The 139,375-nt window shown below is 39.2% G+C and overlaps 5 protein-coding genes, 1 long non-coding RNA gene and 1 pseudogene across 7 annotated transcripts; 2 read left to right on the forward strand and 5 right to left on the reverse strand.

Moving 5' to 3' along the window:
• Positions 1-231: 231 nt before the first annotated feature.
• On the reverse strand, positions 232-27,819 carry LOC137273210 (serine/threonine-protein kinase TNNI3K-like). Its single transcript, XM_067805711.1, has 22 exons — positions 27,724-27,819; positions 27,369-27,477; positions 22,242-22,345; positions 21,479-21,576; positions 21,012-21,122; positions 20,526-20,624; positions 20,257-20,401; positions 19,765-19,903; positions 16,911-17,015; positions 16,589-16,683; positions 16,110-16,265; positions 15,623-15,766; positions 9,887-10,037; positions 6,823-6,949; positions 6,256-6,323; positions 5,358-5,515; positions 5,119-5,171; positions 4,453-4,585; positions 3,412-3,521; positions 1,905-2,131; positions 658-716; positions 232-428 (listed from the first exon to the last, which is right to left on the reverse strand). Exons 1-22 carry the CDS (start codon positions 27,761-27,763, stop codon positions 316-318), a joined length of 2,544 nt encoding a protein of 847 aa, XP_067661812.1. The 5' UTR covers positions 27,764-27,819; the 3' UTR covers positions 232-315.
• On the reverse strand, positions 17,811-18,738 carry LOC137273698 (tigger transposable element-derived protein 6-like; annotated as a pseudogene).
• Positions 27,820-28,832: 1,013 nt separating the features above from the next.
• Positions 28,833-77,724, forward strand: LOC137274797 (uncharacterized). Its single transcript, XM_067808130.1, has 22 exons — positions 28,833-29,029; positions 34,069-34,255; positions 35,141-35,271; positions 37,048-37,148; positions 51,217-51,311; positions 51,896-52,092; positions 52,681-52,759; positions 54,480-54,585; positions 55,184-55,267; positions 56,511-56,660; positions 56,894-57,010; positions 57,297-57,376; positions 61,222-61,288; positions 61,414-61,610; positions 62,281-62,350; positions 62,835-62,989; positions 63,552-63,606; positions 64,288-64,367; positions 65,231-65,868; positions 75,004-75,224; positions 76,093-76,270; positions 76,539-77,724. The coding sequence occupies exons 1-22, from the start codon at positions 28,833-28,835 to the stop codon at positions 76,669-76,671; spliced, it is 3,318 nt and encodes a 1,105-aa protein (XP_067664231.1). The 3' UTR covers positions 76,672-77,724.
• On the reverse strand, positions 35,961-42,805 carry LOC137273213 (ankyrin repeat domain-containing protein 50-like). Its single transcript, XM_067805716.1, has 2 exons — positions 42,650-42,805; positions 35,961-40,418 (listed from the first exon to the last, which is right to left on the reverse strand). Exon 2 carries the CDS (start codon positions 40,399-40,401, stop codon positions 38,740-38,742), a length of 1,662 nt encoding a protein of 553 aa, XP_067661817.1. The 5' UTR covers positions 40,402-40,418; positions 42,650-42,805; the 3' UTR covers positions 35,961-38,739.
• Positions 77,725-83,785: 6,061 nt separating the features above from the next.
• Positions 83,786-96,994, reverse strand: LOC137273214 (outer dynein arm-docking complex subunit 3-like). Its single transcript, XM_067805717.1, has 12 exons — positions 96,734-96,994; positions 95,551-95,628; positions 92,759-92,923; positions 92,114-92,218; positions 88,915-89,037; positions 88,002-88,124; positions 87,525-87,555; positions 87,094-87,206; positions 86,573-86,733; positions 86,029-86,191; positions 85,345-85,485; positions 83,786-84,601 (listed from the first exon to the last, which is right to left on the reverse strand). The coding sequence occupies exons 2-12, from the start codon at positions 95,569-95,571 to the stop codon at positions 84,386-84,388; spliced, it is 1,362 nt and encodes a 453-aa protein (XP_067661818.1). The 5' UTR covers positions 95,572-95,628; positions 96,734-96,994; the 3' UTR covers positions 83,786-84,385.
• A 3,612-nt stretch (positions 96,995-100,606) lies between these two features.
• Positions 100,607-108,395, forward strand: LOC137272245 (DNA repair protein SWI5 homolog). The gene is made up of 5 exons (XM_067804604.1): positions 100,607-100,679; positions 101,357-101,420; positions 102,332-102,447; positions 103,380-103,474; positions 105,158-108,395. The coding sequence occupies exons 1-5, from the start codon at positions 100,642-100,644 to the stop codon at positions 105,220-105,222; spliced, it is 378 nt and encodes a 125-aa protein (XP_067660705.1). The 5' UTR covers positions 100,607-100,641; the 3' UTR covers positions 105,223-108,395.
• A 7,652-nt stretch (positions 108,396-116,047) lies between these two features.
• Positions 116,048-119,907, reverse strand: LOC137273197 (uncharacterized). Of its 2 annotated transcripts, none has more exons than XR_010956129.1 (4): positions 119,775-119,907; positions 117,672-117,730; positions 116,877-116,924; positions 116,048-116,424 (listed from the first exon to the last, which is right to left on the reverse strand). It is a non-coding gene; the product is annotated as an uncharacterized lncRNA (long non-coding RNA). The 2 variants fall into 2 exon arrangements; XR_010956128.1 differs by having other exon boundaries at positions 119,764-119,868.
• Positions 119,908-139,375: the final 19,468 nt, after the last annotated feature.

Below are 139,375 nucleotides of genomic sequence, written 5' to 3' on the forward strand. Positions count from 1 at the left end.
TGGTTCCTGGTGTGTACGTTACTCCGTACAACAAACTGCAGCACATATACAGCCAAGGCACTCATGCCTTCGGTGTCCCTGCAAAAACTGATGTGATTACAGAATTTAAAAAAAAAAAAGATCTTATTACCTGAATAAGATATTTCATATAAAGACTTAAGTCCTAACATTATAATTTAGATTATCAAAATTCAACTTTGAAAAATATAATTCATGCATATTTGTACTGTTAGAACCAGGATGCTATGTGTGGCTAAGACAATGGCACAAATGGACTGTATCAGCTGACTGTGATGTAACCATGGTAACATGCTGTCATGAGTGATCTGAAGGAGGGCTTTCTGACAGGTTGCATGTGCTGATGGGAGGAGATTGCCGTGGTAGATTGATCGGTATTCGAAGCGTGCTCAATGGGTCCGACACGTAACCTGGAATAACATACAAACAGTAGTCATGTGATAATGGGCAGTTATGGGAATTATTCCATGCCATTGATGTACAAAGCAATACCACAGCACATGCTTTTGCCCACAACCGGAATTTGTTTTCCCAACAATTTTTAGTTTAGGTTTCCAGAAACGGAAAACAATTAGGTTATGCCTAGTAATCTCTTTTCATTTTGGAAAATGTCTCTAGATGACAAAAATATTATCTCACCATTTTTGTCAAGTTGTGGAAATGGAAGCCGTTTTCTTTGCTCTTCCCCTGGAGGTACACTGAAACAACGAACAGGAGTAACGCTGACCACCAGAGGCCATAGAATTATTTCTTCCAGCGAGTTGTTAATCTGCACCCATGACATCTTCGAGTTCATTTCAGTACATCCAACTACACTAGTGTGACATTCTATATTCATAATATCACCTCTTATCTGGCATTGTACAACAGGATAGGATATTTTTATATAGCGCACATATCCATACGACTATTGCTTGCTCAAGACACTGGTATTGTTTCCCTCCATCATTGGATGTCCGTATCACATCTCATTATCAATCTCAACTCCCTTGGGAGCATGCATAAATCTGTTACTTAATAAAACAAGTCATAGGGTTTAATACTGAATCTGAGGTGCAATACAGAATTTGATGTCATCCGTATTGCACTCCTGTATTACTATCCTATGTTTACATAGGCACACATATTTAGTAACATCTTATGGTCTCTATCTCTGGTCTAGTTGACCACTTAGTACACACTTTATGCAATCAGGTTGTAGTAAGCATATTTAACGTTTTTTCTGACTGACATTTACTGAAACAAAAATGACCTGATTTAGTTTTGATTGAAAAGACTGTTGATGTGCATTCTGTTCTCCAAGGTCAAATAAAATGTCAACCAGAGATGGTGGGATATGCTAGTGGTTAAAGCATTAGCTCATCACACTGAAAACCTGGGTTCAATTCCCCACATGGGTACAATGTGTGAAGTCCATTTCTGGCATCCCCCCACATGATATTTCTGGAATATTGCTAAAAGCAGCATAACACCAATCTCACTCACTCAATCTACTCACTGACACACAATGAAAGGAATCTGGTAATAAATAAATAACTTACTACAGTGCACTCTGTCTAATTCAGACTGGCTTGTTACTGACTAAAATGTCAATTCCCTACAAAGGCAATTTCCTACAAAGGTCAGGATTAGGTCAGGACGTAAGTTCAGTCCAGCAATCCAAGAAAGACAGAGTCCGAGTTGGACAGAGAGCACTGCGTATTTAATTTTAGATATGAATGGTATATTACATGTTCACATGTTCCATTACCTACTGGCTGTCCTATGTCGTAGCATTACACAATTACAGGTATATGTGGATATAAATAATCCAGACTAGACCAAACAATCCAGTGATGGATGTAAGGTGAGTCCATGAGTAACAAAGATTACAAGACTGAGACTACCTGTTGCGTGAAGCCTCCTGCTCCCAGTGGCTCCTCATGGCCGACACGTGACCCGTCAGCGGCGGTGTTGACCGACCTTCTGGGTCTGAGTCGGTGTCCGTTACCATTGGCAAAGAAGAGGGGAAGGATACTGTAGCCCCTGAATCAGCATTACTCAGCATGGCAACGGCCTGCGACTGTTTACATTCCTCCAGAACTGGCAGGAATTCACGGAACTCTGGTCTTTCCTGCAACAGAACCAGCATTTCAGAATAACATACCATTAACTGTGGCATCATGACATGTCAGCTTAAGAAGGAAGGAAAGTGAGCAAGTGTATTCTAATGCCACACTCAGCAATATTCCAGCCACATAGTGGTTGTCTGTAAATAACCGAGTCTGGACCAGACAATCCAGTGATTAACATCATGAGTATTGATCTACGCATTGGGTACAGTGACATGTATCAACCAAGTCAGCAAGTCTGACCACCCAATCCAGTTTTTCACTTCCTACAAAAACTGACGAATAATTCTGGATTTCCACAGGAAAGACCCAGGTCTTAGACGTTCGTCACTTTCAAGAAGCACCTGTACAGTATTATGGTGACTTGTCAAGAAACATGAGCAGGGCAAACAAGGATTCAGAACCCATGTATACAGATCTATGGCATGCCCATGGGAGGCCCATCGGATTGCGGGGATTGAAACAACTAGGCTAGCTGGGCACAGGAAAGCATATGACATCCTAATGTTGCATGTTTTTTAACAACATCTGATGACATATGACACATACCATCCATCAGGTATGACAACACGCCTTGTCAGATATGATGACACACCATCCATCAGGTATGACAACATGCCATCTATCAGATATGACAACATCTGTCTGGCATGACCATGCACCATCTGTCAGGTATCACAGCATATCATCTGTCAGTATGATGACACACCGTCCACCAGGTATGACCACCTCATCTGTCATGTATGATGTTGCACCATCTGTAAGGTATCATTACATATCTGTCAGGTATGATGATGCACCATCGGTCAGTTATGACGACACACCACATGTCAGGTATAATAACATATCGCCTGTTAGGTATGATGATGCACCATCTGTCAGGTATGATGAAACACCATCTGTCAGGTATCATGACATATCTGTCAGGTATGATGACATGCCATCAATCAGGTATGACAACAAACCATCTGGCGGTTATGATGACAAACCATCTGTCAGGTATGACGGCACACCCTCCATCAGGTATGACAACAAGCCATTCGGTGGGTATGACAAACCATCTGTCAGGCATGATGGCACACCATCCATCAGGTATGACAAAATGCCATCCAGCAGGTATGATGACACACAATACAACCGATAAAGTTGTTTCTTACAACCAGCAGATTGCTAGACTGAATCAAAACTTGGTAATTTGCTTTAAATGGCTGGCATCATATCATGCTATGTCACAGAACTACCAAACAACAGTAGAAGTGAATAGTTTTGAAAAAATACACACGTCAGCATTGGCATGCCAGCCTTTCTGTAGGATGGCCACGATGGGCTTGGGGAAGGTGATGGCGATCGGTGGACGGGTGTTGTGGTATGCCATCTCTGCCGCTGCTGCAGCTGGAAGGAGAAGAATGTGACATATGAGTCAAGTAACAAATCATCTTCCATGTCCAGAAGCCATTATCAGGATGAAGTGATGGCTGCTGGATGCTAACATGCGTATCACCCCTCCTACTTTATATATACCACATATCTGAAAGCTGTTGCACAAACAACAAGCATTTCAAACAAACACAGAACAACATGACAGTTAGTCTCCATATTGAGGCTCAACAAATATACACAACTGTCATGACATATATCAACCTTAGATGTGAAATATATATGATAAGTTTTTAAAGAAGTAGTGTACTATGGTAATAGTTTCAATGAATTACCTGACTGTGCTAGTGTCTACTTTACTGTAAAGAGTAGCAAGGTGGTGCCCATTTCTTGTCAGCTACAACTGGACGATACTGAACATTTTCGTCATTGAGCCTTAGCATTGAAAAACAGACAAAGACATAGCTGACAATGCAAAATTTATTTGAAAAAGGTTAAGTGAAAGGGTAGAGGGTACTTGTTTTGCTGTGGGCCTGAGCAGAATATAATTTGTCTCTGGTGACCTTTAGTAGACTGAGATGGGCAAAGGGTCATGGCATAATGTACCTGGTTTGAGATGGGCGAAGGGTCATGACAGAATGTACCTGGTTTGAGATGGGCGAAGGGCCATGACAGAATGTACCTGGTTTGAGAGGGCAAAGGATCATGACAGAATGTACCTGGTTTGAGATGGGCGAAGGGTCATGACAGAATGTACCTGGTTTGAGAGGGCAAAGGATCATGACAGAATGTACCTGGTTTGAGATGGGCGAAGGGTCATGACAGAATGTACCTGGTTTGAGATGGGCAAAGGGCCATGACAGAATGTACCTGGTTTGAGATGGGCGAAGGGCCATGGCAGAATGCACCTGGTTTGAGATGGGCAAAGGGCCATGGCTGAATGTACCTGGTTTGAGATGGGCAAAAGGCAGTTCCACTGCCAGGAGCTCCCACAGACACAGGGAAAAACTGAACACATCAGCCTTGATGCTGTACTTTGTACACTGGGTGAAGATCTCTGGTGCCATCCAACGCAAATTCTGTAATGAATTGATATATAAAGCATCCGGCATCTTTCAAGCGTTAAGATCGGTAAGATTAATCAATCAATGTTTCTAAAAGCTGGCCTTGGTCTGCCTTCACTGAATCAGAATGAGAAGATTCTTTGCCAATGTTCAAAAGTTTAACTAGAAATAAATTCAACAGTGTCTTTTGTTCTTTAGTCAGAGCATCTACAAGTCTGAAGGATATCAGTTTCACCTGGACTGAATGTCCTTTGTATAGATATATATATCAACCTGTCTTAAGGAATAGCACAAATTGTCACATATTCCCTTAATTTCTCTTCATCATCTGTTTCCTCCTTGGCTTCATAATTTGCATCAATCTTGTAAAGTCAATATCCTCCACATTTTTGGAATGGTATAGATTAGCCTGACTGACATCTTTGAGACATGTTCTAAATCTTCATACTGACCACTTGTCCTACAGGAGTGAAACAAACAATCTGCAAACCATGTGACTTAAACTCAGCAAAGCTCCCTCAATACAGATCCATGAAGACTAGACGTACCCCTGGCTGTTTCGTCATGTTGTCCTCTTCAGTAGATCTAAGGAATCTTGATTCTGAAAACAAAGTGAGCACATGCAGAATAACAGTCATAGTTAAACTCAAAACTAGCAATGACTTAGATTTTATACTATTTTGAGGTAACATTTCACCGAAAAGAATGGAAGTATTCAAGCGTGATACTTTTCATCACATGTCAGTAGACAGGACTAAATCATTGGCCACTGCTTTTGGATACTGACCTCCAAAGTCTGCAACCAAGGCGTGTCCATTCTCATCCAGCAGGATGTTGTGACTGTTGAGGTCCCGATGGATGATTGGCTGAGGAAGATTGTGGAGGTACCCCATGCCCTTCGCTACATCTATAACTATGGTCAGTTTGGACTGGATGTCTATCAACCTGTAATTAAGCATCCATGTTTACAGTTAAACCTGCCATCACCAACACCTGTCTAATCCGGTACACTTTCAAAACAGGCATAACATTTTGGTCCTACCATTTAAAAACGATATTATGATTATTAAGACATTGCCAAATCTGTCACCTGTCTATTCCATATTCCAGCCCGTCCCAGCAAGCAATTTTAACTGTAATCATCTGACATAAACATAGATTTAATTTGTTGTACAATTACAAAAGATCAAAGGCAATATACAGATTGATGAGTGCAAATAAATGGCAGCCATGTTGGAAAATGATCTTCAATGTATAACCAAGTAACCTGTCTAAACTGGCATTTCATTTCAGTCCCTTGGGGTGTCAGTTTCAACAGCTTTCACTGCATTTGTTTTGTATGAAATTTTTTACACAGATTACCACTATCTAGCCGGAATACCTTGGAGATAAAATAATGTAGTGTCAGGTTTCAAATGAAAAATTTAGAGCTACTATAATTTCGTAATAAACCTCTGATTTTTCAACACAGCATGCTTATCTCCATTCTACCATAACTGCGTTATTAAGATTTAAAAGAAAGTGAGCACTGTGTTGGAAAATCAGAGGTATATAAGATGATTAAATTCCTCTGAATGACTTTGATTAACCAATCACAATCCAGTATTTACTGAAGTCATGGTAGAATGCTGAGTATGGCATAAAACAATTAACAAACCCACAAAGGCAAGGACCATTAAACTCACCTCTTCTGTTCATGAAGCAGGCTGAAGAGAGAGCCACCAGACACATACTGTGTCACAATGGCAAATTGCTGCAATTAATAAATAAAACAATAAATTTTCACTTTCAACAGCTCCATATTCAGTGTTACTTCTGTTGATGTTAATACACACACAACATCTACAACACTTTTATCAAAACACGATAAAAAGCTATCACTACAAGTTCAAACTACTGGAACATTAAATTAGGATGAACAAGGTGAGGAAATCTTGAAATATTTGAAACTGGAGAGTTGTTATAACTTCAAATAGCAAGACAAACACAAAGCTTGACAAAGAAAAACACATTTCTACCACAACAATTTCTGAGATTGCTTGCTTTATGATAATTTTTGCTTGGTATGAATATTATATGTATCCTTCATAATCAGTAACATAAAGAAATAAGGAAAGAGCAAGTGACACTGGTTTATTTGTTTCCTTGATATATGATTGGCTAACGACTCCTACCACCAGGGTATATAATGTAATACTGCGTATTATACACCACAGAAAAGTGATGTTATCAATGCCACTGACTACACTCACACTAGGGTCGTCCAAACAAGCTCCAACAAAGTTGATGACATAGGGGCTCTTCAGCTTGGACAATATAGCTACCTCTCTACAAAACATGTCCACATCCGACTTGGCGCCAAATGAATTAGCCCGGTATCTGCAACCAGAGATGTACATACTTTTTTTCACATGTAAATCTTGCTGAAAAAACACATGTGATTTCCTTGGACACATTTCAGAGCCAAAAAAGCCACCAGCACCATTGATAAACAAAACAAGCATTGTCGCTAAGGTGAGATAATCACCAACCACAAATTATCAAATCAAAACAAAAGTAATGAAAGTGAAGGTCTTGATCTAAGATGAATTTAAATGTCAACCAAAACATGACCAGTCAACCTCTCTTGGTATCTTGCTCTGCAGTTGCTCAAACACACAAGTATTTTCAACACACACTTTGACATTGACATGAACATCTTAGTGTATGAAACTTGGGGCTGAATATGAAGACAATCAAGTGTACTGTTCTTGAGGTATCTCACAGACAACCGTAACATGCAGCTAAACAACCTGAAATCTTCAAAGAGTAGCAATGACCTTGAAAATCAAGTGAAGGTCACCTAAATCGACACCTTCCCGTGATAAAGTTTGGTGTTGAATATGAAGAAAATCCAGTGAACAGTTCTTGAGATATCTTGAATACAAGTTTAACATGCAGAAATCTTCAAAGTGTTGATATGACCTTGAACATTACCGATAAGCGAAGTTCGCCAAAATTGATTGGGCCCTGCTCCTTCTGTAGATAAAGCTAGGTGTAAAGCTTGAGATACCTTGCCGACAAGGATAGAACGTGTAAGTTCCCTTGTGACCTTGAAGGTCAAGGTTACCAAACCTGAGTGGGACCTCTCTTACACTCTGATGACCTTACGCTCCACATATGAAAAGAATCTAGTCACTGGTTTTTAAGGCATTCCAATCTGTATACATTTAAGTATGAACAGATGGACGGATGGAGCCTGATACTATATTCCCCACTTTGCACTAAATAAATATTGCATGGATATATGTTGCAACATACCAGTGTCCTAGCAATAGTCTATCATGACCTACAGTATTTTTCTCCTTAAAATTCATCTCATTTGAAGCCATTTCCCAAATCAATATGTAATTTTCTGAATAAACTTGATATATTACACTTATCCTGACTCACAGCATGAAGCGCTCCCAACTGCCCTACATGTTTTTCCTTATCCTGACTTATGCTTATTATGCTTACAGAATCCTACGGAAATGGCGGTGGGTCAGGCCATTCTGGATTCTGTTGACTGCCATATAAGTCTGTCCAGTACTTGCCCCCATCCAGGAATTATAACGGCAATAGTTCAGTCCTCTTTTTCCAATATTCATTTGTGCGATAGCTCTGCAGTTCTAATTCTGATTTCAGTACTTTCACAAACCAGTTGAGTTAGCAGCCTGATAGTGAAGTCAAAATGTAGTTTGAGTTGACTTGTCTCGAGATGCACTTGAATGCCATCGTCCAGGCAAAAGGTGTATGAAGTCCCTGCCAATGTAGATAGGTGATTATTGGTTTGGTGACCCGAGTAAATAGCCACGGGGCCGAACGGTAGAACCATCCGTTGGTAACGCTGACCATTGAATAGGAAGTGCAGATATTTCCCGGAGTCCTGATGTATCAAAATGTGCAGGTAGGCATCTTGTAGACTGATGCTGGCTAGATAATCCACTGGATGGAGGAGATGCGGCAGATGTGGTAGTATGGATCATTCTGAACCTTTCTGGCTTCAGTATCCTTCTTGAACTCCTTCATGGTTTTTTTGTTTTGTTTTGTTTTGGTTTGTTTGTTTTTTTTTGGGGGGGGGGGGGTACCAGAAAGATTGGGGAGTAGAAACCTGGTGTTAGTCGATCCAGGTGTAATTTTTCAACTGCACCTCTCTCTAGCAGAGATGATATGGCGTCGGCTAGGTTGTCTCATTGATCCCAGGCGTACACGAAGAGTGCTGGGTCTCTTATGAGCGGTGGTGTTGCCTGTAGTGGGATCTTGTAGCCATTTTGTAGGATGCTCATGATGTAATTGCAATTGAGAAGTTTGTAATTGCAGTTTTCACTGATCCTGAACGACATCTTTATTGTGTTCAACTATTCATCACAGCAGGATAGGGAGGTTTCCGATGGGTGAGTGTATTGTATGTCTGCTTCAATTAGAAGGGAACGTCAAAGGATTTCAAGTGTTCCAGTATTTTCGCATACAGGGAGGAGATAAGCTTAATAAGCATGAGTCAGGATAAGTATAAATGTTATCACTATAAATGTACTACAGCGGCATTACAAAATATTCTGGCATTACAAATGCAAAGGCAGTGTGGTACAAAGGCAGTTACCGATAATGCTGTAAAGGACATTGGATTGTAATTGTTGAGTCTCAGATAGCAACTGATTGATGGGAGAAATGTAAAACTACTATCAAGCACCAGTAGTATATGTGACCAACGATAGTGTAGAAATAAATATCTGTTGATAAATGCTGCGAAAATACGGGATGTTTGGTGGCAGACTTGCAGCTTTATTGAGTTTATATTTTAATTGTTTACTTGATCTGGGTTTCAAGTTTCTTGTCAGTTATTAAAAGAGAGAGAATACTTCAATTATATTTCATATAAACTACAGTTCATTTAAGAACACACTTCTTGATTACATCACATCTTTGCGGTGTGTTGTTTCACATCTAGTTCTCTTACGGCCTGATTCCTCATTTCAACTTGAGAGTCAAAACATCTGGGATCATCTGGGAGTGAAGTGTAATATATCATACACATTGTAGTTTTATTTGTTTAATACTGTGATCACTATGATGTTTAGTGTAGAGACGTCTGTTAACTAATTCAGTATGGAACAGGTCAAAGCGGTCAAATTACAAATATTTGGTAAGCTTAGGGGTGATGTTCAAAATTATTTGTATCATATTTTATCACCAAGGAAGATGTTTTGAATGATGATGCTTTCTTTTTGACTGAGGAGAAGAAATACATTTTGGTTCTGAAGTGATTTGAATTCTAAAGAGGAAGAGTGATTGTACCTTTTAATGGCTACAGTCTTTCCTTTGCACTTTCCTTTGTAGACCTTCCCAAAGGAACCACTTCCTATGGTTTCTTGGAACTCGATGTCGGTGATCTGGAGATGGAACCGGGAGGGGAGGGTAGCCCGCAGCTGCAGCACGTCAATCTTCTCTGAGAACAAAGCAGGAGAAACACTTATTAGCAGCATTCAAAATTCACATCTGCCCAACCACACAGAACCATTTATATTCTTCTCTGACAGTCAAATTAGAAAAGTAACCTGCTCAGTGGTCAGGTAGATACTTTTACCCCTAATATTATAATGATTATTATGGTAAACTACTTACAATTGGACAGTTCATGTTACGATAACCAATCACAACACATGCACTTTCAGTTTACCTAAACTTGGTGCATTGTCTGTTATAGCAAGGTAGTTCATTGCAGACAGACAGACAGACAGACAGACAGACAGTTTTTTTCAGTAGAAAGGCCTTCACCCATAATACAATCAGACTGGCATGTTCAGTGAGTGCGCAAAACAACTCTGCAGTTCTATGTCCCCGAGTTTATCAATTTATGCACAGAGTATAAATATAGGCCAACATTTTATATAAAAGCATCATTCTTACTTAGCAAAAGATTCACAACAGAGTAATGAGTAAGAGGTTCTTTAGTGAACTTTGTTATATTTCGGTCAATGTGTATCATAGGTATTACACATAAATTATACATGATATTAATTTTCTATATAATTCAGGCTTCTACTTTTACAAAAGTGAGTGAGTGAGTTTAGTTTTACGCCACACTCAGCAATATTCCAGGCATATGGTGGCGGTCTGTAAATAATCGAGTCTGGACCAGACAATCCAGTGATCAACAGCATAAGCATCGATCTGCACAATGGGGAACTGATGACGTGTGTCAACCAAGTCAACGAGTCTGACCACCCAATTACGTTAATCGCCTCTTACGACAAGCATAGTTGCCTTTTATGGCAAGCATGGGCTGCTGAAGGCCTATTCTACCCCGGGACCTTCATGGGTCCTTTTACAAAAGGGACATAGACTTTCAATGTATTCAATTCATTATATATAATTCCCTACTTCCATAAAGCTAGTTAGTTCATTGTGATGCCTACAAACAGTAAACAATTCAGAAATCTGATTTTTTATATTGTGAAAACTGGACAGGCAGGTTTGTATGCAGACTGGTAATGTTAAAAGTTACCAGTGTAGTTGTATGGCTTGGAGTTTGGGGAGTTTTAATCCCCTGGATGCCAAGGTTTTTTTTTCAGGATTACATTTTCGTAAGGTTTGAAAAGTGAACATTGTGTGAGAATTGTGCTCGCATGGTCCTGGATCTGTGTACGGCTGTAAAATTACACAGAAATGTAGAATATTTTATTTCCTATCCGTTTATATAAATTTAACTGCCACTACGACAGGGGTTTGAGAAATAGACACTGCTAAATGTTGTCTAAAACTTTTGTGAGTGTTAAAAAACAGTCAATTTCTGTTTATTGTTTATTGTGCACCAATAAAAGCACTCTGCTACGAATTTTTTATCATCTTTATGGAAAGTGTGAGTGAAGAAAATACAGCCTGATGTCTGAACGACGTAAGTGTATATGAAACTGATTTATGGGCTAATGCATAACGTAAAGGGGCATAACTCCGCTAGGTCACATGTACAAAACAGAAAATGAAAATGAAGGTCGAAAATCGATTTTCTTTTATGACGTCAAATGTCGACAGAGAGGTCATGCACGTATAAAGATAAGGGGGCATAACTCCGCTATGCTTTACATTAGGTCAATGTAACTCAGATCACATGGACAGAATTTGCTGTGGATACGGACACTATATTTTCATTATGTTTTGTTCAGAGTGAACCAAACTATTCCAATACAAAGTTCCCCAATGTGAGAGGATACTTTTTGGTAGTTTCACAATTTGTAAGAAATGATGCCAATGTACTACATGAGAAAGGAGTAACAGCGATTTGAATGGCCCTATCCGATACATAATTCTTTTCTTAGATTCCCATATTCTCCTGTTTGTGTAGATGTATTTTAATTAATTTTGCATCATTATTAAAAAAGTAACAGACACATCTCCAAATGTAATGAAATAAGTGAAAATAAGATACATTTTAGTTAACATCATGGCATGTTTTGTGCATTTTGTGACGTCGGTAAAAGATGACACTGGTTTCTGATTAGTATATCTAACCTAATTTCCACTCAATGTGTGAAAGGTCTCGGCTTCTGTGTCAGAATTCAAAACTTTTTAGACAAAACATAAAATGAATGGCTTTACCACTGAAATAGTGTCCTGAATATATCAACAATTAGATGGTTTTACTATGCATCTTATTGTGAGCAATGTGCACACCTGTCTGGCATAATTTTAGCAAAAATGAAAAATTCACAACACCTGAATATTCATTGAATATTCATTTAGGATTTAAACCTTCTTCTTATGATTATGTAATTATTCCACTTCATAAACATGCAATGAAAGGTTCAGAGATCACCTTTTTAGTATGCAACAATAGGAATATGGATCTAAAATTTGTCCAAATTAAGACATGACCTGGTTTACGAGGTATACATTTTTAAACAATTTTTGCAAAAATATTGTTTGAGTTAGATATTCTGCCATCAAAATATGTTTAAATCGAATCTGAACTGACTTTATTATCTAAAACAATGATAATGAGTCATAAAACTTTTTTGACAAACTCGCACCTGGTCAATCAATTTGCATAATTGTTTTGTCTATAAAAATGACACAAACCATTGCAATGAACAAGACAATTACTTTAAATATGTGTGCCTATACATTTCATATAATGTACAAGTCACTTTCATTTATATTATCAGTTTTACTTATAAGGTTGAATCAAATCGCTGTTTATTAACCTGTTCATATGAAACTGCAATATTTGTCCCAATGTATTGAATATTGTACATCACAGGAACTAAAGCACATGTTGCAGTTATGGCTACAAGTGATCTTCAAACACTTGTGCAGAAGCGTAAAATGTGGTATAGTATACTTACTGAGTCAATTTCCCATGTCAATATTTTTCAAACAATCAAAAGCCTTCAAAGAATAAAACCCCATACCCTATATCCACATATGATATGATGTTGAACAAAGATATATGTAGATACTGAGACTAGTTGCATGAAAAAATATCTGAACAATACGCAAAATATACATCACAATACTGAAAGTGCAATCGGAATGATATGAGCATTGTGTTTACTCTTGTTCAACCGACCTTCACCTCAAAGAAATTGCCTAATATGTGCAACAATGTTGACGTGTGACATCACTACAGATGACTGATTTCTTTCAAAATGGTGGCTTCGCTGACAAGGGTACACAAGACTTTGCAAGGACTCTTTCCTTGATTCAGGGATATTTTGTACATAAATGTGAGATGTAAGTGATCAGAATTATTCTGACTATCTGTGTATTGTTATAACTTTTTATCGTTTACATTGTAAATGACGGAAGAAGCCAGAAATGCTGATAAGTACTGTTGTCGTTCTGCGTGATTTTGCATGAGTCATGGCACCACGCTGCACCAGTTTGACAGTTTCTTATGAATTATCAAATGATTGCATTTTATCTTTAATTTGCATTTTTGCTACAATACTCTTCCCCAGAATATTCTAAGCATACTGAGCCATTGTAAGCAATGATGGATGGATGTTGGAAAATTTCCAAAAATACTACGCAGTGTAAAATCAGAATTCTTCTTTTTCAAGCACAGTCTTTCAAGCACAGCATTCATTTTCGCACCCAGAATCTTTCGTTTTGTTTTTTCTAGACAGTTGGTACTGGTGACAAAGACCATTTGTAATTTAGCCAATATATGGTATATTTGGAATTTTATTGCACTTCAAAATGAGGGGTGAAGAAGAGGGACATATATGTCCCTGTGGCATCCAGGGGGTTAAACACTGCTATCAGAGGGGGCATCCAGACACTCACTGCTATTTCAATCATAGGATGATAAAGGCCCTGGACACATTTATGAGAATAAGGGTGTTTGTAATGTGCTGACACCCACACCAAGGAGGGGCACACTGATAGTGCTACAGCCTGATTGCTATAACCCCACATAACCCAAGCCTATTAGACACCAGAAGGTTATAGTCACATGATGTATCCCAGTGTATACCCACCAGGGACCCATTTTCTGTTGGGTTAACAGAGGCAAGTTTGAGGTCACTTGCCTAAGGTGAAACCACATGTATCACATGTGCTTTGTTGTGGGGCAGGATTGAAGTCCAGCTGCCAAACACAGTCACCCATCCAAGGATTCTGCTCATCCAACACTGCTTAACTTCAACTGATTTGCGACCAGAGATCTACACACTGGACCACACATCATCACCTCAATAGCTTCTTTATTACCCTGACTGAACGGCATGGTGCTACTATTATAGCTATCCAGTCAAACAGTGTAACGAATAGCCATTCGGTCAAATGTAACTGTGTGTCAACAGCCATCCAGTCAAATGTACCTGTACCTGTGTGTCAATAGCCATCCAGTCAAATGTACCTGTGTGTCAACAGCCATCCAGTCAAATGTAACTGTGTGTCAACAGCCATCCAGTCAAATGTAACTGTGTGTCAACAGCCATCCAGTCATGTGTAACTGTGTGTCAACAGCCATCCAGTCATGTGTAACTATGTGTCAACAGCCATCCAGTCAAATGGAACCAAAAGGAACCACTTCAAGATCTGTCTCATATATATGCCAAGATCCATTGAAAGATATGAAATGGTTTTTGAGTTGTGCTCCAGAAACGAAGCCCATCCCTCCATTTTGGGACTAAGTCCAAAACATCTCCATGGAAACCGAGAAAACAATAAATCACAAAAACCTGTAAATAGCAAAAGGCACCACTTCAAGTTCTGATTGATATATCTACCAAGCTTTGCAGAAAAATATAAAACGGTTCTTGAGTTGTGCTCCGGAAACGAAACACACCTCTCACTTTTGAGACTATATCCGAAACGTTTCCATGGAAACCGACAAAATAATAAATCACAAAAACTTGTAAATAACAAAAGGCACCACTTTAGGTTCTTATTGATATATCTGCCAAGTTTTGCAGAAAAATACTGAATGTTTTTTAAGTTCAGCTCTGGAAAGCCCACCCCACCATTAGAAAAACACCAAAATGTTCCATGGAAAAAATGAAAATGACAAAACTCTGTAAATAGCAAAAGGCATAACTATAGGTTGAAATTATTATATCTATCAAGTTTGGTCTAAAAATATTGAACCATTTCTGGGTTATGCTCCGAACTATTACAGACGAACAGATGCAGAACGAATGGACGGACGAGGCGTTATATATTCCCCACCACTGGGGGATAAAACTGACAGTGTGTTATCAACAGCCATCCAATGAAATGACAGTGTGGTATCAACAGCCATCCAATGAAATGATGGTGTGCTATCAGTTGCCATCCAATAAATTGAGACTGGGCTATCAAGCTATCCAATCAAATACCAAATGACCCAACGTTATTCATAGCTGTCTAATTGCACTGCTGGAACAGACTGGCACCAATTCTCAGATGTTTCAGGCAGAGGGAAGAGGACACAAGGGCCTGTCATTTGCCAGGATTCTACAGCTTGAGTTTTCCCAGCTTGAGGATACACACATGCACAACCATACCCACACTACCATGTAGTGTAGACACCTCCATTATTGTACCTACCTCTCGTCATGCTGCGGAGTTTCCCAAGAGGGGAGGGGACAGACACATAGGACCCGTCTCCCCCCGGCTGCGAGTAGTCTCCACAGGCAGACTCATCTTGTGGCCGTTTGTGATGTTTGATTAGTGTCACTATCTGGTCATGACCTGCAGATACAAACATGACATCTTTAATCACCGTTATTCACCTTGGGATATCAGTAGCATCTTCACAATCTACCATAAAAGTGTACAGTGAGACTGCATTTACAAACGTGGTATGAAGCCAGAAATGTTGTGTGGTCGCCGAGTATACAATGTGTGGAAATTCTCTGGCTGTAGACCCAAATAAAATAGATTAAAAAAGTATTCATCTGCAATCCAAAGAATTCGGACATTCTAGCCTATTAGCAATTTCTTAATCAATCAGACTGCAGTAAACACTGCCATCCATCCATAAAAATTGTTTGTATTTCAACATTCCTGATATTGATCATGCCACCCATTTCACCTTTCTCGTAAGCCCACATGAGAGCCGTCTGCTCCTCCTTTTTCTCACTGCCGCCATTTTGGTCACTGACAGCAGCTATAAGGTTCATGTCCGCCCCACTTTCCAACAGGAACTGCACAACACGGATGTGGCCGTGGAAGGAAGCACTGTGCAGCGCTATGGGAAAAAGCACACAGTTTATTTCCACAAATCCAGACAATAAAATTACAGGAAGTACAGAAAAGAAAGCTTATCAATATTAGCAGCATTTATCCTAGTGATCTTAATCCATATTCAAATCTACACTAACTGATCAAGAAATGTGAGCAGGCGAGTATGTTTGTACTGACATGTTAGATTTCAAACTAACACACATTTTCTTCACTTACTGAGTTGACTAAAGCATGAACAGTGGGCTGGCACTTCTGGATTCACCAGTGAAATGTTTATTCCATCACATGAACTCTGTCACCATGACACTATCATGTTACCCTGGTTACCTGTGTGTCCGTCGTTGCCCTGGTAGTTGATGTTGACTACAGGCTGCTCCAGAAGAAACTTCACTAGCTCCAGATTTCGACCATTTGTACAGGCACTGGCATCAAAATCTCAACACAATGATTCAAGTGATACAATTTGATGAGACGTATTTAAGTCTGTATTTAAACATTCCTATCAGGAAACCAAACAAGGAGAAAACACATCTAACTGTGACGTTTTCTACCCCTTAATTCTCACAAGAAAACATGAATGAGCTACTGTGGACCGATAATAAAGGAGTATCTCGAATATGTGATGTAAATTACTGAGTGTCTCACTGACCTGTGCAATGGTGTCTCACTAAAGATATTCTCCGTCAGCAGACTCTCCGAATCAGTCAGGTTGATCAGTTGCTTAGCAACCTCTACCTTGGCATTGTAGCATGCCCTGGAATATACAAGAACATAAATCTTATACAAGGATACAGTACAATCAGTAATAAGGCAATGGATCAGAAAAGATAACAAGTACAGTAACACAGCACTGTAACTATTTCCCCAAATACCTCAAGTATACAGTAATATTCGTGAATATTCGGAAATTACCAAGAATCGTCACCACGTCACTGGTTTCAGACAAGATCATGTTCACACAGAAAATAAAATAAGACAAAACTAACGAACATGTAATTGTCATGGATCATTCACTTCATCATCGATCATGTATTTTATTATGCATCTTTAACAAAATCGGTAATTTTAGTTTGAACATTTGGTCTTGACAAGAAAAAGTCTCTTGCATGTTTTAAACATGTTACTGCCTCCGCTGTCGTCTTCACTTCCAGTGTCTCACTTTCCTCTTTATCACTATCAACTGTTTCATCGTCTTTCTTCACTGCCATAACTATATCTTCATCTGTACGTCATTCTGTGGTCACAATGTTTTCATCTGCATTCAAGAAATGTTCGAGTGTCACCTCTGCCGGTACATTAGCAATGTCAGTCAATTCCACGCAAGTTTGCAAGGGGTATGTCATCTTCATCCAATTCAGAATCATCCATGTCATTTTCATCCGGTAACTTGAACCCTCCCTTTCGAAAGCAGTTGACAATGCATTGAGAGACCACATGACACCAGGCTCAATGGATGTTAGTGATTGCAGACAGCAATGTCACTTAGTATTTCTCCTTCTTGTCATAGGCACTAATCAGATCTGTCATCATCTGTTTTCTATAGTTACTTTTAAGCAATGCAATGATCCCTTGATCCATCGGTTGAATTCGTCGTATTCGGTGGTAAATAGGCCACTGTCACATTCTTTAAATTAGGAACACGTGGGTGGGCGAGGCAGTTGTCAATCAACAGTAAAACTTTCCGATTCTGTCTCCTCATTGATTGGTCGAGCTTGTTCACCCATTCAGAGAACAAATCAGAGGTAATCCATGCTTTGCCGTTTGATCTGTAGTCCACTGGTAAACTTTGAACATTCTTGAAACACTGTGGCTTTTCTGACTTCCCTATGACTAAAAGTTTCAGTTTTTCTGTACCACTCATGTTTGCTGCAGTTAGTGATGCGTTCTTTAGACTTCTTTCCTCCATGGCATTCGTTCCCTTTCAAGTGAAGTGTTCTCTGTGGTACAAGCTTACAAAAAAGCCCTGTTTCATCGGCGTTGAATATGAAGTTCTTCAGCAGCATTGAAAGCTGTGATGTCAGCCACTCATCAACTGACCTGCTGTCAACAGACAAGCTTTCTCCGTGTGTCATGGCTGAACATATCCCTCGCTGCTTCTTAAATCTCTCCAACCACGACTGATTGCCCTTGAAATCTGTATGCCCAAGTTTGACACTAAACTCATCAGATTTTGCAAGAAGTATCTGGCCGCTTAGTGGAATATTCTCACTACGCACAGACTTCAACCATTCAAACAGAGCTTTCCCAATATCTTCAAAATTGGAAACTCGAATTCTCTTCGGACTGCTTCCATATTCGGCTGATTGCAACTTTGAGATGATCGCCTCCTTGTCTTTAAGTATGGTGCTTAATGTGGACTTGGAAATTAATTCTGCTGCAATGTCAGTCTTGGATTTACCGCCTGCATCTACAACTTGGATGATCTGGTATTTTGTGTCGAGATCTAGAGCTTTACGTTTCCGCGACAAGCCTTCCATGCTGACTTGAAAGAATGACTTCCCAGATCGCTATATATGTGTTGACAACGTTAAAAAGATTAACAAGATTAAATAAATGATAAAAGTTCCAAGGTAAGTTTATTTTATTATCCACTTGATCCCATGTGAGGAAGCCTGTTTGTTTTCACAAGCTAATTGGTGACATTTGAGATGACACGCGAGTGGATTCGGATCAGCTGTTCATTTTAACCCGTCAATCAACGCGTGAAATAGCACAGAGGGACCCGTCAATTTGTTTGTTCCAACAGATCATTCGTACTATCAGTGTTTGGTGTCTACGGTAGTTAATTCATAATAGTATATAGGAAAGTAGTCGGGACTTCTGAATTTGTTTGTTGTAACCGGCAATTTGTTGTAAGCGTATACGCTATAAGTGAACTTTACTGTAGTATTAATACTACTAGTAAACTGAAAGGACATACAAATCCAAGTGTCTTTGGAACCATAAAAACAAGAAGGAATGCCATTCAAAGAGTGATACTTGGAGACGACATAAGTTGTTCACTGGTCATGAGGGGTCCATGGACTCATGTACCCTTGAGGTTTGTTTATGTGCCCCGAGCCACAGGGACACGAGCCCATGGACCCCGAGGGACCAAACATCTGAGTTTCAATTCTGAACTGTTTGAAGCACTTCTGTTAAATGCAAGGCGAATCGCCATTTTGCAGACGACACAAGGTAATCAGATTTAGAGTTTAACTCCCTTCCATCGACTTTCAATTGCAAAACATCAGTAATTTCCATGCTTGATGCATGATTCAATGTTATTCGAGATAAAAAAGTACTACCACGAAGCACCAGAAGAGTTCGGAATTCCCACCAGTGCACATTGAAAATAATACATCGCCTATAAGCGAGGTACATTGAAAATTATTGAATAGCGCTTACCCAATCAGAAAGCGACATTCATGTGTGAGGTAAGATAATATAAGTTATCTCCCTTTGGACACATCTTGTGACCTCCGACACACCTTTCCCCACGACTTAACTTGTACAAAACTTACAGATGCAGTGGCGTGTCACCGTAAATGTTGGTAGCATGGGGGTCAGCTTTATGGTCCAGGAGATAGTGCAGAATAATAAGATGGCCACTCTTGCAGCAGAAATGAACTGGGCGATGTTCTTCATCGTCTTTCACATTCACTGAGAAGAGAAAACCACCATGACAACATCCATCCTTGATGTCATTATACATAAATATAATGTTGTGAAATAAATTTAATATTACTGACAGTCAGCAATGTTGATAAATAGCAGTGAGTGAGTGAGTGAGTGAGTGAGTGAGTGAGTGAGTGAGTGAGTGAGTGAGTGAGTGAGTGAGTGAGTGAGTGAGTGAGTGAGTGAGTGAGTGAGTGAGTGAGTGAGTGAGTTTAGTTTCATACCACACACAGCAATATTTCAGCTATTTGGCAGCGGTGTGTAAATAATCAAGTGTGGATGGCAAAATCCAGTAATCAACAGTATGAGTGATTTATGAACAAAGCACAACATGTTACCGTCTGCTTTCTGCTGAGATGTTCCCTCCACAAGCAGCTGCGTTATCTTAAGGTAACCCTTTGCACATGCCAGATGTAGCGGTCGATCACCAACACCGCCGCTGACGTTGATGTCTGCACCCTGTGATATCAACAACTCAACCATCTGAAAGGACAAACGCTCAGATTTACCCAAGAAACCCCACTACTAATGATTTGACCAATTCTGGCTCTTTGAAAGGGAAAGGGGAAGAATGATGCAGGTTTACATGTTTTATAGGCTGTGCTACCTTTTCATGGCCAAAGTAGGAAGCTACATGGAGAGGGGAGAATCTGACAGCATCTTCAACATCAACTGTAGCACCATGCTCAAACAGGACTCGTGCTATCTGCAAATCAGAGACAAACTTGTCAAAACTACACAAACTTAACGATAGCAAAGAAAATATAGTGACAGATGAAGTTTAGAAGAGAGGTAAACAGGTCTGAAAATGTTGATACAACTAATTCAATGAAGACTCTTGAGATTCTCCAGGTTTCTTCACCAGTGTCATTTGCAAATCAGCCATAGTAATATACTATGAAAGTCTTCACAGTGATCAACACTTTTTAGTAGTGCTTGCTTGGATGAGCCTTATAAAAAGATCACGTATGGTCTTAGTGAGTTTGGGAAAGTCTCACTAGATGTCTGCATTATCAGGTTTTGATGGTGTGTACATGTCTCAGAACTTTTGATCACATTTGTGCTGTGCACCCTTCCAACACTGAGGACTGACCTCATGATGCCCACACATGGCTGCAATATGGAGTGCTGTCACGTCACTGTTGCCGAACTGATTAACATCTGTGCCTGCTTCAGCCAAACACTCCACCAAGTCCACATCTCCCTGTCAATATATCCATGCAATGCTGATGGCATACTTGTAAAATATATATAAATTGTCTTACCAACATGTACCTACACAAATACAGACATCAATTACCACAATCACCATCACTACTAAAAAACTGGTACGGAACTAAATAGACACAGCAGTCAATCTGCCCCCCCTAAAGTTCAATGGTTTTTATATAAGGGACTTGTGGCAGTTAAGCTGAATCTTCATTTCATGAAATACGATGGCTGTGGTCACAAACTGTTGTAGTAGGAAGAGAAAGACCTCACTCACTCAGTCACTGACAGTTTCTCTCACTCACTGACAGTCTCACTCAGTCTCTCACAGTCTCACTCACTCACTCTTACCTTGTAACTGGCAAGATGCAAGGGAGAGAACTGGTTCTTTGACAGTTTGCTGATATCACTTCCTCTGTCCAGAAGCAGTTTGATCAGATCCCTACCAGCTGCAAGAAGACAGAAGGATGGTGACTCAGTGAACAATGCGGATATGGAAATACATGCACATAACAATATTTGAGCAACTCCAGGGGTTCAAAAATACGTTTAAAAGCCACTTGCCATGTGACTTCATGAAATTAACTTGTCCTGACAAATTTTCCTTTTGCCCTGATTTTATTATACAAAGCTTCATGTTAATGTTTATTGGGTATTTATCGAAGAGTGATAATTTCACTCTCTACTAGCTCTTCAAAATTATTATTGCAAAATTTAATAGCTTCATTATGAGCAGATATGAAATGAGATCCCAGATTATTTGCAGTTTGAAACTATAAGTGGAAATTATCTAGTGGTCCATGGACAAGTACGATACTATTTTTAAACTGCACAAAATGAAAACTGACTTGTCCCTGGCATCCAGCGATGGGATGTTTGAAACCCTGAACACATGACAATATTCAACAGAAGCCACATATCACCTGTTTTAGATGCAGATCCATCCAGTGGAGATCCACAATGGAGGAAAGAATGGACACTTGGGACCTACTATTTTCTGGATCCAAACACTAGGGTGAACAAACACTGAGACCTATTTCCAATGTAAGATAAAGATGAGGAAGTGGGGACTTGTACCCCCGAATGCCCGTAAGACATACTTTGCCCAACTCACCTCCGGAAAGACAGCAGATGTGGAGGAGAGTGAGGCCAGTGTCTGTCTTGTCATGCACAGCCTCATCTGTGAGTAATTCCTTGACTTGATGGGTGTCACCATGACTGTCAACAAGACTCACTGTCAGTGAAAGAGTTTCTGGTTTTGTTGCTTGTACCAAAAGCAAACATAAGTAATTTACACACTTAGAACAAACTGATGGACATAATAGACAGGTTCTCTTGCCCGAGCCACCTGAAGTATATTTTGTCCAGAAGTATACAATGAACTATGCTTACGAGACACAGAAAGTAGTGGTCAGTTAAGTACATTATAACTGTAGTTTACAGTAGCATCTTGGCTAGGTCACCAGTAGAAATGGGAATATCTATACTGGGAATCAAACTATAGACCATGGTGTGAAGAAAAAATATACTGAACCAAACAAGTCAGGGATCATGAATATTTTGGCTAAAACATTTTGTGATGAAGACTGAGCATATAATTTGATAAAAAATCATGATTCTTTTATCAGTTATAGTTTTGTCTCTACGAGTTTTAATCATCATAATATTCCAGGGATTTAAAATAGTTTGATTGACTATAAGTTTTGGTTTATGCTGAAATTTATAAAAAAGTCATCATCAGGGTACATGTAAGCATTTTTATGTCCACTAAAAATCTCATGACAGTTGTAACTATATTTTGCATAAAATATTTACAAAACAAAACTTTGTCTTGTCTTGCGAGATCACCCTTACAGGGCCCCAACAGGGCCCCCTACAGCCAAAACAGGTAATTCTAGCTATCAATCTCGTACCTCACTTTTCATGCTGAAAGAATCAGACAGAAAGAGGGGAGGCAGGTGGCCGTACCCCTAGGAGGACTTTCTTCAAAGAATTCATAACCTCTACAGGTTTGTATAATTCTTTTTCAGAAGAAGTCCTCCTTGGGGTACATAAAAGAATTAGACAGACTTCCAAAGACTTGAAATCCAGGAGTGGTATTCTTTCTATTGATGGTAACACACCCATCAATAAGTCCCAACTTCCCCCCTCCAACCCAACGTTCGAGAAAGTGGAAGCATAAAACACTGACTGTCCAAACCAAGCATGCTGACGTGAGTGTTTGTCCATTTGATAATGATGAACCTACATGAACATGCTTGGCCATCTCCAAACAGCCGCGGAGCTGATCTCCTCAATGGGCAGCACAGCAGCATATGCCTTTTACGTGGCTACTGCTTGAACCAAGTGAAGCCCATGTGAATGTATACCACACATATTGCTGACACTGTCCATCATGAGAGGGTTTGTGTATTGGCTGGATGACCAGTCTTGCCCCCAAAATTACAACGAAAAGGCTGTTTATATTTATGGATGCCATCAGTTCTCTTAATATATGCTTTAAGGACTTTTCGCACGTCCAACACAAGCGCACTACAGAGTGTGTTCCTAGACCCAGGAACCATGAAGGCATGTAGATCTATAGGTGCTGTCACGTGAAATGCATGATTGATCTTAGGTCAATAGGAATCAGGCAGTACCACGACCAAAAACTTAACAGCTGAAACAACAAATTAGCAAAGTCGTAAAAGAGAGGACAGGACATCCAATCTAATACAAGTGGCAAGTCCCAGGGAGGACCCGTATGTCGGACGACTGGATACCAAAGGATTTTGCCCTAAAACTAAAAGAGCCAAGCCGTAGCTTCTAACAGAGACAGTAAAACCTCTAATAACTCGACTACAGTCGAAGAAAAAGGATTGAGAATCCCTCTGTCTCCACACCAGCATGCACAACAAGTCGATCTAGCCTCATACTGTGCGCTAGTCAAATCCCTCCACAAAGCCGCAATTATGTCTGCAACTGGTACAGGAATTCTGTTCACTTGGAGGCTATTCAGGACAGTGTCCAAGCACCCACTAAATCCTGCAATTTGGGTGTGGCTGACCATTCTGGGATAGTATTACCGGAAACCAACAGTGAGACAACCACACAGGTGCTAGAAGAACAAGTAGCCACGCTGGTTGGGTCCGCTAGCTGTGAGAGGACCTTGGAGATCAGTATCAGTGGAAAGGCCCACAGAACCCTGTCTGTCCAATCAAGCTGGAAGGCATCAGAGGTGATCACTCTAAGATCTGAGATCCATGAACAAAACACTGAAATCTGATTCGTCACCCCAGAGGCAAACAGATCCACCTGGAATGACCCAAACAAATGGCAGATAACCCTGAATATTTCCTGGTTGAGTAACACAACGTGAAAGCGCATCTGTACGACAGTTGTCTACCCATGGCAGATAAACAGGTAAACCCGTATGTTGAACTGATTGCACCAGAGCAAAATGTGATGGTGACACTTTGCCACCCTGCTTCAGGATGAAGGTCATTGCTGTTAGGTTGTCCATCTCTACAGGCATCACACAGTTCTGAACCTGCTCCACAAAGTGTTTGGATACCAACCAGACTAATCCCAATTCCAGCACATTCATGTGCAGGGTTAGCTTGTTCACAGACCAAAGGCCGGAAACTGTGAGGTCACCCAGGACTCCAACGACCTTGTGATGGAAGTGTCCATCTGAATCGCACCAGCACTGAGGTCTCCAATGGAAAACAATTTGACAGATTCCTGGTGTTGGTCCTCCACCATAAGTGAGGGATCAACCACTCCAGAGTCACTAGAATTGTCTCGGAACTCTCTGAGTGAGACCACAGCTGAGCTAAAGCCAGCTGAACTGGTCACACGCCACACTACTTCCACTGTCACTGCCATGTTGCCTTGCAACTGAAGCCATGGTCATGCTGAGTCTCTAGGGGACTGAAGGAAGTGTAACACACAACCCTGGACTTTGGGAATGTGGTCTCGATCAGCTGTGTCTCAAATCTTGCCCCTCAAGAAAACCAGATCCTGAGTTGGAACCAGTTCTGACTGAGATGGATAATCAAACTTAACTTGGCGAGAATATCCGTCGCTGTCTGTGGATGCCGATCTGATGGAGGCAGCACACATCTGCTGCTACAATAGAGACGAAATGTCATTAAGAATTCACGATGCAGGAGTTGGGGAAGTACCAAAATAGAAGGGGAGGGAGAAGAGGGGGTTTTATCCCTCATCTTAGCCCTTTTACCCCCCTGCTGACTACAGACAAAACCTTTTTCCTCTACGCTTATTTGTAGGCTGGGTCCTTTGCCCATGGTTTCCCCCCACCCCAGCCAGAGGCAGATTGCTGAAGAACAGCATATCCGCTGATCAAGATTTTATTGTCCGCGGCGAGAAGGCTTGGCATTTTTCACATGCCTGATCATCATGGTGCTCTCCCACCAAACATGCAAACATTCAGTGTGAGAGTCCTGAGGCAACTGATTAGCCTCGCAGGCAATACAAGGATGTAACTGTAACAAACAGGTCCATGACAGTGGTAATTGTCATACAGACACAATATGTATACATAAACATATACATATAGCAAAGAGAAATGCACTGGCAAAAACTAATTGTCAAAAAAACACTAAGCAAAGTCACCGGCTTACGTGAGAAAAAGGAGAAAAGGCCAGGTACCAGTGTTTACATAATGCACACAATAAATATAGCAGATACAAAAGTACACGCTAAATAACAATAAATCCGACTTTCCAATTTTTGTTTAAAGCAGAAAAGGATGAGGCAAGTATAGCTGAAACACAGCAAAAAATTAACCTGTACACACTGTGAAAGTGCCAAAGTGTCATGCAGCAAGAGACGAATGTAAGCCATGTAGGACGCCATCTTGCCTGCCACTTGGCAGGGGAAGGAGTCAGAACAGCAACGTTACAAGAAGTCATGAATGAAAAAGCAACCTATAAATTCCAACTAGCACCTGTGCAGTTAAAAAGGAACCATACATACAGACTGAGACTTTTTCTCACTCATAATGGTAGGGAAGGGTGAAGTAACTTCGGAATGGACCACGCACATCAATCTCTAAGAACAACAGCATGAAAAGTGAGGTACGATGTTGACAGGTAGACAGTTACCGGCACCTGGCTGTAAGTGGCCCTGGCGCAGCCATGTAAGGCTGGCCTCACAAGACAAAACAAAATTTTTGTTTTGTAAATATTTTATTGTCATATATAATTTTAACTGTCGTTAACTGGACACATAAATGATTATAAGTATCCCATGGAGGACTTCTTCTGAAAAGAATGATTTCAATGGAAACAGTTGGAATCATCACCAGCCATGTCGGGCATGAGCAAATAATCAGCTGCTACCATTAACATGTTCAATGAAGTGCAGTCTAAGTAAACTTATCCTCAGTACTTTTCCTTACACTCCACTACTGAGTCTAACAAAACCTTATGGGAGGTCACGTCAGGTAACCTTTGAGATTGACCAATCAGAACACAGCTTACCAAATCGCGAAAGTGCACATTCACACATACCTTTTGAACTTTTTATCTCAGAATGGTTCGTACCTGAACGATTCTGAATGCTGTTTAGCATACACTTGCTTCCTGCTGATGCACATGGCGTACGTACAACCATGACAACGGTGAGTAAATAGTCGCTGAAAATAGTGTTTTTGGCAATATTCAAGGATGTTATCTTGCCGAAATATTAGCTAATGGTAACCATGTCAATAGAAACCCCAAAGCATCTATACTGCAGGTCAAATAACTGTGTTATATGCGGATTTTTGTTTGTGGAGACATCTGTGTCAGTGACCTGAATATTTTGAAAGTCCCTGCGATCCCTAAATAGTAGCCGTTGTCTGATTGGTTAAATCTATTTAACCGTCTCCATTGACTGGACGGTCATTGGTTGCTCAAAGGTTACCTGACGCGACCTTCTACTAGGTTTTGTTAGACACAGTGGTGGAGTGTAACAAAATACACTGAGACTAAGTTTACTTAGACTGAATGAAGCGGCTATGAAAATAACCTGCCATCAGATTCTTAAGTTAAATGATACAAAATTTAGTTCATGTACACTTTTTTCGCTGGGATGTTTAACTTCAGAAAAGAAGTTTTGTTATGGTGTAGATCCTAAAGCATGTTTATCACATTTCTAAGGACATGTCTAAACATTTCACTGAAACGTATTAAAAGTATGAAGATCCATGATCCATTTTGTATGTAAAGATTTTCTTCTAGCAGGAAAACCTGACCTGCATGCAACCTGAATTTCTGACCACTCTGTCTCCTTTGGTCGCAGGTCCTCAATGGCCTTGGACCTGAACAGGGCATAGCTCTCACTGATCTTCTTCTTGAGCTCATCTGAAATAAAGACACATGAAAGATGGAGACAGGAGGTGAGGTGACTCTCTGGACCAAACCTGTCTGTTTCAGCAGCAAGATAAACTGACTACAGGGACAATTATGAGCTATTGGACAAAAAGGAAACTGAAGTGACAAATACTTTGAGCTAATGTCACAAATATACTTTAACATTACTTTCTTCACTCTTTTTAAGTGAACAAGTGCTTTAACCACTAGGCGCTAAACCCTTATTTCTATAAATACCTGAGCAGGATATGGTTGGCCTTGACTTGTAATTGCCCATAGTGTGGGGTTACTGCTACATCAGGGTAGGCATCCACGGCTTCATCATCAGTGTACCTGACAGAACAGTGTATGAGTGAATGAGTGGGTGAAAGCTTTGGTGAGTGAATAAGTCACTAAGTGATTGAGTGATTTAAAATGTACTTTAACAGCACATTCAAGAATATTCCACTTAATAATAGATTCACATGCAGGTGGTCCGGCTCCCCGACTTGGTTGACACGTCATCGGTGACCAGTTACGCAGATCGATGCTCATGTTGTTGATCACTGAATTGTCTGGTCCAGACTCAATTATTTACCGACCTCTGCTATATAGCTGGATATTGCTGGGTGCAGCAGAAAAGGCAACTCACTCACCCAGGTTTAGTAGCGGTTTCTGTGAATTTACTTTATATATATCCATATCACGCTGGAATGCATATAGTGACAGCCAATAGAACATGAAAGTGCTGATCTAGAAATCACCAGTATTCAGTGCTGTTGATTTAAAACAAAATTTATTGAAAAAAGAATTCAGGGTTCTCGTGATGTTATCTAACTATTCATGAACAAATATAAACACTTCATCTATTTCGGAAACGTTTTAAAACGTTCACAAGAACACAATAAGCAAATGATGTCAGCCCACGGTCTTAGGATTTAGGAGTGTCAGTGTCAACATCGGCAGTGACGGCACGACAAATTAACGTTGACATTGTAAGGGAAGAAACGTTTGTAAAAGTACTAATTAATGGACTTTAACGATATTTCATTTATATTTACATTTGGTCGCCGAACTATACCTTGCATTCTCTGTTGATATCGGAATGATAATAACATTTTTTCACAGTTATGAATCAGAGTATTTTTGACAGGAAAGTCATCCGAAAGTTTTCACCATGGGCGCAGACATCTTGAATCTCACGAATCAGCGCGCACCTGCGAGACCTTACGAGACTTCACGGCATACATTGGATACGATGACAACATGACGCTAAAGGCGATACCCATGGATGTTGTGCTGGAAAATATTTCCTGTATTGACTGATAACATGGATGTACCCTGATTGACCAAATCAAATGACGAAAATGTCGTGCAACTGGCTGACAGAGGAATACTTCTCGCATTTGATCGGCGGTGATAAGAAATCACATTCGGCACTGGAAATGCTGGTGGATGATCTGCACACTTCTAAAGAAAGTACAATTGGTCGTTTCCTCTGTCACTCTGGATCGGAAGACTTCCTATGGGGTTTGGTGAGACTGTTAGGAAGTGACATCCCCAGGTAACATTTAATGACACTTTATATTGACACTAATGGCAGATATACGATAAATGTCATGGTCGTGTTGAATTGTGTTGACAAAATCTGTGTACAAGTAAATCTTGTACTGTAAATCTGTTGATAAATTATATCCATAATCTGGTGATAAATTATAGCCATTTGTAAAACATGTGTGACATGGTAGAAAAGGATTTAATAATTATTCAAAGTAATCAGGAAAAAATACTTTAAATCCTATATGTCAAATATATTTTAATAGTAAATGTTATGAAATATTTTGTTATGACATTGAGTGTGTGAAAATATTTCTTGATAAATATGGATAAGTGTAGCTAACATATTTCCTGTTACACTTTAAAAAAGATATGTTGTACCAGGGAGACTATATAGAGAGGGAGAAGTAACTCCCCGAAAAGCCCCTGAACGACTATGTCTCGGGTCGTTACGTAACCAGTGTAGTCAGTATGGTGGCAGCATAGTATTTAAAATTGAGTCTGGTATATTTTCATCAGCTGATTAAATACACTGAGTGCTGTGACAACTGGAATCCTTCATGTAGAACGTAAGTTAACTATTTTGGCGCTTCAGTTTTAGTCAAATAATTGTTATTAGTGTCAGTATTAGGACAGTAGATTTGTAGTAAAGTTTCAAGTCGGTATGTTATAGCTCACTGGCTTTCATTCTCGATTCACAGCGAAGATAGACTAAATTGTGCTGATAAAACCTTCTTTCACTTATTCATTTAATTTTTAGAAGGGAAACATGCCTTTAGATGAAATGTGTTTGCAAGTAAAAGTGATAGTTTTATGACTAACAAAATTATTAGGGTGTATTTGAGGTGTGTGAAAAATCCATTCTCTGATCCACCATTGAAATTCTACACGCCATTGTTTGAGTGTTTCTAGTTTCTAAGAAACTGGATGATGTTCTGTTAAACACAGCTAAAGTTACACTAGGAAGGAGCCAAGTCACTGTGTGTGCCGAAGCATGGCGAGGCACATGTTAATTAGTAAAATTGGTAAAGAATACAAGCGAGTGACCTATCCATGTTGTAGATTATCCCTGGTTGTACATGCATCAGTTGTTTTTTTTTTCAAAATAACTGGCATCGCAATGATGAACTGCACATATAAATGAGAAAAGCATTGCAATAAGTATATTTGCCAAAGAAATTGTTGCTGCAAGTAAAATAGAATGTAATAAGTGCTCAATCAGTGTCTTATAGCAATGTCAATAATTTTAACAGGGTGAGGTTTTTTCATCACCCTTCATTCCTATCTCTGATAATTAAAAACAAAAAGTCTTCACATCACAGGACATTAAGTGTTGACCGTTCATTGGTGTGACAAGTACCTGTTTTCTCAGATCTGTCGTATTCAGTCTGTCAGGTAAAAGAAATGGGTGCATCACAATCTCTGCAAATTGACAATATGAGTAAATGTGACCTTTATATGGCACACCTGCCATGGGATGTCCCAGATGTTATGTACCGAACAGCAAAAGAAGCTCAAGTTTTGAAGAAATGAAATCTCATAAAAGTAGGCATTCATGTTTATGTCTTCTATTTAAGAACTTGATAAGAAACCAGAGTTGTGTTTCTTTTGCTGTTCAGTATATATTCTGCAGCTGTTGATGAACTGTTACAGTTTCAGGGACTGGTAATTTCTTTCTGGGATGTGTGATGGTAGAGGATTTAGTCTTTATACTGTATCATCTAATCATGTTGATGAGTTCTATTTTACCCTTCATTACATTTACCCAACCCCAATATGTGTAATCCATTTTACATGCCAAATAAATGCTGAAATCATGTTAAAGATTATAATACATGATCGGAATATTGTTCAAATTCATAAGTTTCAAATTCAAATTAATGGCAAAGTTCCATGGAGAGTTAGTTTGATTTTATGCTATTTTAACCCTATTTCTGTAATATCAGTGACTGATCTACTTTTGAGAAAGACCTGATTGATTTTGTGGATACAGTATGCATGGATACTGTGGTGATATACCACGAATCAGGGAAGGTCAAATGAGAGATTTGATCGCATGATCAGCAGATCCTGTCATGACAAAGCAACATAACTGTATGCGAGATAGTGTTAGACGATTTGCCCTTTAGACAACATGTTAGATGCATGTTAGGCAACTATCATCCTGTGTTGGTTGGTTGGTGACTATTGCATGAATTTGTGTTGAAAGACTATGACTATGACAATAATAATGATGATATTAATAATAATGATGTGTTTATTTATATAGTGCTAGAGTCCATACGAGGTATGTTTATAGTGCTAACTATCAAAGCACTGCACATTGTTACCCCAGATGACCCAAGCTGCCTGTTAGCATGTGAGGCACCAACAGTGTGACATATCCCACCAGGTACCCATTTTTGGCCAGGAGAACAGGGGAAATTTTGAATAAACCAACATCCATAGGGTGAGACAACATGTATCACATGTGCTTTGTTGTGGGGCAGAACTGAAGTCCTAGGAATTTTCAGGAGCCAAGCTGCCAAACAATTGGTCTCCCATCCAAGGACTCTCTGCACCCACCTGCTTAGCCTCATCTCACTTGTGACCTGAGGTCTGTGCAAGGGACCACACACCACCACCATATATTCCTCATTCCCTGACTGTGGAATGATTATGAAATCATAACGTTTGTCAGCTGACTTACTCACAGGCCTTTGTCATGGAGAAAAAGGACTAGACATTTGACATGAAAACAGGCACTAATTGGGGAGAATAGTTAGCCCAGTGATCTGGGGATGGAGGATGGTTTGTTCCATGTATAAACCCTCTTCTGTCTTACAGAGCCTTCTCTGGTCTCCCAAGGGCTCCTTTTCACTAATTTCAGTTCATTTGCTGCAGTAAATATTATGCGTATTCAGAGATTAAGCATTAGTTAATAAAGCAAAAAATGAAAAAACTGCACCATGCTCAAGATAGTGATGAATTTACTGCCACACCTTAAACATTCTCATGATTTTCAGTTAAATAATTATAATGTGAATTTTTTTCGTCCAAAGCAAGCTTTTCTAGTGGCCAGAAAAAGATCCTCAAATCATAATAAACTTGTTTGGAAGCAGCTATCTATCTGAATAAATAAATGACAGTTTGATATGGACAACCAATTTTACCACACACATGGTGACCCGAATAAGTGATCTTCAGTAACCCATTTTGTTGCAAGAGGCAAACCATATTCAATTTTATGCATCAATGATGATGATGTCAGTTACTGGATTGTCTGGTCCAGACTCGATTATTTACAGACTATCATCATATTGCTGAAATATTGCAGATTGCAGCATTTAACAACAAACAATATTGACTAAAGTTACTGAAACCCTTTTACCGTGTTTATCATGTCTTCAATGACCCTACTCAGTTTCTGAATATACAAATGCTCACACTGTTATGATCAGTCACAATACCAAACAATTTTGGAAATCTGATATTTGAAATGCAAAGCTTCTGTCATTTTGACATACTTGCACTGCTGTAAAGCTGGCAGTCTGAGTGTTTTATAGCCACACAACACCACGCAAACAAAGGCCTCACCATGGCAAGTATGCAATAAAATGTAATAAGCCAGACAGCCAGTTTGATCTTTGTTTACATGTGTTTTTCTCCTGACTTGCCCTCAGGCTTGCAGTAATTGTATGTTATTGTATAGGCCTTTTCATGGAATAGTTCCTGTACATCACCCATTGACTTACTGTGCCAAGAGTCATGGCATATATCATATATATCAGTGTGGGTTATTGTGGGATATACGCTGCTGGGCATACATGTGTAAATATATATGTCATATGCCCTGTTCCCACTTTGTAGGGGACTTTTGCTTTTGTTGGTGGGTCCAGAAATATACATGTGTCTCGAAATATCCTTTTGTGTGGTTATATTGAATTGGTGAAAGGTTATGCCAGGAATGGAACAAGGCAAAATATGAAAATAATGGAATAGGTTAGGACGCCATTGACCTTTGGTGATTTGTCAGTGGAGGTATGGCTTTATTGTAATGGTTCCATTGAGCTGTAGAAATCTCATATGATATGAGTTAGTACCTATAGTAGTTACTGATTTCAGTGTCTGTTGAAAAATAACTTTCATTAGATTAATCCTTTGTCCTTGAAAATATAGAATATGGATACATACAAATATCTTTATTTAAATTGTGAAGGAGCTCTAGTGAGATGGGAAATCCTTACTCTGAGAAATATATCGATTTGTTTCATTTCTGGATTTTATGTTACCAAATCATAGATCTGAGTGGAAGGGAAGAGCCTATGAAATAGACTGTATCCATACTTGTGAACTTGGTGAGAATTATCATTTAATTAGACACAAGTACTAATCCTGTTTACCCCAAAAAATAATCAGTATTGATGAATGGAAGGCATTTGAGAATCAGACAAATCCAATTTCTAGAAAAACTCACCATCAATGTAATCATCATGGTAAATGTAATGTTAGCTACTGTCATCACTTGTTAGTCGACTGACAATGGATCAGAATCTCTGGAAAAAAACTGGTCTTGTAGATATATGAAAGACAAAACGTGTCTTTTTTATGTATAAGAGGTTCGTAGCTCAAAAGACCTATGTCTGTGGTAGAATACTCCTTCAGCAACCCATGCTCGCCATAAAAGGTGACTATGGTTGTTGTAAAAGGCGACTAACAGGATCAGATGGTCACGCTCGCTGACTTCATTGTTATCGGTTCCCAGTGCTCGGACTGATGCTCATGCTGTTGATCACTGGATTGTTTGGTCCAGAATTGATTATTTACAGATCGATGCCATATAGCTGGAATATTGCCAAGTGCGGCATAAAACTAAACTCACTCACTTACACAGTCATGGCTCAAACTCAAAGCTGAATCTTGTCAAAATCCTGAGTTGTCTTTCATAAGACAAGTTCTTTTCTTTACATATGATACAGGTGCATTATCTTCATCATTATGGAAACCATAAATGTATCATAAATTTGATTGATTAATTTGTATTTAATAAGATATTTGTTTCGCCAGAGTTGCTGGAAATGCAGCCTACATCATCGGCACCCTAGCAGAGTCTGACATAGGATGTTTCCGAGTCTTGGCCCTGGCCAAGGGCCGTAATTCTACCAGTGGTCGAATACTGAAAGACCTGACACGCATGTTGACCTTCGATGATCCAGAGAGTGTGATGAATGCTGCAGGAACTATGGGGACACTGGTAAGAACTGAGGAGAAAGCATGATTCCTAAAAACAACAAAATATACATTTAACAAAGTTTAAAAGAATTGTGATGACAAGGGAATATGAAGAGCTGTTTAAGAAAGAATGTGTCGTACCTGTTTTGGCTTTTGATGTTTAGCTCATATAACAATAGAAGTAAATTAGCAAAATACCTTTTTTTTAATTTTATGAAAGGATTTTTGTGTAATTATGGTTTCTACAGATACAATGACACAAATTGAAATACATTGTTATTTGGTTGAGGTTTAAATTAACTCACAATTGTGGCAGGTCTAAGGTTCTAGGGTTTAGAGCACCTGATACTGAGACCGTCACTCACTAGTGACCAAGTTGTAGTTCAGACCATGGGCAAACACTGTGTACCTTATTGTCACTATCTCAGTATACAGTACCTTCATTCTGTCTTGCCCAAAGAACCCACTCATCCTTCAGTGAGTGACTGAGTGAGTTTAGTTTTATGTGGCATTCAGTAATATTCCAGCTTTATAGGCACTCATCCTTTAGAGGGAGGGAGTTTAATTTTACATCGCACTCAGCAATATTTAAGCTTAATAGTAGCATTAATCCTTCAGAAGATCACCAAATGGAGAAATTCAGTAAGTACAAATTATGTAGGCCGTACATTTATCTGAATGGTTGTTGTGAAGAAAAGGTATTTTTCCCAGTGACTTCAGGGGATTTTATTCACAATAATGTGACAAGTATTTCAGGATTACACTGTCAGATCACATCTTGCTGCGGTCTTGGATCAATCTTGGATGATGATAAAATAAACGTAAGACAGATAAAACCATGGTTTTTTAAGTTTTCTGAAGATAAAATGAACGTTTTTATCTTTCATTATCTTTATATTATTTTCAGGCTGAAAGTAACGAGGGTCGTAACTGGATTCTGAGTTCTGATTGTGTGGCCACCATGTTGGACAATGTGACAGCTCTGCTCCATACAGACAACCTGTGGACAGCCAGCAATGCAGCGCTGGTCATCGCCAGGTATGTCAACTGATGAACTGAAGTTAACAGCAATGAAGGAATCAATATGTTCCAGGGTCTGCTCCAGGTTCCCTGTCTACATCCTGTAATTGTAATTAGTCTTGTAACAGTATGCCTCTCAGTGCTAGAGCCATGGTGTTGTTCATGAACTTCATGAGGTTCTAACCCCTCCCCATTCTCGACAATCACAATGGTGTAAACCCCCTAATGAATCAGGGTTTACCAGACATAATGTCCCTGTGACAATTAGCAGACACTACATTCTTCCATCAGCTGCAGATAACCACACAGCATGAAATAAAGTCCCTTTGTTGGAATAATTATTCCAGCCATTGTGAGGACAGAGGATAGCTTCAGTGAAGATTATTGTTTGTATTTGCTGTTGAGAGCAAATTTTTTTATGTTTTTTTCCAAATAACTATACAGTAAACTTTTTTAAAGCACACTTAATTGACAGGTATGTCTGCTTGGGGTATTTTTAAGCGTTATTCTTTAAGGATGTAACTAATTAACATAAATGGTCCCTCTGAGTCCATGCTGTTTTGGACCACGTTGTGCAAATCCCTCCTTATCCTGTCTATGATGTCCATGATTTTCTGGCCCCTTCCAAATATGGTAAATGAAATGTTTGTCAGTTTGGTTAATCAGAGATAGTTTCACTCATAAATAAACAACAAAATACATGCTCATTGAAAAACATAATATATTGAACTGCAGCAAATAACATTAATAAGGCTAGAGATACAATGATTTTCATAAATAATAAATATTTCATTTTTGACTGACATTTTATGCTGTGAATTAAGCATATATTATCATCTAAATGGCAGATGATGTAAAGCCATTTTCACTTTCCACCCTTCCTGATTGAGTGTGGGTAGATGAGTTGAGACCTGCTCGGAAACTGTTAGGTCTGCAACTAACATGAGTGATGATACCCAGATTGGAAGTGAACTTATCCCAGGGTTTACAAGACCATCATTTGGCCCTCATGGACCTTAACACTAATAACTGGGAGCCCTAGGGACACTTATGTTTGTGAGTCAAGGTAAAATCCATTCATATCTATACAGATTTTCTAAATCTGGAAAGTTTCTTGTCATGGAATTATTGCGAGGGGCAGAAACTAGCTACAACTACACCTCTATAGTTCTGTGCATGACTGGGCCACTTTTATGAAGGATCTTGATGGGATGTGCTCCATCAGTGAGCTTCCTTGATTAGACTGTGGAAAGTGAATAAACATCTCTATGCTGTATCCGTAATCTGCAAAACTCTATCACGAACCCATTGTGACTGTGCATCACTCACAGTTTTCACAAAGTTATCCTGCATGTAAAATGTTCAAGCCATACACAGACATACAGCATTTGTTTGTTTGTTTTTTGAGATGTGGGTTGTGTTTCCCTTACAACTGGATCCAGTAATGGGAACTAGCTGTTATGTTGTACATGATTGATCAGCATGTGTTATAATACTTCAGGTTTCAAGGAAGTAAGACCAATTTTGAACAAAATAACTTTAATCTAAGTGGTAAATTTTCCTACTTTTGGTGCCAAATGATGTTAATTTGGTATCCCAAATAAATATATCCCTGCTGTTTTGTCAAAGATTTTGTTGATGTGTCTTTGAACAAAATAATTTGAATGTAGGAAAAATGTTTTCCCGATAATTGTCCCAAATGCAGTTAATTTTGAATCTTAGATAAGTTCATGGTGTTTCCCACAGGATCCTGTGTTTTCTATCCATTCAGTTTTTGATTTTGTGTTTCCACAGACTGTGTATATCTGAAGATGGCTGTAGCAAAATACTCAACAACCCAAACTACCACCACATCCTGTCCAAACTGGTTCTGTCCCTTGGAGTTGATGAAGCAGGTGAGTGATCTCAATTTAGTTAGGGATTTTTGTTAATCAGGTTAACTAAGACAGATTTCTGTCACAGTCCAGACCTTCACAAGTTTTCAGGATCTGTCAACAAATGATCTGATTTGAGTGTGAATGTTTTTCAAATGTGATGCAAATCATATTTTCTATCTTGCTCACCCCAAAAATATGTATGTTTTTGAAAGGTATGTAAAACACCATAGTATTTTCTCAAACACTCAGGTTATATGAATAATGCTTAATGAAAGCAATTCAGATGAGTGTCTTAAAACAATATATTTACCGGGATGAGTGTTAAAACAATAAACTTACTGATACTGTGTGACTAATGCTGAAATGGCATTGTTTTAATTTTGTAGTGCTTCTAAAACAATTAGATAAAGCAAAGAATCACATGTCTCATGTTTTTGTTGACTGCATAGCAGTAATTCATAGTCATGATCATTGATGGATGTGTTTAGAGATAAAATATTTAAGAGTTGTCTCCCTTTGTGGAAAGGTAATCTGTGCCATGGATGACTAACACTTCAACGATACACTACATGTAGACACATCACAATGTTGCAACAAAACAGGCTAACATCAGTATAAATAAATCTAAACGTGGATTATGCACCAAACAGAACGTAATTTTCATGAGTATTTCGTATGATACACTGTTGGTAAGTGGTGGATGGTAGGAGATTTTGCCACTCTTCCATAGAGTGAATCAGTTTGGTTTTAGCAGTAGTCCAGCAATATCAAGGTGGGGGACACCAGAAATGGGCTTCACACATTGTACCTATGTGGGGAATCAAACCCGTGTGTTTGGTGTGATACTTTAATCACTGGGCTATCCCACTGCCCTTCTTTCATAGAAAGTCTTTAAAGCCGAGAACAGTTTTAAGATCTTTTCCAGTATTACTTCTGTCTCTGGAGAGTTGAGGAAACTGTTTTTTAACTGGATTTCTGTTTGATTCTGTTCTTATTTCTTAAATTAAACGTTGTCAAAGCCCATTTCATCAGATGTTGTTTGCCAGGATGAGTGAGTGAGATCTGGGTCAAGTCTACAGTAAGCAATGTATCAGTACTGTCAGGATGAATATTGTGGAAGGAATGCGGAAACTGATACATTTTGAAAACATTTATCACATTTCATATACTGAGGTTACCAGCCACAGTTTAGGACGTAACACTGTGTGTAGGATGCAGCTTCTCCAATACACTTGTACACTTGCTGCTGTTTAATTCAGTCACTCCATAGTGGCTCTTCATCTGCGACTATTGTCATGGCTGTTTTAGTGCCATACAAAATCCTTCTCCTCTATACCTGAGCTGGGGTCTCCTCTGAAATGTTCAGCTCTGGAACAGGTTTTGGCAGTGCTGAAACTGAGTGGCAGGTCTGGTGGAATATTTGGGATCTGAATGCATGACATTGTATACTAGCAACTAAGGGAAGCAACTCAGCACAGCAAGATGCGGCATCTTACAGTTAGACCTCTCGTTGACATGAGGTACGCACTTCAGTCAGGCAGTCTGGAATTGTGTTCTCAACTTCAGTTTCAGCCAGCTGGACGTTAGCATACATGCCTATAATCACTGATCACAAGTCTATCCTGACACCTTCATCGATGAGCAGCTGAACAACATCTGTCTGCCCCTCCCGTGCTGCAGCTGTGACTGCACTGTCATCAAGGCCTTTGTACTCCAAGTCAAATACCTTCATTGACAGCAGTTGTTGTACTATGGTAACGTTCCCTCCCATACAGGCCAGGATGAGGCAGTTGCTGCCTCTCTCATCCAGGAGGGTCATGTCTGCCCCAGCCTCCACCAGGATGTTGAACACTTCGGGATGACCCTCGTTGATAGCCGCCATGACAGGAGTCCAACCGTAGATTCCTCTGCGGTTGATGTTGTACATGGACATGGACAACAGATGCTTCACCATCACGGCTTGGCCATAGATGCATGCCAACATCAAACAGTCATTTCCATCCTTGTCTGTGAGTGAAGCGTCGGCTCCTGATGACACAAGGACATCGAAGACTTCATTGTGGCCACATTTAGCTGCAATCATTACAGCCGTCCATCCATTCTCTTCACGTTCGTTCAGATTGATCTTGTTCATTGATATCAGCTTTCTGACAATATTAACATGTCCAGTATCTGAAGCTATCATCAGACTGTTGTAAAGTTGGTCGTTACGACTGTTAACATCCCCATTTTCTGCCACCAAAATGTCAAACACTTCTTTGTGTCCTTTAGTAATTGCTATATGTAAGGGAGATAATCCATGTTCCTGTTGTCGGTTTACATCAAACTTTTTCAGCGATAACAAATATTTGACAATTTTCATATTGCCTCCACTGGCTCCCCAAAATAAGAAATCATTTCCAAATTCATTTTTTAGTGTTAGATCTGCTCCAGCAGCTAACAAGAGATCAAATGATTCCTTGTTACCAAGCAATGCTGCCATCATGGCAGGAGTCATCCCCTTCTCCCCAGCTTTGTTTATCTCAAGCTTCCCTCTCTCCAGCACTGTTTTCAACACTGATGTATCTCCAGAAAACACTGCCATCATGAGTAGGCCATTGTTGTTGGCATCCATGAGTGACATGTCTGCTCCCTTGGCAAGCAACAAATCAAATACATTCTTCTTTGCTGCAAAGGTAGCCATCATCAGTGGCGTCTGCCCAACTTGACCCCGAAGATTGATGTCAAATTTTTTCTGCAGTAAATGCTCTACTATTTTTACACAGCCACTCTGGGCTGCCAAATGTAGGCAGGTGTTACCATTGCTGTCACAGACCGAAATGTCTGCTCCAGCAGACACTAAATAATCATATATCTCAAAGTCACCAACCAGGGACGCCACCATCACTGGAGTTTTGTTTTCAGAACCTCTGCTGTTGATGTTCACTTTATCTTTTTTCAATAACTTTTGAATTATGGCTCTGTTTTTACCTTCAATAGCCAAAATTAAACAAGAATCACCATCATCATCAACCAAGGTTAAGTCTGCACCAGCTGTCACCAACAGCTCAAATGTCGTCTGCTTGCCTCGCACAGATGCCTCCATCACTGCGGTTCTTCCTTTCAGCACACGTCTGTCAATATTATGCTTCCCATTGGAGAGACAGTCTTGAACCTTGGATGTATTGCCAGCAGCAGCAGCCCAGAACAGAAGGTTCATGTCTTCATCGTCTAGAGTCATCTTGGACATGTCCAGTCGCTGACTGTCCTGTTGGGCTGAGCGAGTTGCCATTGTTGATATTGTGTCTTCTGAAGAGAGAAAAATTGAAAGATTTACAGGATTTTGGTTATCAGATATGGGCTTGTGAAGAATAATGTATTTGAGGACACTTCTTTTAAATTTAGAACTTCAAGGGTATTAATATACACCAATCTTCACTGAATCCTTCTGTTTCAAATAGTGATAAAACTTTCTGGATGGATTTCTTTATTTTGACAATGGCGACATTGTGGTATGTATTCTTATACCATTTTCAACATATGCCTGTATGGGAAGATTATGTGATGATTAGTCAGAGAATGTGATTGTGAAATATGGTGATCTTTCTGTGAAGTCTCTTCTCTAAAGGGCATTATCTGATGGTTATCTTAATGAGTGGATTTTGAGAGAACATGTAATAATGTCATTATGTTAAAAGATGCTGTAATGTACTGTTGTTTGAGTAGTATTTAACAGTTTGCTAAATGTAACTACAAGGTGGGGTGTTTTTTCGCAGGCTAAATATCTTTTGACTATGTTTCTTTGCTCCTTGTTTAAAAGCAAATACACTGAAAAATTGTGAAAGAGACACACAGTTGTGTTTGGACCCACATACTTTTCAGAAGATTTTGAATCCAGTTAATGTTTGTGTATAGAATCAGGATGACCACATATTCATTTCTATCATTGTTGAAAATCTGTTTGTTTGGTATTTTACAAGTTAATGAACAATAAGAAAGGTTAGATACTTATGTAATAATAACAATAAGTTGTCATTCATATAGTGTCTTACCTCTCTTATTTTTTAGTTCATATTATCATTTAGATCAGTCCCTAACAACACACCTTTGAAAATCGAATGATCGTCTTCAGGACAGGTAGTCATTCCTAGATCAAGCAGAACCTTCTTTTACTTATTGTCATTTTTTAAAAAGAAAATGCAGAAAACCCTGTACCATTACAATGCAACATAGAATCTTCAATGATAGTCCGTCTCACAGTCCCTAAACCATGTTATTTTCCCCACTGCCAAGCCCTCTCTGCAATGCTAAAGCCCTAAATAAAGTAAGTCTAGATTTCCGCAGGTTCTGAATCTCTGGTCTCCCTTGGATACCTTTTCAATTCAATATGAGTCTATTTGTTACAATCAAAATTATGTATTCAGAGACTAAGCATTAGTTGTCTTCAGTGATGATAACCTGTTTAGGATGTCTAAAGCAAGGGATGACATCACAGCCTATTGTAGTAAACAGTGAAGCAGTATGACATCATGTTGCTCTTGAACTGACCAATCAGCTAAACTACTGGTGCTAATATCTGATCATTGATTGTATATGAGTAATACGGAACTATAATGCCCTACAGATAGGGTATGGCACTGAGTCAGACAGTCTTGCAAGACTATTCCACCAATCCAAATGCTAGTAAATAGTTTAAACACCATATTTGGTCATGGAATACTATTGATAAGTATTTTTTTTATCCTAGAATAAGTGTTCGTATTTAGATATAATTCTTTGCCAGGTTATTAACATGATTGTTTCCATGTGATTATATCCCAGTTGCATTCAGCAATGTTCATGTTGTTGATTATTGGATTGTCAGGTTTACCCCTGATTATTTAGAAACTGACATACAGCTTGAATATTACCGATTGTGGTAATAAACAAGAAATAAGCAGAACAAGGAAAGATACAAACATACATATCCTTTCACCATCCTTTCCGGTGCTAACAGTATGCTATTTTTTTCAGTTTGGCTGGAATTTGACATTTATGTTGTCCACTGTTTATGTATTCATTATGTAATCACAAAAGATGTCTTTCATTGTTATACATATGAAATGACTCTAGTAGTTTAAATTATGGTGATACCTTCTTTTCATTCTTTTTCTGATCAAAATTAAAACTAAAAAATCATCCATATTCTCTTTGTTAAATGCTTTTTCTACACAGACAGTCTTCAACATATTTTAACCATTTCATCATAAATATTCCCAAATCAACACAATGGAACCATGCTTCCATTTTGAATTAATTCACAAGGTCAAGGACAATAAATGCAAATTTTAATAATTAGAAAAATACTTCCAGCTTGTTTAATTCAATGTATGGTGACATAAGAATACTTGCACGGTCGTAAAACCGTCGAGTGTACCGTTGAATGTTCAGCAATGAGCCCTTGAACATGGCAATGAAAAACATGACCTGAGATGCTCGTTGACATTGTCTGCTCCCTACAAAATCTATAGCAGAGTGTCCTCAGTTGATAGCACACCTACCTTCTTGTTATAACAATGTATGCTGGACCAGGGTTACATCCTTCCCTCCCTTAAACACACAGGTTAATACGAGCTGGTATACAATGGGACTGGCTGCATGCAGGGAACATGCTATCTGACTGTACAGATTATTGATTCAATGGAGATTGCAACAACAGTGATAAGGGGTTGTGTCAAAAGTATTGCTGACAATATTCAGGAACATTGTCACAATAAGGATAATGTTTTGAGCTCACTGTTTGATGAAGTGAAGAGGGATTATCAGAACATATGAAAGGGCATATGTTTACCATACTGAATGTTTGAGTGGTTGGTTTGGCACTCATTGAAACTGTTTGAGAGCATAGTATGAGGCCTGTTAGTCCATGTTTTTCTTTCACAGATTCTAAAAGTGGTCCCAAGGTTAAAATTGAAAAAATTAATTGATTCTAAAGGAGTTTTTGTTACCTACTTAAGATTCAGTTTGGATTGTTAATGATATGATCAGGTTTGGAATCTGAAGAATTAAATATCTGGCTTGTAATGCCAATTTATCAAGAGTATGTGAGTGAGTTTGGAGACACCAGAAATGAGCTTCACTTATTGTGCCCATGTGGGGAATCGAACCTGGGTTTTCAGCGTGATGAGTGAATGCTTTTAAATAACAAATAAAGAATTGCCTCCTTTTTTTTGTCAAATCTGAAATATGTGGAATATATATCTAGTAAAGTACACAGAACATTGTGTTAGTTGTTGTTTGTTTTAAGGGGGGTGTCTCATCAATCTATATTGAGCCCTATTCCTTGAAGCGATTGTAGTGCTACGACAGTCATGATTCTATGTTAATGTATTGGAGTTAGGATCATATTAGCGCTACAATCAATTTGTGTAGAGGGCCTTAGGTTACTTAGCTTTCACAGACATACAGACACAGTTGCTGGGGTAACTTTCATTTCTGTTTATAAGATACTGCACGACCTGAATGGACTCAAATCTTGTCTCTTAAAGGAACATACATTTCACAAAAACAGTACTTTAATTATCTTAGTAAAATATGAAAAGGTGAAAAGAGACCCACCTCAGTTTCCTTTATGATTTAAGCAACTTTGTGCAGACTCTAAAACTGCAGTCACCAACACTGTATCATAATGTTAAACACTTGCACAGGCTGTCATGGATGTATGGGTGTCAGGGTGTGCATGACAGGCTATTACCTTATGTGTGGCAGAGAGATAGAGGCAAAAAAAATATAAATGTCCGTTTCCCATTACAAGCTCATTAAAAATAGGGTACATGGGTTCATTTTATTTCTTTTTTTTTAAATTTATGATATTTTTAGTTGCATCAGGTGCCTACCTGAGAATGTCTTCAAGCAAACATGTCATGTTGTTGCAATTCCTTGTGGTGAAACATTGAAAGATTTCTATATCAAATCATTATTCATGTTATTTAATTGCAAGTTTTGCCAGTGAGGGTCATTATGCAGTTCAGTGCAATCCATATGCACATATGCAGAAAAAGAATGAAAACATTGGCTGAAAATGATGATGTGCACTCCAGTCATAAAAAGGGGGTAGGGGTTGCTGGTTGGTTGGTTGGTTGATGGGTTGATGGGTTGATGATGTTAGGATAGAGTCGATCGGTTGTGTAACTAGAAAGACATCAACAACAGAAAATTTGTCTATTTTATAGACATTGGTTGGCAGAAATATGAGAAGATTGTTCAGAAAATAACGAGTTAGCAGCTGGTGGCTTGCGTATCAGCATTTTCTGAACCCAGTGAAAAGCTGATGTGCAAACTATTTTCATATTTCTGCTAATCAATATTTTACCTTAGGTATCCAAACTTGAGGTATCTAAGGTATGTAACTTGAGACAACCCTAATCTAAGACTGTCACTGATTTTCTGTAACAATATAAGTATAGATAATATATCTGGGTTGATAATCTGTAAAATTCAAAATGACGTTTTCGCATCCTGTGATAAAATAGCTTCAATCCCTTCCCATCATACATGTTTTATTGACCTCAACCTAATGAGATACTGAGAAAACTTACTGAACTCATTACCATTTTACTCACGACGAAACTGGTCTTTGCAAGAGTATTTCAATTTGATTTTTGTGTATTTTAATGTTTGAGATGGCCCCTTGTAATGTGAGCCACACTGAGTAATGTCTGAAGATTAACTATCAGGGCTGTGAGGTGATTGTGTGTTGTGAAGGCAGACAAGGCCAGTCTGGTCACTACTGTCTTAGGCTCAATTAGTCCTACTCTGTGTCACACAGCTTCACAGTGAAACAAACCTAGGTCCACCAAGAGAGTGTGTTTATTTGTAACCTGTCTGAAAAGCAATCCATCTAGATTTGATTAAATCCTAGCCTTTGTTTTTGTTCAACAAACAGTAACTGAGGATTAATATATTTTAGAATTGTTTGGATTTTATTATGAAAGTATTACTGTTCATTACTGTCTAATGAAATAATGTCTTTTCATCAGAGTATTAAGGGGTTGATGAAAGCTGAACGATGTTAACCCTTTATGTGTGCTATAGACCTTGTCTTTTGAAGAAACATTAAACATTCATGTCAGTATTCAGGGATGTTTAAATGTAAGCTTTTATGGAATTAATACAATGTTTTTCACCTGAAGCAGATTCACAGCACTGTGAGATATTTAACCAGATGAATAAAGGTGTGATCAAATATGGCTTATAATCTAGAAACAGACTCCACAGTGTCACTGTCACATGTATCAGTGCATGAGGATTTAGCCAGACCAGACAATCCAAGAATATTACTCAGACATATGGAACATGTTACCTAAACGTTTTACCAGGCCATCTGACAGGCAAGCTAAAACAGTGTTTCTTTCTTGTAGCATGTGTTAAGAAAGTTAACAAATTTTGAAGATGAAGGTTAAGTTTAAAACATTTCACTGCAAAGGTTGATATGTTTATCAAAACCATAGGCTTATATTAAAACATACAGAAAATAATTTGATTTGAAAATAGCAGATTTAATATTCCAAGGAACAGTGCACAATAAGAATGCATGATATGTTTTATTGATAACATCTTCGCTTTGATTCTTTATAAGGTGAATGCTGAAACATCTCACCTCTCTAAAATACTGGATACATATTTGTACTGTATTTGATTTTAGAAAAATATTAAAGCTCCTCTCCAAGCAAGACAGATCATTTTCCATGGTGCTCAGATTCAGTGACAAGCAGTTAACCAACTCACTGAACCTGGCCACCATTTGGTAGCGAGGAAATTTAAGTTAGGATTCATACACCAACAAATGCACAAGCATTATTATCTAGTCTCATGTAAGAATGTCGAGTTTTGATTGGTCCACGTGACTCTGATAAAATACCATGTAAGAATGTCGAGTTTTGATTGGTCCACGTGACTCTGATGAAATACCATGTACATCCATCACGATCTGCGAGCAGGAGTATAAAAGTCATGTAGTCCCGCTATGAAAGTCATATCACCCCGCTACGCCTCGGTGTCGAAGCGAGAAGTGAGAAAAGCGTGCATCGACAAGCCTTTAGTAACGTGCGGTGCATTGAGGTCAAACGATCAGCTGGTGTCAACATGGCAGCAATGAAACCTGTTGTGTTGCATGTTGTTTTGATCTTGTGAAAACATTCAGCTAGATAAATGTGTTATCGCATCGTGTTGAGGGAAATACAGGGTTTTATCAGTCCCGAGTAAGGTTGTATTCCCCGAGCCGGAGGGGAATACAACCTTACTCGGGACTTGTAAAACCCCGTATTTCCCTCGACACAATGTGATAACTTATATAGTCACTACGTACATGGTATGCTCATTGTTCAAAGTGCAATATTGTCAAAATCAGGTAGTACATAGACAAGAATATAATGTCAAGTTGACACCTGCACCAGTAGTCAACCAGTTGTGCAGTTGTTTTGAGTCTAACAGAACACATTACGAATGGAAACTTAGTTTTCAGACAGTATGTTGTTATCTGCTCATTGCACATGTGAACCTGTGAAAATAACAAGGTGTCCAGGGTCAAAATACAACAGCATTACTGTGATTGACCAACACAGTTCTGAAACCTGGTGTCTGTAAAACATTTATACACCAGCTGAAAGAATTGTCACAATTATTATTATTGTCAGTTATTGTCAGTTAAATCCTCACCTGTTACAATAACATTTGAGGAACAAATAACTGCTATGTCTTATTTACTTAATTGCAGATAATCTGTCTTGAAATAGGTGGTGCACTTGACATACAGCATGCTTATCAGGTGGACTTAGAGTCAGAAATATATTGCCTTTTGTAGCCATGTTACTTTTGTTACAAATCCAAAGAATTCATTGTTGCTTTCAGGATTCTTTTGTTCATATATATGCCTGATTAAGATGTAAATATGGGCTGTAAGCTGAAATGTTGCTTTCACATTGCATATTGGGCTGACATTTCTGGAAAAAATACCCAGTCTGTTTTACCTCTGTCCTGTAGAGTCAGAGGTTTGTTTTCAGTGTTGGTTTGTGTGACGTGACTAACAATAGTCTGTAAGTAAAATGTGGATCAGGAATAAAGTACATTTTTGGATACACTGAAAATGTGAATGATTAAACGTGACATTTTTAAATATGATATGCCTTCTATGTTTTATTCTTGTACTTATTTGTTTCAAGTGTTTGCAGCTTAAAGTATATGGTGATATTTCTAAAACAAGCGAAAACAGATTCCTCGATCATTGAAATGTGCAAATATATCATAAATCTGACTCTTTTTATTTCTCTTTAAAATAATTTATTTTTGCTTTTTATTAGGAATCACATTTTTCTGCTTCATTTTGGTTAGGTAAGACATAGAGTGGTTATTGTTATTTTTCAGGAACTATCCTTAGAACATATTCTGATAGTTGTACACATGTATGTTGTGTAGCTCCAGGACAGAACTGGGCCTTGGTAGACAATGTCTTGTTTGCATGCCCAGTTGAGCACATGCTACGATCACGTGAGTTGAGTTGTTTGATACGGCCAGTTTATCAGCTTAATAGAATTTGATGTGAATATATTGTGTAATCTTCTGTGCAAGTTATTTTGTACAGTCAGTGGTTTCATTGTTTTACTGTAGACGGAGAAACTGACAAAGTTTAAGTTGACTTATTGTCATTGTGATCACAGAAGATTATGTGTGGAGCTCTGTCCGTTTCTTGCTCACCTGAACTCAACTGATCTGATGGTTTGTCCATTGCAAACTTTGGTACATTTCAGTATCACCTGTTTGGAAGTAAATACTAGTGTGTGATGATAACATGTAATTCTACTGTGTTAAGTGAGGGAAAGTATATCAGATAGTGTTTTGTGGGGACATACAGCACTCACTTTTGACCAGTAAGATTTTCTTCATTTGTTGAAAGCTGGGAAAAAACGTGTAGAAATGTCAACAACCACTGACAATATATGTTGCCAGACTGTTCTGCATTCTGTGGATGACATTTACAAGTGATACTTAGTTTAAAGAGTGATTAAAGTTGAGCAAAGTGCCATCTCACTCGCATTCATGTCTTGTCACAGCAGTTGTCATGTCATGTCATGTGACAGCTGTTGTCATTATGTCATCTGATGACATTCGTCATAATGACACGTGACGGCTATCGTCCTGATGTCATCTGATGACATTTGTTGTAATGTCATGTGACAGCTGTTGTCATGACATTTGTCATGATGTCTGATGATATTTGCCATCATGTCTGTCATGTGATAGAAACTTCTGAATCCACTGACTGCATGTTGTACTGATCTGCTTAGGATATTACTATATTTCAAGCCAATATTTAGTAAGTCAGTAACCATGGCAATCTTTGTTGAGGCCTGATATAGATATTTACTGTAAGGATACATAATGTGATACGAGATTCAAACTTGACACCTAGAATGTCAAAGCTGTCATCCATGGGAATGACTTGAGTCCCAACACAAAACATTTCAAGGAAATAAGCAACAACCCATGACATGATAAATCTTTTATACATACAGAACAGCAAAAGAAAACAAACTCTGTTTTTAATCAGTTTTTAAAATAGAAGATATAAACATGATCGTTTATTTTTATGAGATTTCATGTTTTCGAAAAACATGTGTTTGTTTTGCTGTTCTGTATATAAAGTTTTCCCACATAAAATTCTTGTGTACCCATGAATCAGTTTTATCAGTACCATATTTCTTCTATTAGATGCAGCGTTTCCATACTGAGTTGCCATATTGCTAGTACTAGACTGAATAATTACCAGGTCTCATGTGGAGACCAGGCCAACTGCTTGTACCAAATACATAGAAACCTGGTGGTTTCATAGAGTAAATACGGTATGCGATGTATCAGTACATCAGTGTCTTCACAGTGTGTTGCTATGTTCAGTAAAACTTTACACAGGCCTACTAAATAAAACTTTCCCACTGTGCTGAAAAATGCTGAATAGTCCATATCTATCCTGGAAAAAGCAACACAAACAGGTGACCTCACTACTGAAACTGTGAAAACAGTGACTTTAAATCACTATAACTGGATACAAAATGGATTCTGTTACTTTGCTTTTACACATACACACATGGAAGAGGAAATCTCAATTGCATCTTAACATTTTCCAGCTTGGATAAAAGTTACGTTTCAGTTTCTCAGTATTTCTGTTGTGTTATTTGCAATTGGCATTCATCATGTACATACTTGTGTACACACTTGATAAGTTTACTTTCCAATCATATGAAATGATTGACAGCAATTATTTTGTTATATATTCAATACTTTTTCTACAAGAAGTGATCCCCAGTTGCTCTGAAATTTGAAAGACGCATGGATCGTAACACACGAGCAGAAGAGGTCAAAGTTCACTGATATAAAATGTTGCAGTTTCACAGTCTTTTGTTACTGTTTAAACTGTTTCACTAGTGAGGTAATATATGTTTGTTGCAATTTGTACGGTTATTGTGGACTTTGTGGAAAAGATTTTTTTAAAGACCTGTTACAGAGGGATCTTGGGTTGATGTGCTTGCATCTATGTTATGGGGTAGTTGATGTATGGCCCCCACAACAGAGATGCAGGGTAAAACCAAGATCAGGACCATGTCATTCCACTGAATAAGAAATGTGGAATTTAGTGTGATAAACTGTCATAAAGTAAATATTCAGAAATACTATAATCATATTTTTATTTACAATGTTTCATTGATTTAACTCTATTCTGTACCACAGTCTTCTTCTGGAAGACTTTGAAGGTTATGCATAATTTTTCAAGTAAGCTGATTTGTTTAACATACAAAAGAGTGACCATAACCTTATCTACACAGAACAGAAAGCTAGCTGTCTAAGGACTTACATAACCAGGATATTTAAAATAGAAACCTTGATATACATTTGATAAACACTGAAGAAAGTCTGAAGTCAAGTTAGGAAGGGTCTGTACAACTTAGTCCTCAGGCTGTGTGCAAAATAGTTTCCACATTTTGTTACCTAGTTGACCAGCTATACCTGGAAGTTGCTAGCTTACAAAATCATTCGCCTGCCCAAATTTTTTATGTAGAGGCTGGGCAAATGATTACAAAAATATCTGTGATTAAGATATTGTTGGCATGGAATGGGTTTCATCAATAACTTGCTGATATGATGAGTTTTTTTGTCAGACCATAATCTTGCATGTTTAAGGAGTTTACTTTAACTTAACAAATTAGGGAGAGTGATATAGCTACAAAATGACCCCATGACTTGAGCCAATGACTTGAGATTACTGGCCTGTCTGAATTTTTACTAGCCACAGGCTAGTGGGCCAGTGGCACTTTCTCACACTGCCCTCAGGTTCCACTTCTATAACTGAATGGTATGGAATGACATGGTTGCACACTGACTGAGAATGCCTAGATATGTTTGTAGTGTTTTTGTGTATTGCCGGTGTACTCTTGGGGCTTATTGCATTCCAATGTAATATAGTGCTTTGATTGTGTCGGTGTTGATTCTTTAGTGCTTCAGACATCTTCAATTTGAAGAAAAATCCCCAGAGACAACTCTTCAATTTTAATGGAGAAGAGAACCATTGACAATAAAACACTTTGAGGTAAAGAAAGGCAACATTAACATCATGCTCGTCAAGATGGATAAATATGTAATATTCTTGCAATATTTGGGACTACCCCTAAGACAAACACGTGAGGCCACTCCACTTCGTTGTGAGCCCCCAACGTCCACACTTGCCTTGGTTCCACCACTTCTTGCTGGTTAATTGCCACAACAGTCTGGCCTAGGCCTCATGCCCAAGCGCCATCCATTTTCAGTGCCATTTTTTTCTGACCCATAGAAACCTACTAACTTCTGAAAGTCTGTAATTATTCTATTATGGAATAAATGAACAAATTTTGAAAAAATGTAGTTGACGCAAGTTTAGGGAATACCACTTCTGGGTCATTCCCATTTTAGTTTTATTTGACAGAAATGTGTATTGGCACCATGTCATGTCTGTTTTTTGTTTATAGGTGAAGTTACCAAAAGCAGAATCGGTAACTGTGTATTTTGTTGACAAAACACGACAAATATATATGTATGTTGTCAGGGCGGGGAATGAATGCTGCGTTTGCAATCGGTCGACTGTGTGACATGGATGTCGGAAGGAAACGACTGCTGTCATTACATGAGTCAGAGAAGATGGTAAGGACTGCTCTTGTTGTTTTTCAAAATTGAAAACATTTATTTAAATAAGCTTGTTTCTGGATTTGATGATGGTGAGTTGTTTAGGGTTATTTTTTAGTGTAGTTTTTAAAATATACTGTTGAAATGTACAGATAAGAGAATGGATATAATGGGTTTTTTTAACCCCTTTGTTGTTTTCACTGATCATCAAAGATCATCATGGGATCAAAGTTTAAAATTCATGTAAGGATTATGTAAAGTTTTATGGTCAAATCAGCATTTCTGTTAATCTACAATGATTACACAATACCATTTTAGAAAGTGGTCAAATGCAACATATGTCATACTCATGCCTGAGTGTGCGGGTTCGAATCCTAGATAGGACTCAACCAAAAAAGTACTAGAATTTGTACTTTACTAAGAAAGTGAAATCCCAAATATGACATATGTTGCGTTTTAATCTACAGTTATACACAAGTCTCCAAATTGTCGTTTAAAACATCATATTTATTTCAAGTCCTAAAAATAAAAAAAATAGTTTTTATCTTGTAGTTACCTTTTGGACTTTAGTAAATCAAAGTATATTTTTATCATGATTACAGATTTCATCTTTGGCGAAAATGTTGAGCTGTGAGGACACAGGAGCCAGTAAAAATGCATGTTTCGCATTGAGTTGCCTAGCAACTAACTCTGAGGGTCATTCCCGTCTCTTGAACAATGCATATGTGGATGAGGTGCTACGGACATTGTCAGAGCTGCTTAGTGCTGAGGACAGTGAGACAGGCTGGTTCGCTGCGATGTAGGTAACAAGCGGTTGGCCAGTAGGGACATTAAACATTATATTGAAAATAGGTTATAGTTAAACTTGAAGACTAACAGTTTAGCTGGACACATGCTGAACAGGCGTTACATCTATACAGACCCACGAAGATCTTGGTTAGAATTGGTCCTCAGCAGCCAATGCTTGTCGTAAGGGGCGACTAACAGGATCGGGTGGACTCACTGACTCTGTTTAATGCATGTCATATTGTAATTGTGTACATCAATGCTTATGATGTCAATAACTGGATTGTCTGGTCCAGATGTAGTTACAAACTGCTGGAATATGGCTGAGTGCTGCGTAAAACAACAGTACAATGATTTCAGAATGCTAGACATCGTCTGTTTCTCACTTCACTAAGATAAACCCTGTTCTATGTCCTCAGACCATGTATCCCATGATCAGTAATGATAATGATGGAAGATAAAAGAGTTGCAAGTGAACTTTCAAATCTTTTTAAATATAAAAAGACCTTGAAAACAACTACCTCTCTTTAAAATCTGCATGGAATTAACTTAGATATCTGTACATCATGTCATTAGTTACCATGGTTACATCTATTTCCAGGACTCTAAGAACACTTGCCAGTCAACCAAAAGGGTGCTTAAAACTACGAGAAAACCACACAGTGCACCTGGCACTGAAGGTAAGACCTGCCCCGTCAGACCTACCACTGAATGTCTCTCTGTGTTTGTCATTTCTGTCACAGTAGCAGGAATGTACACATCCTCTGTATCTCAGGACTCACATTTCAGTTAACAAACGCCTACTGCTGGATCCATCCCTGTGGCTCTCAAATCTAAGATATTTCATTGACTTCCATTTGCCAATTTCATGAGTGATGCTAATAGTTGTTATATACCAGTCAGAATGCAAGTTACAAACTAGCCAAAGGTTAGCAGTAATAAAATGGCTATTCCTCTTCATCAAAAATTAGCTTGATATCTTACGGACATTAATGAAAAATGTAAGTTGTGGAGATTTTAGAACGTGGAATCCTGGGGACTGAATTGTAAAATAACTAAGTAAACTTAGTCTCAGTGTATTTCGTTACACTCCAGTCTAACAAAACCTACTAGAAGGTCGTGTCAGGTAACCTTTGAGCGACCAAGGTCCATCCAATCAAATGCGAGATGGTAAAATAGATTTAACCAATCAGACAACTGCTACTATTTAGGGATCAGAGGGACTTTCAAAATATTCAGGTCACTGACACCAATCTCAACACAAACAAAAATCTGCATATAGCACAATTATTTGACCTGCAGTATATACGCTTTGGGGTTTCTGTTGACATGGTTACCATTAGCTAATATTTCCGCAAGATAACATCCTTGAATATTGCCAAAAACACTATTTTCAGCGACTGTTTACTCACCATTGTCATGGTTGTATGTATGCCATGTGCATCAGCCGGAAGCGAGTGTACGCTAAATAGCATTAGGAATCATTCGGGTACAAACCTTTTCGAGATAAAAACTTCAAAAGGTATGTGCGAATGTCCACTTTTGGGATTTGGTAAGCTGTGTTCTGATTGTTCAATCTCAAAGGTTACCTGACGCGACCTCCCATGAGGTTTTGTTAGACTCAGTAGTGGAGTGTAACGAAAAGTACTGAGGATAAGTTTACTTAGACTGTAAAATAACTCAGTGCCTCTTGAGACTGACGATGGCTGAAGCATCACCTTTAGGGCTTTGAAGTTCAGTCTTAAGACGAAGTGAATGAGTTCCATGTAAACATCATGTGTTGGCCAACCTCTGCGTGTTATTGAGTATTTAAGATACAGGAATTCATTTGGAACCGACACCATTAGCCGAATGTTTCAAATGACATATTCTTGTGCTTCAAATACTCAATTGCAACAGGAAATTGGCCAACACGTGATGTTTATAGACCTTATAAACACAAAAGTAAACCAAAAGGCCAATATGGGTTTTACTGTCTGCGCTCACTGACATCAAAATAGGGTACAGCAGTGAAGTGTCATCACCTGACCATTTCAACTGGTTCCCATGCTAGCATCTAGAAGAGCTCACTTGTGATGTCATTCCAACTTTACATCACAAGAATGCAATTGTGTGCAATATTTGTATGTGTCAATACACAGCAATTTCTGCCTTGAAATTACCGGAAATCAAATACCATGCGATCATTTTTCAGCCAATAAAAAGAACACTGTGACCTCCAGTTTACAGTCTCCATTCACTTATTCATCCAACACTCACTCACCCAAACACTCGAACAAACACCCACCAACACATTTTCACCCTTTCATTTACACATGTGGGATAAGTAAGTTTGGTTTAAGTCCCTTTGTTATCCCTTTCTGTGGAGTTACCATGGTAACAGGATGATTGGTGTTCAAGGCAATGGAGGTCAGGGAGGACATGAATCCTGATTTGAGAGAGGAGGTCATCATCACGCTGGAGATCCTGAAGCGCCTGGAGAAGCCTGCACCACCTCACATAGAAGGTAGTCTTGTTCCAACCAATTGAAATGATAAAAGAGCGATCACAGTGACCAAACGACTAAGCAATCGATCACATTTTCTCATAAATGACCAAAAACGATTTTGGAACTGCTGCTTTGGTCTTTGAAACACTTGATGATGGAACATATCTTCGATGATGTCAAGGTCTGAAAACATATTCATTTCTTAGAAAACTTATTTCACTAACTGAAAAGTCATGGCAGAATATTTCTTAAAGACCCAAGGAAGTTTATGTTCATGATATGTTAGTCATCACTGTAAAGTAGCAAGTCGCATCATGTTATAAGTATCTGCAATAGCACCCTGGATAGGAAAATCTGGAAAATGACACTAATCATTTTTTTCTGATGATTGTTTGTTGGCAACGTTTCCAACACTAGTAGAAGATAAGGGCTTGTGTACAACAGTGGGTGTTCAGATGCACCAACATATTATGGAGATCAGTCCAGCATCATCATTGATACCAGTCTATATTTTCAAATTATAGAAATTTGTCAATTGCGTAAGAGAACACATCTGGCACTATCTTGAGGGTTCTTGTAAGTCGTATGTGTGTCAGGTCACAGTGTTGTGTTACAGTTACGGGCCCCTACTCACTACATGCCAGCTGGGAGAAGATCGTAACCAAGAGCGGCTTTGATGTCCGCTACCAGCTGTTTGAAGGTGGGTTCAAGACACTGCACTGCTACATCTGTGGTGAACAATCTGGATAGCAGTATGTTAGTAATGTCACCTAAGTAGCCTTGTTACATATGTTTAGTTGTTAATAGGTGGCCCAGTTGAGATGGAATTTGAGTTCTTTCCCTTGGGAAGTACAGAATTCTACGTTTGAATCCCAAAGTTGCTCTGTGTCGATCATGGTTTTCGCAGCACTGTACAGATGTTTATGAGTGTAAATATCTTAAGTCTGTACCTGATCCTGAAACTTGTGGTAAAATGCTGGTCAGATCAGTGTCAAACACAGTTCATGCAGATACCTCTCATACACGTCAAGTTATTGGAATATTTGCTTAGAATGTGGATTATTTGTAAACTTCTATTTTGAGATATAACACTGCTTTGATTATTTGTGTGTATTAGAGTGATAACTGTATATGATAGGGTTCAGTGTTGTTTGATCTCCTAAGTTCTGTTTCTCTGCATGTCTGTATGGTTGTAAGTATGCTGAACAGCAAAACAAACACAATTTTTAAAAAAAAGTCTAATCTCATAAAAGTGAGTATTCATCTTTAGGTGTTCGATGTCTTCTGGACAAATAGCCAATGTTGCATTTCTTTTGCCGTTCAGTATATGTTGGCATTGTTCTAACTTCATGTGTGTAAAACATGCCTGATGATGCAACTGACAAGTGACATGACATGTATAAGCTCAGTCATATGGTCAGTAGTGTGTCATCCTTCCCTGATGGTTAGGGTCATTGCTCATACCAGTCATAGATTGTCTAGACTCAGGCCATTGTCATGTACTGGCAAACAAGGATAAGTTGGACTGGCACAGAGTTAGTGAGTGAGTTAAGTATTATGCCACTTTTTGGCAATATTCCAGCAACACCATGGCGGGGGACACAAGAAAACAGGCTTCACACATTGTACCCTTTAACGCTTTAACCACTTGGCTACCCCTATTGCCCTTGGACTGGCACAGAGAATGTGTTTAGGGGAAGCAGACAGTCCATGACAAAGAGCAAACCCATTTGGCTTGAGAAAGGTAGAGCAGATGTAGGCTAGTGCACGTGCAGTACATGACAATAAAATTGATTCCGTGTATAGCTGTACAAGCCTTGCTCATAATACTGTATCGTGGTCAGATTGGCACAACCTTTGCTAACAAGAGCAAACGCCAGCAGTCATACATGCTATTACAGCTTAGTTGTACCATATAGGTATTATATTCTGTTTGATCACAGGTGGGCATTGCGTGTATAATGGGCGTGAGTGCAGCTGCGATTTGGATGACCTGTCCCCGTACACCCAGTACAGTTTGCGAATGCGGGCCTGCACGGAGGGGGATGAGAGCCAGTACAGCGACACAGTACAGGTTACTACTGATGAGGCTGGTGAGTTGTCTCCCTTTGAATGGCAAAAACACAAAGTGACTGTTTCACATTTCATGATTGTGTCATAATCTACTATAACGAAGACGTACCGGTACATATTTCTCACCAGCAGAGACAAACATGCATTTTCTTTTTGTGTGTTGATGAAATCAAGGCTTTACACTAGCCATATTGTTTGCAAAGAGGCTCATTTTTCTCACTAAGATTGTCAAGCATGCATTTTCTGTTCATAGAGCCGTCTGCTCCGTTAGACCTGAAGATCCTTGGGTCCACCATCACTCAGCTGAAGGTTGGCTGGGATCCCCCAGAACACCCTAATGGGGTCCTAAAGGGATACTATGTGTTCTACGGTGAGATAGTAGATAAATGTGAACAACCAACTTGTAACAATTTGCAAGTCTGGTCTGGGTTTTCATGACCTCTCACATACTCATCCAATCATGCAGTACTACAGGAAAATCTGCTTTCAGTGGAATAATGTACTGTTGAACCTATTCAAGCTAAGAAACATTCGTCAAATTTTGTGAGCAAGGGAGTATGTTGTGAGTGAGAATCAGGTTTCAGAACCAACATATGTTTAGTGGGGTTGGTTCTGATATAAAATCAACTCCCATTTGTGAATATGTTTTTTTGTAGGTAGGAATATAGTTGACCACACAACAGATGTCTCAATCATCCTGACAAGCCTCGCCGCAAACACATCGTATGAAGTGCAGGTGAGCCCCATAGAGATCAAGTTTATGAAGCATTGATTAAGGGGAGTGTGATAAGAGGGAGGGAGAGGGTGAGTTTAATGCTACTTTGAACATTATTCCTGTTATTGTGAGTGAGAGAGTTTAGTTTTAAGCCACAATCAGCAACATTCCAGCTGTTTGGCGGTGTTCTGTAAAGCCAGTAATCAACAACATGAGCATTGATCTGCGCAAATGGGAACCGATGATTAGTCAGCCAAGTCAGCGAGTCTGAGCACCCAATCCCACTGGTCACCTCTTGCGACAAGCATAGTCGCCTTTTATGTCAGACATTGGTTGCTGAAGACCTGTGCCCCGTTGTTCAAAACAACCTTATCTCTAAGGTCAACCTTATCTCTAAGATTTCAACCTTAGACCTTTACTAAGGTTAGCCTCCCGTTGCACGAAACAACCTCAGCTAAGGTTAACCTTAAGTTACGGTTGATAACTAAGGTTGGTTCGACCCAACCTTAGCGTCTCTAAGGTTGGAAAGGGAATATGGCGGCTGCTTTTATTTTGAGGAAGCAGACAGTGTACAGAAATGGGAATGTCAACAATAGCATATGAATGATCACTTATATCAAGCTTTCATGAAAACCAGTTATGATAATTCTGAAACGTCGCCGATGAACCAAGAATTGGTTGGGATGTTTTCGAAAATACACTTACACGAACGCCGAAGTGCGCTTTCCGCCATATTGGATAGTGTTTACAAAATCATGTTTCGACAAGGCCGATATTGAGACGCCTATTATATCATGTATACTTCATAGTCTGCCGCAACAAATGCATCATTGAATTCTCCACACATCATAGAATCAAATTACAAATGGTCTTTGTTACCAACACCAAATGTCTACATGAAACGAACGAGAATGAACGCGGTGCTCGAAAGACTGTGCCTTTCAAATGTAAACAAAGAAAAAATCCAACTTTAAACTACGTGGCATTTTCGGAAATTTTCCATCATCCAGCCGTGTAATCATTGCTTACAATGGTTAAGTAAGCATAGAATATTAAGTTGAAGAGTATCGCAGCAAGAAATAGCAAGTTAAAAAAATATACAATGCAATCATTTAATGATTCATAAGCAACTGTCAAAGTTTCCGTGCAGCGTGACGCCATGACTGACGCAAAATCAAGCAGAACGACAACGGTACTTAAGGCATTTCTGGCTTCTTCCGTCATTTATAATGTAAACGATAAAAAACATATAACAATACACAGATACTCAGAATAATTCTGATTACTTACATCTCATATTTATGTTCAAAAGATCCCTGAATCAAGGCAAGAGTCCTCGCAAAATCCGATGTACCCTTGTCAGTAAAGCCGCCATTTTGAAAGAAATCGGTCATGGGTAGTGATGTCACACGTCAACATTGTTTCACATATTAGGCAATTTCTTTGAGGAGGAGAAGGTCGGTTGAACAAGAGTAAACACAATGTTCATATCATTCCAATTGCACTTTCGGTATTGTGATGTATATTTTGCGACTAGGTGCGAGTTTGACAAAATCGTTTTGAAACATATTTTGATAGCAACTAGGATATTTAACTCAATATTTATACGAAAACTGCTTAAGAATATATAACAGGTCATGTCTTAATTTGGACAAACCTTACATACACAATCTAATAGTTCTCTCTTTTTACCTTTCATTACATACCTATGAAGAGAAATAATATAATCATAAATGTTTATATCCTAAATGAATATTCATTTACGCTAAATTGATGCTAGGCAGGTGCACGTGTTGCTCACAATAAGATACGTAGTAAAACTGTATAATTGTTGATATATTCAGGACATTATTTCGTTTTGTCTAAAGAGTGTTGAATTCTGGCATAGAAGCCGAGACCTTTGACATATACAATGGAAATTAGGTGAGATATATACTAATCAGCAATCCGACTCGTCTTTTTCCGACGTCACAAAATGCACAAAACATGCCATGACGTCAACTAAAATGTTGCATCATTTTCAGTTCTGTTATTATATAATGTCATTACATTTTAAGATGTGTCTGTTACTCCGTTAATAGTGATGCAAAATTAATCAAAATACATCTTCACAAACAGGAGAATTTGGGAATCTAAGAACTAAATTATCTATTGCCATCCAAATGGATTTCTTATGTAGTACATTGGTATCTTTCCTTATAAACTGTGAAACTACCAAAATGTCTCCCCTCACATTGGGGAACTTTGTATTGGAATAGGTTTGTTCACTGTGTACAAAACATTACAAAAATATACTGTCCGTATTCACAGCAAATTCTCTCCATGTGATCTTAGTTACACTGACCTGATGTAAAGCATAGCGGGGTTATGCCCCCTTATCTTTATGCGTGCATCGTCTCCCTGTGGACGTCATAGAAGAGAATCCATTTTTGACATTTATTGCGGGCCATTTTTAATATTGAGCGTATAACGTTGTGCATTAACACATAAATCCATTTCATATACACTTATGTCGTTCTGACATTAGGCTGTATTTTCTTCGCTCACACTTTTCGTAAAGATGATAAATTTAAAAAATCATAGCAGAGTGCTTTTATTGGTACACGATGAAAGCGGAGAAATTTAATGATTTTTTAACGCACACAAAAGTTTTGGACAACATTTAGCGGTATCTGTTTCTCAAATCCCTAAGGTTGTCGCAGTTATATTTATACCAACGGATAGGAAAATTAAATATTCTACATTATTGTGTAATTTTATAGCCATGCACAGATCCAAGACCACCCTAGCGCAATTTTCGCACAACGTTCACTTTTCAAACCTTATGAAAATGAGCGCCTGAAAAAAAATCGGCATCCACAGGTTAAGGTTACGGCTAAGTTTGGAGCCCATGTTAAGGTTGCCCTAAGGTTGTTATGTGCAACAGGCATATCTTTTTCTTAAGGTGATCGTAACTCTAACCTTAGTGCTTAAGGTTGATCTTAGCTAAGGTTGTTTTGAACAACGGGGCACTGTTCTATCCTGGATCTTCACAGGTCCATATTCCTGTTATACACAGGCATGGCAACGTAATGTGGAGATGTAAACTGATGTATCACTCAGACACTTTGGTCAAACCCACAAGAAACATAACTAGGGTCATCCAGGATCTGATCATGTGATCATAAGTTTCGACGACCCCAGAGATGTACGTCTGCACAGCAGTTCATGGTGCCTTAAACAAATACACCTGGGCCCCTAGTGATTTTGTCATAAGTGAAGGAACAACTTTCTCTGAGTACCGTATCTAAGGGTCAAACTTGTGCAATGGGAGTGTATGTGCCACATCTGCTTGACAGAGTTGTCTCCCATGGATATATTAGGATCCAGTGAGTACTGGTTTGAATGTGAGGTTATTCCTGATGTGCTCCTCTTAGTGTCAGCACAATTGATTGTCACTGTGTTGAGTCCTACACATCAAAGACCTGCTTGCTTTCACACATTAACTACATGTGGTGGGGGAATTCAAAAAAATAATTATGTGCATTTCTGAATTGAAATCAGTGATAATTTTCCAATATATATTTTCACATATATTCCAACAAGCAGCAAGACCAAGTCATAGCTGTGATATTGGAAGTAATGATTTTTATCCTGATTTGGGATCTTTCACATTTGTGAAAATTTGAAAAGGCCGTGATAACTCCCTGCATGGGTATTATAGCTGTAACATTGTTTACAACTAGTTCAGTTGTCATATCTGATCATTTTGACCTCACTTGTTCAGATAGTATCACATGCATAATGGTTGACGTGCTTGAATTGTGTACTTCCAAAAGCCTTATATTTTTTTCTGATTGTGTAATAATTGCAGTGTTTTTCTTCAGGTTTGTGCTGCAACAAGTAAGGGCAAAGGTGAAAGGTCATCTGTCATCGGCACCACAGCTGAGCTAGGTAATACAGAGTCAGTATAGCATGATGCAGGTAGACTGAATACTGCTGAAACACAGTATTCCATGAGCTAAGTAATACAACCTCTGGTGTACCACAATCACCCACCCCTTTTCCATTTTGTCCAGGTGCCCATGCCCCGTCCCGACCTCAAGTCCACGTGTTGGGTCGCAATGAGGTCAACTTGACCTGGGGTCCACCAGAGGTACCTCTTGGCAGAATAACCCGCTATGACGTCATCATGAATGGAAAGACAGTGTACTCAGGAACTGATCTGTGCTACAATGCCCGCAGGTTGACCCCGGATACAGAGTATACATTTGTTGTATGTATAGCTTGTGTTTTGTATCACAAGTGATTCAAATTGAATGTGTATTGTGTTGTAGGTGTTAAATATGACAATTGTTATGCATCGTAACTTTTGCATACTGCATGTGTAACAAATACTGAATAGCAAAAGACATGCAAGTGTCAAAAAACTGAAATCTCATTAAAGGTAAGCATTCATGTTTATGTCTTCTATTTAAAAACTTGACAAAAAACAGAATTGTGTTTCTATTGCTGTTCAGTATGATTGTTACATGTTATATGTGTTATGTTTTGTAAGCGTCATATTTGCATGTCATGTATCACGTTGCATAATGCATATGTAATGAAGAAGTGCATGCCACAGTCTGTGAAAACTGGTGAGGTTTGAACCCATAACTGCAAAATGTATGACTATCCTATACCCCAACTTCAACATGGCTGTTTAACTTCATGACTCATAAAGTTTATAGCTTAACATTGACTGACAGCCGTCGTGCGTGACATATTTCAGCTGATGCCCATGACTCTTACAACTCTTCACAAAGATGTTGAATTTTTTTACCATGGACCAAAGTTTACAAAATTATATATGCATGCATGTATTCCAAGCTTATCGTTGTCTAGTTAAACTTGTTTTGAAGTGGACTAGTATCTTCCACAAGTAACAATTTATCCTGCTGTTGTAGGTGGTGGCACTTACAAATGAAGGGAAGTTTGAGAGTAAGGCAACAAAGAAACGAACATCAAAGGATGAATGTGAGTGGTCTTTGTAGTTTCTTAACCCGTCACCTGGAGGTAGTCACTCACCTTTCAGTACCTCTCAATATTATGTCATGTCTGATTCATAATGAACACTTTCATAAAGATCTGATGGCTATAAAGAATTGGATTTTGGAAGAAGACACATGCTGTATCAGTCAAAATATATATACAAAACAAACTATGATTAGTGGTCCCAGACTTGGTGTTTGGTGTACATTATTTGCTCACTGTCAAGCTGTATGTGAAACACAGTAACTCACGTGAACAAATTTTATATAAATGTTAAGAAAGACATCAGCAGGATCCTCAGCTAATTAAGATCGGGAGATCACACAATATACCCTGAGACTGAGAGACCTCTCAGCAACTGTCTTGTTTCCAGGTTTTGGTGTCAATCCTTGGCAAATTTAGGACCTAACATTAGTTTCAAAATGTTCCAACAACTTTCCAAAATAATAATACTTTGCACAATTTCCAGATGATACAAATCGACCTCCATTGTATCAGCCACCCAAACGGGAATCCATCACTGAAGAGACAATTCCAAAAGTGATACCTCTGCAGAAGAAAAGAAAGTCTTTGACAGAGGGGAAACAGACGGAGGGGAAGCCTGTTCGGGTGCCGAGCGCCAAGGTGGGACAAGATACACAAGGATTTCTTTGTGTTCCTCAATAAACTAAGTTTATGATGAACATTCTTATGAAGAATTGGTACTGGTTGTTTGATGCGAAAACGTTTCAGCTTTCAGTCCTTCAACATGATTTCTCAACCTTCATGTCATGGATTTAATGCAGTTTAACAAAATTGCAATTTCACTCACTGAAGTACCTGTTGAACCAGCATATGAATACAGTGCTAGGGTGAAATGTCCCAGTTATACAAATAATATGCTATGTTTGTGTCACATGGATAACAAATATCTAAACTTAATGGTAGCATGAGGTGACTTGGAGGTTATATATATCATATATAACTGCTGTAGATAAGCCAAATTTTGAAGACCATAAAAGCAGCCCGTAGAAATGGGGTCGGCTTATCTTCAGGTGACATTTTCGTCAAACCATATATCTGGTGACCAGAAAGAAAGTAATGCATTGATACAAGGAGCTACCTCAGTTGCATGATTACATGATGATTGCAGGTTTATCAAAGAGTGGTTCAGATATTCAGAAAAGGTTGTTTCTGTTTATTGCAGAATCGGTCAAAGACCCCAACAAACACAGAGAACATTCCACCCAGACCAAGCTCAGGTGTGTACCCTGCGTCAAAAATGACTGAATAAGTTGTCCTAACTCTGCTTTGAATAGTATTTCTGTTATATCAAGGCATATACGAGAACAAAGCCCGTAGTGGTTGTACAAAAGAACCTTAGTGCTAAGACTACCTTAAGTCTATGTTAAGGTATGGGAGTAACGGCCACCTTAGCGCTAAGACTACCGTAAGTTTGTGTTAAGGTATGGGAGTTACAGTCATCTTAGTGCTAAGACTACCTTAAGTCTATGTTAAGGTATGGGAGTAACGGCCACCTTAGCGCTAAGACTACCTTAAGTTTGTGTTAAGGTATGGGAGTTACAGTCATCTTAGCGCTAAGGCTACCTTAAGTCTATGTTAAGGTATGGGAGTTACAGTCACCTTTGCGCTGAGGTCACTTTATACAACGGCACCAAGGTCTTTGACATTCATGGTGCTGACAACCCCAAATACAACCAGAGCAAATATGATTTCCAACCCACCCTCAAAGGTCTCAACAACAGTGCCCTCGTATTACAAACAGATAGTGGTCAAGGAGTTTGTAGCGAAGTAATTCAGTACTGAGTTACTGAAGCAATGCATCATGGTACATTATTCCATGATACAAACAGACTTTGTCAGAGAGTATTTGTAAAATCATCATCATCTCGTAATTTGTCCATTTTGTTCCTGTGTTCCAGCAGGCAGCGTGTCAACTCGTCGTGGCAGCCAGGTATTGTCTGACTCATCCAGCCAGGTGGAAGACACACATATCACTCCTGTAAGAGATTCTCTGACCTGATTTGTTTTTAAAAAATCATAACAAGAAATACTGTAGCTTTAACATTGTTTTAGCCATGTAGTGTTTCCATGTATTTCTTACTTCGACATTGCTCTGTATAGTCTTATTTGTGTAATTGTGACTTGGATGATAATGTCTGGTCCAGCTATTTATTTCTAACTGAAATACTGCCGAGTGACTGTCAAACATTATAGCTGAAATGAATAGAATTATCATTAAGACCCGGAGGCAAATGCATTAGTAAACACATTTTTATGATTACCAAGCAATACATCAAATAAACAAGATATACCTCTATGGAATTAAATTTCTATCAACTTCTCTATCTCATGAAATATTACTACCATTTGGAAAAATATATTTTTGGTGAAGATCACTCAGATTTCAAAAGAAAATGGCTATGTCTTTTTCAAAATGACTAAACCAACAAATTGACACAGTGAGTGTTTCAACACTACAACCTGCACTCTCTCGTCTATACTCTCTCCTTATCTCTCCTTTCCTTCTCATCTTTAGAGAAATTAAATTACTTATGTTGTGTATGTAGATAAAGAAAAGAAAACAACAGGATAAAGGCCTGCACCATATATCTGGAAAATATATGCTGTAACTGGTCTGTTCTGTAACATTTGAGGGAATGAAATATTAATTTAACAAAAAATAAAAGAATTATCATTAAAATGCTGCACGTTTTCAGAAATGAGCAGGCCACTGTAAATTGGTCTTTTCAACTGCCCTCCTTCTTCAGGCAGTTAATGAAAGACCTCAGGCTTCTGCAAATGATATTGCCCTGAAAAATAGTGTTACCCTTATAACAAACTGAACTCTAACCCATGTCACAGGTCCAGAAAACAGCACCAGTACCGAAACCTGTACCAGCTGAGCCAAAGAAGGAGGCAAGACCTTCATCGCTTAGGAAAGACCGGACTTCCAGAATCTCATCTACGTCCTCCTCCACAGCTAGGGACTCCTCCCACCGAGCAATCAAAGTTGATAAATCACCGACAGTGCCTAAAACAATGTTCCCAGTGGCAATAAGTTATGTTTCCATTCATGGAGGGGATGATTTTGACATGACCTTTGACCCTAGCAGGTCACCTGAGTTCTATATTAAGAAACGTGGTGGTCCAGTGGAAGGTTCTAGTTTGAAATTAGAACGATCTCGAACATCATACATTGGACCTAAACACTCAAGCAAACATAAAGGATTATTAAATGACCTTGACCTCTCAGAAGAGCCCCTGGATGTAACAAGTAGTGGTTCAAAAGCATCGAGTGTTGACCGTGGGGGAAAATCATCACTGCCAAAGCCTTCAGTGCCAAGTCAGCAGTATTTGGAAGGTGGGAGATCAGTGACATTCTGTGGGGAGAACAATCGAGGTTCCACTAAATCAATACAAAGTCCACGGGGAGGCCATGATGCATCACGGGAAGTGATAGATATGGACCAGTTGGATCAGGAGTTTCAGAAATCAAAGAGGTAGGTCTATCCAGTTTTGACTTTATTTGTGTGAATACTTTTCATATTGACCTTTTAAACGGGTTCGGTTTGTGATCCGGAAACTGCATGTTGTGGTTTGATCACTATGGTTACAGATGCATGTTGTTTTGTTGTGTTGTTTGAGACCAGTATTCAGCTGTTTTCTCACCCTATATATATTTTGCATGAAGCTCTCTACACGCTTCAAACTATCTATATAATCAATGTGCTTCAATCTCTATTGTGATTGGATAAAATGACCAAAGAAACTGTTCATCAGTGAACAGCTTTATGTATAAAAAAAAATTGCTCAGAACCTTTTTTGTTAATATAGTTGTTATTTGTGGAGAAATTTAAAATATGTTCATCCTATATTTCAATAATGACACTTGGAACACCTACATACTTACCTTGTTGTAAAAGATGACTAATGGCATCGGGTGGTCAGGCTTGCTGACTTGGTTGACACATGTCATCGGTTCCCAATTGTGCAGATCGATGCTCATGTTGTTGATCACTGGATTGTCTGGTCCAGACTCGATTATTTACAGACCGCCGCCATATAGCTGGAGTATTGCTAAGTGCAACGTAAAACTAAACTCACTCACTCACTCACTCACATACTTACCAATTGATCAGGAAGATGGCATCCAAATAATTTTTCAAGTGTTACCCTGACACTGCAGTTGTGACAGTTTATTTTGACGTTTCACTTTTTCCACAACTCTGTCAGTACTGATTTCATGTCAAAGACAGGTAGGTCCCAGTGCTTGTTGAAATTGACCCAGATGAGTGGATGGCAGACACCGATATTGTTCATGCCGTCAATCATGGGCTTGCACGATTGTTGGCTGGAATATTGAGGACTTCAGGGTTAAACTATGCTCACCTTTGACAGGCATTGAATTAATTAGACATGATCATAATTAATGAATAGTGTCTTTCTTTGCACAGGATGTGGGGACTTTAAGATAAACATACATACATACATACATACATACATACATACATACATACATACATACATACATACATACATACATACATACATACATACATACATACATACATACATACATACATACATACATACATACATAGTTTATATTGTGAAGAAACTATGAGTCTGCACCCAGATAAAGGGAATTGTTACTTCATCTATTCAAAGATAAATGAAAGTTCAGTCTAAGTAAACTCTAAGTCTCGAGTCTAACAAAACCTACTAGAAGGTCGCGCCAGGTAACCTTTGAGCAACCAATGACCATCCAATCAAACGCAATACAATTAAATAGATTTAACCAATCAGGCAACTGCTACTATTTAGGGATCGGAGGGACTTTCAAAATATTCAGGTCACTGACACAGATCTCTCCATAAAGAAAAATCTGCATATAACACAGTTATTTGACCTGCAGTATATACGCTTTGGGGTTTCTGTTAACAAGATTACCATTAGCTAATATATCTGCAAGATAACATCCTTAAGTATTGCCAAAAACACTATTTTCAGTGATTGTTTACTCACCGTTGTCATCGAGCGTACGCTAAATAGCATTCAGAATCATTTGGGTATGAATCTTTTCGAGATAAAAAGTTCAAAAGGTATGTGCGAATGTGCACTTTCACGATTTGGTAGTCTGTGTTCTGACTGGTCAGTCTCAAAGGTTACTTGATGCAACCTCCCATAAGGTTTTTTTAGACTCCGTAGTGGAGTGTAACAAAAAGTACTGAGGACAAGTTTACTTAGACTGAATGAAAGTTACTTCATCTGTTCAAGGATGAATGGCGACAATTACATTTTTGTATTGATGGTGTTATTGTAGGGGAAGTTATTCCCTGTCTAAATATGCTGTGCTGTAAGTACCTACTTCAGGATGGTAGTGTCTCTATCTTGTAGAATAACCTGCTCCACATTTACTAGCCCATAGGTCTTCAGTACATAGATATGATTCCTTCAGTTGCCCTCTGGCTTGTCAAGCAAGAGACACGGGTTTCATTCCCAACACGGGGATGTGTACCCAACCTAGATTGTAGTTTTCCACAATCTAAAACCCATTGTGCTTGTGATGAGAACCAAGGCACCATATAGATAACAGTTATCCATGTTTAGGTTCAGCACATGACATACCTTATGCAGTACTGGTACCCTGTAACCTTTCAGTGTAAGGAGCTTGAATTTCAGAGACGAGAGGTAGTGTCATTTTGGTTGCTACCTCAGTGGGCTGTACATTTGACAGTATATCTTACCTCACATAATGTTGTTTTCTGATTGGCTAAGCGCTATTCTATTATTTTCAATGTATCCCACTAACAGGTTTCATTGTACTTTCATTGTAACCCGGTGCCAATGGCAACACATTCTGTATTTCTTAGTGGTACTTCTTTATCACAAATGACATTGAATCATGCATGATGCATGGAAATTACCAATGTTTCGCAAGTCTGTTTTTTCTTGTGTTATCTGCAAAATCTAGAGATGACTATGAAAAGATTTACCTCACATTCCTGTAAATAACTTCTGACAAAATGTTCAAATGTATTCCCTATGAGTATTAAGAAGGGGAATTACACAGCAGCGACTCAATGAAGACAATACACCTGCGTGAAAAACAGCAGGATGCAAGATTCAAATCTTTTGATTCACACAGGTTGGCTGAAGTGTACAATCTGATGCCCATGCTTCAAACAGTTCAAATTTAACATTGAGGTGTTCGGTAAATAAATATGTTGTTCGGTAAATAAGTATGTTGTTCGGTAAATAAATATGTTGTTCAGTAAATAAGTATGTTGCCCATGAGTTGATATGCCCTTGATGTTTGTTTGTGTTCCCCTTGCCCTTCGGGTCAATCAGAATATCATAGTCTGTTCTACTCAATTACAACAACTCCCAAACTGAAGATCTGAAGTCTAACATTTCCAAACTTGGTTGTGTAATATATATCCCTAATAAGCAGAAGACTTCTACATCTTTTGGTAAGAGTGAACAAAGGATTCTGGGCCCACTTGCACAGAAAATCTTAGTTACAATCAATCTTAGGCCCCTACAATCAACTTTACAATCACCATACAATTGCTCCAACCCTCTTGCACAAAGACTATATTAAGACAACATGGATTTAAGATGGCAGTTTGTTTGATGATTCTGTTTGATGAATACTTGTTTCATATCTTAAATGATTAAAACCCTCGTCTCTCGTCTGACTCAATTTTAGATTTATGAATGAGAAAGAAACTTTTTCTTGCACGTTTCCTAATTGTTGATTATTTTAGCTATAGACCAAGACAAAATCCTGATTGAAAAAAAAAGATGTAGAGTTCTGCGATGTCACAACATTAAATGCATTGGGCATGGCAGACTTTACTGCTAGGACATAACATGCCAAGGGAAACCACTCCCAGCCTGTGTCAAAACTAAGATTAGCTGCCCTTGAGTTATTGAAAAGGTCACGGCCACTGCTAGTCGCATGCAGACACCTTTCTTTACTATCATTTTCTTTGTAATGAAAAAAGGCATGTTGTTCCAGACTTCTTCCAACACTGAACAGCGTGGGAATAGTACTTTATTATCTCGATACTCATGTGGTTCACATTTTCACAAATGTAGGTTTTGATTGTAACTTACAATGATCTTAACCTATGATCGCTTTGTGCAAGTGGATGGCGATTGTAACTAAAGCCTAAGATCACAATCATAAGGATTTATAATATTTTTTATTTTAATTTTAATAATAATAATAAGATCTTTCTGTGCAAGTGGGCCCAGACCAGCACATCTGATTCCTTTACAAATATACCAGTAACCAGGGACTGTAGCTCAAATTGACCATAACTGCCATCATTTTGTTGTGGATACTTGTGGCAGCCTGTTTCTGCATCTTCTGTCTAGAGTTTCCTCAAAGGTGTATTCCTGTTCTGTTTAGATTTTCATGTTTTCAAATCATATGTCCAAACTTAGGTGGTATGAAATGAAATCCCTCATTATGCTGTCCAGTCTAAGTCCAGGTTTATTTCACCTACCCTCTATGAAAGTGTCCTCAGATCTTGGGGCAGACGTATCATATGGAAGTGAAGATTTGATTATGTTTTCATTGACTCCACTGACAATAGAAGAAGTCATAGCTATGTACTTGTGGTCACTCTATGTCTGATAGTGAAAATGGAGCCATGTGAAGCTAATACAGAAGTCGTATGTACATCTAGTCCACCTTTCAGTCCAAGATGAAGATGTATTACCTCTGTAGCTATTAATCTAAAGCAACATCATTTATAGTTGCATAACAACGGATAGATTTTTATAAAATGTAGTTCTTTGTTCTTGACACCTAAGATGAACACATTAATATGTTTGCATTCATAAATCATGCTTGTAGTGAGCCTTCGGGCTGTAACACTTGACCCATCCATCCTGCTTCATCATCTGTCTTAGTGACAAGGGTCATGACCTGTTAATGGTATACTGCCCCAACAGTAAATACCCTGCTTGTTCATCTGGCCCCCATTTCTTAAACAAATTTAAGTCTGTTTTCAGACTTTTGACTCAGGGGTTTTTTTTTGAGAAATACAACAGAGTTAAAAATTCAGTTGAGTCAAAATCTCAAACTCAGTTTGTAATTTGAGTTAAAAGTTTGTTTAAGTTTGTTTCGAGAAATCAGGACCTAGTCTATTACTGACTTTCTTTGTCTTCAACAATGAATAAATCATTGAATAGTTAAGCAACACCACTATAAATTTATGTATATTTTATCTGTAAGTGCCTGTGGTGTTGTTTTGATTGATGTGTAGAATACCTTAGCTACCTGCTGACATGCTGATACAGGGTCACCTGAGTTTCACAGATGCTCAGTGTACAGGTGCTTGAGACTCATGTGACGCAAACATGCAAAAGTTCAACTAAAACAGTGGTCAGATAACTGACACATGCAGTTGCATTAAAATTGTTCTCAAAACCTGTCATTTAATAAGCAAGACATATTTCTGTGCTTCAGTGTGTTTATGCCACTTTGTTATGAAAAATATGTGTTACCTTAGATATTGGTTAAAAAGTATGATATACTCCAAACTATTTCCTGAAAATATATGCACAGGAACAGGACAATACATTTGAAATGGTAGATCACCCCATCCAATCATTGTAGTGCATATTTTCATTGACTGTTTTGTTATACAACATTCCCTCGAGAGGTGTGTACATTATGCCTTAGTGAAAACTATTCACACAAAAACATATTGAAGGTAGTGCCTAACATTTTTTCAAGCTGTATATATTCAATGAGGAAAAGAAGATACAAGGTTTTAAGTGTTAGGAGGACATGATATAACATGGAAATTATGTGTCAATTATAATTATTTAATATATGAATGTTTACCAGTATGTTTGCATGAGATGTTAGCATTCCCAAACAGGAGTTTATCTTACATTTTTTCAAGCTCTTTTTGGTTAATTATCAGTTTTTCAAAACAATATTGAAAAATATTCAAAAGACAAGCTTTTATACACTATGAAGTCAGGAGAGAAAAAATGAGAATAACCTCTGTGACTCCAATCAAAGACATGCTCAAAATATTTGACACATCGGTCAATTTCTGGACGAGAGCAAGTGTCAAAGATGCCTTGTTTGATGGGTTTGGTAGCTTGCTGACCAGGATGATTGTATGTCAGACTACCCCAGTGGTGTGGATTGTTGCTTATGCTGTCAGTCACTGGATTCCCTGACGCAGATGCGATTATTTATCAACCAGTGTTGTATAAGTATAATATTGCTGACAGCTCTGTAAAGTTACACACAAAAATATGTAGAACAGGTTTATTAACTTTGAGCAGAGGATGTTTCTTCAACATGGATATTTTGGGACATTAATGTTACTAGTGAGGACTGAACACGCAATCTCACTAAAATCCTAGTGAAGATTCATTATACCAAACTTTCTTTACTTAGTACAGATGTAGTAGCAATCAGCATAAACATATCATCAGCTTGGTAGAAGAGATGCCTTTGAGCAGTTGACTGTATACTCTATTATCCTTCAACTTTATGTAGTTCTTACCTTACCACAATCTCAGTAGTGGCAGTTAGTTTACCATCTAACAGTACTTATTAAAAATTATGTTAAATTATGAAAAAGTTTTTCTAATAGGCATAACCTGACTTCTCAGTTACTGTATATCTATGTGTAATTATGCATGGCTTGGAAAGTACAGAAACCCTCAGTCCTGGGTTCAAATCCTGTGTTTCCAGAGTGTTCTAGGTTTGTCAGCACCAAAGTGGTGAACATCTCAGACCCATGCTATGCTATCATGGAAGGATATAAGTGGAATACTGTTCTCATTGGCATTACACCCACACTAATTGTATATCAATGTAGATATTTTCAAGAATGATAATGACTTTTCATAATATAATTACATTTTGATATGTTCAAGTGTATAGAATTAATTAAATAAGTCCACTTTAATATTATTGGTTGTTTATATGTTATGTCACAAGATTCATGCAATATATTGAACTGACATCTAGGTTCGACAGTATTTATGGTCAGTCTGTTTTCATAAAAAAAACAAAATTCTGTAATTCAAAAATCTTGTAGAAATCAACACATCAGTTAATGCTGTTTTATCTGCACGTCTCTATTGCACATGACCTTCACATTCCAGGCCAGCGAGCCACCACTCTGCATACAGTAGCGCAGGGTCGGTGCTGCCATCTAGTGGCTATACAGTCGCACCATACTTTATAGAATCACATCACGAGTTCTTACAGAGGACTAACACCTTTATTAGCAGTCACAGGTAACCATGCAAATGACGTATGGGCCACTACACTTACGCTAGATATGCTAGATCATGATTACTTGCATGTACGTATACATTAGTTAAAATTTGTCTACTAACTCACTAATGAATTATTACTTTTTAATTTATTGCTAAGGTACCTTCTGCTATTTGGTAGATCTATATCTCAACTGACTCTGGTGACTCTCATACTGTATAATATCCCTGACAGTAATATTTTTCTTTCTCTAAAACTGGTTAGTCAGTACAGTCAATAACATGCTATTTCCCATAGACTTGTGATCAGTCTTGCTGTGTTTTGAGAAGTGAATAATGCTCCTTAAAAATAGAATGTTCCAAACAAGACAATTAATAAATGAAATTTAATACATTTGAGCCAAAACATAGATATGTTCGGTAAGGGCATTCCAGTGTCATGTATGTTGGGTACATGTTATTTGAAGGTCTGCCAACCTTCATTATGACTCAATGACTACCTCTAACTATTCATATCATGTCAAACCTTTTACATTCTCCTGCTGACATGGTTTACGCTAGTTGCCACTAGTTAGATGCTGCTAGATGTATCATGGCATTTGGGAATATCCTATTCAATAGTTGTGTAGTATATCATCAAAAGGCATTGTTCTAGTAATCAAGGCTGGGATGAGTCACCCAAGTACCCATGTCAGTTCTGCTGTTCCTCTTTTCATGGTAACCAACTACCAACCTGAGTCATGTGACCTTATAACTACGAAAGAATGCATCAGTCAAAATACAAATAAAACATTCAACCTGGAACCCTTCTCCGATGTAGCTTGCTTGTTTAATGTCAAGTGTCTGCCTGCCTGATGTTTCCATGGTGAAAGGGGCAGTGGGGTAGCCTGGTGGCCGAAGGCCAGGGTTTGATTCCCCATATGGCTCAATGTGTGGTGTACCCCAGTGTGACATTACTGTAATATTGCTAAAGATGGTGTGAAACCCAAAACACTGACTCAGTCAGCACTGAAGAGGACCCATCACCTGTAAACTTAGTTCTTCACAGGGTGCATTTGGTATCTTAATCTACATTATATGGATCAAAATTGTACTAAACACCAGTGCAGTGACTGACACATGCAAAGGGAGGTAACTGTAAACATACGTTGTTCATTTGTTCATGGATACATGTTTGGGTTAATGCTACAAGTCCGGGGATATATATCTACTATTCATCCCAGCCTTTACCATATGTTGCCTTGTTCCTGCTGTAATTGGCTCTGCTACACTGCGACATGGTGGTTGGTATACAACTGCTGGGATATACCACAGGTGATAGGTCATTTTGTATTTGCCTTATTAAACAGTCCCTTCTCATGCTATACAGCTCATTATTATGAGAGATTTTGTCCTTAATTCTGCAGAACTGAAGGCATGTAACATTTCCCCGTAACTTTTATCGCAACATATCGGTAAAATTGATGTGTAAAATGAAGTGTATTTATTAGCACTCTGAAGACAGATTTAACTTGCGAATCCCTTCTTTAAATTTTCATAGTGAATGAATTTTTATTGCAGTGATTATGGTATGTTGTCAGACTAAATAAGTTACATAATTCATGTCAGGACATGCCTAAATATGATTTTAGGTTAGCAAGACTGTCTGAAGATATTTAAAGTAAATGCACAGGCTTGAGAGTGTTCCTTTCTAAGTTTTTGTTTATGACAATCCATGTAAATGAAGTAATGATTTTGAAACTATGTATCATGATACAGGGAAGTACCATTGTTACTGTACCATACTTTCTTTGCTGCTTGTGAACGCCAGTCAGTTCATCTAACGCTTGTCTTTTCTTTCAGTATAGTCTATATGTAGCTCTCTGCACCTTTACATATCATTTTGTATCTTCAGTAACATGTTTATTGAGAATTGTACTGCTTTATATATTTTTAAATTATTGTGTGTTATTTCCTAGTTTTAATATTTAAACTGACAAAAAGAAAATGAATAATATATTCAACCTTAAAATTTGTTGAAAGGAATGTTCAAGTAAATGTGTTCATTTGTGTACCTCAGTTTACCATAAAGGTCGTAGGTCAAAGTGGTTAACAAGATATTCTGTTGTGTAGTAATTTTCTTCATGATTTTTATCAGTTTTTATTAGTTTAGTCATATATTAATTTGTTACTATGTTATTTCATATTAGTATTATGATCATCTTATATATTTAATTTTCTAATTTCAATTAAGAGCACTTGGTGTATTGTATCAGTCTATGTAATAGTTATTTCAGTAGAAATGTTTTTGAGTTGTTTAGGTTGTTGTTGGGAAGATATAATCCTCTTTACACAACTTACAGGATGTTAATGCCATATTTTTTATCCAGGCCTGGCTTGAAGAAAACCTTAGATCGCCTTCCAAATAAAGTGAGTTTTCCCATCAACGTCGCCATGGCCACAGGACCTGTGACATTTTCTCCTGAAATTCCCGAAAACAAAGTTGCAAAATCTCACAACAAATTTGTCCCAATGCAACTGCGGACTCAGCCAGGAAATCTGCCACCTGCTCAGCTTCAGCGAGTCAGCACTGCACTGGCAGAACCTAGAGGTCAGTTCATGTGTAGCACCTGAGTGAGTGAGTGAGTGAGTGAGTGAGTGAGTGGGTGGGTGGGTGAGTGAGTGAGTGAGTGAGTGAGTGAGTGAGTGAGTGAGTGAGTGAGGTCAGTTCATGTGTAGCACCTGGGTGAGTGGGTGAGTGAGTGAGTGAGTGAGTGAGTCGAACTTAGAGGTCAGTTCATGTGTAGCACCTGTGAGTGGGTGAGTGAGTTTAACCATGAGGCCAGTTTATGTGTAACACTTGACCAATATCAGTGAGAGAGTGAGTTGAACCTAGACTTCAGTTTACATGTGGCACCTGACCTGTATGAATAAATGAGTGATTCGAACCAAGAAGTCAATTCATGTGTGGCACCTTACCTGTATGAATGAGTGATTCAAACCAAGAGATCAGTTTATGTGTAGTGCCTGGTCAGTACAAGTGAGTGAGTCATTCGAACCAAGAGGTCAGTTTATGTGTGGTACCTGACCTGTATGAGTGATTCGAACCAACAGGTCAGTTTATGCGTAGCACCTGGCCAGTACCACTGAGTGAGTGATTTGTATCTAGAGGTCAGTATATGTGTAGTCCTTATCCGGTGCGACTGAGTGAGTGATTCGAACCAAGAAGTCAGTTCATGTGTGGCACCTTACCTGTATGAAAGAATGATCTGAACCAAGAGATCAGTTTATGTGTAGCACCTGGCCAGTAGTCTGTGTGTGTGTAATTGCACAAGGAATGGATTTGTTACCTGATGAGATCCTATGGAATGACCAACAACACATGTGATTCCTATATAGGGTATAAATCAATAGAGGGTGTGAATTTCATTTTGTTGTGGATCTGTGATTTGGATTTCTTAAATATTTGTGTGTTTCAGTGAGCGGTGGATTTCCTGCCCGCCGATTGGAATCTCTCCCTCGTAGCCACACTCAAATTGCCACGGAAACCAAGGGTCCTCATTCGCCTGTGAAGAGAGGGAAAAATCATGGGATAGGTGGCTCCAGTGATGTTGACACAGCAGGAGTGCCTGGTCACCATAGCAACACCAAAGAAAAGTAAGCAGAGTCCAGATGGATTTCATTATCACGGCTTGACCATTGTGACAGATATTTCAATTGCTCAACACTGACCTCACTAACATTCATTTGTATGTGAAAATAATGATCGTCCAGTCACGGAAACCAGTTTACTGGATAAGTAAGTAATTTTATAATATTGTCACTTCATTTTAAGGATTCTTTTGGAAGCCAAGTCTTCTGGATGTCTGAGGTTCCAATAAACAGGGGAAGACTGTATACCAAAATTTAATCCATTGTATTTCAGAGTATCCAGGTCAAAGGGCTCCACTCACCGCAGACTCAACCAATCAGGCCACATCCGTGAACCCGATTCTGTCTTACTCAGCCAGTCATGGACCTTTAAAGCTCAGGAAGAAGCTCTTCAGGGGGCGAGGTAGCATCCAGTTAACACACCAATGTCATCTACCATTTAATATATTCATGTTATCTGTGTGAACATTTTGAAGTCATATCATGCCTGCACAAAAAAGTTTAATGCTATATTTCATTACGATTGTCATATTTGGTTCTGTATTATGATTCTGTATAGATCTATGTCCCTTGTTCACCAAAGTTATGCTGTGGTGCACAGTTGTAGGGTTTCACATATACATAGCCAGATCGTCAAAGTATGATGTTTTGGATGGTATTTCTGGAGACACCTGGTGTCAGTAATTTTCAATAATCCTATCATTTGTTTTTAGCATTGGTCCACTTTATGCACTTGAGGGTGTGGTTATTATGATGTGAGCCATCAAATATAGGAAGCAGTTAAAGTGCTTAAATTAGAACCAAAATACTGGGTTCAATTCCCAACATGGTGACAGTATGGTGGCGCTAGACATGCTGGTATACCATATTCACTCACTTAGGCACTAAGGACACATGTGTGAAACATGGAAGTGATCTGTGGACCTTCATCTGTGACGCCACAGATAATTATCTTATGCTGCTAAAACTCTGACAGTGTTGATAATTCTTGTTTACCCCCAAAGTATAGTGCTGTTGTGAGGCTAACATCTAGTAACTGAAACTAAATTAACTCATGGAATTAAAAGTAATTAAATTATGTTCAGAAATAGAAGGAAGCCTGGATACTGATAAGGGCAAACTTTTTGGATAGAGAAGGGTTTTTTTTCATTTTTCCATAAATTTAGTACTTATCTGATTCACCAACTTCTAATATGATCCTCAAAGAAGCTTAGACAGTCTCTTTATTTTCAGCATAAAAATATAATTTAGATTTGCTGACTTCCATGTGGTGCAGTAGACTTGATTCAGGCTCTGTATAAATGACTGTGGCATTGATTACTAAACCAAACCCATGTTATATCTTCTGTTGCACTACCTCATGAAAGAGTTCCACTTCAGATAAGTCAGTGTATTCTTTATGTTTACTGAAGAGCATTCAGGTATTAAGGGAGTGGATAAGGACGTTAACACTCATTCATTCCAACCCATGACGTTCATTACTAAGGACTTAACGGGTCTGCAAGTTTCAGATTTGTAAGTGGAAAAGAAGTAAACTTTAGTGTAGAGCCTTCTTGACATCTTCAGTCATTAAGATGGGCTAGTAAAACAAATTTCCTTTTTTTTCGCCTTTAAAATCGAACAGTCCAAGTATTTCCCTGTTTCCATGTTGATTTTGTTAGATAAGACTGAAATGAACCACAGAAGCAAGGAATATATGTTAGTCTCCAGGTTACCTCCCCCTGTATAACCTTTGTGCCTCTTCAGGGATGGAAATAATTCTGGAATTGCTTATGTACCCTGGTACAGTGGCACTGGTAAACTCACTTGCCCTGATAATTTTCCAACTGTACTAGCCGATTTTCTTGTTGATTATTTAAATAGACAACATAATTAACAATGGAAAGTCCACTGGACACTGGTATAATATGATATACAAATTAGCTTGCCTGACAGAAAAAAAACCCACTAGACTGGGAGGTCAGGCAGTGGGTTATTTCCACCCTGCTCTTTACCATTGGGAGTAGAAAGTCTGACATGGGTTTAAATCGAAGTGTGGTTTATGTGTACCAAGTAGGTAAGTGTGTGTACAATTACATGGAACATCCTTGAGTTTGTGAAACATTTGTATCTGGTACACTTACTGCCTGTATTAAGTGATATGGTTATCATCAATTGTTCATTTATATTTGTTTAAACATAACTCATACAAACATAACTCATACAAACATAACATAAAAAATAATGGTTGATTTCACCAAAACATTGGTTATTCTCATGGGACTTTGATTGGTTTAACTTCTTCATGGAAGATTGGGTTCATTGTTGGTGACCATAAATCCTTGAAACACACCTGGCCTTCACATGTATTATTCTTTATGTGGTGAAATATTTTAATAATACAAGCATAGAAAAGTGACTTTTATAAATGCGTCAACTCTGAACTCTGATTGATGCGTACTTCATGCAACAGGTTACACATGCTGATACAACACCTTCCCTTTGTTGTTGTGTATTAAGCAATACACAGGTGTTTATTAATCAACAGGTGTTTCATAAAGGATTACATAGGGGAATTATAGGGTTTGTTTATGCTCTGGTATTATATAATACTCTTGATGGAATATTTCCATCAAATTAGTATTGTGTGGGAACAGACTGGATCTGAATGAAGAGTGGAGTTTGAAGTCATTACCTTCCTATGTCATCTCACAGTAACTCTTATCTGTTCAACTCTCATCCTTAAAATGCATTGTTTTGATGTACATGGCATTTACAAAGTAACTTGATGTGGTTATCTCCCTTGTCTATGTACTTATATTTGTGGTTACTAACAGCAAAATAGGTTGTCTGCGTAGATTTGTCTTGCTTACCCAAATCAAAAACAACATTGTCTGTGCAAGCATTTGAATCAGCATTTCTAACTTTTTCAAGAACATTTTTTCTATATTGGAGGCATGAAGGCCAATAATTGTTGCAGATCAGTCAGTTTATGCATTGTAACAATTATGTCCCGTGCATTATTATGTTGCATGTCTTTTTACATGAACATTATTTTTTAAATATGCTCATATGTTCAAGTATTTATTCAAATGTGACTGCTTAACATAAGGCATTAATAATAGTTCCCAGGTTTTGCCAGAATCCATGCACTGGTTTATGTTTTATGTTCTTCAATCCATTGAGTGACATCAGAAGGGTGTGACTAATGTACATCCTATCTTTCAGTGTAATATATGGTGTGAAGTATTGTTTTAGAGGCTGATCTCTTTCATCCTTCTGTGTTTTTCTGTAGTCCAGGCACGATATGGCTGCAATATTGCTGACGTGACGTTAAATATTAACTCACTCACTTAACTGTAGTCCAGGATTCAGACTCAAAACAATGAGCTGTCTTAGTGCTAAGACCACAGTAAAACCATGATATATGAGTTACAACTGTACTATATTCAAGTATGGGATATATGAATTATCCAAAGTATTTGTTAATCAGCAGGAAATATTTGTTTAATTATTGAGATGTGTCTGTCAATGTCCAAAGCATATTTATTATCATCTCTGTTATTGTATATGTATGCTATACATACAACCATCATTTGTCATTTTGAAACAAATATGTAATCATCTTAGTCCTTATTCTATCATTTTATGCTTGGCGTTAATCACAGTCAGATTAGGTATAGGGTCTACGTTATGGTGAATCAAAATTTAACCCTGTCAACTAACAGGCAACATAAAGTAACTGAATCATAATTATCATAAATTTAGGTTTGTTTCTTAAAAATGTATATGTATTTGTTACCTGCTGAAACACCTGTAATGTGTTGAAACTATTCGTTTCAAGTATGAGCCAAATTATTGGTTATGTATGCATAATATTTCCATTAGTACGAGCTATCTCTGAAACATTCACATGTTGGAAGCAATGTTTGAGCAATTTGTTTTCTTAGTTTATAATTTCGTGTATTTATTATGTTGTTTCCTGTTATTCATTTTGATAATTGTATTTTTGATACATATATGTAAGATAAATTACTTTATTTGTAAAAATATTTTTAGCTGAAGTCATATCGGTTTTATGCAGGAAAACATAAAATGATTGCCATGTTTTCATTGTTTGTTTTTAAAGAATTGTTTGTTTCAAAAGGAATCATGTGGGATTTATGTGAGAGATCATATACAGATATATCAGATGAGTTCTAGAATAATATAGCAGTTTCAAATTCCATCTAAATATATTTAATAGCCAAAGAAACGCAGTTTTAGAAAAAAACAGAATCTCATGAAAAGAAGTGTTCATGTTTATGTTTATGTCTTCTGTTTAAAAACTTAACATAAAACAGAGTTGTGTTTCTTTGGCTGTTCCATATACTAAGTCAGGTGATATTCTAAGTACGGAACATGATGGGTGGTGTATTTCATAGGTGCTGATTCCATTGATTAGTGGATTGTTTATAATGGCAATTATTAATTAATCGAGTTCAGTCTGTTATGTGAATGCAACCACCTTTCAATTGAGCAGTCATTGGTTGTGGATTTTAGGCCTGGTACAGCATCTGTCGTGTCTGCCTACTCTGAGGTATTAAACATTCATATGTCGTGTCTCATCTACCTGTACACAGTGTCATTGTCTCACTGTTGTCTTGGCAACTGGTCTGATGGCGGCAACAGTTTCCAGTACCATGTGTGTAGATGATAAGATGGTTGTTAACTGGACCTGTCCATCCTGACAGACATGCTTTGATCGGTTCTGACTTTATGAATTGCCATTAGAATTAAATACAGTGGAACTGTTCTGCAAATGTCCACCTCCCTTTGCTTGCACCTGTTATATTTGCAGCACTTCATGATTTTTCAACTTCTGGCTAACCAATTAGCTTTACTTGGTTCAATAATAAACACTGTACATTTTTAACTCTCAATTTTCTAAGATTTTATTTGATGCACAAAATGTGGGTAGGATAGTTTAGAGGAAAGTGTAATTACTTCTTCAAATATGAACTAGATTTTATGTCATGTGTAACATACATCCATTTATCATCTGAAGGCATTTTATTACATTACTTCATTTAAGTTGTCTTAAAATCCATGAATGGGGTATGACCCTTGTGTTTCCAAAATTCTAAATGTCATATATCATGAATAAAAGTATGTATTTTGCTCACATGTGGAAATTATTAATTTATGTTTAATTACGTTAGAAGGATTTGTTGTCTTCAAGGAATTACATATGTCATTATTCCAAAACAATTAAACTTCTGTTTAGGCCTTGTTGAATGGCCCTAGTCTTCTTACCCTTGGCAATAAATGTCACTTGACAATTTTTGTAAATTGTCAATGCATTTTCAAAGGAAGTCTCGTTTTTAGTATGGTGCAGTTTTAGTACAGATATGAACTAGAGCTGAACTAGAACTGAACCAAAGTGAATCAGATGTTAGAAATCACTGAGCATGTTAGAGTGCACACATTTGCACCTCCATTTTGAGTTACAGCTATCTGTTGTCAGCCATGTGATTATATTCCTTTGATAACTGATCTTAAGATAATGGTACTGCTGAGATACTGCTTTTATAATCCCCATACCATTTCATTGATGTGCTGCATTATAAATAACTTTTGTGACATTTGTAGACTAATGATGGGATCTAGATATTTTAAGTCAACAAAATGATTGACATGTTTTTTTCAAATGCAATGGCTTAAATATACTGTTTTTAGAAAACAACATACATTGTCTTTTTTATGTAAGCAGTCTTAATTCATTCAGTTGTTTTCATTTTCATAAAAATTATTGTTCCATGTTGCACTTTCAAGAGTTATGTCCCCTTTCAAGTCATCCTTTTTTCGTCCAATTAATGTTCCTTGAATCTGTGATAATGAGCATTTCATCAGCATTGTATATTGTGATTTCAAGTTTTACTGCAGATTTGGACTTTGTTGTGATAGACATTTCATCAGCACTGAGTGTCTCTCATAGTCTAAAACTTACACAGGACAGGTGTTAAATATCTGTCACTATCAGTATTTCATCAGCATTGAGTTATCTCCCTCACTCAGCCAAACTTACACTGGGCAGTTGTGAAATATCTTGGTGAATCTGTCACAGTGTGCCTTTTATCAGCATTCAGTTACCTCCCCTCTCCAGTCAGCTTAGGTTTTACAGAGATCAAATATGTGAATCTTGAATTTTTATATGAAGAGATTTTTTATCAGCATTGTGCTCCCTCCACTATTCAAGTCAGCCAAATTAAATACACAACTGATTTTAAATATTACACTTAATCAGTCAGAACTAAATTTTAACAGCACAGAGTTAAGGCCCCTTATGGAGTATTAAATGTGAAATGTTTATGAATCTGTGATAATGAAGCTTTCTGTCGGGATTGAGTTTCCTCCAGTCAGCCAAAGGAGGTCCTTCATACACGAGGGCACCTGCAGGTCTAGTGATTAGTATGGACCACTATTTGCCCATACAGACTGGTGGTTTTCGCCTGGAGTCTAATTGCATGTGATAGACTGTCCTCATAGATGTGTGTTGCAGATTGTCAACAGGTCTGTTGTGAAATATCTTGTTTCCATTTTGTGTTTATGTTGAGGTGTTTCACTGACCTATGGGAAGATTTCAGCCACCAGTGTGCCTCAGAATATTCACTACATTTCATCTAAGAAAATTTACAGTAAGTGCTGAAGGCACTCACAGCTATAAGATTGTCCCCTGTTGGATTGAATCAACATTACATATAGTTCTCAAGTTTATGTGCATATTTTAATATGTGAATGTGAACTGTGATAATTACCCCAGAATATGTGCCTATAGCTTCAACCCTACAAGTGTCTTGGTGACATTTCCTGTCAGTATTTGTACCAGATGTTGTACCCATCCAGTGCCTCCTCTGTATTGTGCAGCCCATCCTCAGTACCAGTCTGGCGTTATACGACATCCGTCCATCTCTACAACCATGCATGTATATATATCTACAAGGTTTACAATAAAATGTAATTTTCATGCATGTTTTTTGTGTTTTAACCCACATGTTTGTGAGTTGGTCGAAGATTCCAGTTTGTGTAGACTAAGGGGACCATCGTACCAAAGCGAGTGGGTGAGTGAGTTTCTTCTGGTGTGGTGTCTCCAGTGACAAGCAATACACCAACAGACATGAGTTCAGACTTGTGCAAACAGACAAACAAGTTGAATGAGGTATGTTTATCTCCATTCTACCATTATTGCATTATTAAGATTTTTAAAAAATACATACTGGTTTGGAAAATCAGAGATATATAACGTGATTACATACCTCTGAATTACTTTAATTAACCAGTCACAATCCACCTTTTACTGAGGTCATTGCAGAAAAGGGCTCAGGAGTGGTTTGAGCAGACAAGTAATTCCTTCCTGAGTCATGGCTTGAACCATAATTGCTGCCAACTTTTTCACACAAAGTTTTTGGGTTCGAGTCAGTCCCCTGTTGAAAATTCTCTCTTCATTCTCTTGATCTGGGTAAGTTGTTTTTTGTTTTATCACAGAACCTCTACATCAGTGAGTGAAGACAATAATTTGGAAACATTTATTCACAATATGATTTAGCATTTTATCTACAACAGAATAATATTAACAACAGAATGGCGATGATAATAACTCAATACCAAAACAAGATTTTATATCAAAAGTAAAATGCAATCTTATCTTAGTCCTTACAGTAGATGCTGATTGTCAAAACCAACAAAAATATTCAAAAGTTTAGGTTTAATTAACCGATATATGCATAAATAGAGCTGTTTGAATAGATTCTATTTATGTCGTCTAGCTTAGATTCATGATGGACAAAACATGTGAGGACAGTCATTGTTTACAGTAAACATGTCCACATGTTTCGTAGGGGGACATTTTGTGGGGTCTCATACTTGTGACCAGCCAAAAATAACTGCTGTCTGTAAAGCGTATTAGGGGAATCAGAAAACCAAATAGAAACTTTTTTAGCAGACAAAGAAATGATTTTATGTATGTGGTAGTTTACTGTGCAAAAAACTCCTCCTTCAAAAGTTCAATAAATCTTACTGTTAGGGGCAAGTCCATTCAGATTCAGCAAACATTCACAACTGACAAACAAAGATGACAAACAAGATCGAACAACGCAAGTGGTTCTATGACTTCCTGGTTTTCCGGCTCTTGCGCTTTTTGGGCTTGAGCTTGGTTCCAAGGATCTCCTGACCAAGGCGTTTCACATCCTCACGGGTCAACAGACCCTCGTTGTCCTGGTCGTGGTCGAATGTGAAGTCGTCGGAGTCGCTGTTGTCCTCCTCGTCCAGGCGGATGCGGGTGTTCTCGGCAGGCAGGCGGTTCTCCAGGAACTCGTGCAGCTGGAACATGCACGTGGACCACGTCAGTGTGAAAGTGTTTTATATACGTAAGTATACAACTATACATGTTAGGCCGCAAACCCATTAGAAAATAGACCTCAGTTCTCGCAACAGCTACACAAAGATGAACGTGTAGCTGTGGAACACAACATAGGGTTTAATTAAAGTGAATCTCCGTATAAACTGGAGCTTGCGCCATCTCATGGTCATCATCGAAACTACCTGAATTTCCACAAACAAGTGGAAAGGAGCCCTTACAAAGCTGCGTTGTTGTTCCCAATCAGTGTCCGTAGGTATAAGGTTCCAAATTCGTACCAAGCTTTTGTCAAAATGTCTGTGATCACACAACAGACAGTCTATCTTAGTGGTGGTACGACTTATGTCTTAGTGGTGGTACGAGTTATGTCTTAGCGGTGGTACGACTTATGGAAGTGCTGTGATAGCCTTGTAGAACATGGCCCAGACCATACATTTGACCAACCACGCTTTAATCGGCACTGACGCTAAACTTCCACATATTGGTCTGGTACTGGGTTTTTCTTGATATAATTACATAAAAATCAACTGTCAACAAAGGAATGTGGGTTTAGATACATGGTACAGTACATCAGTTCAACACGGAAGTCGACCTCATGAACCAACAAAAACGTTGCCTGAGACCGGAACAATAACCTTGCAGAGTTACCAATTTGACCGGCTTTGACAACACAAATATCTACCTCTTTGGAAAGACGCAAGCTTACCTTTTGCCCGTCGAAGTTTTTGGGACCGACAGCTGCCCTCTCGTCCCCCTTTCCTGTAACTGTGGCCATTAGCTTGACCAGACGCCGCTCACAGTTGGCCAGGTCTTCCACAGGATCCCCCTTGGTGAAGTTGTGATGAGGCTGCAGCAGGACGGAAAGATACACAGCTCCATCCAATGAATTATGGATTATATACTTAAAGTGAATATAAATGACGTATTTTATAGCTACACTCGTGGTGACGTGCAATGGAATGTGTCAACAGCGATTCCCTGGATGACTCTCTGATATACCATCAGACATACCAGGGCAGCTCTTGTGTCAGTACCCGTATGATAGGGACACTTCGTTTCTGTGCTATTACTTCTACTTTGGAAATCAGCATATTCTCATGGTTACTCAATAACAGTCTTGGTCCCTACAGAGAACAGGGAATGAGAGGAGTCATGGGAGTTTGTTTTACACTATTCTGCAATGTTCAGATACAGGCTGTAATTCCTTCAATTACTTAGGGGGGCCTGAGATATGTCTTGCCCGGAATTTATGGAACCTTGGCCAAGTTAGAAGCGTACCCATGAGAGGTGTAACGTGAACATTACAGTAATATTTAAACAATGAAAATTTAATTAGAAATGCATTGCTTCCACCATCACTGGCTCGAAGCTAGTTAACACTGAGTCGTACAGGTTTGAGCTTGATTTCCTTCAGTTTGTCAAAGAGGGTGGCGATTCCCTTCTGCAGGTCCAGCAACAGCTTGTCCTTCTTGTCCAACGTTTCCAGCGACTTCACCCGCCTCTTCTCCTCCTTAGACGCGTAGTCTTCCATGTCATCCACGAGCTGACGGCCTCTGCAACACCGTCATTGCAACGCAGCCTTACCACTGCCATGGCAACATAGCCACGGTAGCACTGCTACAGCGACGCTGTCATAGCAACGGCTTGATATGAACATCATAGCAACTCCCCTTTAGCGAAACGTTTGAGCAATATTTACTACAATGGGCAATAAGAAGAAAAACACAACGTTTGAATAGATTTTCTGTTATAACTGCAGCTCTGTATAACGGAACAAATGTTCAAGGGCACCTTGCGCCATCTCTCATTTCAATGATCCATTAATCACATATTCACAACTATATTTCCCTGAACACAAAAAGAAGTTGTTTCTCAGGATAGCCAATACTGGGTATTCTTTACCAGGGGGAACATGAGTTACACTGACAACCTACTTGGCGGCTTGTCTCTGACTGGTGAACTTAAGTTCTTCGAACACCGCCTTGAGTTTGTCCAGCTCCTCTTGCAGCTTGGCGCGCTGACAATGCTTTTCCTTCTTCTGGTGCACCAGCCTGCCCCTCGTGTTCTCCTGGTTGGCCACGCGAAACACCACGTCCTGGCCACAGATGGAGCATGTTACAATACATAGGCAGAGACGATGACAGGTTGTGGTTAGACAGACAAATGGTGAAGCAAACAGGCCGAGAAAATTATCAATTGTAGTTAGACTGTGCAACAGACAGGCAGAGACAATAACAAATTGTAGTCAGACAGACAAATGGTGCTACAGACAGGCACAGACAATAACAGCTTGCAGTCAAACAGACAAATGGTGCAAGAGGCATGCAGAGATAATACCACACCGGATTGCCGTCAGAGAGACACGCGGTTCAAGAGACGGAGGCAATGATGGATGGCAGACATCTAGACAGAAAGACAGACAGACTCATACGGGCACAGACGGTTTGTTCCTCACCTTGATGTCCGACACGTTGATGGCTTTCTTGATCTTCTCGAATGCCTCCTCTAGTGTCAGAATCTTCTCATGGCGACCAGCCTTTAACGCCTGCAGCCTCGAGGACTTCATATCTGGCAACAACATCATTCAATAAATGAAGTATTATTTCTTCTGATCCATGCAAACATAAAATACGTAATCGAGCCTGCCGGTTTCCTCGTTTTGGCTTCCTTTCCCATGACCTACTGCCCTAAGATTGTCCTGGGTTCTGATATGATAACTCGATAGGAAACAACTCAGATTTACTTGACAAGGCACACTCCATGTTAGATAAATATATTTTACTGTATTATGTAGGAATAATGTGAGACGCAAAGAGCGTGGCCAAAATGGTGGTCACGAGAAACAAGGGCGCCCGTTGACGGGACTAAGAAAGAGAGTTTACTCACCGGTGCTCTCGCTCATGACGGACATTCTGGGCTGGAACGACAGGTTAAAACACAAATCAAAACTGAATATGTAGAGAGACCTGGGTATAGATTTTTGAAGCTCTCCTAGTCGTACGTTTATGTTAATATATAGCACTTGCGACTATCTTAGCACCAAGAGAGCTTCGAAAATATTGGCCAGGTATATTGAGACAACCTTTACATATGACAGAGTTCGGATCAGACAAACCGGTGACTAACATTACAAGCATGTGAAAGTTGACGACATGGCGGAACAGCCACACTCAGCCATGTCATCCGATCCAATTTCGCCCCAATGACGTTACAGGACAACCCAAGACGAATTACCTCAAAACTAAAAAATGCATCTATCACTCCCTTTCCATGCACAACTGAAGTACGACAGGATCGTAATGCTGTTCGACATGGTAACCAGGGAGGGGTCGGGGCACCTGACCGGATGCTGGTTTTACCCACCCTCTTCTCTGTCCGATCCACTGGCTCCTTCCTCCTCTCCACTTCCTTCTTCGTCTCGTTAAGCTGCTGGTCACGTGACCGCTTAGCTTGGTACATCTCACGCTCCATGCTCAACAGGTTTGTCTGGGAGTGAGAGAAACATCACCATTATTTAAAATACACTAACATTTGTATTGCGCCAGTAACCAGCTCGGCTGCTAAAAGGCGCTTTGTTTTTCCATCGATCACTGGATGTCAATCACAAACTGCACGTCGGATTATCAACCTCATCCTGGAGATCATACAACCCAATAGGCGCACCGACTTAATCTGGCTTTCTCATCCTTACGAGGAACCCATTCGTAGCTAGGTGGACTGGGACACATGGTCACAGTACTTAGTCCAAGTTTACTGCACGTTGCTGTACCCACAACTGTGTTTGCACGTATTCATGTGACCATCACCCGATCTTGTACCAACGGATTCAAGGGTTCTTTTAAGTGCACAGGGTTGTGTACTGTACACCAAGGGTTGTGACACCAGTGAAAGAGTCTGCACACAAAGCTGACTCTAGGATTTTTACACCCGGTTACAAGTGGGCTCGGTCCCAGCACCTCAAGCTAGCAGGATTACTAGCCTGGCGCCTTATCTATCACGCAGACCGCCACATACTCATCATGGAATATATCCAATAACTTCCGATCTGCTTCTCTCCCACGCCAAACTGCTTTGGCTGTTCGCTTAAATCTAAATAGAATAAATATTGAAGCATCACATCGAAAGTGAAGATCCGTGTTACAATTGTTCATCCGCAAAGTAAAGCTGGCCTACTATCGCTCACTCACTAATGAAACATGACCAACAATGTCAGCAACGCTACGTATTTCACCCAGTTACGTGTGTTCAACTGTCAATCAGGAAAGTGGGTTCGAACCCGCGCTTCTTCGCTGCTACTGATGGCCTTCTCATTCATCTGTTTGAGTTCCGATAGCTCTGCACGTGCTTCCGTCACCTGCTGCTCCATGACGTCAAGTCGCTTGGGGTACAGACGGCACTCCTGGCAAACAATGATACAGTTGGTTGTTAAAGGGGCACTGATGCGGAGCGAATAATGCTTCTCGCCAACGGTCTAATTACGAAAGCAGACCGCAAATTGGTCAGCGCCCACTCCTTCGACCGTGACGGACAAAGGAACTGGGCTCCTGTCCATATTAGCAAAATTTCTTCACTTCAGTCAGGAGGCCGGATGCCCATCACATGCCATTTGTTTAAAAATATCCATGGTATTCCTTGTCTGATCGTAACCATATATCCCAGCAGTGTAGTTCTTTTCGGATGCTTGGATGGTATACTTACTGATCCAATTTAATCCTATTTCTGTGTTTTTAACCTCGATATTTAATCATGTTACATGAAAATATGATGTCTACAGGCACGTAGCAAGCCATTTGTTTCAGTACGGAAGATTGCAAAGCTTTATAGTTAGGTAGTTTTGAGTGTTGGTTCAGCTGTGATAGCAAATAGCATACGTAAATTTTGGTAGCTATGGTAGCTACAATGGTTTATTATTTATGATAATAAAACACACAGTTGATTTATTTGAATTCGTAAACAAAAAAACGATGACCTTGGCTTTGGTAGAGAAATCTGAAAATTGTCTTACGTAAAAAACACCTTATTTCACTTATTTACCAAAGTACACAGCAAATGCCTGTGTGTATTCCTTATGTAACGAAATTCCGTCGGTATCCTCAAAACAGTTTCGGCCCATAAGTGTTTTCAGGCTGCATGCGACACAGAGATTACATCTTCCTTGCTGTAACTCGCGCTTGATGGTGTAAACCTACACGTGTTATTTGTCATCATTCTCTGGATGGTCAATTCATGAATTTATAGCAGGTATAATTAGTAGCAACACCACTCGGTTACTCAACAAAGGTTCCCATTTGGCATTTCTCCTGTCTGGAGTAAATACTCAACATTATAAATTAAGGTCTGTAATGGCAAATGTATTGTATGTTATGTAATATGTGCATGTAAGTGATGCAAGAGGGTCTATCAGCTGAGTTACAAAAACAAACATCGATCAAAGGATTAACCGATAACACACTGATTGATTAATTACTTTTATCTTCTAGCGGATTTGTCAAAAGGCAGTGTGTGTAGATGACTACACCCTGTCGTAAAGTGTGAGTGCAAAAACAACATCCTTCAAAGAATTAACCACCCTTGCGTTGATTGATTGATTGCTCAATATTGGTCAACTAAATTACTTAGAATAGTGGACATCATACAATTAGTTGCCAGGTGTGCTATCTTGGGAGACCAATGAGAGGTTTATCTAGTTTTCACCAACGAAAGACGTGAAACGATGTGTTACTTTTTCGCAAATGAGACAGTTGTAAGACACGCGACACAGAGCAGGATTATTTACCAGCTGCAGATGAATGGAATACGATTTCTTTTACGTGGATATTGATGGATACATTCCTGAACAAGGTAGTAGCCTGACACTGTTGTTATAAAATTAGTCTGTTTTACATTCATTATTTGCATTTTGTTTTAATTTATTTGTTGTAGCATTCAGCAGAATCTGTATGACAGAAAACACACACTAGATCGCGTATGTGTGTGAAATAGGATCCACATTGGCAATCTATACAATGTATAAATGTTGCTGTTATGTTAGAAATTTACTATGAGTATAAGCAAATCGTGTGTTCTTTTATTAATTTTCAGAATCATACAAATATGACAATAAACTAATTAGGGTTATGAGACAAAATATAGAGACGTACATTGGCTTCGTTATTTTTCCGTCCTAATAGTTTTTTACCATTTCTACCACTGGCAGATGATTAACCTTCAAAGTGTTTCATTTGTTTTCATAATACATTTGTAATGAAGTACAAATGACTTCACCTCAGTTGATCTGTCTATAATTAAACTATCAATTGCGCTTACGGACTGCGCAGCAGAGGTCACGAACCAGTCACGAATTCTGGGATATCATCCGGGTACTCACGGGAAAAAAACAATAACAAAAGTTTACACCAGTCCACGGAAATTGCTCCGCATCAGTGCCCCTTTAAAGTACAATAAGTTTTCTATATTCTTCCTGAAACACATTTGGTGCTTATATTATCTGCATAAAGCCAAAACAGTACCCCTTAGATAAACATTTTGAGAACTGCACATGCATGTACACACGCGTGCGCGACAGGAAATTGTCTTCATTTTCGTCGAAACCGAAAAATCTGATTATGATGCAGTAACTTTTATGTTCATCATCCTTTACAGACATCTAGATCCATAAAATACGATCAATTTGAGTTTGTGCGGCTTCAAGCATAACCAATACTACCTGCACGTTTTTTCCGTCTTCATCAAACTCGAGTAGTTTATTCTTGCCTAGATTAATAGGAGCAATGACGTCACCAAGATCAGTGTTATCTTGAGTTTAAATAGCGGCTGAGTTTTTTTAATGAACATTGATATACTTTTTATAGATAACTATCTACATCAATACAGGATTAGCCTCAATTATTTTGCGGGACAGATTCCATGAGGCGTGAAAGGCAGAATGGCGGTTAAAATGCTTGGTCACTGAAAACCACCTATGGTCCTGGGCCTAGATTTTCGAAGCTCTCTTAGTGCTAAGATAGTCGTGAGTGCCGTACATTAACATTAACTTAAAGACTATCTTAGCGCCCAGAGCGCTTCGAAAATCTAGGCCCTGGGCATAGACAACCTCCCAGCATAAATGCATGAGGTCGTTCAAAAGACCTTCACGTTATTACGATAATGAAATATTATATAAAATAACCTTGACTGTCGATTCTTACCTTCTACACAACCGTTTTTCGCAGCTCTCTTCGCGCTCAGACGGTCGTAAGTTAATGATAATGTATAGCACTTACGACAATCTTACGACCTGTCGTAACTCTATAACTTATCAAAGGCTCATGAATGTCGAATGTTTCGTGGATTGGACCCAGGTTTATGCGGAGAAGGTAAAAATGGACAGTCAACGTTATTCTATATAAGATTTCATTATGTTGGTAACGTGAGGGTCTTTTGTACGACTTTGTGGAATCAATGCCGTGAGGTACGAACACCCTAAGTACACCTACCTCCTGCATGTGCGCCAGGATCTCCTCGTATCTGCCCGTGATGTTACTAGCGGCGTCAAACTTGATCCGAGCTTTGTCCAGTTCGTTCTGGAGACGCCGGTAATTCTGGATGCAGAGTGAGTGAAGGAGAGAGGGAATGAGTGAATAAATGAATGTGGCTGTCATGGCGTAGCTTGTTCAACGTCGAAACATAGACAACCAAGGTTAACTGCTTTGTGCATATGCACAGGCTGATAATTACCTGTTGCGATTTGGGCATTCCACTAAATAATAGTTTCTGTTTCATGAAGGAAAACTGAGAACGTTGTTTGAATTATCGCCTGTACACCGAGACGTTCAGACGTACGTGTTCAATAAAGGATGACGTCACAGTATAAATACGTTATCGTTTAAACATGGGTGTCATTCCTTCACGTTTCTAGTGATGAGGCTGGTGTACTTGATGCTATAACACCTTGCATGTTATAAACCGTTTATAGCCAATAAACCACTACAATGTGAAACAAGAGACAAATATGGTCCCTGGTTTCTCTCGTTTCTTTATAGGTTCCACCTGAAATCCAAAATGAAAATTATCAGAAAGAAAAAAGAAAGTACACTTGACACCAGTAATTATAACCGTCTCTGAGATAAGAGATAACTGACCCGCTCTTTCTCGGAGTTGTAGTCATATGAAACCAGATCCAACATTCGGGATAATTCCAATTCCAGTTCTTCTAACTGGTTTTCCTTTTGCGTTACTTCATGTTGCAGACTGTTCAACCTCTTGCTGGCCTCGCAGACTTTCTGGTCCATCACGCGTATGGCTTCCTGTAACCATGGTAACGGGGATGTGATAACAAGGGACATTGTTGGAAATTTGAATGCATGCATTTCATAAGAAGAATGACAAGTGTAGTGTGGGGTTCACGTCCCTTGTGAAACAAGCACGGGAAATTCTTCAGAATGGCATACCCTCGGTTGGCCCAGTAGGCACAGTTCACCTGAAACAATTGCTTCTTTTGTACAGGTTTCTATTCTCTAAATATTCATGAACATGGAATGAAGCAGATATTTGAGGATGGGGAGACTGGTCATTATATCATGGTCATCTGTGGCCGAAATATTTGTCTCAGGTGACGTGTTTGCACAGGTTTTCTTTTTAACAAGCGATGCATACACAAAATACCTGTTTAAACCTCGGAAGTATGTAATGTATAAACTTCGGAAGTATGTTACATGCGTATCCATGAATACATTGGGTTTAACATTACACAAATCAACAAATGTTGACATTTAGGGGATATAGAGCTGTTATTCCACAGAACGATAAATTTAGATCAGTGGTTGTGGACAAAATGTACAATGACGGTTGAACTAAACGAGCAAACCCTGTCTCCAACGCTATCCGATCTATTAATGGTATTTTGAAAAGCTGAGATAAATACAAATGTGACAATCTGTCAGTAACATTGAGGAACGTTCATCCGAAGTCCGACAACTTATGGTTACATAGACTCGGTCATAACAGTAAATGGGAATCGTGAATTGGCGTACAGTCCGAGCCGACAACCAGACAAGGTTCGTGAATACCTCTAGACTAAAGCTTAGTTTCTGATTATGTAATTTCGACTATAACAAACTAACCCATTTTTAATTGAAAAGGAGCCCCAGTGAGACCAGAGATTCAGAACCTGAGGAAATCTAGACTTGCTTCAGCTTCAGCACTGCAGAGAATGCTTCGCAGTACGCAAAATAATGTGGTTCGGGGACTGTGAGACAAACTAGAATACTTCCCACATCATTTGCGGTGACCTACATAGACCATCAAAACCAACCCCCAAAAGACCACGGTCGCACAGCCTCCCCGGCAAACCAAAACAATTCTGATACACCTCAACCAGAAAAAGATGGCTGCGGATGGTCACAATTGGCGAGTTTCCAAACTCCTCCCCTATACTTCTCAAGTTGGTAAAGGATTACATATGTTTCTGGATCTCATCGGGGTTTTCTAGCGCTTCAAGCCATGCCCGTGATAAGCACGTGCGTCCGTCCCTCATTCGGAGACTCCAGGGCGCGTTTTATTGTCTCAGCAGTTTAAAGTTAGTCGTCTGCTTATTTCTCCATTCTCCCGGGTGATGATGGGGAGAAACTATCGGCTCCATCTTGTAGAAGAGGAACCCACTGTCCTATGCAGAGTAACATGATGTGTTTGTACTCTAAACAAGAGCTCCCCAAATCGCCCTGTAGCGCAGTTGGTCATGGTCTGGGTTAAATGTCGGGCAGTGGCATTTTAACACCGGATTTTAAGGAAGGAATGGGTGTCCAACAGCTGATTGCTTGTCTCCAAATATTCAGAATCAGAATGACTGTATCCTACATACCCTTAGACAGAGATAGCTGACACCACTAGTAACTGGTTCGCTTTCACAATGACCTTATACAACAACTGGTGACTTTATTATTCTACTATAAATGCACAGTGTGTATGGGGTTTTACGGGCTTTTCTTATATCTATGAAAAAGTTTTTTCACAATCATGACTTTTTATGTGTGTGGTGAGTCAGTGGTTACTGCGCGATCATGACAGTTTATGGTCCAACAATAGGAACCATGGTACATATCACTTGAGCTTATGCGATAGGAAGCAAAATGAAAACTGATCACAATGCACTGAAGGCCCTTGGGATGACATCGCTATCTTGACGTCACTGTAAATTGATGTCACGGATATCTTTGCCACTTATTGGCAGGTAGCATGCAGGTTTGCTGTATTAATCAAGAGACTTCTTTAATATCTCTGGCAACTCAATTGGTTAGTTGGAGATTTTGCTATGGAGATTGTTTATTACTGCTGGTCAGCTAAAACATGTGATAGATATCAGATATAAAACTTTTGGTGTTTTATATTTTGGTATTTGTGTGAGGGAGAAGGCGGTGCCAAATTAGGGCTGACTGTTTTGGGCTTTTGTTCTGATTGACTGTTGATTGCTGTAATGATATGGAGCAAGAAGTCTGCGAAGGCAGAAGTATTGATGCATTTATAGTGAGTGAGTTTAGTTTAACGCCACCTTTAGCAATATTCTAGTAATATCACGGCGGGGAACAACAGAAATGGGATTCACACATTGTAAATGTTGTGGGGACTCATCGGCTTGACAGGCGAACCCTGTAACCACTACGGTCTACCCCGCCTCCAGGATTCATGTGCTGACAGAGTTTACACATCGGTTTTCTCGTTTATAATCATAAACTCAAAATGAGTGGTGCGAACGGTAATCAGTTGTCTGTCACCTTATTATCTACCTCCCGAATAGGCAATGTTGATAACACTATCCATCAGTTTGTTTCTAGACGTCCCTCGTTTCTATGCCCAGTCTTCTATTGTTAACACGTGTATGTTTTCCCATAACAAATGTCAAGCTTTGTGTAGACAGTGACCCAGTCAATATACCTACCTCGGCTGTGTATCGCTGCATGGAGAGCAGTTCCTCCTTCCGGTTGTGAAACACGGACTGGATCACGGCAGTGTCCCCCTGGGAGGCAAACAATAAACTAATTGCAACATTTGTATCATGATTTTTTAAACATTACAACGATCTACTAACTGTTTGAAAAAGACCACTTGCAAACGTCTTTGAGGGGCATTTTAGAAGTTGTAAAGATGAAGGAATGCCAGGTTCTACAGCTTCTTTATTGCAGTGAGTGCGACTTTTTGGTGTAGGTACTAACGCCGTTATCAAGCGACTATCAATGGAACTTCGTTTTCTTCACTTTTGGGTGCCCCGTTTCTCCGGCGACGGATTACCTGAAACCTGTTCAACCAGGTTTCAGAAATACGCCTTTATCTTCAGGCGATTCTTTCTTCCGAGAAGTAAATGTTTTGAAGAAATGCAATCTTTGGTTAAATTCAGAAACACCGTGTGATACGTGCCGTGTGTTGGACGTCAAGATGAGCATATCTATGGGTTAATGAATCACGTGTTCGAAGTCATATTAATTTTAAATTAGTAATATATACACCAGAACAAAAATTCAGCCCAACTGCCCTTTAGTCGCCTTTTTAAGTATCTGCAGGAAATGTCCACTGATGCCTTTGAATTTTGATGCTGAAATGTTTGTCCAAGTGCAATGTCATTACTTATAGCATTACGGATGGTCAAGTTTGAATGGGAAGCAGTCTCTTCAAAGACAATTACAAATTGTGACAGACACGTAAACATAATCCCATATGTTATGTTGAATATATGATGTACATGTGTACAATGTAGTTATGCTTCAATGTTGTTTTGTTTACACGTGTAGCCGACCGGCTAGGTCCTGATTCAGACATCCGAATGATTCGTGTATCCGAACAATTCAATAAAAAATCAAAGTGTCCGGATAAACGAGGTCTGACTGTGTATAAATTAAACCATAAGTAATTGGCACGAACTTATGAACTATGTCGGTTTCAATTCTAATATCACATGACGATGTTAAAACATGTAACATGGAATAAAAAGTTATAAAATGTTTTGTTTTCAGATTAACTTAAAATCCATCCTTGAAAAAGGTCTAGTTTTAGGCGGTTATTTTTATTAATATTACAGCAACATGCATATAAGGTAGTTTTACAATGATCATATTATCAGTTCTTACGTTGATACTTCTAGACAGGGCAATTCGTTTGTGTTTGTTCTCCGCTCGTAGTCGTGCAATCAGCTCCTCGTTCCTTGTCTTGAGAGCCTCTGATCCTTCGAAATATGCCTTTCCATCTCGCTCTGAAACAAACACATCCGTGTCACGGGTTCAAATGAAGACGATAAGAGACGGACATTCGAAACGTAGATCAAAATCAGAGGGCTTTGTGGTAGAGCATGCTTTGGGGCCAGCGCGATTTGGTTTCATGAGACAGATCTTGAGAATGATCCCTCCGGCAATGCTTATTTCATTGTCGTTACTCAAAGAGCGACAGTGTTGATTTCTGTTGAAATACCAGGTTAGATAACTCAAATGATTTCACGTGTATACAATAAAACACGCACGCCGGTGAGAAATAACAACAACATATATTATGAAATTTGTTCACCTGAATATTTTTAAGTACAACTGCCTGAACAGTTTTCAACCAAATATTGTTTTAAGCAGCAGCTGCAACGTGAGAAGGTGAAGGCCATTCTTGGGGTCTCGTGCCACAATATGGCTCGAACAATGGTAAAACAGCTTGAGACCAAATCACTCACACATTCACTCACTCACACGCCAAACTAGCCGCGCTGCGAATGACAAATGACGTACACCTCCAACTGTACGTCCTTCAGGATGAAGCTCACCTTTCAGATGAAGTTTACCGCGCAGTTCTTCAATTTGTTCAGAAAGGCTGCTGGCGATACCAGGTGCCGTATCCGTTCTCATCTGCATAATGCTAGGAATCCTTGTGAAAATAAAGAGTCATTTATTCAGTATGAATGTATATGATTCTATTTCCATTAAACATGATGGTGGAACAAAACTGCACTCAAATGTATGTTCTTCGTTAATGCACTGTTTAATTATACTATACCTTATATATATTTAACGCATTGCTAAACACAGTCGGTGACTAACAATTGTTAATGCACTGTTAAATACAGTGGTAACAATTAATGACTGATGTCTAGGTAAGTACAGTCCGTGACTGTCATTGCTGCGACGTTAAATACAACCGATAGCTATTTAATGTTAATGCAATCTGCCTTCAGTGACACCTGACATAAACCATTCTTTTGGGGATCTCGTCAAACTGTAATGATTTCAAATCACCGCCGCAAGCCAGTTCTAAAACGCACAGATGCAGTTTAAATATCACCGAGTACGTTGTTAAAAACCTTTTTTTTTGTGAACATATTTTATTCAATGTTGAAAAGGATTGGGCACATGTTCTGTAACATGAATGATAATGAATGAACTTAATGAGTGGACATAACAAGATTAAGACATATTCTTCATTAATCGAAGCGCCTATTTCGTGCAATGCACATGGCTAAAGATATTTTCATTAATAGTTTGGTCTAGAACAGTTGCAGTAAAGAATGGCATCAATGTCTAAGTGAACATTTCATAGCTCGAAGTCATGCTTCAGATCAAAACGGAAAGTGAACAGTGGTCTTCGGTGTGTTGAGCAAAAACCACAAGACTACCCGATCGCCCCAAATGTGTTCATGACGTAAACCTTATGGTTTGTCGAATAGTCATACCACTTCACATGGCCAATACACTCAACATCTCTCGGGAGTTAGGAAGCGTTTGGAACATAGAGGGATTTAACTTGCATGGCAAAGGTTTCAGATCGCAGGTTTCCATGGTTTCTGATTCCTGGTTCTCACTCCAGAATGCCGTTGTACAAAGAGACCTTAGCGTTACTGAATTATATTTCATTTTAGTCTGTTCAACCTATTTCTGGTCTAGACATTGTCGATACGACCTAAATTAAATATATTGTATTTGCCTTCATTTGTCAACAAGTAAAACATGTCTGATCCTGACTTCTTCACGACATATTCGATGCAAGGGGTAGTTATCATGCAATTTATAATGGGTATAATCAGGAGTTGGGTGTCCATATGTGTCGTATTTTCGTGTATATTTCCCGAGTTGTGATGTGGTTGGACACCGTGTGCACATACCGTATGCGATATTGTAACAGTAGTAGCGCGTATTTATGTTACACAGTTATTTCCCTTTATCTTGCTTCTAGTCATACTTCAGTATATTTTGGCCACATAAGCATTTTTCCTGATGTAGGTAGATAGATAAGGCTTTAGGGCGACCATGGGCAGACCTGGACAAGAGTTATCTCCCATTATCAAATTTAATTCGGGTATGCTGTTTTAATTGGTAATGTTAATGTTTATACCCTCTGGTAACATATTATTTCATTATTTTTAATATTAACCTAGTGTGAATTTACAATATAAAAATTTATTTCAAACAAAACTTTTCTATTTTTCATTGATGAATCAATCGCACATTGAATGATAAAGGTTTACTTTTAAGAGAACTTTTATTGACATATTACTTTTACAGTAGTTTACAGTAGGGTTAGGGTTTGGTTTTGATTAAGGTAAGGTTTAGGGTTAGGGTAAGATTTAGGGTTTGCATGAGGGGAAGGGTGACGTGACACTAGGTATCCGGTATTCAGTAACTGTACCCTAGGTGTTGGCGATCATGAGAATGAAAGAAACAACACAAGACCAATGTTGTATGCGTCCACCCTCAGTCGGCTACACTACAGTAGTTCAGTAAATACGACAACCATTCGTTTCGGTTTGGCGTTCAAAACAGTGTGGTCCCCCTAGGTAATCTAAATGAACACCCAATTCATAAGACGAGTTAATGAAGTTAACCAAATAATGAGAAACTTACCGTTCACTTGTATATGTGACGGTTTTAGTTGGCTGCCATTACTGCGGTTGTCAAGGACGCCGTAATAACAGACCAAAGTCATTACAGACATGACGTCACAAAGCATGGCGACATAATATAATGACATCACTTGCTGATGTAATATGTGTATGACGTATAAGATTTGTCACATGAATTCAGTACGAAGTCGGATCTCGGATCCTGATTTGCAGTCGAGGTACTGGGGAGAGAGGCATGGAGGATACTGATCTTTGGAGTTTTATTTTGTTATCAGTACCCTCTCGCACACTTGTGCACCTTCTTTTTCCCAGCCCCATACATAACGTATGACTTGTTACTTCCCGCTACCGCTCGGGAGGGTTACCACAAAAAATGGGAAGATCATAAAAATAATGTATATACTTGTTGGTTAGCACGTTAGGATTCTTTCTAGCAAATACTATAGTCGTCTTGCATTTTGTCTTTCCGAGAAAGGGCGAGGAGCTCGAGGGGCGCTCGTCACGCTGAAAGCCGAGTTCGATTCCCCAAATGGGTACAGTGCGTGAAGCCCTTTTCTGGTGTCCCCATTGGTGGAATATTGCTGAAATGTCCGCCGAAAGACCCTTGCAAAAACAATATGCGACAATTTTTTAAAAGTTTGTTTTAATGCATATGGAGCTTTTGCAAGTAAGTCCGAAAAGAATAAAATTTTCTTGCTGAGTGAACTCCAATATTGGTATTGGTAAACGGACTTTCTTTAACAAAAGTATGAGGTATAAAGGCATAACTCCGTCAAATAGCTGATATTCTTAACGATAGTAATACTTGTATATTTTTTATGGTGTTTAAAGGAATGTTGCTAGAAAGCGGCGTAAAACCCAACTCACTCAATCTGTTCGAGGCTATATCGTCATTTGTGCGGCATATCGTCCACAAAATATGACACGCATCTGAGGAGGGTTATGATTTCCAGCACTTAAGTACTTTAGACATCTTGAAGTCAGGAAGCATGTTTATAACTGAATAGTTACATATAGGCTAAAAGACATGGTACGAAACATATAACACTCATGCATTGTATGTTTTCACAGAACTTGGCCAGTGTGACAGTTCCCGGAAAAGTGACATGTTTAGAGTTATCCGCCCTTTGCCCACTGCTCGAGAGAGGGAAACTCAAGTTTCAGATGGCATCCACACCCAAACAGACGACTTCCAAGCAAAGGTACGATCTTTTTATAGATTATAATATATGTGCGTTGTTTCCATTACTAAAGTTTATGCAGTCGGTGTGTGTCTGGTATAAGACTTCGTTTTGCTTTACGACATCACATTAAGAAACAAAACGTTTATTGGGCGTCGCTGTGTCCTAGGTACTAGATCGAATGTAGTATGTGCCGTTGGAGAGAACGGTGTTCGTATAGACTCAAGGTAGTTGACACATTTGCCTTGCAAGACCTGTGTACTTCATCAGAACATACACTGATTAAAACTGATTGAAACACTGTAAATGGTTTAGTTTGTCATTCTTCAGAATTTGTGAATCATGAAAATATTTTGTCAATGTAATAATTAATTTTCAAATAAATCAGAAGTAATACGATGGAGTGCACTGTTGCCAGTTTGCATTGACTAATTAGTTCATTCATATCAACTTGAATATTATGAAATGGTAATCTCCAGTGATTATATTTAAACAACTTGCCATTACATATCTTCAAGCAAGTACAAACATAAACACTGACAGATGTAATTACTGTGCTAAGAACGGCATCAGTTAGGATATGCATGAAAATATTTTGGGAGTAGTATACAAAATTGTTAAGTCAAATGTACAGGAATTTTTTACATCATGTAAAATCCTTGTTTTAATGTGCTGTTTGTTTTGGTTTTTATTTTCAGTGTTCAACGAAGAAATAATCAAGGCAACTTCAAGTCACCCCTTGGTCAACTATTCAAGTCACCGGTGGGTGTGAGCTTTATGTGAGCGCTGCTACTATGGTAAACACTGTGTCCTATGGCAGTGTAGTTTATGTAGTCATGTCACAATACAGCAGCATGGCAGCTACTATAGACATTTGTTCTTATGAAGATGTCACGGTGACATTTGACCTACAGAAGAAAGATTTATAAGACATGTATGAGTTGGTGAAAACACTTTAATTGTGTTATGAACTGAAGGTGCAAACTAAAGAACACTATCCTAATATGGAGTCTGTTGCACAGTCCCTGTTCTGCATTATTTCCCTTCCATTTAGTTCTATCTGCAGTAGTAAATCCCTCAGGTTATGAATCTCTAGTCATTTGGTTCAAATTCTTCTTAATCAGATAATGACCATATTGGAGTATGTGCAGGCATAAAATATGCAAGATACGATAAAAAATTATTCAGAAAACATAACAGATATACAATGGTGTATGATCTTAGAATAATTTGCTGACATATTTATATAAAACAGCAAATCATCTCGGTTAAATTTGATTGTAAAAATTGTGCATATGTAAACATGCCCATAGAGAAACAAATTACAATTTCTTTCAGAAACAAGACTGTGCCTTGAAGACTTGTAAATGTCAAGTAATCAAAATGATGTACGGATAATGAGTAAATTTCTTTAACAGCATCTCTCATTCATCTTGTCTGGAACCCTGTGATCAATGTATATTAATCAGAGAAACTAAGGACCACCTTTTTTACATAGATGAACATAATTATGTCTGCACAATGATTATTGTGTTATGGAAACATGAATGATTGTTAACATGTTTTGAGTGTGCTGAGTTGCATATATTGGAGTGTATTGTGATGGTTTCAAATGCACTTTCTCAATGCTGTATTTCTTGGATATTATACAGATGTCTTTTTCTACTTGCCAGCTCGGCTCAAAACAATCTCAGGCACCAGAAAGTGAGGTGACTTTAAAAACAGACATTCTCAACCTTCACGCCAGACTGTCTGAGGTGGAGACACAAGTTCAGCAGCTGATAGATGAGTAAGGAGACTTCTAACATCCTCAGTTATTTGGCATATTCCATGCATGTCTCCAAGCTAAAAGGATAGTGGTCTAGTGGACAGACTATCTGACAGTGCAGGACATCGGTAGTCCTATCCTGGGACATGTCATAAAATCTGTTAAAAGTATGGTACGTGTTGTTACCATGCCTTGTCAACTCAGTGTCTGCATTCAGTGTCTGTATATGATATTCATGTTATCTCATAAGGATGATAAAGAATGGAGGCGCCACAGTACATGTGACAGATAGGGGTGATACACATGCATATTGTAACCTCAGATCAAAGAGTCCAGAGGAAAGCCTTTGTTCAACTTGAAAACTATATGTTGGCGTGTAAGTATACTGTTTAGATCATACAATTCAGTGACTGACATCATGATGAGATGCATCAACCTAGTGAGTGAGTCAAAGCACAAGGCACAAGTCGCTAGGATAACCTTAGTACAGTGATAAACTATGGTAGTTAAAGTTTAACCTTAGTTCAGGTTGCTTCGTGAAAGGAGATTTTGAACCCATTTGCAATTTTTTACAACAGCCATGCCTGCCTCTAATATTGAGTGATATCATGTGAACCCATGGTCACTAAATGATGGATATAATTGCTGTATTCAGGCTACAAGTAGATTAAACCATGTAACTTTAATAAATTTGAAGCCTCTTCCTCTTCGCTTTTGATTTTGAATACCTTGATCTTAGGAAAAGCACTTGCTTGTGCCACAGTTTTGACCAGTACTTTGCAGCTGCCTACTTTTCAGATATAACAACATCCGTATTTCCCATGCAGTTAACCAATGACTAGGATTTAACATGTATCATCAATCTGTGAAATTAATCGTATCACTCTTCTTTAGAGAATGGGTCCGATATTAAAGCTGTGTTTAGTAAACTGCATATGTTACCATGGTTACAGAGGGTACAGGCAGGAGGAGCTTCAGACACACATCGAGAAGCTCCATGAATACAATGAGATCAAAGACACTGGGCAGATGATCCTTGGGAGGATAGGTAAGCTTTGGGATACCTCCATGACTTGTCTTATGTCAGCCGCAGAAATATCATCTAAGTTTACCTCTAACAGACATGACAACACCATTCAAGTTGTAGCTGGACTTAAGGCAAAAAAACACTGTCCAGATTATAGCCAAAATTCAGGCATGGAAACACCATCCAGACTGTAGCTTTAGCTAGGGTAATGGAACTCTGTCCAAAGATGAACTCTAACTCAGGCAAGGCAACTGGGGCATTTTTACTGCTTAAAGCCAGGCATGGAAACACCATCCAAATTGTTGATGTAACCAGGGTCAGGACATACAGTACAGCATATGTAGCACCAAATGGCACAAGGGAAAAACATCCAGTGTTAACTCTAATTCACACTTGAAAACATCATCTTAAATTTACCTCCATCTCAGGTTTGCATTAATACTGGCGTCACGGTTTGGTATGTTAGATTGAAGAGTGAGTGAGCAGGGCTCATACAGACGTCATGTATGCAGAAATATATATGAAGTATGACATGATAAGATTTCAAGCATATCATGTACGCATGTAAATACCTTTGTATGTCTAAAATATATGAATTTTAATAGCTGAAAGGTTTCATGTTATAAGTAACAAACTACAGTGGAAGCTGTCAAAACTGGTATCTGTCCAATCCAGCAAGTTTTCAACACCAGCATATAATCTCAGTCCCAACCATGGCTTGTACATATATCAGCTCCATAATCCAGCACATTGCCTAAACTGGATTATTTCTTTAGTCCCAGTGAGTGCCAGTTTAGACAGCTTCCACTGTACATCAACAACTAGTTCACACAAACATATCACTACTCCTTCAAAATTCTCAGTACACCTCCACTGGTAATGTGAGGTGTACATACACACACACACCCAAAGGTTATCTAGAGCTGTGGAGTAGGTACTTAGTTCAGTACAACAATAAAACAATTGATGAGGCCTTTATATGAATACACAGTGGCATTCAGAATGTTGTCAGATGTTGCACATGTTATGTTTGGGATTTCAATTTCCCAATTACAACATGTTACCTGACCATATAACTAACCACTTTCTAAATGGCATTGTGTATTCATAGCTTTCAGCTTTGGGAGCCGTGCTAATTTACACTTATCAGAGGGACAAGACTACTAGTTGTCCGACTTCTCTTTATATGGAAGTTGTGGTGGCTGAGTGGGTTAGATATCTGACTTTGTGTGCTGGTGATTAGGTGTATGATTCTGAGGGTATGAGTTTGAATCCCAGATGGGACTCAACCCAACAATAGTACTGAAAGCTTTAGACATCTGACTGATTGTATGGGTGCTTAGGGTGTTTGAATCTGGGATGGAACTCAAACCAATAAAAGTATTAGGGGCCTATATAGTTGCAAGATATTGCTGCTGTGAGCTTATTGGATGGAATAACACACTTTCTCAGTACTTGAACTTACAAGTCACTTGAAACATTATTTAAGGAAACATTTCCACTATGATTTGTAATTGTAACTAAAGCTGAATCACTAAAAATATATGAAATATCCCAATATCTCAAAATATACATAGACAACAAAATAAGGGACAAGAGTAAGTACTCAATGGTTCCATACCTAACTACACTTGATACAATGTGTGAAGTCCATATAAATATTTCTTAACATCTGTGACACAATCTTGTATTGTTTTCGTCCAGCAACAATGGAAGCAGTGAGGACAAAGGACCTGTATGAGAGATACGGCTTGGAGTTAGAGGATTGACACAACTTGTGTCATATGCTGTTCAGTTCTGCAAGATGACTGGGAACCTGTCAGATGTGACCTGGATGTTCTGTCAGACTTAGCCAGGAACCTGCCAGATGTGATCTGAATGTTCTGTCAGACTTAGAAAGGAACCTGTTAGATATGACCTGGATGTTCTATCAGACTTGGCGAAGAATCAGTCAGATGTGACCTCAATGTTCTGTCAGACTTAGCTAGGAACCTGTAAGATGTGACCTGAATTTTCTGTCAGACTTAGCCAGGCACCTGCTAGATATGACCTGAATGTTCTGTCTGACTTAGCTAAGAGCCTGTTCGGTGTGACCTGAATGTAATGTCAGGCGTAGCCAGGATTCAGTCAGATGTGACCTGAATATTCTGTCAGACTTAGCCAGTTATCAGTTTTATGTCACCTGAATGTTCTGAAGACTTAGCCAGGAACCTGCTAGATGTGACCTGGATGTTCTGTCAGACTTAGAAAGGAACCTGTTAGATATGACCTGGATGTTCTGTCAGACTTAGCCAGTAATCAGTTTGATGTAACTTAAACGTTCTGTAGACGTAGCCAGGAATCAATTTGGATGTGCCACTTATCTGGGAAAAGTTGCTCTGTCCAGTTGTGTCTCCAGGAGGGTCATTAACATAAAAAGCATATGAGACCATCTCCGAAGCTGTTGTCTTTAGACATGTATCTCTACCATTTGTCCGTCTCTACCACTAATACAGGTACCAAATCTTCAACTAACATTTTGGAAACCAGAATTTCTCTGCTATGGACAGGTTTTTCTTTTTCACCATTGAGGGACCTGATGATATAGATTCTAGGTTCATTCCTCCCAAAGATCTTGTATGGCACTGCATTCCATATATCTTGAATCTTTTGTTAGCCTTGAAAGTGGTCGTTCAGGAAAACATTTACACAAATTGGTATGTCTCTGTCTACTGTGTCTTTGTTCAGTGTTTTCGGCTTCTTCAATGCTTCATCCTCTGTCCTTTTATTGACTTGTTGATAAGATATCTGAAGGCATTCATGGTGTTTTGTAGTCCACTCTGAGTTGGATGTTTCTACAACCTGGTTGCCAAGGACAAGATCTAGTTGGTGTTTTGGATCTGCCAAAGAAGAGGTAATATGGCATGTACCCAGTTGTGGCATCTTGAGTGCTGTTGTATGAAAATATGATTTATAGTCTTGTTATCTTCACAGGACTGTCAGCAGAGCACTCCATTCTGCACTGCGATCTGTCTCCTGAGTTTCAGAAGTCTCCTTGTGTCTAAGTCGTCTTTCCTGATTACTCGCAAAGTTGGTCCCAGTAGTGAAGGAATCTAGAAACAGCTGGATCTTCTCGCTGCAACATTTCCATTTCTTCAGCTGACATGGAGGGTATGTGAGTTAAGGCTGAAAATTGTATTGCAATATATTGTGAAATGGGTATCTGTATTGCGATATATAGGGACCTTAAGTGTTTGACAGTGAGTGGCACTAAATGTGCATGTCAATCCTATTTTCTACAATCCTGTTTTCTACATTACAAGTCCCTAAGCATATATGTTATGGTTCTGATAACAACAATCTCAAAATTAGATTGCGTAGTCATAGATTCAACTTTCCTTTTAATACAATATATAGTACAACAGTATCCTGTTTTCTCATTGACTACTGAAGTATAACATTAGCTGTAAATGAAAGTACATGTATTTGTAAATTTTAAATTGTATCATAAAGATAATCACAAAAACTTGAGATTTGTTCCGGTTCTATGAAACAATATTGCAGTATGTATTGTTTAAAGATCCTATTCTGATGTACCTGTATACTGGTAATACCCTGCAGCCCTAATATGGATACATAGGCGTGGTTATCTTGAACTTGAACGGCTTCTACACATACAACTTGTCTGTCCTCATTGATTTGTAACTTCAGGTCTGTTGGTAATGTTGTAGTTCTGTTGGCCTGTTGGTAATGTTGTAGTTCTGTTGGCCTGTTGGTAATGTTGTAGTTCTGTTGGCCTGTTGGTAATGTTGTAGTTCTGTTGGCCTGTTGGTAATGTTGTAGTTCTGTTGGCCTGTTGGTAATGTTGTAGTTCTGTTGACCTGTTGGTAATGTTGTAGTTCTGTTGGCCTGTTGGTAATGTTGTAGTTCTGTTGGCCTGTTGGTAATGTTGCCTTGTGTTCCACCATGACAACAACCTCCTTCAGTCTTTGCTCTACGGTCAACTTTCCTGCTAAGAGAATCAGCATTCTTGTTTTTCTTTCCTGACCCATGATCAAACTGAATTGAGCTAGTTCAGCAAACCACTTCGTCCTTGTGTCACCAAGATTAGCCAAGGTTTGGACATAACTGAATGATTCATAATCTGTGTAAATCCCTGTACTTTTATGTAATTGCTCATCTCAGTGTAACCAGTTCTAATTTCATCCTGCTGTAGTTGGTCATATTCTTCTGAGCAGGTCGCAGTGACTGACTGGCATAACTAAAAACACTTCTCCTTTTCCCTTGGTCCTGTGAAAACACAGTTCCAAGACCATCATGACTGGCGTCAACTTCCAGGATCTATGATCTTGAAAAATCTGGATGTCAAGGACATGTGCCATTATCAGTTTTTGCTTCAACTCTTTAAAGGCCTTATTACACCAGGTGCCCCAAGCAGAAATACCTTGGCCACTGCTGAGTTTACGCTTGCCATTCTTCTGGAGTGGTATTCCATGCGACAGAGGTACTACTGTACTTGATGGAACAAATTTCTGTATTACCCAGCCAAACCCGGAAATCCACGAAGCTTTGTCCCATTTTTTGGAGTGGGCCATTCCACCTCTGTTTTGATTTTCCTTTGATCTGGTGATGTGCCTTCTTTGGATATGTAGTGACCAAGATACCAGTGTATTTCTTTTAATACCTGACACTTCTCTGCCTCTCCTTTGAGGTTAAATTTGGCAATTCTTGTCAACACCATATCTAATCTAAATAATGTTTCTTCGAAGGTGGTGCCAAACATGAAGATGTCGTCTAAGTAGATGAGGACAGTTTGACAATTCTCATCATCCATCAGCCTCATGAAGGTTCCAGGAGCTCCTGTTAGTCCGAAGGGCATTCTTAAAGGTCTTAAAGGTCAACGTAGAACACAACTTTGCAGATTCTGATACCTTTTGGTATGCACTTGCCAAAACAAATAAAATATGCCAGTTCAACCTGTAAAGCTGGAAAAAAAACGCAGTGAAAAATAATGCCAGCGAAATCGGAGTTCAAGCGATTCTCTAAGTTTCCCCCAGCACTGGGGGAAAAAGTGGTTTCAACAACTGTGCTGTGCTGCGCATGCGTAGTGAATAGGTTCGCAGAGCTTGAAACAGTATGCATGCTCGGAGTATGAGGTCATGAGCAGTAGTGTAATCTTGGTTGTGTACACAAGTAAATAATCTACTCATTACATAAAAATAACCTCGATTGTGGTAAGCAGCCTCTGTCACAGAGAAAGCTCAATGTCTGGTTTATTGACACCTATATTTCTGTCTGCCTGTCTGCTGAAGACAATATGCAATACACAGCTTCAATCATTGACCACATGCAATTTGAACTTTAATAATTACCTGGCTATACGCCATAAACAAAATAACTTGATTTATGACTCGCGCACTGGAGTCCTGTCTCTGTCACATTATGTAATTAGGCATTTGTGATACTCGTACACATGACATGTTTTTATGTCTGTGTGTTGCAAACAAACTACATCCATTTTTCTCTGGTGACTGGATCTGACGGAAGCTGGTGCAAACTCTTGTCAGTTTCAAGTCCTGCTTGGATGAATGACAGTTTCCAGCCATGCAGTAGTTCACCATCTCTACTGAGATGATTTTTGATTTTGATTGAACACAAATTCAGAGAACATGTATTTACAAAACCCAATGTCTCTATATACATTCTTTATGAATAATAACTTCTTGTGTATATGATTTTGTTTGACAATGGTATATGAATCCATACTGAAACGACGCATCAAGTACAATTAAAGAAGTTGTTATCCATAAAGAATCTTACTTTCATGTGACTCGCCTTACTTCTAAAATGCACATCAAACAGATCAACTTTCTGTACACACAATGAGGCCTCAGAATATCAGCAAATGAACCACCCAATTGGAAGATGTTGTTACACTTGAGTGCACAACCATCAGTCATGACTGGGTTAGGTCTCGTTTCGAGGGAAATAAGCCCAAGTACAAAATATTGCACTTTTGAAACGCAATTGTACGCTTATAATTTTGTTAATATGTTTTTTCACAAGCAGCAATGTATATTATATGTCAGGAATAAGTGATAAGTATGTTTTGATTATGTTTGATTTTTTGGTTGCATGTGACCTTTAAGTTCTCATACAATCCACCAGTGCCAATGGCAGTCTTTCCTATATCTTCCTCTGTAACAGCTATACGGTTGAACCTATGTGAAGGCTTCATACATCAATGTTTGTTGCCCCTCCTTACTAGCCAATAGGAGATACTTAGGAGCTTGAGGATGCCCTTCTCTAAAGACTTATTGATGTAGTCACAGACTTCTTGTGAATCGCCTGGAGGAATTCTTCTGTGAGGACTACGCACTGGTGCATCCTCTGTAGTGATGATACGATGTTTGATGGCATCACAGAACCCAGTGTCATAGTCATCTTCACTGAATGTGGTGGAGTACTTGTGAGGAAGCTTGTGGTGTCTGCCGTCTGATGGTAAATGACTGTTAACATCCATTCTCTGTAAATGTTGTCAACAAGCTGGTCATTCAGTGTGAATGGACTTGCCTTCAGTTACTATTGCTTCTTACAGCTGAAATCAATAGTTGGTTCAGTGTTGGCCTCATTTAAAATGCTGATCAGGGTTCTTGGCTTCAAGTAGATGTTGGCGTCGGTGCAGCTGACAAGCTTTACAGGTATAACACCAGTGTGGTCAACAGTGACAACAGATTTTGTTACTGAAAGGCTCCTGGGAAAGGGAAGTGAAATCTTCTAACTAAAGCTGTGAAAGGCACTTTGGAGGGATTACTCTACAGTCTACTACTTGGAGGGATCTTGTAGGGATGATGACAGATCTGTTCTTTTTGCCAAGCAAGCTAGTGTTCCTTGATAGAGGCCAAAATGTTGGAAAGGGAGTCCAGAATTTGAATATTTTCATTCTTGACTTTCAATTTCTACTCTTTTAGAGATTTAAATCTAAGATTTCCAGGGACTTCTGTTTTTTATTCTCTCATGGCATTAGCCATGGATCCTTGACAACAAGAAAGCTAACTGAATAAAAACTTTTATTGTTAGACTGAAACATGGAATGAGATGAGGCCCAAGTAGGATATACTGTAGTTGCTGACTGCAGTCAATGAATGATTCCGTGGTAGTGGAGACTTAGACACCAGTATCAACACGGCTCTTCATTCGGACTCCAGCAACTACCAATTGACCCAAGGGGCATGTCCCTGCTATCCTAGACAAGGATGGACCTTCATCAACATGAATACGCTTCACTCTAACTGTGTGGTCCTTCACAACAGGATCGACTAGTTTGATGGCTTACTTCTAGCTGGGCAGTTATGCTGCATGTGACCTGACTGTGCAGAGATCCAGCACTTCTTCTTCCTAACTCCACATGGTCTGCACCTCATCAGTTTATTTATTGTTGTTGCTTCTCAATCAGATCGGCTTGGCGTTTTACAATGTCATCCATCTTGATGTGATGCTACTCTACAGGTACCTTGTCCCTTGCAGCAGTTACATTCTAAACACTCCACTCGATCAAATGGTCAGGCATGTCGATGGAACTCTCGATTTGGTTGCTCCCTGGTGAGACACCTTTTCTCCCTTTCGATAGTGTTGTTGGATGCTGCCTCAGTGAACTGGTTTTCAGGACACTCTTCCTCTGACAAAGAAGGCTGGCTCGATCTTGGTAATGTGATCGTACAGATCAATCAGGTCCATTGAAAGGGTAATGAGATCGATCCTGTTCCTGCTTTTGATGATAGGAATAAAAGCAGGGCAAAGCAAGTTACTTTGTCCTCTGTGATTCTTTCACAAAGGATCGTCCTGCTAAAATCTACCATGCTCTGTCCCCAAGGTGTTGGCAGTGGAGAAGGGCATGTTCTTCATCACTCCACTTTCTTGCCTCTACTGTGCACCTGGCATCAAGTAACCATTCTTCCAGGGTGATGTCTCATACCTTCACTGGCTTGTTCTTGAAAATGGTCAGCCGGCTTCCAGTGGGTATAACTAGTGGTTTTGGAGGAAGATTTGCAAAGAACTTTTGCTGCTCTTTTAACTGGATCATCATGCTGGCAAGTCACTATCTTTACACAGGGGACATCATTGCTGCTGAGTGGTGACTTCAGCAAGCTCATGATGTCAAAACTAAGAAGACTATCTTCAAAGAAAGTGTATATGCAAAATGCATAACAACATCACACAATACAACTATGCTGTTACTGCAGGAGGATAGTCTCACACTCCTACCCACATTATCAGATTGTTCTTTGATGCTCAGTCAGCACACAATCATTGGGATTATGCCACTGGAAGACAGTCTGTCTTCACACTGTCATTCAACAGAAGTGACACTTCTGACACCTAAAGTTGTGGGTGGAAAATATGACACCAGGTGTTGAGAAATCAATTCATATTTTAATCTTTTCAGCTTGAAACAATGGAAACAAAACCCCAACGACCTGCTAAACAGCAGGCTCAACAGCAAAGACATGCACGAAGTGACATCAGTCATCATGACTTGCCTCAGCAACAGCATGCTTGTACCTCATGTTGTGATGTTTGTTGCAAATATAGTTTACGAATTATATTTTAGTGAAAGAGGAATTGATTTGTTGCCAAATATTAGTAACTGTAAAGACATTGGAATGTTATGAACAATACTGGAATTGATTATTTGCAAGTTGAAAGATGGGCAAAGGTAATGAGCTGTTGTGGACACTTGAAACTCGGCTGGGAATTTCTGTCAGATGTAACTTGAATTCTTGGTGTTTCTGAAGCCCTTGTTTGATGCACCAGGAAAGTGAACACTGTGAAACTTGACATAAAGGCAGAGTAGTCCAAACACTTGACCTCATGTGACAGGCATGGGGACCAAGACTGAAAGATGTTTAATACGTCCGCTCCATGCTATATATTGTCGGATATCTTCTTCAGTTGGACGAACCAATTTTGGGGATGCTAATATTGAAGGACTATTTGTTGTTCAAAGACAGTTATGTTCTTTTAATTCCTTTTCTCTAATTATGAAATTGTTGAATTATATTTATGAATCATGCAAATTTTCATTGCCTTTCACCTTCAAATAAATGTGTAAATGTTTGTGTTCAACATTCAATTTGTGTGTATCCCACACTCTCCAGTCCCCACATTTTGTGATCTCTGTGATGCATTCTGTTCTTTTATGATTTGTTCAATAGTCATTTGCGATATGCACTGGAGGATTTTGCAGACACTTGTTGATTTGGGTGAGCTTGACCTTATTTTCAACTTCATCACAACAATTTGACAACTTTTCAAACTTATGTAAGCCTGATAATAAAACTTTGCAGCTTACATTTTCTGATAATGCAGACACCAGTCATTTCAGGCATCTTGTAGGTGACCAAAAAAATTACAAAGAAGTAAATATACTCAGAGGCAAATGTTACTATGATATACAACAAAGAGTACTTGAAGAAAACATGCTGTATTTCAAAATGAGTAAACTGTGTTACAAGAGTAACAAAACATTTACAAAGATTTCATCTGATATGCAAATGAGATGTTTCACTTAAGGGGGTCGTAGACAGGGTTGACAAAGTCAGTAGTATGGCTACCATCTGCAGCAATGCATCTTCATCTCATCAAGCCCACTAAACATGCAAGGAAAGCCTGGGGGATGTTGTTCCATGTCTACTGAAGAATCAGACACAGTTCTGGCAGGGTTGTGGGTGGATTTGGGAGGCATCGCCGACGTTGATCCATCTCGTCCCAAACATGTTCAATTGGATTGAGGTCAGGTGATTTCGCAGGCCTTGTTAGAACATTATCATTGTTCTGAGCGAGATGCTGCTGAACAACCCTAGCAATATGAAGTCGAGCATTATCCTGTTGAAGCATCAAACCCAGACCATCCTGCTGTAAAAACGGTAGCACAGTATTGTTCACAATTTCAACCCAGTATCTCAGGCCAGTAGGATTGCCATTAATCAACACTAAATCTGTTCTTCCAGTGCTGGTTATCCCACCCCATACCATTACACCACACCACCCAAAGCAATCTCCCTCCAGAACACATGGATGAGCGTAACGTTCCCATGACGTCTGCATCAAACACATGTAACAGGAACCGTGATTCATCGGTGAAGAGAACAAGTCCCTACTTGCATGCTCTCCACTGTAAATGTCTAGCCCACTGAAAACGTTGATGTCGATGGTCACGGGTCAAGATTATTCGTCTTGCCGGACGTCTTGTATGGATGCCATAAACAGCTAGCTGAGATGCCTCTGTGACCAGGGATAGTCTGAGTTGTACGAGTGGCTGGTTGAATTCTCCGGCGAAGGTGCGTGGTTCGAATCCACCTGTGTTGTCGAGATGTTGTTACAGGCGGATGGATGACCAGTTCTGGGACGGTGTCTGATGTGGGCGTATTGCTGATAACGTCTCCATAGACTGCTTATGGTGTTTGTGTGGACATTGAATTGGCGTGCAGCTTCACATTGTGATGTTCCAGCTTCGATCATCCCAACTGCTCTCCATCTGTCATTTTCCATCAGCTGCGGCATGGTGAAAATGAAAAACAACTGCCAAATTTGAATGTTTTTCTGACTATTGCAACTTGAAACAATATCAAGACTAAGAATGTGATGCAAAATCAGTGGCCATCGTTTATAAAGTCAACTGACACTACATTCAGTCAAAAATTCCATTTTTCGCAAGAAAATCATACAAATTCCTCGAATGGTGTCATTGGTGCTTTTGGGCGTGCAGTTTTCCATTTTTTTTAGGTAGTTTGAAATCGTATGTTACACTATTTTTTTTTATGGGGAAATGTCCAAGTCACAGTAACTTTTGCCTCTGAGTACATATGATAAATATTTCACTCTCCTTTAGCAGTGGGGACATTGCCACCCTAAGGGAGGAAAGATGTATCATATCAGATGAAAGTTCCATCAAATTCCTTGCTGTAATTTGACAACAGTAACTTGGCATGTGCATTGCATTCACAGTACTTTGTACATTGTAATTTAATTACAACTTAATCTAGAGTATGTTTTGTTTCTAGGCCAGGACATTAAAACTTTTCAGTATTTTTCAAGGAAACTTGCTTTTCAGAACAACTGGTGCCTTATATATTTTAAACATTTTCTAAGTTATGTTGTGTCATATTTCCTTGGAAACAGTGTGGATGTTCCAAACATTTCTTGGCTTGGTTTAAGAGTCATAACAATCATAAATACAGATATATTTGCTTAAAATGATCTATGTGAAACAATGACGAAAAGGAACTGTATAGAGTTCTGCTAAAATTCTTTAGTATTAGTATTCTTTATATGTCATCAACAGCCTCAATTAAGGCATAAAAAGATATTGAGTGGTGAGATATCTTGTCTCATAAGTGCCCTAAGGTTGTCTGAACCTCATTTTTCACTCAGGGATTCTGGATATTGAGTTGCTAAATCTGTGTGTACCAAAGGTGGATGAAGTTTAGTAGTCCATGACACACTCTGTGGTTGTATGCATGGGCTGTTTGTTGATGATGCCATTGAATAAGTCGACAAGAGTAACCGAGTATTATAAGACTTTAAGAAACTTACTGGACAGTGAATTTATTCATGTCTCCCCTCTTAAATAAAAGGCATACAAATATTTTGTTACTCTGAGGGATTCTAGATACCAAATGGTCATCTATGGCAACCAGACTGTTACAAGAGAAAGTGATGAATCCAGTGGCTTTGGTGACTTGTTTGATGGTTTTAACATAAGTTCAGATTACACATGACAAAGTTTGTTGCCAGGGAGAAGTTTTCATACCAATATCAACATTAGCAGAGATGATTGTTGTAAGGAACTTGTAATAATGTGTGTAAGATCATAACTGTACCACCATTAATGTAGCAGCGCATAGCTTCAGATATGGTTGTGATTTACATATTCTTTTACTGTTCCCTTTTTTGTATGTACCTAAACTTGTATGTACCAACACTGAAACAAGTTGAGCTGTCAATATTCATTGGTGGGGCGTGGGCATGGGCGAGCGAATTAAATGGTAAGGGGGCATAACTGGCCATTGATTTGCAATCCACCATGCAGAGTTGCCACCCTTGGCTGTAGAAACAACCCTGATTGAGTTTCAGTACAAATCCAAGATTGAATTCATTGTTTTTCTAAACAGCCTTTATGTAAATACAGCTTATCCAGAAATGACAGATATTAATGTGATCATAGTGCTAGATCAGATCAGATATCATCTCGTATTGGAACCTGTCTGCAGTATGCTTTGAAAAGTGTGATTTCTATAATTTTGCAAAGCTGTTGAAACAGAAAGGTACAGAAAATGGTCATTCAGTCTTTAAAGCATCAGGTTGTAGTATCTGTGAATCCTGAATCTAGTTAAAGGTACCGCATACAATGCAACAGAGATGGGGAAAAACAAATTATTTTGTGTGAGGCTAGAGTAAACATTCTGCATAATATTCTGTATGTGATATGGTCCTGATTCTCTTAAATGACTTGAAAACCCAAACTTCTCATTCAGAAAACTAATACACATTCAGTTCTGATCATTTTTTAAAATTTTGTTTTAAATACGTCTAATGGAGAGAAAGATAAGTCAGTTTGATGGGTGTTTTTAATGTTTATTGTACACATGAGAGTGAGTCTATGAGATGTATAATTATAAATATGCTACAGTCTGTAGAATCTCGGAACTGGTACAATAGATGACGACATAAGTCGAGACCAAAGACAAAACAAATGATGTTGAACATCCATTAAAACCACTCAGCTGTAACAATAAAGAGTCTAATGTCATCTAGGCTAATAAACTGTGGAGAGGTGGCAGTGGGTCATGCCCCCTTTAGGGGAGACAACTCCCCTTTGGAGAATGTCCATGCAGCCCACTAAATCATGAAGATGATTATTGCTTGTAGTGGAATAAGTTACTTCTTGCCCTTCTTAGCTCCAGCACGCTTGACTGACTTTTTCTTTCCACCTAGAAACAAATAACCACATATATTCATACATGCAACATGCCTGTATGTTTGTTGAGAACTTAAAGGGACGGTCAGTCTTGATATCACAACTCACACTCAGGTTGGTTTATTAGATTGAGTAGTATATCAAATCAAATCAAATAGGCTTGAAAGATTTGAGGGCAGGTAATTTGAGATTGTGAGAACCATAGGTTTGTAAGTTCCTATCATGAACCATTCACTACGGTTGCTTTCAGAAAGTTTCATCTCTCTCTTTTATCAGAAACCTTTATCAGATTACATTTAATCATTATCTATATATATACATATAAAGTTTACATTTGAATGTGATATTTTTACACAGACTGAAATCTCTGATTTGCAGTTCAGTTTGAACATTTCCAGCTCCAAAACCATCTTCAGATCACTTACAGCCAGAACTGTATGATTTGGCTAGGTACTCAACTCTTACCAGACTTTGATGCCTTCTTTGCCGCCTTCTTCTTTGCTGGCTTCTTTGCTATAGAAGGAAAACAGGAAAATTAGGATTGTAATTTTGTCACAGCAACTTGAAGTGTGAAAGACTTGAGGTTTTTGGTGGTTGATGTATATGTATGATCACCAGTAATACACTTAATACACCAATGTGCAAAACCTGAACCTGGATCTTCATTGTGATGAGCAAACACTTTACCTATTGAGCTACTCCAGCTACCCCAATATGACCAATCTGAGCTATCATAAGTGAAACCACATAGCACAAACTTTACCTGAACATCATTTTGAAAATGTGATAATTATCCTTAAAATTGATCCCAACATTGATACAATGTGTTGAGCACATTTCTGGTGTCACTGCGATATAATGCTGTAAAACTGGTAAAAGTAGAGAAAGCCTAATTCAGTGAGTTTGTATACTGAATGTTCAATAAAGGAGGTCCGTCACTGTAGGAACATACTGCACCAAATATCCCATCCATTTGGCATCATTCAAATCTTACATTAATTAAGTAATTATTTAATAGCGTTGTACACTGCTGTGAATGAAATATACTTCACCCAATGATCTAATGAGTATAGTTACCTCCCTAACCCATTTTAGAATCCACTAAGAGGTTTCAAAACCATTAATACTGTAAAATTATAAAATCAGGTACTTTCTTTGTTCCTTCAGACTTTCAACCAACTGATATTGGTGCTTCGATGCAACAGAAATGTTCAGTCGTCATAAAACTCCCCTATTTACAAACTGCAGTATGAGACTGACCTGGTTTTTTGGCTTCTGCCTCTGCCTTCTTGGTCTTTGCAGCTGCCATTACTGTTTAGCTGAAACAGAAAAACACCAAGTCACAGCAAGGCAAGGCAAGGCAAGGCAATCACCATCAGGTTACCTCCCTTTATCAGGAGACCCCAACATCTTGCTTGAAGAGCAACCTTTGTCATGCATGCTTGATCAATTAGAGAAAATGTTTTCCACAATTTTATTTCCATTTTATTGTGCTAATGGCCAATACCATTCACAGTATCTGACCAAATTCCAACAAATTCTCTCATAGGTAAGTCTGTAGTATAAGATGATTAACGTAAGAATCTGTTTAACACAGGTGACCATCACTACTGATGAAGCAAAGTGGGAAAGGCCTGGTGACTTGCTGTAGAAAATGTACACCTCAATCTTGAGAGTTCATAGTAGTCCACTTTTTAGAAAATGAATGCCTCATTTCGTGGGGTTACGTTGTAACTGAGATATTGTTCCCAACTTGCTAAACTCATTAACCTGGTACAAACGTTATTCAACCATCTGGCTACCCATGACATGATACCCTTGATATACAACACACTATCCTGGTCACCAGTGTTTTACAATATCTGACTATCTATTACCAGCCTTACCCAACGATCATACTAGAATCCCAAAAGAAGAAAGTTTAAGATGTGCATTATTTCAAGCATAACACATCATGCAATAACTGGAACATTTTCGTAAGCCACCTTACACCAAACGCAAGCAGAAAAATGTCATTTTATAAAAAGATGCTTAGGTGTAGATTACTCCCGACAGGAGAATGGAGAACACTGCATTAATTAACAATACTTGTGCTTCAACTCCTAACAAACCATATTGTGCTGAATAAACAATACGCTAGTTAATTGAATTAGCACCCACTTCCTCTATCCACTTACTGGATAGCTCGGTAAGCAAGTGATCAAATGCACGCTTGACCTGCGCCGATTGCACTTCGGGACACGCCCACCTTTCATTCAGTACGTACAGTGCCCTTGACATTAACGCTTCAACAATGTGCCTAAGCCCAAAGTCGCGCTAACATATGGATAATTAAAGCCTATCAAATCGGAGAACGTATCTGTAATATCAATTCAGACATTTGAATCGGAGGTTCCATTTCCGCGAACCGCTCCGACACCGTCGCATTACGTGATAGCTAAGCGTTTGAAATCGGAGCCGATTTTGAATATGACTCTTAGTCATGGGCATGTTCCCGCGTCAAGCCGATACGATAACAGTATGCAGGAGTGTTGCATCACGACCGTTGTCAAAGCGCCATATCTTGATTTCGAAAGTTTCTCCCGTTAATACATAGTAAATTCTCCAAAGACCCGAATAACAACTAAAGTAAACAAAAACAAAGAAACGGTATAAAAAACAACAAAGAAAACTATCGGATTTTACGTGAAAAGAATGTGAAAATGTTTGAGTGTCGTCGACATGAGCCACCGAAGTGAACATTGCAAACAAAACTGTCAGGCCGATATACCATTGTATTGATTTGGTTCCAACTCCAGAGCGTTGACAGATGTCACAGTACCTGCAGAAACGTATGTGCTGTAGATCCCAGATACATCTACTGGTAATGCGAAACTTGGTGATTCCCTCCTATCATGATATAAGTCTGCCACTTGTATTGATCTGTTCAGGATTGACAAATCAACAGATCCCATCATTTCTACAGTGTTTTCTCTCGCACACAAACATTTCCCACAGGTGATATTTGTAGCGCGTTACTTGTTGATCTGAGTAAATCTATTGAAAACGAAAGCTAAACCAAGCTGTCATCGTCGCAGTTACGTTCACGTAAATTGTAAACAAACGCGCAAAAAAACAAACATTCACAACCAAACTATCCCTTAGCAATCGTTTCGTTCGTGTTGATTCAATGGACGCGCGAAGTAAAAATGGCGGCACAACAGGAAGAATACTATAGTTACAACCATTTTTCTACAAAATCTGACAGCAAAAACATTAAAAAAACAATCAAAACCTGCTCAGAAACAACTTATGCAAATACCTGCATGTGCAAATTAAATGAAATATAAGTCTATTGTGAATATATTCTTACTATATGCTCACCCACTCTTTGTGTCGCTGATCACTTGCCAAGACTTCCCTGAGCTAGTAGAGAGCGCACAACCGACGCTTTCGCTCAGAGAGCGGTAAACAGCTCACAGATTGGATTGACCAATCGAAATCCAGCTTACGACTTACTTAAATATTATAGCCAATCAGAATCCAGGTTTTCGTTATATCCCAGGGAAATACCTTAACCGTTACTCCATTCTGATTGGCGGAGATATGTTTGTATCCGAAAATAGTGGAATGCAGGTCATCGTACTACAACTAACATCAACGAGGGATCGTCCTCTCCCACTGGCCACGGGTGACCCTATTCATGGCGCCAGTAACTCGATCCATTTGCAATGACGCAAACAAACGGGAGGACGATTGTTTCATTGAAGCGCGAGGCGTATCGATCAAAGCACGCGAAACGCAGAGGAGACGCGCCTGTTTGAAAACGATCGCTTATACAACTTCTCCTCCGATCTTTGTATTGCAGCAGACTTTATAGTTTTAATATCTGTCATCGTAGAACAAATGTTGCATTTATATCGCGATATATTTCCTCAAGGAAAGAATACACAATGCTTGGAAACTCTTTCGGATTGTTGGCATTGATTCCGGGCTAACTTGAGACATTGATCGAACGAGGTCAACGCGGCTCTATACTGCATTAAACTACAACGCTAAACGCTACTGTTGATTGTAAGGTATAATTCGGACGAATAATGAGTGTGGTTAACAATAGATCAACATTAGCATACAACTACGAGCCGAGCTTCTCCATTGAGTTGTGCGTCATCGCAAGATAAGCGATAGCCCCGTTTAACAAGAGTCCCATTGCAATGGGAAATGTAGATCATTGTCACACAGGCGTATATGTATAATTATCAACTCTTTTGAATTGATATGAAAGTTTGCTTTAGAAGAATTAATACAGTCTGTTTCTACACGGAAACAAAGGGACAAATGCATTGAACTGAGGCGTTGGTAGCGCGAACGCTCAAATGAACACTGTCATATACAATATGTCGTCTGTTTGAAAGCGTATACCGTGCTATCGAAATGTGAATACGTCGAAGGAACAAGCAGATCTGTATTTATCGCTTTAGCATATATATTCATATGCATAGAAAGTCAGAGTAGAGTAGTATGCACGCTTTTCAAATCTATTAATAAATCATTGAGTATTGATCACTCATTTGAATTTGAGGTATGATATAGTAGCATGTATCGAACATGCATGTGTTATGAGAAGCCGTACAAAGCTTTGCAGCACACTGTGGATATTACCTGTGATCACCTGTAGGAAGACCCCGAGCTCCTTTATTACCTGGGGGGCATAAAACGCCACGCCTACCGAGGCCCAACATAACAAATATACCCCAACACAAAGGTCCCGTCGGTCGTACCTCGCCATTGGCTCGTTTGAATTTTGTGCAGTGCAAATTACTTCATCACCTGTTACCGTCAATTTTTTTCGGGGAGATTTTCGTTTCTAACTGTCTCGTGTTCAAGCGCATTATGGGATATGAAAAGTTACTATTTGGATTCGTACAAAAGATTTGTCAACATGTGTTTTCATGTTCTCGAGCAACTTATCGACATTGTATGTTTTTGAGATACAAGAGGCAGTGTTATGACTATTTATCACCTTTGACTGTCAAGAATAAAACATACATTATACACCAGGTTAAATGCTAGCCATCGCTCCATCTGTATGTATGTATGTATGTATGTATGTATGTATGTATGTATGTATGTATGTATGTATGTATGTATGTATATGTATATTATCCCCGCCCTAGTGCATTGTTACGGGGAATATAGAAATGTTGATTCCGCCTTAGTGCATTGTTACGGGGAATATTGAAATGTTGATCCCGCTTTATGCATTGTTAAGGAGAATAAGGGCATAGAACTCATTAATTTGTTCATAAAAGTTGTTCTTCCTGAAACTTTGGAGAAACTACAGGCATTACCCGAACTGGGGTACTTTGCTTTAAAGAAAGTTTGACCAATACGTGTCCATGTCAACCAGCTGGACCTCAAATGAGAGTCGGGTTCGTATCCGGATTATAACACCTAAGGGGTTGGGTAAGTCATCTTGAAAACCTTTGAATTAGGAATGCATTGAACGGGTGCCGCTTGCTAGTAAATAAAATAATATGTTAAGTGTATGCTGTTTTATTTCATTGGGCAGCGAGTGGGTTTTGGGTTCACACCATCGTAATAGTTGATCGTTCCCGTATCACTCATTACTGACAGACAATGTCATTCATGTCTCACTCGTAGTTAGTCTAATAGATACAGATATATCACAGATGAAAAAATATGTACAGGTTAGATGTACTACGGCCAGTCGCCCAGTGACTTATGAGAAACAATATTACATTGTAAAATACAAATATGCACATGGCAAGAATATGTACATAAATATCATGACTGTTTCCCATTGGAATCCAGGCTCCAGGCTCCAGGCTCCAGACTCCAGGCTCCAGGCTCCAGGCAGGAGTTCGAATCCAACAACGCTCATGTGTAGACGTTTAGTTGTCTCTCTGGTACTCCGGGATGACAGTATGCAGCAACTTACACTTTGAATCGAATCAATAAATATTACAGAAACAGTAATTTAATCAAGTAAAATTTGCCCCTAAGTTTGTTCAAAGGTCTGTCAGTAGTAACCCTTGTTTGTGTATGTAGGATCTGTGAACCTCTAAATGACACGTCATTCATAATATGCCACATACGCTGATACTGGAGTCATTACACTGACTTCCAGTTTAGGCCAAGATACGTGTTTATACTGGTCTGTATCATACACAAGAGTCTAAATGGCATGACGCCAAGGTATGTTAGTGAACTGCTAACCACAGGCCCTAGCTCTTGTCTTTGCGAGTATTACTGATCTGAAAAAATATATAAGTTTGAAATGACCCCCGACACAAAATGCTTCACAATACAATACGTCATGATATACTGTGAAAAGCAGCTACATCTCAGTGGGATGAACTGCCCTTTGCCATTAAAACTGTCTCCATCTTTTGCTGCGTTCAGATCCCACATTAAACGCACCTCTTTTCACTACACTATCAACACTATTATAATGTTGTATCCCTTTGAACATCCACTAGTGGTTGGATGTAGCACTAAGTAAATATGTCAGTATTATTGTCACTATTTATAATATACTGTATTGCTAAAGTTACTATAAATTCAAACTCACTGTTAGGGCTGCGCGTATGGCCGGTATGATAAAACATGATATAAATTGTATAAACAGGAAAATACAATTCATGACTATAAAAGCAAATATTGCGATTGCCTTTATCAGAACCATAACATATATGTTTAGGGACTTATCACGTAGAAAATAGGATTGACATGTCCAATTAGTGCCACTAACTGTCAAACAATTAAGGTCCCAATGTATCGCAATACGGATAGCTAAATCACAATGCTTTGCAATACAGTTTTCTTGCCAATACACCGCCTACTTACTATAATACATCGAAATGATGGTCACTAAGTTATGGGGTCTCTAAATAATGTGGACAGATAAACCAGTGGCTAACATCATAAGCATCAATCTACTCAACGCAGATACCATGGGCTGCATCAACCAAGTCAGCGAGGGGTCACTGAACCTGACAACTTATTCTCGTTAGTTATACAAGTCACCTTAAAATCCCAACCACGATTTTCACGGGTTCATTGCCATCTTTTCAACAGTTAGATCATTTACAGCATATATAAAAACCAATTTAAAATTCGCGTGCACAAAGTAGATATTAAAAGAAGACACTTCCTGATGTTGATTATTCATTTTTCATGAGGTGTTCCACAAATACGTGGTTGGTGATATTCCTACCTTTCATTTACTAACAATATAATACATGTTGCAACAGGTGCGAGCATATCAGACAGTCTTCACAACAGTTATCCGCTCAATAAGCTAGTCGATCTGTCGTGTTTGTACGAAACAACAAAACGTTACAGCGGTTCACTGAGAAGTCCTCGTAACATCCACAGCCCATACACCGCCTTCGGGTCAGTTGTCACAATTTTAACCGTTTCGCTACAGTGCCTGCGAATATCTGAAAGCCTTGCACAGACGGCGACGCGTGTTGTGACAGGCCCAGTCAGTTTCGCCTTACATCTGAAAGAAGACTGTTGCCGATATGTACTCTAGTTTGACCCGTTCTCCCACTTCTAGCCGTGGATTCGACACCTCGCCGGAAATATCGCTTGGACACTCACTCCAACTGATGTGGGTCCACGAAGCGATTGTAGCTTTGGAATGATCGTAACTGCCTCCCTTAAACTAAGGCGTACGATTGTCGTTGGGTAGACATCTAGTCTCTGGAATGAAAATATTTTACAGAAAATAAAAACTGTTCATAAGAAGTAATCATAACATATAATGAAAATGAGTCCCGAGACTTACTTCATTTTGAAAATCCAGACTTGTCGCATATTCTAGACTTGTATGGGCTTTCTTTAACTAAGGCTTAGTGTCTGAATATACTTTATTTTGAGAGTAACAAACAAACCCATTTTAATTTAAAAGGAACGCCAGGGAGACCAGAGATTCAGAACCTGAGGGAATCTAGACTTGCTTCATTTAAGGCTTTAGCACTGCAGAGAAGGATTGGCGGTGGGCAAAATAATGTGGTTCAGGGATGGCGAGACAGACCAGGGCTTTCTTGATTTTAGGGTCTGTATAACCAGAGACCACATAAGAGAGGAGAGGGTCGTCCCTCTATTATATGGTCTCTGGTATAACAGACTACCTGGACTAGGTTCTCACTGTTTGGGGGTCTGTCTCTGTACAACACAATTTCCCCTTTTGCCCGTCCCTTTTCATCCTCGATATCTCCAGGGTATACGTTCCGATAAGTCTCCTCTATACCCTGGACGCATGTACGGGTCGGCCGGATAATTTTATTACCTCCCCTTGCTGGCTCCGCATTCTCACAGTGGCCAGTCAGCAAGGCCGCCGTTATACCCGAACTTGCCAGTGTTCAATAAAGGTAGCACTTGCAACTGCGAAGGTTTGCTAGCCAGTAGACTAACAGCTAGCCTCTGAAATGAACATATTTTACTGAAAAAACGTTCATAGTGAAAAGAAAATAATACAATGAAAAGGAGCCTCGTGACTTTCTTCGTTTTCATGAAGCTATGGAAATCTAGACTTGCCACATTTTCTAGACTTGCGTGGGCTTTCTTGGATATATATACTTCAGGGTCTGTACGACATACTAGCTTGCCGCGCGACTCACAAATAGGGGAAATCATATAGACAAATCTATAGGTCCGAAACCTTTTAAAAAGCATATGCAAGAAATCCATCTACCTTTTTCAGAGAGCCTCTGCATGGTTTGTTTGCCAATTGTAATCGGTTAGATAATTCATAATGCGAAAGTGAGTTGTGATTGGTTCGCTCAAATTCCCAGCGTAGACACCTGATTCGACAAAAAGCCAGCCAAGGGAGGTAATAAATTTATCAGGCTGAGCCGTAGATGCAACCAGGGTATAGTGGAGACTTATCGGAATGTATACCCTGGAGATATCGAGGATGGTCCCTTTTCTGCCATGATAAATCCTTCAGCCAAGAAAGTCTTGAATTCCCGATGTTCTCCAATCTCAATGGGGCTCCTTTTCAGTTTAAAAGGAATTATTTCTTTCTATCAAAATTATATTTATTCAGAGACTCAGCGTTAGTCTTGCTATTTGGCTTTGACGGAGACTTGTTTTACTGCTCTTGTCACCGGTTTAGTCGGAGCTCATAATGGCGCCGTATTTTATATTGACCAATAATTATGGTCCCTTCAGCGAAATAAAGAAGACGTAGCTCTTTGATTAAAGACATACACTGGGGCTTTGTCAAGAAGGTATTGTGCGCTTGCTTCGAGTGAGAATAGATTTTCAACACCCCACTAATATCTTGGCGAGGGACGTGGACTTCACACGTTGTACTCGTGTGAGTATTGAAATTCAGGTCTTAGGCATGAGTGAGTGAGTTTAGTTTTACGCCGCACTCAGCAATATTCCAGCTATATGGCGACGGTCTGTAAATAATCGAGTCTGGACCAGACAATCAAGTGATCAACAACATGAGCATCAATCTGCGCAATTGGGAACCGATGACATGTCCCAAGTAAGTCAGCAATCCTGACCACCCAATCCCGTTACTCGCCTCTTACGACAAGCATAGTCGCCTTTTTGGCAAGCAAGGGTTGCTGAAGGCCCTATTCTACCCCGGGACCTTCACGGGTCCTTAGGCATGATAGGTGACCTGAAGGCTCATTCCGGAAAATGACAAAAATCTCAAGCCTAGTATGACATAAAATTGATTTCTATTATGATTCCTGGTGACACACACAGGTAAGCATACCGCCTTAATCCCTTGATGAAACAGAAGCCTAACTAGTCATACCTACATCACTGGCCTTAGGTCATGCACAATCTCCTCCCCCTGCATCCACCTAGAATAACAACTAGTCTTTGAAATGAACATATTTTACTGAAAAAATGTTCATAGAAAGAAATATAATGAAAAAAGGCCTAAAACTTTCTTCATTTTACGCTGTGGAAATCTAGACGTACCACATTTTCTAGCCTTGTGTGGGCTCTCTTGGATATGTTTGCTTCAGGCAGGGCCTGTATGGCAGACTAGGGTCGACCCTGTCATACTTGTTGCATCGGCCCTCAGTTCCACCAGTCCCTACTCCCACTCCCCACTCCGCCCGCCTCCTCCGAGATTGAGTGGATCTATTGAACATCTCCTCCATCAACCATGAGCCCGCATCCTGTCATGCGTGTACTGCTTCCGGTTGTTGTCAAGGGTGATAGCATCTGAACCCCAGGCTCATGTTAGTCCAGCAGGATGTTGTTGACGGTATAACGCTAGCACTTGTCCACACATCCAATGCTACGGAATATATTCACTATGTCTGTATGCCTGGCTCTCGACAACGACATAACGTTTTGAGGTATTGTTGGGTTTTTGTAGCATACTGTGCTGATTTCTGTGATGGACGAGACAGTAGCAATGTCCCATAACAAATCCTAAAGATGGAGGCTGATAACCTTATATAGTCTGTTATACTGACTAAGAAAATATATCCAAGAAAGACCTCGCAAGTCTAGAAAATGTGGCAAGTCTAGATTTCCACAGCTTCTGAAAATGAAGAAAGTTTCAGAGCTCCTTTTTATTAAATTAAATGTTTTATCATGAACTACTTTTTCTGCAAAATATATTCGTTTCAGAGACTAGCTTTTAGCCTAAATCTTATTCAACATTCTCGATTATCCTTGCAAACTGTTACCTAATCTTTCATGTATTTCGATAAAGTCCAGGTGGTTGATACATTTGTGCACGATATTTATATTGCTGCAACGGGAAACACCGTTCAAAGAACCCCATGACGAAGTCAGTGGATCACTTTGATCTCTGAAGAAAGAGGAGTGAGGTAATGGTTAAAGCGTTCGGTCGTCACGCCGGAGACACAGATTCGGTTCCCTTCCTGGTACAGTGTATGAAGCACATGTCCTTCGCTGTGATATCGATGGAATATTGCTTAAAGGGGCGTAAAACCATACTCATTCACTGAGAAGAAAGACCGTGTCCTAGTCCAGTGGAGTTAGCGGAGACCGGTCCTATCCTGGCCTCGCCATATCAAAACCGTGCTCCAAAGGTACTTCTTGTCACCTTGCCTGACCTCCGCCCTGAGGTGATAAATCAGTTATTGGTTAGTAAGTCAGTGGACTGTATCTGAGTGGGATACATGTTGAAGAGGGTCACGGTAAGGTCAGCGTGTCTCATAGACCCTAGTGAATAAAATACAGGAATCCAACTCAAGTGTAGAATAATTTGCCTGGATGACCTCAGATTGAAATCTAACGCTCTCAATTTGGACAGTATGGTCTATACTGTAGATATATATTATACAGTATTATATTTTATGTCTTGGCTTTGATGTTAGTCTATATCAAGAAGCTGCTCCTAATAACCCACGACGATCCGTGTTAGAATTGGTCTTAGCAACACATGGCTGCTTGTCGTAGGAGACGACTAACGGGATCGGGTGTCAGGATCGCAGACTTGGTTGTTACAAGTCATCGCATCTCAATTGCGTAGATCGATGCTCATGATGTTGACCATAAGATTGTGTAGTCCAACTCAACTATGCCGATCAGCGGGATATATATTAGCTGGAATATTGCCGAGTTAAGCAAGCAAGCAACCAACCAAAGCTGAGTAGTGGTCCTAAGTAGACCGACCATAAAGTTCTTTAAATCGTTACATGCTATATCAACCCAGTGCTGGACTCAGATTGAAATCCCTGATCCAAACAGCCATATGTTGTTATGCTCACATCACACACAAGATACCCACACGGAGTCTATGTAGGTGTATTGAGGATTCTATTGTCCGCAGTATCTGTGACGACGTGTAATTCATTGAGGAAAAGTCAACACATTACGTCAGATGTGCGATTGCCTATTTACACAACATCGCCACTTGAGTGTTTGGTTGGGTATTCTTTTACCTACTATTACTCAAAATTAAGGTTTAGGACCTCAGTCTGAATCGATATTGATTCATTATCCAGAATGATAAAGACTAGAATAATTTACAAGGATCTGATGTATTCAGAAACCGGTTTAGATAGATTAACAGACGACGCCACTGTTCGTTTGGAAGTTTTTATTATAAGTGAACAATTTCTGTTCACGTTTACATGCTACAACTTGAGTGAAAATATACCAAGCCAGCCCGGACATCAAAATTATATTCTCACTGCCCATATAGAAACAAAGTAGCCACCATCCACCATAGCAGGCGATTATTCCGCACACCGATCGTTACTCAACGCTGATACATGTTATTACGTTGGAAAACCGACAGTTTGTGTTGGTGGTGGTTATTAAGCAATGGCCGACTGTCTTTACATTACGTTACATTGCCCCTGCGACTGCGTGGCGGCGATTGATACCATTAACAGTGGTGGTATTCTCATATGCTAGCTGCTTATACAGACAACCCTGAAAAGCTCGTATACCCAACAATAGCTGGGGACGCGTTAACATGGCGCTTGTCTCTCGGGTGGTTGAAGGGCAGTGACAATTAAACTGGGTAACATATCAGTGTTGCGCTGTGTTTCACACTTTATGTAAAAGGGAACCATATATTCTGTCAACGACTCACCGAACAGAACTCCAAGTATGTCTGCCGTTTGTTTTTCCGATTGTCAAGATAACTGTTCTATGTAAAGACAGAACACGAAGCTGAACCAATGGCAAGCAAATGTTGTTGTTTTCTTATATTTGAAAACGTCTTTGCAAAGAGCTAACAGTCGAATATTAAGTGAGGAACATCGTAAAACGGACCCTTTTAGCATTAATCATGGCAATACTAGTACATGCAGTATTACATGCATGAAAACATGGCATTATGAAAATCGAATATGTATTTATTAGGTAAATTATCTTGGAAGTTGATATGATTTTAATTGGTTGTCAGTCCAGCAAAATATTTCACACCTGGTAGACATGAATGTCGCCGCTGTAAATGGTACCTCCTGCATGTCTCATTAATGCAACAAGTCTCTATGTAGAGTTTGACCCTTAGCGTGGCAGGGTTTGCCGTCCATCCTCCAGTCTGGCGTCCCCTGACGTCATGAAGACATTTTGAGCTAGATCCTTCAAACACGCTGTTACTAAGCTATGGAACGCACTTGCCTCCCCTCAGACGCGCTCCTTCCTTGACTGACTTGAAATCTGCCCTATAGATCCATTGGTTTAATAATCATGGAAATTTGTTGATCGTTTTACTTGCCTGCGTTAAGAGCATGACCTGTGCGGCGTGGAATCCAGCGCCATATAAATGTCCTCATTATTATGTTTTGCAGAGTAAGGCAGAAATGCAGCAGAGGGCGTCCGGATGATCCTGGCACACTCAGTCTGGTAAGGCTCATCATCAGCTCATAGCCCTTGACCCTTCCAAACGCAGAGCAGACAATCACGTTGCTGTCAAAAGGGACAGAAAATTCAGTGATGCGAATCCATTCAATGGATTAATCAAAATGGACAAGATCAGGTTTTGGACTGGAATTCTGCTGAGAGTGTATAGGGCCTATTCCACAGAAGTTTAAAAGCATCATATTCAATGACGCCCTGGACATGTTCAGGGTCGTACCATGAATGGACCTTGGAGCCCGAGCCACAGACTCTTGGTCGAATAGTTTGCCCATTTCTTGTGCCTCCCGCCGTGGTATTACTGGAATATTGCTAACAGTGGCGTAAAACTAAACTCACCCACTCTATAATTTTGTTGCATACACTCATATTCACTCACTAGTTCGAATGTATCTCTTCGTCCAAATGCATAGCCGAGCTTGTGAATCTCAGGCACTGAACAACGACTAAGAAATGTCACTGATAAAAATACATCCACCTCGGGACGATTTCTAAAGGTTAGGGACGGGTAAACATTATCCCACCTTTCACACGGGTTTCTTTAACACGTTCAGCCCGTACAGATCCCATTCAACACACGGGGTACTTTGACTCGTATAACTCATTCATTCCCTATCAACTTAGTAATAATGGCAGTGCTAGATCCGCGGGGTATTTCAGAGTAAGTAACGATATTCACAATTTTATGTCAATCCCTCGTAAAATGACTGAAAACATCAACATGTAGAGATCATTACACGAGCAAGTGCGTCATATGACTTACAACGAATCGAGTGTTGAATTTTGTATTCCCCGAGCGAGAGTGTTATAATTTCTTTATTATCCATTTTATTCATGTACATTTGTGCAGAAAGCCACGGTAAGCAAGTGTGACGGCCTTTCACATTGGCGTCACTATCAGTTGTTTATGACGTCACAGACGAAGAAATACAGATACAATAGTTTCTAGGCAAATGTGATATATACAAGACAATGATTAAATTTTTATTGTTTTATTGTGTTCATTAAAATTCAGGCAATCTGATTGGTTAACTGGGAACATTTCTTTTGATTTCATTTCCCAATGAATCTTAAAAAAATAAGCCCCGCCCACTGAACCGGACTACTTTCGGCCTGAGGAATGTCAGGGAATACCTTTACACAGCGAGGGAATTCCCTTGCACTCAGGTAGCTTAATGAACTTTGGATAAACATTCAAGTGATGCATTGTGGTTACCATAAACAAATAACTCAAAATTTTTCGCGAACGTGAATAACGTTGTAACGCCTCGACAAGAGCATGCGCACGTTGGAACATTAGTTCATGGCATCGCAATCCCAGTAACATCACAACCTGCTGCCACTAACAATCTCAGTTTCACTAACTTCCTGTCATCGGGGTTCATTTCCATTTCTCACTTTTCAAACTGTGTCTTTCAGTTCGCTGGGAATAATTCAAATGTTTGAACTTGAAACTTTGCCGTTACCGGAACGCGTCATGTTGTGTTGTTCCGCTCTGATTCGCCATCCGATGTAAGCTTGGTTGATTGACAGCTGTTTGATGGTGCTGTATGCTGATTGGCTAATGGTTTGGTTGGCGTGCCATTTTATGTAAATGAGTCACCAGAGTCATGTCACGTCATTGTGGCTATGCGGATTATTACAGTTTGCACATTGGTTTTTAGCCTCATTCCTCAATGCAACGAAAGAAATACTCACTCAATCCTTAGGTGGTTACGTTTCACCACATGTATTATAAATAAATATACCAATTTCCGATATATCGATGACTCCCTACTACAGTGAGATAGGCTAGTGGTCAACGTGTTCGAGTGAGTGAGTTTAGTTTTACGCCGCACTTACCAATGGTCCAGCGATATAGCGGCGGTCTGTAAATAATCGAGTCTGGACCAGACAGTCCAGTGACCAACATCATGAGCATCGATCTGCGCAGTTGGGAACCGATGGCGTGTGTCAGCGAGCCTGACCGCCGAATCCCGTTAGTCGCTTCATACGACAAGCATAGTCTCCTTTTATGGCAAGCATGGGTTGCTGAAGGCCTATTCTACCCAGGGACCTTCAAGGGTCTCAAAGTTTCCGAACCGCGTTCGAGTCCCCATATGGGTACAATGTGTGAAACAATGTCTGGAATATTGGTGGAATATTGCTAAAAGAGCCTAAATCTAAACTCACTCACCCACTGGTCACAGCGATGATTCGATTCCCTAGATTGGTACAATGTGTGAATCCCATTTCTAGTAACCACTGTCGTGATATTCCCAGAGTATTGCTAAAATCGATACAGTCATTCACTCACTCACCCTATAACTAAGAGTGTATAAGTGAATCTGCAATTTCTGCTGCTATTGGCATATTTACACAGTATGTGTATACACACAGGTGTGAATGGCGTCCTGCCCGGGGGTGTATACAAGGCAAGTTAAGCAAGCACTACATGCATACATGTTTGTTTGTATATGCACTATAATTATGTAAATATACGTGGGGATGCTTTGATATTTGGGGTGCATTTGTATGGTCAGAACATTAAGTACATTAGTCTATTTTGGTCTGGTTTTATTCAGATATTTGTATCTTCAATTTTGTCCTAAGGCAGGTGATGTTTACTTTCTCATCCATGACCTAGCAAAGCCTTGGGCACCATAATGCACTACTGGAATGTGATGTTTTTTGTGAAATTGTTTGGAGAGAACGCATGAAATACGGTCAGTAGCAAATTGAAGAATACAGGAAATGGGTTGTAATGGTAAGCAAGGTCACGTGACGAAGGAGTCCGCTGGTTTTCCAAGGCATATCGGCCCCCCGTCATTTCCAACGGCAAAATGCACAAATAATTTAAATAGCAGCTGAATTAAATCCGCCGATGTTTCTTGGAACATGTTTTATGACTTTATAAATGGGGTGCTGAAGAGCCAAAGAACACGAGGTATATACACTGTCACGTCAAGTATGTCCTTCACATCACTATTCGCTCTTAACATCAATCATTTGAGTGATGTCTTCAAATGTGTTTTTCTCACTGAGGATATTTGTGACCAACATTGTCATAAAGTTGTTAAATGTGATCCGATACAGAGCCGTATGGCTCTTTTCTTTCTTTTTGTGGATAATTTATTGTCAGTTCCAGTAAATACATCTATGCGCATCCTACCTGGCGATGATCCGTGCTGGATCTTTAGCAAACCATGTCCGCCCACATAAGATGAGCTTCATACTTGACTGCTCCTTCAAAAGCTCCCACGTCAGACTTCCCACAAAGGTCAAGGTCATCCTTAACGTGTCGGACGTCATTCATTCACACATGGTTTTGAATTGCACTGTTCTACAATACTTTTATAAAAGGAAAAGGAAGGGGTCCTGAAGTTTCAAATTGTTAGGAAGTATCCAAATCCTCGACCCTCATCCCCGTCATTCATTTCATATTTGACGGCTTTCAAGTAGGTCGATAAATCACTGTTTTGAGTGGCCAGATGAGAAGGCAGCTAGAATGAAAGGTAACATTCTCTGTGGTATCTAGCCATTTTACCTGGTTTCCTGGGTCTCCATTTCACCTACAAATGCCTGACGAGGTACTCGAGTAAAACACCCTTTCGATCAGTATCCCAGGTATTTCGCAGCGTTTCAGCACCATGCTGCAGGAAAGCCAGACGCGTTGCTTATGATAGCATGGGCCATACAACAGATTATCTATTGTATGGCCTCCAATACTGGACGTTTACCACTTTACTGAAACTATGAACATATGTATTGTGTTGTGAAATCAAGAAACGTAACTCTGGGATCTGAACCCACGATTATTGAAAACTCAGACGACTGGACCACCCATCTGATGACCATCAGAGCGTGGTGGAGCGCTACCAGAAACTATGGTGCATCACGATACCACAATGTATCATATTTGCAAGTCAGAGGCACTTCAAGGCACTTCAAACAGTGTAGACTGTCATCCCAGGCTAGAACAAATCTGACGTTTTAGTCCACTAACATTCTGGGGGTTTTCTTGTCTGAACATTTGATGTCATACTAGGATGTTTCCTTGGCCTAAAGGGTCAAGCACCTTTCCGGAAAGCTGAAAGTCGGTGGTTCCATGCCAAAAGCCGTTACAACGTGACTATGGGACAAAACGAGGACTTCAGAATTTGATAAGCTCAGTATACTGTAAATTGTAGCCAGGTTTTACTGTGGTTTTACATTGGTTGTTAATGTAAAATCGGCTTTAGTCCTGACTAGTACCGCCACCCGCCACGCATTCTGATGCACATGCACACTCACACCCGCTATATAATGCAGTAATTGTTAACGCGACGTTCCACCCAACCCATTGTACCTCGGAAAGATCGCGGTTCGTGAAGTCAAAAACTGGTTTTGCAGTGACAAATGTTAGCAGCACATCATTTAACGTATTCAAAAAGCAAACAACTTTCAAATTCAAAATGCATTCAACAAACTATTTTATAAAACAAGTATGTGCGTGTTCAGTGGTGAATGAATACAAGCAATGGCTTGGGCTGTTATGTTATGTATAACAATAACATCGGCAATATACATACAAACTGTTCCTCAATCCGGCAATCCAGTGTTAAGCTCTCCTCGGTGTTATTGATTATCTCGCTGTCGACGCACCTCCACCTGACCAAGCTGTGACCACTTGCCTACAGCCTAGAACTATGGTAGCACAGAACGGACATCGCTTTCTCGCTTTTACTTACATCCGTGAGAATGCGATATTACAAGGGAGCATTGTACATGTACTGCTATTGCGTATTAGTTTATATATTTAAATTTAACATTATCACTATTTGTAACAATACCACTTTCACAATATCGCTGTGTCGATTTCTCACGGCGATAACTAAAGGGGATAAAGCGATGTCCCTTCTCGGCCACCGTACGGAACCGCTAGGTGCGCTTCTGACGCTTTGTCAACAACTCCAAGCTGGTCCATCAAACCTTTATTCATTATTTTCTTTGGCTAATATACCTTGAAATTGAATTTTCTGTGACACGTATATGAGCCAATACGTCAGAGATACGTTTTGAGGCCAATAATAATAAAGATACTGGCGCTAAATGTGACCTGCAGGTGCTGTATCCTACAATACGCTCTCCAGTATGTTCCCCTACCCCTCTTACACTAATATTCATAGGTACATATGCCCCCCAGCTGTGTGAAACAAGCCTGTATATACCAACATGTACCTAACTTAATGTCATCTTTTCCTACCGAGAACCGAACATGACCTCTTGTGTACAGCACAATGAATCGTGATCAGTGTTACATGTAACCGGTGTAGCAGGTCACGACCTCTTGTGTACAGTACTATGAATCATGATCAATGCTACATGTAACGTATGCAGCAGGTGCGTGGTAACTGTCATCTCATATTTGTGTGAAATGTCAGCGTGGTCTGGCCACTGTCTTCCTGAACCAAGGGACCTGTGATGATCCGGGTTAGAATTGGTCTTCAGCAACCCATGCTTGTCGTCTTATTTATCTATAGCCCGGCTTCACACATGACACACGTGGGGAATCGAACCCGGGTCTTCGGCATGACGAGCGAATGGTTTAACCACTATAGGCTACCCCAACTCCCCTAAATGCAGGTGATTGTTGTTAACTGCTAACATCGTCGCATCCTACTAGTTGAAAAAAGCCTGCTTCTTGTGCTCCCTCCCACTGCCACAGAATACGGCCATGGCTATAATAATACTCTGATGAATTCCTTCCCCAAAATGATACTGGCCCGATATGTTTACTACTACATGTCTATTGAAACTAAAGCGGGTATGGCGCTGCTTAACCCAGAAATAGTCAGTGCAAATTGGGATTAAACCCAGCACGTAAGGGGCACAACTCTGCACATCAGAGCGTTATACAAAACCTGTCCCTTCAACTTGACTACCGAAGACACCTTATACTGCCACCAACCTAAGAGTAAGCCGTGAATTTAGGAACCGTTCATTATTTATGGCTGGGTGGGGGTGGTTGATGATGATTTTTATGGAGATTCATGTACAAAAGCCTAAAGCAATTACTCCTTATCCCAGCTAATGATGTCAGTGAGGGCCAGTCCTGCTCAATGGGATAATTTCATAGAATGGGCAGTGTGGAACCAAGATCTCCTGAGGGCCAAAGGCTGACATGGACAAATGCCCAATGGCTGCACGAAACCCACATGACAAACACCAAATACAGCTGCTGCATCACCTGCAAACCTCGGTGTCCATGTCAGTGTGACATTAGTGATTAGTTGGCGACACGGAACACACTTCCTTAAAATCTACAGCATCGCTGCAACTTGGGCGCAAAGGTGGCGGCCACAGACCAGAGGCGGAGTGAAGAATCTGGGCTCGAACCTAGGATTAGCAGAAAGTGATACAATACCTATGGTGCATTCTTAACGCGAGATATCAGGGAATGTTTATCTGGACAGGATTTCTCCGCCAACGGTTTGTCTGGGTTAGAAATATAATTTAGATTTTATCAAGTTAAACGCCTGCATTTAGATGAAAACTAGCGTTAGTAAGGTGAGACATTCTGAACCTCTGTATAATGCATACTTGCTTCATTTTACATGAGAGAAAATGGGTGTCGGAGGAAAAACGGAAATTTATACGGGTCGGGGTTTGTGGGACGGGCAAGTGCTTGGCCAGTATTTTGTACATGAAGCGTCCTAAAATACCCCTGCATTCCACATAATCGAAATGCCTTAATTGCTCCCCAGTTTCACTGTATTACTTTTCTTGGTGAACGGTGATCAAAACAGAAACTGAAACCACCTTTCATGAAACGTACAGTTGAGGGATAGGTTTTACGAGCAGACATTAAATTATTCAAAATCTTTCTATTTACTAAAACTAACTGAATTTTTTTTAAAAAAGCGGCCTCCGTCATAATTGTAATTACATACAAAAAGCAATGTCTATATTTGTGTATAAGCGTCACATATATGTATATTTATATAGATGTCACACATCGGTACAGAAAATAAAATTAATTATAAAATAGTAAACTAGTACATTTGTTAAGCCATCATTTGATTACGCTTCGCTGATTAACACAGATTGCACATAGAATCACATCATAAAGGAGCCTGAAACTAAGGAGGAATTCACATATAGCAGAATACAAGATCTGTTCGTTAATTACACAGAAGCAAAACACACACGTACATACGGAGTGCACGGACACAGCAAGCAATCAGGCACGCGCACGCGCACGCGCACGCACACGCACACGCACACCCAAACAACACGTATATATTTCGCAGAAATAAAATCATTGTACAGGTGCACATCGAGCAGTGAGTGAGTTGGGTGTCAAGATTTTGCGCCGCTTTTAGCAATATTCCAGCAATGGGTTTTGCTCATTGTACTCAAGTGTAGAATTGAACAAAAGGCATTCGAATTCGGCGTGACGAGTGAACCAATAGGCTACACCGCCACCTCATGTTTGAAGCATCCAAACCATACTTACATTTATTAGTGGGTATAAAGCAATCAGTAATATGTTTTCAAACCTAACAAAATAATAACAACAAACTGATGATTAACAAGCGCAAACTGTTTACCGATTAATGCGCTAACAGAATTTGTACTTTAAGCAGGGTGAATAGAAGGCCGTCGATTATCCCTGCTATAGTGAGTGAGTGAGTCTAGTTTTACACCGCTAGCAATATTCCAGTTATATATATCATGGAGGGAGACACCAGAAATGGGCTTCACACAGTGTACCCATATATGTGGGGAATCGAAAGCGGGTCTTGGACGTGATGAGCGAACGCTTTAACCACTAGACTACCCCACTAGGCTTTAAGTGGAAACTCCTCCTGTCAACGCATTCTCTATCGGCTCGTGAAGTAACTCTATTGCGGCTTGCTTAAGGGGAAAATCTATTGTTTGTTTTTTTATAAGTATGTTGTATTCCAACTTTCTATTTTAAATTTGGAACAAGTGTTTTTTATCACCAGGTCAAAAATGCGTCCTATCTCGTCAAAGTCGTCGCGCGTGAAAGGCGGGGTCAAGTGGTCAGGCTCGCTGATTTGTATGCCGGTTGTGTAGACCGATGCTCATGATGTTCCTCACTGGGTTGTGCGTTCCAGATTCGATCATTTACAGACCGCCGTCACATAGCTGGGATATTGCTAAGAGCGACATTAAACAACAAACAAGCATACTAAAACATATGCACCTCATTTACTGTGCAGGTCACTGATTTATCAACTGATTTATCAGCTGATTTATCAACATGTTTTGTGTGAAGACACATATGATTAAACGTTACTTCAGCTGGCAACACGGTAGTTGTTTCATTCCGCGTGGAAACCTGTTCTACAAACTGATCACAGTGAGTGGAGCTGCAGAACGACCATGTCGAGAATCGATGGATCCCGAATTGGAGAAACGAACACACAACCACATCACTACTTTGTATGACAATATGGCATTAATGACAACGGTGTGTGCCGTAACCGTTCCAGTAGCAGTTTAACTGCACGTGAGATCGGACAACCACATGCCTACTTTGTATGACAATATGGCATTAATGACATAACGGTGTGTGCCGTAACCGTTCCAGTAGCAGTTTAACTATACGTGAGATCGGACGCCTTTGTTTAAACCTGCCTATTAAGAAGGTGCATCACGTCTCTGAGTTGTGCGCGTGTTATTCCTGTTAGTGGATCTTTAATTGCCACAGAGTCACCCTTTCCAATACATCAGTGTTTGTTTCCAGGGCAACTGGAAAATTAAGACATGGATACCCGGCTTAGATAGTGTGCAAATACGATATGAAAAGTCCTATTATTATCAGAGCTAAAACCGCACATCATACAAGTTTCATTCTTAATATATGATATTAATAATACGGATACACCCTCGGTTATTAATTTCCATTTCATATGTAGTCTCTGCTTTCACAAATAATCATAATGATAAAGCACCATCTGTGATGCAATGCGAGTCCTAAGCTCGCTTACGCTTTGTCCTACATTACGATTTAACGAGAGTATTCCATTCACACATCAGTTGATCGAATATCGGGTTTTTTAATGCTTCAGAGAATATGTGTTATTCCTGGAAGGAATGGTGGGATTATTTTGGTAATGAGAGGACTCGTACACGAATTATTTAAGACACTATTCTTATTATTTCAAAGAGCGGCTTCTTCAACCCCAAACCATGACTCCATCTGTGTTGTAGCCACGACCATTATCCTCAGCAAACATACACTTTTCACTCTCTTGTATTGAACGCACGCGAACTCGTTTGTTGCCATAGCAACGCTGGTACCTAAACAGAGCCGTTTCAACGGCTATACCTAGCCATGCATTAAGTGGGTCATCCTACGTCAGATGCTAGTTACAGCAGAATAGTAAACCTATTTATATATACCACACGTACTGGTTGAACTGTTGTATACATTGACTTGCACTTTGTAACACCGGAGAGATTAGTATACATATACCAAGAATGATATAAATACCCAAAACAAAGACTGCGTGGCTATAGATAGATCATTTCAAAATTCTTTTTGGCGATTTTGGACGATTTCTATATCTTCATCATACACGCACTGCATTGCGGAAATGGTTTATATCAAACATTTAGATCGAATAGAGCTCTTTCATGCA

This window comes from Haliotis asinina, chromosome 2 (assembly GCF_037392515.1).
Source record: "Haliotis asinina isolate JCU_RB_2024 chromosome 2, JCU_Hal_asi_v2, whole genome shotgun sequence".
Taxonomy (NCBI): Eukaryota; Metazoa; Mollusca; class Gastropoda; order Lepetellida; family Haliotidae; genus Haliotis; species Haliotis asinina.

Excerpts from the sequence above, each read along its gene's own strand:
- LOC137273210 (XM_067805711.1), bottom strand. The coding sequence starts at position 27,763 with ATGGGCAATTACAAGTCAAGGCCAACCATATCCTGCTCAG. Across the intron at positions 17,016-19,764 it reads GGTGACACGCCACTGCATCT|GGCATGCTACAATGCCAAGG; the intron begins GTAAGTTTTGTA and ends TGTATATTCCAG. Across the intron at positions 429-657 it reads TCCACAACTTGACAAAAATG|GTTACGTGTCGGACCCATTG; the intron begins GTGAGATAATAT and ends ATGTTATTCCAG.
- LOC137274797 (XM_067808130.1), top strand. The coding sequence starts at position 28,833 with ATGTCGTGCAACTGGCTGACAGAGGAATACTTCTCGCATTTGATCGGC. Across the intron at positions 51,312-51,895 it reads TACATGAGTCAGAGAAGATG|ATTTCATCTTTGGCGAAAAT; the intron begins GTAAGGACTGCT and ends TCATGATTACAG. Across the intron at positions 57,011-57,296 it reads GGGATACTATGTGTTCTACG|GTAGGAATATAGTTGACCAC; the intron begins GTGAGATAGTAG and ends GTTTTTTTGTAG.
- LOC137273213 (XM_067805716.1), bottom strand. The coding sequence starts at position 40,401 with ATGGCAACTCGCTCAGCCCAACAGGACAGTCAGCGACTGGACATGTCC.
- LOC137273214 (XM_067805717.1), bottom strand. The coding sequence starts at position 95,571 with ATGCAGCGATACACAGCCGAG. Across the intron at positions 92,924-95,550 it reads TGCAGCGATACACAGCCGAG|GAAGCCATACGCGTGATGGA; the intron begins GTAGGTATATTG and ends CCATGGTTACAG. Across the intron at positions 92,219-92,758 it reads ACAACTCCGAGAAAGAGCGG|AATTACCGGCGTCTCCAGAA; the intron begins GTCAGTTATCTC and ends CTCTGCATCCAG.
- LOC137272245 (XM_067804604.1), top strand. The coding sequence starts at position 100,642 with ATGGCATCCACACCCAAACAGACGACTTCCAAGCAAAG. Across the intron at positions 102,448-103,379 it reads GTTCAGCAGCTGATAGATGA|AGGGTACAGGCAGGAGGAGC; the intron begins GTAAGGAGACTT and ends CCATGGTTACAG. Across the intron at positions 103,475-105,157 it reads GATGATCCTTGGGAGGATAG|CAACAATGGAAGCAGTGAGG; the intron begins GTAAGCTTTGGG and ends GTTTTCGTCCAG.